We start from the raw sequence: 105,683 nt of genomic DNA on the forward strand, positions 1-105,683 counted from the left end.
GCATTTACTTTTACCGATACAATATAATGAACTACAAAAATAGAGAAAAAAATATTAAGGCCAATTAAACTGATAATCAATTTTGAAAATGTTTATATATCTTCAAAACTCTGTATCATTAAAACATGCCTGTTTTAATCAACTTTAAAAAGAAGGCAGTTTAAATGACAGAACAAAAAGCTTGTAGGTTTATTTTGAATGTCAGTAAAAGCTATGAATATAAAAAATTACATTTTTTTTTAGCTAATGGTAATAAGTGGATGGATAATTGCAATGATATGTTGCTTAGTATCTTTTTTTGGGATGTATCCATTTGTACAACATGATCATAAATATAATTCAATTATTGAACCTCTTTATGAGTCACTGAATCGAAACTTATGGGCAATTGGAATCGGTTGGATTATACTTGCATGTCAAACTGGTCATGGAGGTAATCATAAATATATATTATGCATTTTTTAAAGTAATATTTTTAATGTAATTTAAGAATACATTTTGAACTCTATGGTGAATAAGTAAGCTCTATTCAGTGGGTTCCAAATATGAGGAATAAGTTGTAAAGAAAATTTTTGATTAAATGGAATTACAGACAAACCGCTAAGACTTATACAAGTTTTTCCACATGGTACTGAATGTGTTAATAAAATTTTGTTTGTGTTTTAATTTCAAAATGTTTCATTTTCAAATATTTATAAACCTAAATAAAGTTTGCTTTACTAAGATTTTACCCTTCACGAATATTGTATGTGAAATAAACATTATATTCATTAAATCATACCACAACACAGTAACAGACCAAAACTATACCAAAAATTTTGATGAAATAACAAAATACAACTGTTTCAATAAAATAATTAGCTTACAATAGCCTTGCAGAATGAAAGAATATTATCGTTTTAGTCAACTGTTTTTTTAAATGGTTATTCCTACTGTTACCACATATATGCCTAATTTAATATCAGTGGACGATGAACACGGTATAGCAACTCAGATGTGAGTGGCGCACAGTATACGGATGCGCTGATACAAGCATCACTATGCTGTGCATTCTCCCATCATAGTGGCGCTGCAGCCCCCCCCCCCCACTCTCAGGCTCCAATAAAAACGTGCTTAAGTGAATTTTCAATTAATCATCGACCATCACCTGGAGAAGACCAAGAAGAAGAAGAAAATAAAAGAAGACCGAAGAAGTTCCCTATTTTTATCTAATTTAAAGATTAGATTAAATATTAAATTAGTTAACATAAATTGCCAGCATTAAAAAGTAAGAAATTTACGAATACATTCAGCCACATGCGAGTGAGTGTTCAGCACTGACAGTATAAATAACTCACCGTGTAGTTGTGTTTTTCAGGTTTCTCAAACGTTTTATGTTCCAAGAAATATATAAATGTTGATAACTAGAATAATTAAGTGAGTTAAAAGCAAAAAAAATAATTCAGCACGGAGAGTTAAAACACCAATGAAAAGAAGCAGTGAATGGTAGAAAAATCTAGGAAAATCCAATGCAAAAATCTTAAACTTACTTAATTTTACTTATGACTCTTCAAAAAATTCTCTATCAAACAAAACTGATAAGACTGATTGTTAGAAGATTTTTAGTTTTGAATGTATTGACAAATGGAAGTTCAAATAAAAAATAATACTTTTAAAAATTATATCTCTTGCAATATTTTTATATTAATGTTTTGTACTTTGAAAAACATCTTGGTCCACAAAATTTGTATTCATTATTATGTAGAAAATAAAATACTGCTAGCTGAAACACAACAAATTCTGTGTAAATTCGGATTATTTTGGGGAACATGAAAAAATATTTAAAAAAATAAAATGGTATAAAATAGATTTCATGACAACAGGCCAGATGTAATGACCAATTTTATAGACTGCACTTAATTGTTAATTCAAATACAACTCACAACTTATTTATCAACTTACACTAAAATTTTCATTTTATTTGTTACAGGAGTGATAAATACATTTTTATCATGTGAAACATTCCATTCTCTAGGTAAATTATCATACTGTCTTTATTTAACACATCCATTTATTCAGAAAGTAGAGTCTGGATATATTGATACACCAAGAAAATTCACTGATTTATCTCGGGTAATAAATGCACCAAAATTATAAAATAATGTTTTAGTAATATTATTAAATTTTACTAAATCAAAATTTAAGTAATGAATTTTTGATTATAAATGGCAATAGAGAAAAATTTGTAATTACACCAGTAAGATCTGTAATTAGATTAAAGTAAGACTAGATTAAATCTTCATCACCTCATTAATCTTATTAGGATTGCTATTCCAAAATTTAATTCAGAAGAATGAATAGAATTTATTATTTATTATATATATATTATTTTTATTATTAATTTCTCAGCCTCTGCCAGCAGGCATAAACTGTCTCTTTCCGAGTTGTTTTCAAATTTGGTTAAAAGTAATATAACAATATTGAAATAATAACAATATCTTATTCTAGGATAACTAGGTTAATTTTTCAGTTCTGCTTTACACTTTTTCATAATTTGCAGTTTTTGGATCATTTAGCTAGTTAGACCATTTAACATGTAACAGCTGGGATGTCCTACTCCAAAGATATGTCAAGTAATAGACTTGACTACTATGCAGCCATTATGCACCTTGTCAATGTGCTGTGATTTTGCCAGTGAGATTAGCTCGCTGGATTTTTCCACACAGTTATTTGAAAGAATCAGCGCATTTCACAGGTAACCGGTTCTTTCCTTATATGGTTTGGATATTTCTATCTTTTTCATTGGTTATTCTTTACCTTTAATATTTATCCCATTAGGTAGGCTGTGTTCAAATGTTTTTGTGGTCGGTGCAGGTTAAGGAAGTGATTCGCCTTTCACACTCATCTTCCAAAAGTCTAAGTAAAATTAATTTTGTTTTAAACAAATATTTTCCATTTTAAACATAATCTCTATTTCAGTTTCTATGTACCCACTGTTTTGACATTGAGTAAAGGAGATTTAAGATTAGCCTATTCAGTTGGAAACTATCAGCTAACATTCATTTCAGTCCAGAGTAAACTAATTATTAGTATATAATAATAATAAACATATATAGAAGCTTAAAACACAAACAATTGAATGATAAAAATATTATAAATTTTTAAAGAGATTCAACCTCTCATTATTATAAATTGACATACTATTTGTAAAATGTCTGTTTATTATATATAAACTGACAATGTTCATCAATGTTTATATTGATGAACATTGCTTTTTTCATAGTTTTAGTACACATTTGTTTACTGATGAAAAAAGTTCCAGTTCCAAATTTTTAGAAAAATATTTATAATAACGTAGATAACAAATATTTCCCTTTCCCTTTCTATTTTTTTTTTTTTTTTTAATAAAATGTATATTATTGCATTTAGTCCCTAAGTTTTTTCTATATAAAAAACTAATATATAGAGGAATCGGATCTGCTTAAGAAATACATTATTGACCATAAATGAACGATTGAAATTTCAGTTTTACAAGACTCTTAAAAAATGCATCCTCATTTCAGAGTTTCAGGCAGTTACTAAATCGTAGATTAAATATACAGATTTGAATACTAAATCGTAGATACTGGTGTTCTTTGGTGGTTGGATTTCAATTAATCATGCACCTCAGGAATGGTCGACCTTTTTTTTCCTGTTTAGTCTCCAGAACCACTGTAAGGTATTACCTTCTCAGGATGAATGAAGATAACCCACCGGGTTGGTCTAGTGGTGAACGTGTCTTCCCAAATCAGCTGATTTGGAAGTCGAGAGTTCCAGTGTTCAAGTCCTTGTAAAGCCAGTTATTTTTACATGGATTTGAATACTAGATCGTGGATAGCGGTGTTCTTTGGTGGTTGGGTTTAATTAACCACACATCTCAGGAATGGTCGAACTGAGAATGTACAAGACTACACTTCATTTACACTCATACATATCATCCTCATTCATCCTCTGAAATATTATCTGAACGGTAGTTACCGGAGGCTAAACAGGAAAAAGAAAGAAAAAGGATGAATGAGGATAATATGTATGAATGTAAATGAAGTGTAGTCTTGTACAGTCTCAGGTGACCGGTATCCATAATCTAGTATTCAATTTTGTTTAAATGAGGAATGGTTGACCTGAGACTGACTGTACAAGACTACATTTCATTTACATATCAAATTAACTCGTTCTCTGAAGTAATACCTTACAGTGGTTCTCGAGACTAAACAGAAAAAGAAAAGGTTCTCATTTCAAGATGTAGAATGAGGAAAACCCTAAGGTGTCATTGGTCTTTGCTCTTCAATAACTTTTTTATCTTTCTCAAAATATTGGATTACGCATTGATATTCTCAGCAAATCATAATGCTTTGCCTGCATCTGAAGATTGTAAGGGAATTAGGATTAGACAATATACTGGAAACTAAAAAAAAAAAAAAAATGATTGGCTGGATGGATTTTAACTAATTTTAAATACAGATAAAATTGCGACAATCTTCGAAGGTAGGTGTATAATTACAAATTGCACAAATAACATTGCCATTAATCATAATAACAGTATTAATGTTATTCAAAACGCAAAACATTTGAGCAACTTATAGAGTAATATACTTTTGATTAATTATTCTGATTCTGTTTGCATAAGATCAAAGCATATTTTTTGTTCAATTTGAAGTGATATAATCAAAAAATATACATTTCATTATTATTAAAAATGTATTATGCCTATTTATAATACTATCCATAACATTCAAAAGTTGTAGGGATATAAAAACAGGAATCATATGTTTGTCTAGTTCTGATAAATATGAATCGTGTAGACAGAGCTTAAGTATTCTAAAAATTTCAAAGTTTTCCTAAATGTGTAGCTTTGTTATAGCAAAGAAAGTATTCTTTTTGCCAAAAAAATAAATAAATTAGTTTCCATTTTTGCACTAGACAATAGAATACATCAGTCTGCGAGAAAGGACCTTGTTTTTATATGTGTAAAACACTTAGAACATCGATATATGTCAATGAAAATGTCTTACATAAGATCATATAACTGAAAAATACAGTAAGACTGTTATACTCGTATAAACATAGACTCTTTGGCAACCCAAACAATATTGTTACATTTTCCCACTAATCTGGGCCAACATTTTCCAAATTTAAAAAAATGTTTAATATTATAGTTCTGATATTTCAGTAATTAATCAGAATTTATCAATTTTTAATGAGATCTCTTTGAGGATGAACAAGGAGATAACTGAATTTCATATTTGTGTAATCTACATGTACCGTATTTGAATGGACTTAACAGTGGACTACTGTAAATTGTTGATGCGTAAAATTATTTACTATTTAAGCATTAAAATAAGCAGTAATAAAAATTATTATGATTTTACTTGGTATCTGTTACGTACATTAATATTATTTGCATTAATTCGTTCACTAACTTTATTTTTGTAAATATCCATACATTTATATTTTTTTATTACATAAAATACAGTTATGAGGTTTCTGAATAGGTATCCAATAATTAATTTACAATATTTATAAAACATAATAAGCTAGTGACAGTCTGCTCGATGATGTCATATGAAGTAAATTAGCATAACTTATTACAACTTGTAGACAAAGAACAGAGTATTAAAATCCGATCAATATATACATATATAAAAATAAATTTACACAGTAAAATAACACTAGCGCTTACACTGTCACTTGAATATACGAGGCGTAAATACGCAAAATATTAAATTCACATATGTAAAATTCCTTAAACAGTTTTAAGAGCTCGCATATTGTGATTTTTACATTATCTTTCAGTTCGATCAAGAAAATAATAAAAACGTCCTACATACATACGGTAATTACCAAACGTACATATAAATGTCCGAAAAGTCGCACAAGTTCATATCGAAAGTTCTCATATCTGGTCCGATTAGGAGGACCAACAAATTTCGAAGGATAAGGAAACCGAAGAAATAATGCGACCCGTAGGACCAAAAAAGGTTACGCGGGTCGGGGAACTAAAGGAATAATGAAATCTGTGGACCATAGAAATGATGAGTATAATGAATGATAGGATGGTACCATTTAGGTAGAGAATTTATGTTGATTTGGAGATAGTGGGACTGTGTAGGATATTGCTGGAGCTGGAACAATCTCTTAGACCGGTATGAGAATGAAAATACTTGATATGTAAGATAAATGATATTTAATAACAAGATTCACCAAACTACAGGACATAATAAATCCACATTTGCACGCTAGTAAATACAGTATGTTTACGCCGTTTAGCGTAAAGTCGTTTTCATTCCAATGAATTCAAGGTTATGGTGTTAGCTCATTTCTATCACGCATTATTTCATTGCTGTTTAATCTTAATGTATGTATTAAGCTTAGTGTTTTTTATTCTCAACCAATTTCAATTCTGTTATAGTTCCTAGAAGTCTATTTCTCTTTGTCGGCTCTGATGTCATTTCTTCAACTTGCGTATTGAAACCAACAGTTTCAAAACGTGGTTCTAAAAAAGTAGTAATTAAAAGTATATTGTTTTCCAAATCTCAGAGGCGACAATTAATACTTTCTGAAATAGCCTCTAGGCTATTTCATCCTTCTAGAAGGTTTCATCCTTCTTCATTTCATTATATGCGTTTTCCATACCTTCGGTAACAATTTTTATGGGAGACGCTGTTACATTTCACCACTCACCATTTTAGTTACTTCTTCGAGAGGCCGTAATATGTCAATCAGCTGTCCCGCTATTTTCCAAACTGTTACATCCAGTACAGATCAACAAGGGCAAAGGCTGATCTGACTGGTTGTTCCAGGTCCACGAACCGCTCTAACATATAAAACGTAAAATTCCATCTTGTGGAAACGTCGCTCAAAAGTTTTTTCGGTTCAATTTCTTGTTGGTTTTGGCTCTCCAACAATTTTCGCAATGAATTTAGGTTTTCCTTAAAATGATCTACCACCGATTTTATTTTCTTAATTATACATGAAACCCCAATAAATTGTAAACCGTCATTTACGATTAAATTTATGTAGTTGCGTAAAACCCTAAGTGCTTCCATTTTAAAATATCTTTTACGACTTTTTTATGTTTGGTGCATGTACGCAATAAAATTTTATTCTCTAAGCCCCATTCTTTTGCAATAAGTTGCAGCTCTACGGTAACACTTGAAATAGCGTGAGACTAGGAGAAAAAGAAAAATTCCCAGGAGTTTTTACTCAAATTGAAAATAGGATATGAAATGACAGGTAACTGCCAAAAAACTTTCGCTGTTGATCGACGTCCAGCAATCTATAGTAAGAATCACAGATGACACGTTTATGTTAAAATATTGTATTTCAAGGTCGTTCAAACATTTTTCATACTTAACTGGTAATAACGTTTTTCTTACAATTTTTCGTGTAGGTAAGCATGAAGAATTTAGTGATTTGACAAACTCTCGAAATCCGTTGTCCTCTACTATTGTAAAAGGTTAGAAATCTACATTGAATAAATCAAGTAAATGATTATCAATGATATTTTGGCATATACAGACAGCGTTTTTACAACAAAACTGGTCGTTATTCTTGATTGCCGGGACTGCCACATTTTACAAATAATGTAGAACTTGCGGCTGAGGTTCCAGGTTCAGAGTTAAGTGCAATTTCCGAATTAACGGTGAAGGAAATTTTTTTAAATGGGTTTTCTACGGGATTATCTTTTACATTTTTTTACGACGTACTGGGTGGATGTTCGGTATTGAAATTGGTAGCACAGAAATAGGAATTCTGGCACAACCTTGACCGTTGACCTCTTGTTCCCCCTCGCCGCTCTTCACGGTTTTCGATGAATTTCGGTATAGGTTTAATTTTCTGCTGCTTCCGGGTCCTAACCTATCAGATCTAGACGTGCTTTGCGCACGTCCTTCACTCTCCCCGCGCGTTTTCAGCATACCTCGAGGATCCCCTATGTCATCATCAGGGAGTCCCGACCCTCCCACTCTTGCGTGTGGACAGTTAGAACAAACCCTAGCCATAGGGGCTATCTCCCTTGCCCTGAACACGTTTCATAAAAAATAATATAATTACATTAAAATTATAACGATATAATTACATTAAAAAAGTATTAAATAATAAATTTGAAACGGTTACCTTTTCGTTATTAAAATAAAATAATTAATTGATTTCTATTATAAAAACAAAGGAATTTTTTAAAAAACCAATTTAATTTTTCAAATTAGATTTAAAAAACCGCAATCCTTGTGGCTGTAATTTGTTGATATCTAAGCCAAACATTTTTTTTTTATTAATGATTTTAATAACGAATTTTAAAGATTAAAATGATAGTTAATTAACATATCTTTTCACCCCTCGCTTCAAGCTATAACTGGACTAAACTCCTACAAAAAGGACATTTTATTTCTATATTCATTAAACGTTTGTTACATAGGTCGCATACGCGATGCCCACACGGCACGTAAATTACTTTTATCGAATTACTAAAACAAATTTTACATATGTTTTTTTATTTCATCTTCACCTAAAGAAGTTATTTCGAAATCTTGTTCCGGTTCTTGGCCTTGCACATATGTATTTTTATCATATTTAACAATAAGTATTATTGTTCCTTTTATATCATTAGAAAATGGATATACTCTGTATAATCCGTCCTCAATAATTGATTCGTTTGGCTGAAAAAAGGAAACAAAATAAAACTGTGTATCAATTTATAATAAAACTAAAAAACATTTATTTAAAACTAAAATTAAAGTTTCACATAGTAAACATTTGATTGGTAAGTTTAAAAAATATTTAAATTTACAGTTATGACAAACGGGATGTCCGTGGTACCGTAATAAAGTGAATTAAATTTTTCTTACAAAACTGACAAGTTATAGCTTCAAGCTCATTTAACTCTTTGGAAAAAACTTTAAACAGAAAACTATTTTTTGAAGGTTTGCCTTCGGTTTTTGAAGGTTTGCCTTCGGTTTTTGAAGCTTCAAAGCCACAATTTAAAAATTTATGCAAGATTATTCCATTTCTCCATTTATAACAAAATCCAGTACATTTTTTTATTAATGAATCATTAACCGTTAAAATCACCGCATCACAATATTTTACCTCTTCCAGTGGAGTATTTTTCATTGATATTTTGTATCTCTCCGTATTTAACCTTTGTTCAACCCCTAAATGTGCATCCTCTTCGTAACGAAACTGAAATTGGAAAAAGTATTAGTTTTTCTATAGAACTGTTAAATATATTTTTAATCGATTATATAAATGAATAAAATTTGTCTTTTGAAATTTAATGCGACGCTCTACCGAGAATAATGGAGTAATTGATGAAGACAAGACTCTATATTTACGGCAGCCTCCGCAATACCAGCTATCTCTACTAAGTCAACATCGTCTAACAATCTCTGATATTCGACTTCATCGCTGTTACGGTCAAACTGTAACCTTCGTGATATTAAACCCCGTTCGGCTGAAAGAGTCCTCTCCACCTCATTCTCATCTAACACATCGTTTGCAATATCCTCCAATTGCGGGCTGCCACTGAGAAACATTTCCTAATACATCTGCGAAACAATATTTGCATTGAACTGAGTTAAATACCGGATAAAATCTATGTTAATGTTCAATAAATTTTAAAGACTTACGTTTTTTAAAGATGACAAATATATAGAAATATTCCTATCCAATAAGCAAGCAGGTTTTAAAACTTAAATTATACTGAAACAAAGATTATTTTATCCGTATGATCAAATAAATAAACGTATTAATTACTACATGCATAATATACCAATAAAGAAATAACTGTATTATATTCCAGAGATCGTATTAAATTAAATAAAATTGGCTGGAAACATATTTTACGTATTGTATTAGTGCGTAATTAAATCTTTTTCATTAAAATATTTTATTTAAAATTTAGAATCAATATCTTATTTAATAAATATAATGAAAATTATTTTATCATATTCAAAATATTTAATACTAATTATCCTAGAACTGGACACATTATTTATTCAATTCAATTTTAACTACTAATAAAAAATATTTTATTCGTATGATCAATAAATATATTTAACATTTAGTTTATAACTGAACATTTAATTCTTAAACTTATTGTTTAACCGGAAAGTATTTTATATATTATTTATAGTGCGTCTAAAATGAAATATTTTACTTACAATTAAATTCAGAAAAAATGAATTAAAAGCGGCTGGAAAACGGAATTATTGCTTCTGCTGGAGATGTTGTTAACACTGAAACCAATCAATTCATTTTTCATTAGAATATTGTTTTATTTAAAGTTTAGAAATGACATCTTATTTAGTAAATAAAATGAAAATTCTTTTAACATATTCAAAGTGTTTAATACTAATTATCCTAGCATTGGATATATTATTTATTCGATTCAGTTTTAACTATTATCAACAGTAGTCTAACTACTAATATACAAACACGGAAGGTGTTTTATTTATAATTATCATACGCACAATTTTATCATTAGTATTTAAGTAGTTGTGTAATAATTTTTGTATTATTTTTTCCAGACTGATCATCAATGGAGTGCTCCGAAGAAACAATAAGCTCATCTTCATCTGAGGGAGATTATTTAGCTTAATGGAAGATTATTCATCTGATGGGACTGCTTGCGAGTCCGAATCTGATATAATCAGTGATTCATGGATTACAGGATTTGTACCCGGAGGTTGAATAAAATCAATAAATCTGTTATGTATTTTGAAAAAAACATTTCCGTTATCAACACTTGAAGTAATAAAGAAAGGAAAATATTTTGGTAATAAAACTGAAGTAGTGAAAATGAAAATTTCAATTATTATTGAACATGAAAATTTACTTAACAGATTAAACGAATGGAATTTTTATCTTGTTTATTATCTGTAAAATAATATATTTTTCTTTTATCAAAAGTATTCAACAAAAGTTTATACTGAATTATCATTCAAAAAGAATTTATTATTTTATCCTTATTACAACCTGTAGTATATAAGTGAAAGATATTATAAAATATCAGTTTATACTAAAACGATGAATGTTAAACAAAGAATAGCAAGAAAGCTTCACACGCAGGCTCGTAGAAACTATTCGACAAGAACAGTCGAATTGAAAGGTATAGATGATTTGCATCACGCTGACCTAGTAGAGTATACAATATTCCAGGTTTAATAGATTATAAATATATTCGTACAATTATAAATTGTTTTCCGATATTTGCTTTCGCTTTTCTATTGAAGAGAAAAAAGCAGATGTAAAGGTTATCGAGCCTGTATTTGGTAAATATAAAATGAAATATTTTCAAACCGACGATGGAAAAGAATGGTTTAATTCAAAATTTAAATCTTTATTACTAAAATTTAATATAAATCATCATTCAACTTACTCTGATAAAAAAGCCTCAATAATTGAGCGGTTGAATAGAACTCTCAAGAGTAAATGTGACGTAAATTTACTGAACAGGGTAATTACCGATTAGTAAGTATATTGGACGAGTTGGTCAATAAATATAACAATAGGGTGCACAGAACTATCGGTTTTAAACCTAGAAATGTTTCTTATAAAAACGAACGCGAAGTGTTGCTAAATATATTAACAGCCGCCCGAAAAAATCGAAAACGTGTATCCGTCAGTAAGTTTAATGTAAGTGATCAGGTAACGATAAGTAAGTATAAAAAGACATTTGCAAAAAGATATCTTTCGAATTGGACAAACGAAGTTTTTACTATTTTCAAGTTCACCTTGCCTGTGTCATTTTCACAATGACAGCCCATAACGTACGTTCTTAAAGATGGGAAGGAGAAAGTAGTAAAGGGAAGCTTTTATACTGAAGAACTAAATAAAACTAACTATGGGAACGTTTACTTGGTGGAAAAATTATTTAAAAAAAGTGGTAATAGATTACTTGTCCGTTAGTTGGGGTTTGATAAGAAAGAACATTCATGGATAGAAAAAAGAACCTTATAAAATAAATTGCACCGTTCAAGTATGTTTAGTAGGAGAGATGGTCTTAGGTTTCTTCGATGATTATAACAGAATACTGCTGAACGTGAAACAAGAGCTTATCCTGATTCGGGCATCCACTGATAATAATGCGGTTGTTGTTCCACCCGGAAAAACATTCACTTTTAGTATCACGAAAATAATATGGAAAATTCCGTATGTTAATGTATCAGATGAAAGGCAGTAATCACTTCTTAAACTTCTCGATAGAGATAAATCTATTTCTATGGCTTTCCAAAAGTGGAACCTGTACGAATATCCGTGTTTGCCTAACAGTAATGATGTAATTAGGACGGTAAAAACAACCACGCAAGCGGAAAAACCTCGTTATGTAATCGTCAGGTTTCAAACCTCGAGAAGTGCAGATGAGACCAAAAGCGCTTCCAATTTCAATTCCCAACATCTGTTTATATTTGAATTCGATTTACTATCCGAACAAAAACATTCAAGGAAATACATTCATAATGTATGAAATGTTTAAAAGTTTTTATCGATCTTACTATAACAAGAAATCCGAAGGAACGTTATTTGTTCCGAATAAATACGTTTCAATCCCGTTGATATTTATAGACTGTTCAAAACTGAGCGATTCATTAAAAAAATGGCGCTGTAGATATAAAAATCAAGGTTCAAACTACCAGTCCTACCCCCGCCTGTACGATAGCTTATGTTTTGATTATTAGGGATTGTGTGATCCAGTATATACCTTTAACAGGCACAGTCGGAGGCGGATTTTAACCAGTACAATTTGTTTTCATCTTGATGAAACATGTCTGTCTTCATAGCCGATTTCAGTTTTTTTTTCATCTAACCGACAACGATGTGTACATTAAAGAATTAGTAATTATTTCTTCTGACGGGTACCGATTCGAATATTATCTATTTAAACCACATTTCGATTACTATGAAATATCATCTAGATGTACTACAGCTGCAATACAGAATCAACAAAAAGAAATAGGTCACAGCTGAAATTCGGGATTTATTACATACGTAAAGTTACCAAATTTTCTCAAAAGTTTAGGAACTAATTTTACAATATATGTAAAAGGTAGGCAAAAAGAAATTGGTAAAACAAATACTAAACGACAACCGATATGCAGTAAAAAACCTCGATGGGTACGATTGTTATACGTTCGAAAAGACTAATTGTAAAATGAATGAACAAAATTTATTCTTTTGGCGAAAATCACGACTGTGCTATGAACAAAACTGTCTGGTTGCATACATGGTGGAGTGAGCACAGCAGATTCTTATACTAAATGCGGTAGAAGACGCTATGAAAAAACCCAAGAGTGCTGTTTAATCAGTCCTGGACGGAAAGTTCTCCCCGCTACCATCCCAAACGATTCATCATCGATCATTACGGTCGATACGTTCCTGCAAAAGTGTATGAAGATCTGCCAGACTACATACAACAAGATCCAGAAATCAAGATCCTTCAACCGTTTCCTGAAGATGGAAAAGATTGGAGTCAAGAATAAAAATTTAGTTTTTGATTATTACATGTATTTAAAACTTAACGCCCATCTGTTTGTTTACTTTATTAGTATAAGGAAATATGTAACTAGTTTTTAGTTTATGAAAGAATATTAAATCGATTCTTAAGAGAAACAGTTTTTTTTCTAGATTAAACCACCTCTTCCTTTAAATTTCAAGATTTCTCCTCTTCCTTTATTTTTAATGAACGGAAACTACTATGAGTTAAACGAATTCTTCAAAAAAATTATTAGATTCGGAAAGAAAGACCAAGAGCTTTTTGGTTTGCTGTGTTACAGTAACAGTATTCTAAAAAAGTTTACCAAATTCATAACCAAGTTAAAAATGTGGTTTAGAGGGGATAGAATGAATTCTACACTAAATGTAATTGATTATGGTGTTCTTGTGATAATACTTCAAATAATGTATTGTAACTTTTTATTTCAATAAATATATTACAAACTAACAGAGGTTTTATTTTGTTAATCCTTTCCCATTATAAATAGCTTTAAGTTTAAAATAAAGAAAAAAGGATATGAAAATTGAAAACTAATGTAATGACGTCATTTTTCTTTTTTTATATTTTATTTGTTTTTAAATTTTTTGGTAAAGTCATGGGGGAGATGACTTCATAGGGAGGGGATGATGCCGTTAGTTGGTGATGAGGTGGAAGGGTGAAGTCAAGGTCAATGTTGTGCCAGACTCCCCATTTAACTACTACTGAGGTTTCCTTATTCTACGGCTGGGTGCTAACTTAGCAAATTTTTTTCAAATTAGCGGACAACGATTTGTACGACAATGTCGTTATACTTATACATAAGCTACATACTACCGTTTCATTTTGTGGAGTAAATAAATTCCAAATTACGGAGATTTTGTTACTGGTTTTCCTACTCATATGTACGAGTTCATGAAACAGGACTTGGACTACTTGGTTCAATGGCAGTTAAATTGTAATACATTATAAATTAATTTAATGCTGAGTGAATGTCGTAGAAACAAATCTTCTTTAAAAAATTAAAATTATTTTCAGAATAAATATACCTTTATGAGATTCAATTTTATCACAATTTTGATTTTAAATATCCACGTTAATTGTCAGAATGAGAAGAAAACGAACACCCTGGTACACAGACAGTATAATAGAAAAGCACACTCTGATAAGAATTCGCACTCACGCGACACTAACGGGTCGAAGAGAAAGAATAAAGTTACATTCAGTATTGTTTATTTTCGCTAAGAAATAATGAAGGATGATTCATAGGGAAGATATTGTATTAAAAATGAAAGATGATTATATCATGAATCATAACGCACGAGTTTCAGAAATGGTTATTATTATTATTATTTACAAAACAACGTAATTAAGTGACCGCCATATGCCGGGCTAAGTTGTAAGCTAACACTGAATGCTTGTGATCTTGAGATAATGGTGATGATTCCTAGTAACCTAGAACCGAACCAATATGCGCGCGCATTGCATTGCTAGACAGTTAATACAGTTTCAAGCACAGTGCGAAATTGTATCGATTGTAGCCCATGCTTTTTTATTATGATGGTGCTTAGTATCAGGTACGTTTCAGCATTGTATCAACCTGTACCAAATACAGGAAAATTCTGTAACTACCCATCTCTACCATCCACCCATCGGCACGATTGTTTCCAATTTTGATTAAGGTTGCATTTGGTAAGGTTTCGCAACACCACCGAGCGTAAGATATTATTGTGTAATTGTGTATGTTGCAGTTTGTGTAGTGTTCTTGTTGTAATGTATGTGAATAGTGTAAAGTGTTCTGCAGCTCTGTGTGTAGTGAGAAGAAAAGCTACAGAGGCTAGGACCGTGGAGATGCCAACCCTCTAATTCTTAACGAGTAAGACTTCCTAACTTCTCATCGGGAACTTATAACCTGATGGTTACACAATATCTGGAACTTCTCAGCGGTTAGAATCTTTGTAATTTAAGTATGCGAAGCAAGGTAAAATGCAAACGGTTAATTGATACGAAAAAAAATTATATCAAATCAAACTTTTTTTGAAGTTTTTATATAATTTATTAAATGAAGCTGAAACTTACATTAAACCAGAAATTCTACAGCTATAAAACTGTATCTGGAAAATTTAAATCAATTATGAGGCAATGATAGTGTAACAACACCGGTATAACAGACTTGAATATCGGATTCCTACCAATTAAAGAGAAAGTAGTAGAAAATATGATAACGGAAGGAATCCAAAAGTGGAGGGGACTAAAACGAATCCTTTTTCTAAGGGTAACAGATCCGTTTAACTTCCGTTTCAGGAAACAGATCCGTTTCTTTGTAATACTGCTAACGACGCACATAAAACAGATGTTATTCCACGAAAAGAATTACCGGATCAGATTAGGAATTCATTGGAAAATGTAAGGACTCGGGCGACCATCCACGTTTCACCTTGGGTCTGGTTCTGCAGGTCAAGAAGATAGGAGAACAAATACTCCAGGAAAGACCAGTATTACGCGAATCGTTTAAGCGAGTATTAGTGTGTTGGACACGTTTGTAAGACGGCGTTATCTGTCAACGTAATTCCGGTGAGAGTAATGGGCCAATGCAGGAAGTTGTGTGGCGAGTTACAATAGACAATTAGTGAAAGAAGTATAGTATTAATATCATAGATAAACTATAGGTAGTTTTATTTGTAAACCGCAAAGGTATGTGCAGAGAATAGAATTTAATGAACTTTAGACTAATCTTATCTTCGTAGTAATACAATACCAGATGTTAGAGGTGTAAAATATTAGCTATCTCGTTAATGTCTTTTGTCAACGGGACTGAATTATGGTTTTTAATATTTAAGTTCCTGTAAATAAATCGTTACTTTATTTGAAATTATATTTTGTATGTGATCATTGTTTATTATTATTGTCATTTTTATTTTCACTGATTTGTCTTATTTTATTTATGTCATACATTATTAAACTAATAAATTGTAATAATATAAATATTCTTAAGTTGTTAACCTCTCCATATCCTGATCGAGACGCGAACACGCGACATAGATTATCATACAAAAACAGCTGCAAATGAAAAATTATTCTTCAATCTTTCTGCGCCACTTATAGTTGATATTATTGACATTGAATGTGAACTGCAATGATAAATTTTATTGAATCGTTTATTTTTACTGAACGGTATACTTTTCCTATTGACTGTATATGTTTTTTCTAATTGTTTTCAATGATTTATTATGTTATACATAATTATAAAATTTTTGACAATAGGGTAAAAGAGTAATGAAATTATATTAAATTAAAAAAAATAAGATTTATTACTTGAATTAATATCAATTGAGAATATTTTTTGTCGATTACCACTTATAATCTCTTATATAAAAGAGAATGTCCTGACTGATCCACTGACTCATAATCGACGTACAACCACATCAAAAGTAGAGACTTGAAATTTTCAGGGTACCTTCATATCTTTAAGTAGGCGTGCACTAAAAAAGTATTTTGCGAAATTTTGATTTCAAGGGGTTCAAATCGATAAAAAATAAATTTCGTGTTAACAGCACCGTCTGTTCGACGTAAAAGCAACAATCGCTAAACTAAATATTTTACGATTCCATCGCAATGTTTCCAACATGTGTGTCCGCTATAACTAAAAAAAACTACTGGACCGATTTACGCGCGGGGAAGAAGAGAAAATCGAAAAAGGTAAAAGGGAAGAAAAGGAAAATGGAAAAAGGGGAAACGGGGAAAATGAAAGGGAAAAAAGAAAAGAGAACAGAAGAAGGGGAAAAGGAAATGGGGGAGAAGGGGATTAAATAAATTTAATTAAAATTAAATAAAAAATATTAAATTAAATTTAAAATAAATAAATAATTAAATTAAAATTGATTTAAAAAATTAGAATATGTAAAGCAAATAATTGAAGATGTCAGATGCAAAAAAAACAGATTGAGATTAAAAGCGTAGGTAAAGCATGAAAATGAAGTAATTCATTGAATCTGTCAAATAAGTAATATTAATACATCGTGTGCGCGCGCAGAGCGACCGAATGAGTATGAGTGCTCCAGAAGAATGCCGTTGAATTTTGCAGCTGTATTTTTCTGTTTAAAATAATGAAAAAAGTTTATAATAAACATGTCCGTTTATAATAAACGGAAAAGGCTTCGTTTTAAAATTAGGAATAACAAAGAATTTTACCGTGATTTCTGCTTAGCGGCAAAATAAACCTAAACCAACTGGAATCGAAAACCGTGGAAAATTGTAAAAAGAAAAAAGGGGAAAACTGGGAAAAGTAAATGGAAAGGGAAAAGAGAAAAAAGAAAAGAGGAAGGGGAAAGGAAAGTAAGGGAAAGAAAAACGGGAGAAGGAAAGGGAAGGGAGAGCGAAGCGAGCCATGACCGTATGATGGTGACGGGAAGCGCAAGTAACCATAGAGCACGAGCGAAGCCGCGATGGGGATGCTAGATTTGGGATTGTAATAATTTTTTTGTTTATCTTGATTGGACTTTTATATTGAACTATTTTAATTCGTTCATAAAATGGATCGGTCTAACAAATATTGCTCAATTTTCTTATCTTCCTTTTTTGTTTTCCTTTGTTTAAGTTTTGGGCAACAATTCATTGTTTATCGTATATTCCTATAAAAATTTTTATTTACCGGTTTATCAGGATTTAATGAAAATCTAAATATAATACTGTCGATTAAATAAGCATTGTGACGCTACATCTACATAGTGGGCGAAGTCGCGACGGGGTACGCTAGTTTATTAATATTTAAAAACAATTAGGAATGAATTTATTGTTAAAATCAAAATGACATAACTTGGAGGCAGTTTATGACTTTAAGTTAGAGAGACGTTAAATTTTATTAATCTCAAGCTTATAAATACAGAAACATATGATTTATTCCGTAACTATCATTTTAATCTTTAAAATTCGTTATTAAAATCATTAATAAAAAAAAATGTTTGGCTTAGATATCAACAAATTACAGCCACAAGGATTGCGGTTTTTTTAAATCTAATTTGAAAAATTAAATTGGTTTTTTAAAAAATTCCTTTGTTTTTATAATAGAAATCAATTAATTATTTTATTTTAATAACGAAAAGGTAACCGTTTCAAATTTATTATTTAATACTTTTTTAATGTAATTATATCGTTATAATTTTAATGTAATTATATTATTTTTTATGAAACGTGTTCAGGGCAAGGGAGGTAGCCCCTATGGCTAGAGTGTTGTTCTAACTGTCCACACGCAATAGTGGGAGGGTCGGGACTCCCTGATGATGACATAGGGGACCCTCGAGGTATGCTGAAAACGCGCGGGGAGAGTGAAGGACGTGCGCAAAGCACGTCTAGATCTGATAGGTTAGGACCCGGAAGGGTGGCCCTTCAGCGAAGGAACGCGAGTTGGCAATCCGGAACGGGAGAAGAGCAAGATAGGGTGGGCAGAGACTGCTGCTATGACACTTGAAGGTTACTGTTACGCTTAACAGCGAAGAGCAGTTGCATTGGGGTGCTTAAAAAATTAATGGAGGTTGGGGATGACTATAAGACAGTGCGGAGGCCATCCTTAAAAAAACAGGAAGAAAAAAAGGTGGGTGTGGAAACCCACCGGTTGGTCTAGTGGTGAACGCGTCTTCCCAAATCAGCTGATTTCGAAGTCGAGTTCCAGCGTTCAAGTCCTATTAAAGTCAGTTATTTTTACACGGATTTCAATACTACGGATCGTGGATACCGGTGTTCTTTGGTGGTTGGGTTTCAATTAACCGCACATCTCAGGAATGGTCGAACTGAAACCGTACAAGACTACAGTTCATTTACACTCGTACATATCATCCCTCTGAAGTAATACTTGAATGGAAATTCCCGGAGGCTAAACAGAAAAAGAAAGAAAAAGGTAGATGTGGGATTTAAGATGCTGAAAGGGATTTTCATCGCTTTAAAAATGAGTAGTAAAAACACTCTTTCGTGCAGCAGCTTATTCCTGATGAGAAACATATCAATCGGTTTTCAAGTTACCAGCCGTTTCGGTCTTGATACCTCTTTTCAACCTCAATTTAATTTAACCCTTAAGGAATTTTTTTATAAAGATATTCTTTTCCTTTTACTGGACAAAACCTTGTAAAACAATCGAGCTAAATTTCTGCTTTTTAACCGTATGAAACTATCATTTGTGATAAATGAATCGGTGAAGGCATTTTCATTTATACGTCACATGTGAATATATGTGAAACATACTTCATTTTATTTTACAGAAAAAAATATATACAGAATGATTCAAAGAAACGGGAAATTCTGAAAGTTGTGTTGGTAGCCGTGAGCGATTGGTACCACTTGATAAGTGGCGCCAGCCTATCTAACCTAACCTGCCATTTAGTTGTCATGGATCCTTGGAGTGGTGCGCAACGTGCATTTGCTATCAAAGCGTTTTATAAAAACAATGACAGTGTGGAGAAAGCGCGTAGAAAATTTCGCCGTCATTTTAATCTGGGACGACACGACTGTGTTCCATCAGCACATGCAATTAAAACATGGATATCTAATTTTCAGGAAACCGGTTCGGCAATGAAAAAGCAACCTCCAGGCCGTGAGCGAACCGTCCGTACACCACAGAATGTTCAAGCTTTACAAGATGCTGTCACACGAAGTCCACATCGGTCGATCCGTCGTCTCTCAGCATCTTTACAATCGCATAGTTCAAGCGTTAGAAGAATGTTAGTGAAGGACTTGCAATTACATCCATACAAGTTGCAGATCGTCCAGGAACTGAAACCGAACGATGCAGTTGTGCGAGCACAAATCTGTAATGTAATGCTTCAGAAGATAACGAAGAATTTGTTCACGACTGTGGATGTCAGACGAAACGCATTTCCACCTCAATGGATTTGTCAACGAGCAACATTTCAGATACCGGGCACAAGAAAATCCTACGCAGCTACACCAGCGTCCGTTGCACAGCCAGAAAGTGACCGTGTGGTGTGCTATATCATCTTACGGTGTTATAGGCCCTTATTTTTTTGAGGATGACAACGGTCTTGCGATTACAGTGACGTCAACTCGTTACGTAGCCGTGCTTGAAAGCTTTGTTGTGGAACAAAAAAAGAGATTTCCACCGATTCTTAACACGGCCTGGTTTCAACAAGACGGAGCAACGTCACAAACTGCACGAATATCGATGGCAGCTGTACGCCGATTGTTTAGACAACGTGTCATTTCACGAAACGGTGACACTAGATGGCCTCCCAGATCGACTGATCTCTCAGTTTGCGATTACTTTTTGTGGGGTCACCTTAAAAGCAAAGTGTTCCACAATAGACCTGCTACAACGGAAGAACTGAAGGCAAAGTTCCGCGAAGCGATTGCGGAAATTCCAGTCGAGATGTTACGTCAAACCACGAACAATTTAACGAAGAGACTTCGTGAGTGTTTACGTAGAAGAGGTCACCCCTGCAAGATGTCATCTTTAAAAAATAAACTAAAATGTATGTATCCTAAAATGGCAACATTTGAAATAAAATACATTTTCTAAAAAAATTTTTCATTAACGTTATTAAATTTCCCGTTTCTTTGAATCAGCCTGTATTTATCAAGAAAAATAGACGGAATATTTCTGTGAATTATTTGTTGTTGTAAAAAAAAAACAAAGGGAATATTATCAAGTTATACGAGTTTAAAATGGAATTGGATTAAGGTCACTTTTATTTTTATTTATAGTCACATCAACAATTAAACTCATTAGCGACTTAATATTTCTTTTGTTTTTTCTGATTATCATTCATTCTTATTATTATATTTACTGTTTTTAGAGAAAAAAAACAAAAGATACAATAAATTTAAAAAGCTAACTAATTTCATACTACTGATTACACAATTGTTTTGAAAAAATATTTTAATTAATTAATTAATTATATAATAAACTTATAAATCTTATTTCATTCATAATTGATTCACGATAACAAAATAATTAATTACAGATATTTTTATTTATTACTGTATTCTAGTCTTATTATAACCTTAATATTGAAATAATACTTTTTTTTTACAGAAAATCATGATACTTCTGAATATAAAAAAATGAAAAAATCCAATCTATATCTACTATAATAAATAATCAAATCGGTGCTGAGATTGCTTTGAGAAAGTTAATAGAATCTTTACATTGTATATAAATAGTGTGATATTCGCTTAATCAAAAGCACTACACTCTGCAATAATTATCAGTTCATCTACGTTTAAAGTTTATTTTTATGTTTGTATTCAATTTTAAAATTTATTTATTTTTATTGAGTTTTTATTTATGTACATATAAATACTTTTTATTATTAGACCTAACTACAGTTACAACGACAAATCACAGGACTGCTGATCCTTAGGTTTGCATTAAGATTATTATCATTGTTATGTATTTTTTGAAATAATTAAGGTTGCAAAGTATAAATGGCAATATATATTTTGTATAATTTTTTTTTTTTATAATATATCAAGAAGTATAACAAATGAAACAAACATGGATGTTTATTTACAATATTAAGTAATAGACACATCCTTTCTTAGTATACTCGTACTATTGTAGATGAAATGTAGCAAAAAGATCAGGTTTTTTTGGAATTTCTTGCTGACTATTACAAAGTAAAAAATTTATTTACTGTTTACTAAGATTTTATATTGTGTGTGTGTGTATATATATATATATTTATAAATATATAAACAATTAAATATGTATATAAACAATAAATTATGTTTATATTAGTATTAGAATTAGTTCTGATATTGGTATATAAAAGTCAACAAATGTGACATACACAGAATAATTTCTAGAATTTTACCACATAAATTTCAAAGCTGTTAATGATAAAAAATAATAAAAGTACACATTTAACAAATTTACATTTATTACAATATTTTTAACATTTACTTTCTAAATGAAAAAAAATCTGAGACATTGCTTTTTTAAAACCGGCTTAAATATGCGCTCAATTTCATTTATTACGTGTTAATAATATTTTTCAATAGTAATTAAAATATAATTCAGTAGTTATTTTAATACGTAAATTTATTTTACTTTATGTGAAAACTTTCCAAAATAAGTGCTTAAAAAATTGTTTTGTTTCTTTTCTCGTATGTATCGCTGTGTTCTAAAACATTTCAATAATTTGGTATCTTTTCGGTTGTCTTAGGAACGAACAATATTGTACAGCCTCCTTATTACACTTTCTAATTAATTTCTTTAGTAAAATTTTACACATCGTCAAAATAGTTTACGGTTTTATCAAATATTGAAAAGACGATTCGATACTTCAATTAACTTCATCGATAAATGCCTCTACATCAAGTCCCGCTTTAATAATATATCATTAGATAATCCTATTTTTACTAAAAATCAAAATTAAACGTCGCAAATTCAACTAAAAGTCACAAACAATTCTGAATTTAAAGAAAATTATCATCAAAACACAACCGTAACAGGATTTTCTTGGAGCCAGGCAAAGATACTAGGGAAGAATAATCCGATAAAATTTCATGATGTATCTGCCTCCTCGCATTTAATAACTACAATTTTTAATTACACATCGCTAAGACATAGAGACTTAATCTTAAAAATTCATAATTGGACGCTAACATAAATATACGTAGGCGTGATATTACCAATAATATCGTAATACATCCAATTTATAAAGTAAAGGATGATAACGATCGTTAATTAATAAATAATGTATGTTAGGTCTCATAATAATGAGCCGGCCTCCATGGCTCAAGCGGTAGAAAGGTCCTCAGCTTTCATCTGGAGGTTCCAGATTTAAGTTCCAGTCAGGCATGCCATTTTCACGTGCTACAAATCATTCATCTCATCCTCTGAAGTAATACCTAATGGCGGTACCAGAGGTTAAAAAAAATTGTAGGTATTTTTGAAGGCAGAATTTTGAATTATAAATTATATGTTAAAATAAAACTAAAATTTTAAAAATATTTTTCAGACTGTTTTAAATGATAAAACATGAAATTTTACAAAAGCAATGTAATAACATTAATATTAATTCAACTGATATGTAACAAATCGGTACTATCGTATTATAATTTTACTGAAATTTATAAGAAATTATTTAATATCAAGGGTCCAACAACAAGTACAATAGTAAATGCAGTATGGAATGGTTACAGTGTTTTAATTAATGAAGCGTGTAAAAATGACATCGAACTGTATATAGAAGGAGTGCATAAGCAAGAAGAATGGGCTTTAAGAAGTAAGTACATCAATATTCAAACTAATCAAACTGTAATTAAAAATTATTATTACTATTACACTCATGAACATATAGTTATAGAAAGGCTTAAAACAACTGACATTTTTATAATAAATATCCGTAGTAATGCTTTATGCATTATTTATTGCATTATTAAGTGTCAATAACAATTTTTGTGATGTGCAATGAGGTTATGTGAAACACAATACTGCCAATGGCACGTCACTAAATATCTCCATTGGTTCATAATTAAAAATGTTCAGTAATTTTTTGAACAGACCTTATACATATATTTACTTTCATTATTAGACTAACCCGAGCCTAGTACATCTTAATTTGTCAAAACAAATTGTTTTAAAGGAAAAAACATTCTCAGTATTTAGTTCTTCAGTCATCAAACTTTTTTATACTAATATTTAGTTATAATGATTCAAATCAGTGTAGTAATTTTCTAATTACAATTAGTGATCTTTCAGTCACAGTTTTAATATTATTTAAATTTACAATGGAAAATAATAGATATTGTTTATATAATTAAATCATTAAATTTCAAATCATTTGTTAGATGTAGTCTAATCTAACTGTCTGTTTTGTAAATTTTCTCTATTAATAATTTATTAAAATTGATTGATGCAATAAAATTTCAAGTCTTTCTTTTTGCTCAATTGTGCAATTGAAACAAAATAAACACCACCGTATCGTAAAATCAGAAATATTTTACCCTTTACCAAACTTGTAATTTTAATGCATTTAGATTTATGAGGGTATGCAATTCACATTCTTGAATAATACATGACACTACATTCATGCATCCTGCTAGAACGAAGGCTACCAATCAGAATCCTTCCATTACGATAGAATTATCTAATTATGCCTAAATACTGTTCCAAAATCAAAGGGAAACATATCCTTTAAATCAAAATTCATTTTCACAATTTTCTTTATGGGTAATACATAACCGGCATTCAAATTTAATGCGATTGGTTAAGAAAATTGTTTTGTACATCACACATGGTTTTTTCTTTCATAATAAAACCACATATCATTTATTTTTACATAATTAAAATACATTTCATAGAAAAATGTACAGATTGTATAAAGCAGGGGTACATGTTACTCCAGTAATATGCACAACTTATGAATTACTTAAATTTTACTTTCAGTAATTTTTAAATAAAAATTATATTTTTGAATTCATACAAATAAATTCTGAAATAATCTGTACCTGAATCTGAGCTGGTATATAAGAAAACCAATTGTACAATTTAAAAATATTAATACTATATAAAAAAAAGGTATTACACTTTGACTGCAAACACTGATCAGTGTCAGAGGTTGTTTCCCTGTGACTGCACATTCTGATTGTCAATTGTCTTATTATTTAAAATTTGGAACTCGCATACAAAAAAACTATGAACAAGCATAACAAGCTGGTAACATCAACAGGTCACCCGCTTTGTGTCATACAAATGTGCCAACCTCTTAAACAGAAATTACTCAATGGTTGTTACTTTGAAGACAGTCCTTACAAATTACCCATTTTATAAAGATAATTAATAAACCACAAAATAAAAAGTGCACCTAATAAAATTAATTCCATTAATTGTAAAATTAATTCCATCAATTGTAATATAATTAGAAAAATTATATTATTATTATTATTATTATAAAAAGCAAACATGGAGTGATTGTAGATTAATTATATTTAATGAATAAGAAGGAATTATCATATCAGAACTAAGAGAAAGATGTTTTCGTGAACACTATGATATACTAAATGACCACAATTTAAAAACATAACAGGCTCATTAAAAAAAAAGGCAGTATGTTTCCTGAAATTTTGTAATTAAGTTTTACTATTTGCAATAAATTCCTGGAATATATCTATCTCAACTACTAGAGTTTAAATCATACTAAAGAGACTTACACTCAGAAGTTTTTATAAAATATTCTTAATAGTGTTTCGTATCTTACTGAATTATTGTAGAATTCATTGTAATCGTAGAATTCATTGTAAGATAAAAACAATATATCTCATATTAAAATGGGATTCCTATAGAAAAAATGGAATTGACCGAAGTAACCTACATTATTACTAGATTTATTTTCAGTCGAAAACACACAGGACTTTGACAATACTTGACAGGTCCACCTAGAGAGATTGAAGCATCTAAAAAATATAGCTTTATCAAACTACGCTGAGTTTTTTTAGTGAATTATTAATTTTCACTTTTATCTTTTCATTTGAACAGTTTGAATTTCATACACGATCGGATTAGATGACTTCTCCCACTAACACCGCTTCAGTACCTTTTTTAACTTCAAGAAAATCAAGGCTATATGTTAGAAATGCACTTACAAAAAATAGCTTTTTAATCAGGCAATTTAGGTTGTTCAGCATCTTGTGCATTTTATATGGAGCTGGAGCAACCTGAAGTTAAAGAATGAACAAATATTAGTACAAGCGATTACATACGAACTTTCATGCAATCTGAAGTTAGCAGAGGTGACAAAATTGGTGTCAGCTCAGAGTAGATCGCATATGTTAGGATTATTTGAATCTAATTTTTTCCCCACATTTATAAGTTACATTGCTAAATGAAAATGTAAAATATACATAAGAATTCTAAAGACGCACTATAATACAAAACTTTACATATCTAAGCAGCCCAATTACTTCTAAATAACTGAGATCTCTTTCGGTGGACCAGTCAAGTATTGTCAAAGTCCTGTGTATTTTCGATTGAAAATAAATCAAGTAATGATATGGGTTACTTGGTCGATTACATTTTTTCTATAGGAATCCCATTTCAATGTGAGATATATTGTTTTTATCTTACAATGAATTCTACGGATGAATTCAGTAAGATACAAAACACTATTAAGAATACTATTTAAAAATTAGTCGTGTTACATTTTTTCATCATATCTCTTTCGTTGGGACAAAGTATATAAATGGTTTGAAAAAACATTAGCTATACATAAATACATTTAGGTATGGAGTTGAATGTAGAAAAAATGTCATATTGAAATACAAAAGAAACTTCATGTAGTAGGAAAATGATCGAATGGAAGTTTAAGCTCGACAGAATGTGTTTTGATTTCATTTTTTGCAGAGCTGAAGATAGAATTGTCCATAGAGTTCCATGTAGATAATTATACGTGCTCCTAAATAATCTTTTTTTGTAAATAAAGGAATTATCTCTAATTTTGAAAATAAATTTGGAGCCAAATATCTGTTTTGAAAAGCCTAGTTCTACACATGAAAAGTGTTCAATATAATTATTAAATAAATCATGAAAAAAACTTGACGGGCTGTAATTTGATTTAATGTTTTGCTAAGCGTTGAAGATGGAAATGGTCCATAGTTTTACGTAGAACTAATAAAAATGTTTTATATTGAAATGAAAAAGAAACTTTATGTATGTATAAAATCTGAGTCTCAAAAATCTTCATACTACTACATCAGTTTCATTGAAATTTAGATATGCATGTTAAATGAAAATTGGTTGAGTCGGTCTTAATCGATCAGGATCAGCTGATCTCAACTGGACCACTTCTGAAGTCAGAATATTTTTAGAGTAGTTATGTGGGACTTTGATGCGCTCTAATAAAAAAACAAGAATGCTAATCGAAAAACTATTTTGCGCAAAAGATTACTTTTTTATTCAGGATTCTTAAACACAATGTACATATCCAAAATCATTCTTATTCATTTAATAAAATTAATCTGAAAGTACAGAAGGTGTTGAAAAACCATAGTTTAAATATTATAGAGGTAGCGTCTCCACCTCTCTGTCAAGTTGTCATACTTGCCAGAGGGAACGCTGCTAGTGACACCTCTTGATTAGCAAATATCATTTTTATTTTATTTTATATGAATTATTATTAATTATAATGTAATTATTTCCAGGATAAAATTTTAATAAAATAATTGGTTAATTTCAGTGTTAGATTCATCATCACATTTACAGTCTGGATTTCTTGAAGGAAATATACAAAATATTGGTGATTTTGATCAATGTTTAAAAATCAATACTAATTATAATAACAGAAATATAAAAGGCAGATTATGTAGAGTGACATTTGAACCACCTAATGATCTTGAAGAAACATATAAATATTACCACACTCGCCAAATGATACTGGGAGTATGTTTACCAACTAATTGTGAAGAAATAGATGTACTTATGATCACAGATCAGGAATTAATCTTTGACAGTTATACACGTAATAAGCATGTATATTGTATTGATTCAGAACATACAAAACTAAAATTAAATCTAACACACAAGTTAATAATGTAAGTATACAATATTTATTTTTAAATAATTAAATATCCTACAGAAAGAGAAAGTTACAAATATGAATATTGGAGAAGAAAAATTTAAGTTCAATTATTTAAAAATAACCTTACTAATGATATTAGAATATAAGCAATAATTTATTATAATAATGAAAATAATGCATTTAATAATTGTTTATTAGCTGTAATTACAAACCTATAATTTTAGTTTTATTTCCTTAACAGAGATTATGTTTATAAATATTCAGTTACTTTTTTAACATAGCAAATAATCATTGTACAAGTGACAGTGACAGTTTATGTCAGTTATGATAATTATCCAAGCTGAAAGCAGGCAGACTTATTTTTGATAAATTGCAGAGCTAATGATAATGGTTATGAAGTTGTCCAGTTCTATCCAGAATCCAAATAGGCAAAACCAAATTGTAAAACTTTTTCTGCACAATTTCTTCAATTCAGGAACAGGAGCATTAAAACAATTTGTTGGTGATCAAGGAAAGGCAGGGAATGATCTCTAATAGAGAGAAGAATTTTTTTATAGTATTCCAAGATATGGGGATAATTCTATAAGCAGAAAGTCTTTCTACCAAGTCTTCCAACTGAATATCATCCACACTTCAATTTAAGACATGGAGTCTAGCAGAGAGAATATTAACAAATCTAGGCCGTCCGCTACCCTGTGCTGGAAGCGCCCCTGCTGAACAGGGATTTGCATCTATAAGCATCTTGCAAATTCTCTACCCAACTCAAAGATAATTTATTGACCGCTAGAAGAATCATTAATCCTACTAGGAATATCAATACCCTACCAAGAGAAATATCAATATTCATTCCACCAAACAATCTCTTCCATCTACCATTTTATTTTTATTTATTTATTTACAATTTAAAACATACATTATCATCCGTCAGACCTAAGTCTGTCGACAGATATACTAAAGAATTATTAGTTTTTTTTCTCTAATAGTTATAATAGTAGTACAATTATAAAAATTAATATAACAAGATCAAACTATATATTTAAAACTAATGAACAAATTATTTCTTAAATATTCGTTATGTATTAGGTTTAGTAACTAAAACTATATTTAAAAAACAAAACTATACTTAATTACAACAACTAATAACACAATTAATATCTTGTTGCAACAATTACATAAAGAAAATAAATAACTAAGCTTTAACCATTCAACAATACATTATTTATTGATTTATAATAATTATTAACATTAAAATAATAACTATAATCATGTTATAATTGTCTGGAATTGGTAATAGAGATGAGATGTGGTGGAATTTCATAGCAACCACTCTTAAATTTTTACATATATGTTTTATATGGTGATCCCATCTAAAAAAAAAAAAAAAAAGAGTCAAAATGTACACCCAAATATTTGTATTTGTCAGCATTCTGGAGATGTTCACAATTACAGTTTATGTGGTAATTTTTTATACAGTCACATGTATGACAAATAATTTTTATTGATCTTTGGGATCGAAGATAAGAAGATCTTATATGTAAAACAACAGTTTTATAACATTAATAACTAGGCCTTTGTCATGAAGCAACTTTAATAGATTATTAAAATCTTCTTGCATTAAAAACTCTGCTTCTTCCAATTGCTTATGTCCAAGTGCTAAAACACTATCATCAGCGTATTGAAAAAGACGTGAATTAGAGATCGCGCTAGACATATCATTAATATACAGATTAAAAAGTGTTGGGCCCAAGATAGACCCTTGAGGCACGCCACTATCCGTTTCGTATCTATCACTATATTTATCTTTAATTTTAACTATAAGTTTTCTGTTACTTAAGTAGATTTGTAGCATATTATTAAAAGGGCCATTAAACCCTAGCTTATTTATGGCATCTAGAAGTTTATGATGGTCTAACATATCAAAGATTTTTCAAAAATCTAAAAAAGTAAGATTACATGGTTACATTTATTTAAATTAATATTGACAAAATCAGATAAATCATTTATAGCATCATTAGTCCCAATCCCTTTTCTGAAACCATACTGAGTTTCACTGATTAATTTGTTATCATCAAAGTACTTAGTAACATGCATAGAGACATACCATTCAAAAACTTTTTCGATACATGACAGTATAGAAATTAGACGATAATTATTTAAATCTTTAAAAGAACCAGCTTTATAGATAGGTCTAACAATAGACATCTTCAGTAGATCAGGAACCCTCCTTGATTTAATTATATTGTTTACTATAATTGAAATTAAAGGGCTGACTTTATAAACAACATATTTCAAATCTTTGATCCGTATGCCATCTACACCTGGCGATTTTTGATCATTCATAGATGAAATTATGTTTTCTATTCATTTAGGAGAACTTAAAGGTAAATGAAAAGACACAAGCTGCATGCAATTGTCACCCGTGAATTTCCAGAACTATGTTTAATATCAACTACTGAAGTTACAAAGTGTTTACCGATAATGTCTGCAGTGACCTTACCCGTGTCATTAGGTGTACCACTTACATGTTTAATTATAGGATCGTCTAAGTTACGCTTAGAGGGTAACCCCATCAAAGAGTTAAGTAGTTTCCAGTTACCCTTAATATCACTCTTTTGAAAATTTTTAAATTTATCATTAAAATACTTCTTTGCTTTTCGTATTTCAATATTAATTTTATTTCTATACAATACGTAATCTTTTCGATTTTCCAGGTTAGCTGGTGCTTTTTTCCATTTTTTGAACAGTTTGTCTCTATACTTTATTTTATTTAGAATGTCATCCGTCATCCATGACTTTTTTCTATTTTGAATTTTAATCCTATCAGTATTTCTGTGAACTAAAGAACTGTATATACAGAATTAATTATACCATCGAATTTCTCATACGCAGATGGATTATTATCCATCTTATTACCTAAGGTGTCATAATTTATGCTACCTAACTTACATCTAATTAAGGCATTATCTAAGTAAAATGAACCAAGACTGTCATTCATCGGTCGTTGGGATGAACAATTACCCCATCTCTTATTCCTTCCTCGTTATATCAGATATGCAACACATGAATCCCATTGTATGTAATAAGGTTTGATAGTAACTAACTACAGTATTTTCCTTAGTAAGATTAATATTCATATCTCCAATTAAGACCGCATTATTATTATTACAATTATGTAGAATATTTTCAAGATCATGTAAAAATTCATGAACATTTAAATCTGGCGGTCTGTAAAAGCATATTATCGTAAAATCATCGGTCTTAACGCCCAATTTCACTGAACCCTGAATGCATAATAGTTCACAATTTGAGACAGTCAAATCCAACATTATTCTTTCAGCACTGAGTGTGCTACGACAAAGAATTAAAATACCACCACCAGACCTAATATTCCGGACACAGTGATAGGAGTCATAGCCATTAATCTGATAAAAATCAATTAAACTTATTTCATTATCCGTAATGTTTATTTCCGTGAGAACTATCAAATCTCCTTTACTATTACCTAGGTGAAACAAGAATTCATCCCAATGACCGCGAATAGTCCTAATATTTAAATGAAGTATACTCAGTTTCGATAAACTGGAGTAATCTTGCGAAAATTTGTCTAGGTTCGAGTAGTAATTATCAATAGCCGAAAACCGGCCATTAAAAATATTATTTTCATTAATGTTTTCCATTTCAATAGAGATTCAAAAATATGTCTAAAAAGCACAATTACATAAGCTATAATACGTATCCAGACATAATATAAACATTTTATTTAGAAACGTATAAAATTTAATAGTAAAGACTAACTTAATACTAATCGTTGTTATGACTAATGTCTTATCTACGCAAAAACACAGTAAAACCGATTTTGTTAAAGGGGTGGGAGAACATATATTCTATAGAATAAACGCTCGAATAAGATCGTAGGTGTAACATAATATCAGTATAATATTATTTGATATCAATGTCGTCACCATAACAGAGATAACATTTTTGAGATTGGGTCGCATGAAAAATACATCGTTATGCAAGTCAATTATCCTTATCAATTTAAAGCCAGTTTCTAACAATAAAATATTTTTCATTATACTATGATTCACTTTAAGAAATAAACTGATGCTTATAAACATAGAAAAACAGTTGCTGAATTGGCATAAAATTAAATTAAGTGAGTCTTCCTTTTTTTTGTACTATTGGAACAGTAATACCAAAACGAATCTTGAGTCATCAATAACAGAATATGATAAATATAAAATGCAATAAAAAGATAGAAATAACTAGCATGTAAACTTACATTTACAGAACTGAATGTAATGTACATTATAATATTATTACGAAACAATTTTATTATATTCTTAGGGATATCGCTATCATAGTTACAAATTTATATAACTCATTTGATTTTTTGCAGATCCGCCTCAGTATTAATTTTAATAGCAAACACATCTTCACTTTTCTTAACAAATATTTTACCATTTCGTACCCAAACAAATTTGTACTGAAGTTCACCCGCTTTTTGTTTCGTTTTACAAAGTAAGTCTTTTATTGATTGTACTAGATTTTCATTAATATATACTTTTTTGTCACTTCCATCTGCAAGAACCATATCATTTGTTAGCTTCTCGCACTTTTTGCTGATCCAGTAATCTCGCGTTTTTCTGCTGCTAAATTGCACTATGATCGGGGGTAAATCAGTTTTCTTCTAGTAGATAGTCTATGAACCGCTTCCACACCGTCCAATCTGAAAGGAATAACTAGTTATCAGCGATTTTCTGAAGAGTCATGTAAATTTTCTTTACGGTTTCCATCGGGGTGTAATTTTAGCCTGTGAATTTCAATATTTTTGTTTCTTCCATATTGTTTGAGCTGTATGATTTTTTCTTCTAGCGAAGCGATTTTCTTATCTTTCTCTGTTACGCTTTCTCAGAGTTGTTTCACTTCTTGGAGAAGATCCCTGTTAGACTTCTGTAATTCACTAATTTCATTTTTAATATCATCATAGAACAGGGATAGCCTACAAAGTTCATTTTCGGTCCTACTGGAAGAAGCTCGGACTTCAGCTTTGAGTTCTAAAATGATAACTGTTAATTCATTAATACTGGTGAAATCTAATATTTCTTTAGTCGAATCCACTGATTTGTTGTCAGTAGATTTGACTGATTTGCGACACTCACAACACATCCACTCTTTTTTCTTTTTCTGCGACATTCGCTGATATGTATTCTTCGTAATTCCAACGCATTTATGGTGGTAACCATATAAACAAAAGCGACAAATAATAAATGTTCCATCAATCGGTAATTCTCCCTCACAGGTATTGCACTTCTTCATTTTCAAATATTTTTTATCAAACAGGATTACAATATAATAAAATATTTAACACTGATATATAGCATACAACATAATTGTTCAAAAAAATATACAGTTGTGTTTTTAAGATAAGAACTGCTTATCTACTACACTCTGAACAGGAATGCGAATAGAGCGACACACGTCCGTTCAGTACAGCAGCCAGACGCGAACTGGCCAGTATATACTGGTAATTGGTAACTCACTGAAAACATTAAAGACCTCTAAATCCCTACTGCACAAGAAAGCCTCTAACTAATTCATCAATATTATCTATGACTCCCCTAAGTCAAGGAAGCAACTTAGCATTTACATCCAACACCTAGCACTATAGGACAGTTACCAATAAAACCAAGAATTCTATCCCACTTTTCTAAATGTTCCTCAGTGGGATTTCTATATTGAAAATACAAACTAACAACACAGAAATCAAGGTCATTAATAAAAAGTTTCACAGTAACATATATTATCAGAAACCTGCCTGAAAAAGACACAATCTGATGTTCTTCTACACAGAACTGCAGATATACTGTTACTTCCAGTAAAAGATTTTTTGTCAACTATTAAAACCTGGCAGATCACTCTGTGTACTACATATGGATGTTGTAGAAGAATTATATTAAGGGACCTTCTTTCTGCAATTTCACCGAACTTGATCCGAGCACTGCATCTTGAGAATTTATTTGTCCAAACTTAAACATGCAATGTATTAAAGACATCTCAACACCTCTCAAATAACAACCACAGGCCTTCCTATTGAACATGTGTTTGCAATCTTTCTGCAACCTTCTGCGTTAAAAACCATGCATGTTCTATAGAACGGTGTAAGTGAAGCAATAATGCTGTATACTACACCTGTCTGGGTTCATCGAATGAAGTACAAATGTAATAGGAATAATTTGTTGATAGCCCAGCGACTCCTATTATTATCTGTGATTAATGCCCATTGGATTGTTTCTCAAGAGGCGGTTCTTGTTATTTCTGTATTAAGCCCATTGATACCCTTGTGACTGAGGGCCAATTATGTTATGATGCAAAGAAGGTAGGTCAACTTGAGACATAAAAGAAATAGATGACCAAGGTTTCCATTTATGGCAGGTCAGGTGGACTGAATTGTTCAATAGCCATTACATGCATGGTATGTTTCCAGATGTGAAAAGTATGAAGACATCCCCCAATCTGCCTGCTGCTGCTGCTACTGGGGGATACTTCCCCCAATCAGCGTATTACACTGTTTCTTTCTGGACATGGTGCTTTTCAGGACAGACTGACCAGATTTGGTTTGATTAATTCTGTCCTATGTCCAGAATATAGGGTCCTTGATGATGTGAGCTTTGCTTTATGTCTGCCCCAGATACAATGCTGAACATACCAAAGTAGTTAGATCATCGCAAGTTAGAGAGCTTGCGAGGATCAATTCTGTCTTTGATCTTCAAGTTAACTGAAAAACCAAAAGAGAATGGAACACAATTGCTAGCTTCCAGAGCCTCTTAGCCCTGCGGAAGATGTCTGAGGAATCTGATGCTGTTAGCTTAAATGGACGCATAGATAGAATAGCAACCCACCTGGGTGCTGACTTAGCCAAGACAGGTGTTTTGGCATCGAACCCTGGTTTGAGATATTCACTGTCAGAATGAGAATGGATATGAGGAGGATTCTGATGGATTTTTTCTTGGGTGCAAAACAAGGTGTCATTATCAGCACCCAGACACAAAATTACATGGGAAATAATTAAAAATTATCAATTAAAATTTACCTTAAAAATTAAACAAATGTGAAACGCCTGTGCAGTATGCTAAATGCAAAATAAAACCAAAATAAGAATAATATTAAAAATCTAAAAAATAGTTCGCTGCTGTTCTGGTTCCTGGTGCTAGGACAGGGTTATTCAATCAAGTGTGATGTTAAATCTGCCTGCCTTGATGGTAATGCGTTTCGCATCCCCAGGTACAGGAACACAATTGATACTTACAATGATATCTATTGAATCAAGTTGTACTTTTTTCTACGTTTAATTTATGTATCTGTTCTTTTAGGTTAGTTTTGGCATATTTTCACATAGTTCATATCACCGGCGTCTGGAGTAGCAATGGTGATGTATTTAGTTTTCTTAACGCCAGAGTCCGGAACCACACTAATAATTATGGGCGTAATCAGAATCCATTTGTAAATAAATTCACTCTTTACCTTTTAATACTTTAATTAAAAGAACTTTACTTTTAATAAATAATATTAAAATAGTTTAAATATAAAATAATACATAAAAGTTCAAAATAAGTAAATAAAATAAAAGGAAAACTATTTCTAATATATTTAATTTATAATACATAATCCTATTGGACTTGAGTAGATTGAATTGTAGGCAAAATTGTTGTAGTTGCGATCAACACTAGTTTTGTTGAAATAAGAATAATATTTTTGATGTTTAAGGGCTCAATCAAATAATGATCTGAGTGCATAGTCTAACTGAAGTTAGGTTTGTGTGAAACCTTCAATCGGTTACTTTGAAAGTAGAGGGTTGTAAGGTGGTAGTGGTTGGAAGAAGCATACAAAGGAAATAATAAGTTGTATAAATACACTGATGGAAATGTCTGCCAAGGCATTTTCATTGGTGGCATCCTGATAGAGGCCAAACCGATGATAGTTTGTTATCAGGTTTAGAGGATCTAAAAGACAACCTGAGGGGTAAAGCCCATCGGGACTAGGAATGGAAAGGGTGGAGGGACGACCTGGATTGTCACAAAGCGAATGGATATCTGCCCCTACATGCCTCAGGATTTCATTGAACTAATTTTATATTATTTTTTATTCGTTTATTATAATTTAAGAATATGACAAAAACAACTATTAGTGTAATAATATATTTTTACATATATGCAAACACACACCATTAACAATATTAAATACTGGTTATGAGTTGTAACTATGACTTATAAGATATATTTCTTTATTACTTTCAGATTATTTTTTATAATATTAATGACATTTTTAATAATAGGAACAGTATATGACATAAGTACAAATGAACTCAACAAAAAAAAAGGTAAGTAGAAAAATTATAGTAAAATTCCTCCAATAACATTGGATAAGTAACTGATTTTTTTTGGCATTTTAATACTAGTAACAATATAAGTAAAGGGCAATTTAAAAATTGGATTTGACTTTAAACTGATTGCAAGGATAGAAATTCTGATAAATCACTTTTAAACCAAAAACTTTAATTCTTTTTTATCTAAAAGAAAAAGTTTTTATTATATAGGTGTTAGTCATATTGTAATTTCCACAAGGACTTTGGAGAAAAATATAAGATGCCCTGTCTTTTCTATGAACTTCAATAAACCTTTTTTCCCCACTTCTTATTGATGAGTATCTAATTTGATGTTTTTTCTTTTTTTAAATCACCACAGAATTTGCTTTAGATTGATAAAGAATAAATGAACTACCATAAAATTTAAAACAATTGTTTCCACGTTTAATATTTCTACATTCTTACAATGTATTTACTAGCTTTATTCAGCAACATGGAAGAATAAAACCTATGAAAAAACAACCCACTCAAAAATAAAGAATACAGTTTTCTTTAAAGAATTCTTTTTATTATAATTTTGATTTTAAAAGTCAACACAAAATTAAAAATACCTACAAACAACTAAATAACCCACTATTTCATTATTTGGCACTTAATTTAAAAAAATCAGAAAATAAATTAATAAAAAAGTATAAGTTTTTAGTTCTTCAGGCAGATTTAAAAAAAAAAAAAAAAAAGTCTGTTTAAAGTCTTGTTATGAAGTCTATTTTTTTTACACTATTGTTATTTAAAATATGGATATGTCTACAAAGTGTTGCCCATGTGAAAATAAGTCATTCACAAGAAACGCAAAGCAACAGAACCATATTTTTAAAAATAAGAAAGGCTTAGGAGAACCAAGTAATTTTCCCAATTGTAATGTGAAGTACTTCAAATACCAAAATGAAATCATTACACCATAATAATTCAATGATAAGCAACAACGGCGATTAAAAATAAAAAAGCATCTGCAAATAATTTGATTCTAAATTCAATGTTTTTGTGCCCGGTGAATAATTTAGTACAGGTCCATAAGAGGAACTTCTACAAAACCAGAAAAAAAAATCATCAAAATCTGCTTGCGCAACTAACCCATCCATCCATTTACATTGTTTCATCACTCCATTAAAATTATGTTATAAATGTAGTTTTCCATATTTAAAAAATAAAAAATTCTTCTAATTTCTTTTTTACTCTCGTTATTGTAATTGACATTTATTTTCTAAAATATGTTAAATTATAATCATGTTCTTAATGTTTCAAAGAGCACAAAATATCGACAGTAATTATAATTTTGACAGTGGTAAAGCGAGAAATTTTATTAAAAATGTTATTGGTTAGTTCAACAAAGAGGTTCATAAAATTACTTGAAACTGGTGCTACCAAAATCAACTAAAAGTACAGAAGTAGTTGCAGTGTTAAAAAAAAACAATAATTTGAGTACTCAAAATCATTCCATATTTCATTAAAAAAATCCTACACTAGAATGGTTCTCCACAACCCATTCCATTAAAACTAAAAAAAAAAAAAATTATTTTTATATACCATATAAATATGATTAGACATACATTTCAATTATTTAAAAAAAGCAATTCCATATTTTGCTTCATTAGAAAAATAAGTAAATAAAGTATGTTCGTTTGTTATTAAGCTCTTTAAATTATTCTATTAATTAGTTATTACATTTCCAGGTTAATTGTTAATTTATAAAGTTTGATACATATGTTAAGAAATTCAATCTTAGAAATAAATCCGCGCCACATAATAGAATAAAATAAATAAAACTCATAATATAATAAATCTCTACAACTTCATTATATAAACATCAGAACTAATTCTAAAGATGTAGAAAGATAATAAAAAATAATTTAAAATCAATTAGGTCATTTTTACCCCACCTTACATCAAATACCTGTAAAATTTTACTGCGTATCAAGCATAACTAATCACTAGAAATTTTCAAACAAGCGGTAAGATTTTTTTTTTATCATATATTTATAACTTCACTGTCAATAAACAGTTCATTAATTCTAAAATCTTTTTTCTAAAAGCATTCAATAATTCAAAGTGTGAGTACAGAAATTATCTAAAATTTTCCTGCGATGTAACTTTTTGATGTGGCTAAACTATTAATGAGAATCCTTTGAAAGTTATTTAAACTTTTTTAACTACTTAAAAAATTCATACTTATTAATTTTATTATCCATTCTAAGTATATTAGGAAAGTATATAAAAACTTTATTATTTTCTTTCGATTGGATCAGTAGAGATCAGATTTTTTTTAAACATTTCAAAATAACTTAAATAATTTTGCAAAAATAACTTATTGAAAAAAAAGATGCAGGCACAATAGTAGTATATTTTAACATTATCTGAAGATGATTTTAGATAAAGCTTGTTAGTTACAATTGTAATATAAGCGTCATTTTGCATCTTTTAACAAGATTTTCTTTCCTAAAACAAATACACGCTAGTAACTAAGAAAAATTTATTTTTTATTTTGATAAAAAATTAAAAAAAACTTGTAAATAAAATTAAGCAAAACTGACAATTAAAAAGTATAAAATTTTTAAAAAGTTTTTTTAAATATGTTTATATTTTGTTTAATGTAATTTTTTTCTTTTTAGGTACAATTTTTCAAATACTCTTATCATTTTCGGCAAGAAATAATCTAAAATGTCTTTTAGAAAAAGATAACAATCCTAAATCAATTAAATCTTTACACGGTTTACGATTTATTTCAGCACTTATAGTATTAGCAGTTCACAGAGTTCAAAGAGATTCACAACCTTTAACAAATCTATTTATTCTTGATGAGGTAAGAATGTTTATTATTACTATGAAACTAAAGGGTGTCCCAAAATGGACTGATATTTTAAATTTGCTGCCATTTTTTTCACTGTAAAAGCAGAGTAGAGATTTTTATATGCTGTTAGCAGCAGTAAACATTGAGGTTAAATTATGGAAAAGTACACGCTAGAACGACATGTAGAAATTGTAAAAATAACAATAAAACGATTTAAAAAAAGAATCATTTTTAGCAATGATGCCTCATCCCCTTCTTACTGGATTTGTCAATAAACAAAATTGTTGAATTTCGTAATCAGAAAATCCAGAAAAGATTGAAGAACTTCCTACGCGTCCTCAAGAGGTTACATTTTGGTGCAGATTTTGGGTTGGAGGATTGATTGGACCTTACTACTTTAAAAATTAAAATAAAGATGCCATTACCATCAATGGATTTCAAACTTTTTTTGATCTGAAACTAATGATATGGATGTGGAAGACATGCAGTTTCAACAAGACGATGCAACATGCAACATTGCCAAAGAACACTCATAACTTAATTTAAAATATTTATCATTTTATTTAAATATAATATATTTTTTTTAAATTTAATTCAATGATTCTAACTAAAGCACATGCGCATACCGTACTTCATTCGCGCAGATGTGGCAGTACTAGTGGCCACTTTAAATGCTTTTTTACACTTTAAATATTATTCATTTAATTCTACTGCACACCTATGATGTTACAACATAGAAAATGACTACAGCAGCTGTACATCAGTGCTACACTAGTGCTTCTTGTGGTGAGAAGGGGGTATTAATGACACACTGCACCCGCTTAGCCATTAGTTTATTTATAGCATTTTTTAAGGTGGGGGATGCAATTTTGCAAATTTTTTTTTAATCGTTAACAAATTTGCCTCAGAAAAATAAGACCTTAATTAGGCAAAATTTCCAGATACTGAGGTTGACCTTGCTCTACAGCCTCACCCCCTTGACCGTTTAAGTTGAAAATTTAATGGCATCAATGTCCCATATAAATAAAGTAACCTGCCCAAGTTTCATCAAATCAGCTGATTAGTTCTAGAGATAAAAGGTGATTTTGGGTGTGACACCTAACACCAAACACGTACATATGAAAATTTCAATCCAGTTTTATGGTCTTTTTGGGTTTCTTAGATGTCAAAACATAAAGATCTGGTGAAAACTGAATAAGCTCAAATTGGACCAACTATCATACTTTCCCTTCTATAGATATAGCACTAAGCAGGAAAGTAAAAGCGAAAACAGGTGAGCCCATAACAAATCCTTTTTCTTGTTGACAATATTTATTGTTAAATTTAAAATAGTTATAATTAACGCACAATTTAAGTAAGTCAATTATTTCATCTAGCCATTCATTATGTAAATTTAATTTAGTTAAGTGGTTATGTATGAAATTTATAGTTTCGCTTGTATTAATATTAGCATACATCTTTTACATCCAATGTTACGATTCTAGTTGATTTGTTTATTCCAATTTTATTAATAATGTGTAATTCATAACCATTTTTTAGTTTATACTTGTTACTTAATTTGGTGTTTTCCTTCAATGTATCAGAAAAAACTTTGCTTAGCTGATACATACATGAATAAATTTTTATTTTTATTTTTTTAATTTAAAATACTCCTGTTATTATTTATAATAATGTATATATAGAAAAAGCAAATCAATTTATACATAATAATAATTTTAAAGAAATAAAGGATCCTACTCTGAAAATTAAAACACACACATCTTCTAAAATTAATAAATGTAAATATGTTTTCAAGGATACTTAAAATAAACAAAAATTTAATTTAACTAATACTCGTGTCCCCACATTTAAGGTATTACCCAAGATTCATAAAGATGGTTTTCACATACCCCCACTTATAAATTTTAATTAATTGCTAGGGGCTGAAAGATTAAAATGTCAGTAATCAAGAGTTTACTTTTGCCAATTACCGTGGTTTTCAAGGAGTTATATTTCTAGAGGTAGACTACACATTTATCAAAAAGGCGTGGATGACGACCAACATTTTTACAGATTGGGTAAAAAAGCTGGACAAACAGATTACCAGACAAAAAAAAGAAAAACTGTACTTTTTATTAATAATTTTTTTTTATTAGAGAACAATGAGACTGTCCCTTTTAATATTGCTGATCTCCAAGAGTGTATTTCTGAATTACAAAAGTATGGACCAGTGATGTTAGCGATAAAATAATATTCCACAATTGTTTTTATAAAGCTGGTTTCAGTACCACCGAGAGAGAGAATGAAATAAAGAAAATAATATGACACTAGTACAATTAAAAATTTACTGGAATTTTCTCCAAACAACTGGAAATGTCTATAATAAAGTTGTACTGGAAGATTACATCACTGCCAATGAACAGGTTACCGTTTCTGATTTTTCAGATTTTGATAACATACATACTTCATAGTTAGTAAATCCTCTGAACTGGTAGAAGAAGACGATAAAAATTGCAAAGACCAGCAGGAGGAGAGAAAAATCTACCAACGATGAGTTTTACAGACATTTAAAACAATTAGGCTTGGACTAGAGCTGAAGGATGAAGCACCTGACTGTTTTTTTGAGAATTTAAATAAATGTGAAACTTTTTTTGAACATAGTAAATTATTCAAACAGAGAAAACAAGGGAAAATTACTCACTAAGGGTAAGTAATAAATTAATATCGTATTAAAAATTATATACTGCGAACATTACCTACCAATATTTATCAAAAACTAAGGAATGCATTAGGATGAGTGCATTTTTAATCAATTTAAAAAAAAATTAATGTATTCATTTTTTGCGTTACTGTTGTGAAAAAATTATGTGCTAGAAACAAAAATATAGTTTGTTAACCTACAACCGAGTAAAAGCTTTCAAGTATAACCTACTCATTCTAAGTATGAGGCAAGTCCTTATCTGAGAAACATACTTTTTATACAGTAGTATAATATATTAGATCAACATGTAATGCGTGACATAAAAAAAATACATTTACATTTTGTTTTCTATAGCGCTATTATGAAAATAACTGTACTTAATTTTAATTCATCATAAAATTTTTGTAAAAGAAAAAAAATTTAGACTGGGAATTCTTGTCACAGCTATATAACCTATATTTAACAAATTCTTTCTTTGGATTCTCAATTTAGTTATATAGAGGTTCGACTATACTACATAAAACTAAACCGATTGAGTTTACTGAAATCTGATGTATGCAAGCGTATTTAAAAATTAAAAAAAAAAAAAGTACTTATGACTTCTCCCGTTGTTCTAATATGTGTATAACACCTAGAAGCAACAAAGTTAAACTACAGTAGTTCCTACCTAAAGTACAAAGTACCTACCTAAGAGGCAACAGTACCAGGTAAGCTGTTACTCTTACTTGCTACTTCAGCATAGAGCAAAGAGCTGCTATATTCACTGTCCAGGAGGCTGTGAAAAGTGTTTGGAGGGCTTACAAAGGTTGATTTTTGGTGTACTGGACACAGATAAGGCATGTCGTTCACAAGGCATTTACTTGAGTACGTGGGTAGAAGGCAAAGTCAGATATTTGATGTCTCCTTTCCCAGAGAAGTCAAGAAAGTAGCTAAGATGGGAACTGACCCTAAACAGAAACAGGAGAGTGCCGTCCAGTCCAAAACACTTGTTGTGAAAGCTGGTGGACAGTCTTATGCAGACTTTATTAAGGCAGTTAAAAAAAAGTCCCTACATAGCACTGGTGGCGAGGCTTTATACGGGATGATGTAGGGCTGTTGGTTTTCTTCAGCTTCTACTGCTCACCCAACATTTGTATCACTGACTTTGGTGTGTTCACTGATGATTTGTTTGCTGATATCAGGAGGCTTCGGGGCTACAGTTCGTAGTTGCTGGTGATTTTAATGCAAATTCCAGGGCTGAATAAAATTTCTAACAAAATATTAAATGCATTTATAAAAAGAATTAAAACAAAAGGATAAAAAGTGATAGTAATAATTCAATCATAAAAATTAGATAGGTGGTTTGATTGATAAAGTGCTCATGTTGAATGACTTTATAACTGCAGCGGGATAGATTACGGCCATCTTCCTACAAGAAGGGAACAATGGTAGTTTATGGATTGAACTGACTCTCGTCAATGGTGACGTACCATGAGGATCTTTTTTAGGGTGGTCTCATGTAACATCCCATCCAGCGATCACTGCACCCAAGTGGATGCTGCGATCTAGGCACGACTGCAGCGTGGTACCCTTGGATGAGTGCAATAGATTCCAGTAATTAATTGTGACCAGGCTAGACAAGGAGGATGAGATGAAGCCAAATACCCTTGTAGAAGCGGTCATAGACGCCTGAGACCACAGGAGTTTTTGTGGAGACCAACCGGGCCATGTGGATCTTCTGGTGGTTGGTCAGCTTAATTTTCCGAACTGAGAAAGCCTTGCTGGTCAGCACAACAGCGGTTCCAGAAACTAAACCATTGGATGGACCTGGCGAGCGTCTGTTCTACAGAATTCAAGAAGAGATGTAAGTTAGCCATCATGAAGTTCAAGGCCTGCTGGAGGTAACTGTGTAGGGAGGTCGAAGGAGACGTCTAGGATCATGAAAACCATATCATCAAAAAGAAATTCAGGTGGAGGTTGCCAGTCCTTACTAATGATCGATTGCAAAGCAGCTACACTTTTCTCAGAAGGTGGTGACACCAGAAACGAGGAGATTGCTGCTGATGATATCCCTCAATTTCCCTTGGTGGAGCTGCTTGCCAGTACCCAGAGGATGAAGACCACGAAAAGTCTTGGGCTTGGTGGTCTCCTGGTTGAGGTGGTCAGGACTGCAGTCGACATGGCCACATTCAAGGTGTTAAATGTGTTTAACTACATCCTGGTTAATGAGCACATGCCAAAGGATTGAAAGGTGTCGTAGTTGGTGCTGATCAGAAGAAAAGACGTCCTGTAGTTTACTCTTCTGCATATCAACCACTTTGTTTGATCAATAACTTCAGAAAGCTCTTCGAGAAGATTCTGGTGGCGCGGCTTGCTGATAATATTGTTAAAACAGTGGCCTAAGTCCACAGTTCGAACAGGCATCCTGACAACTGATGCTGTCAACAGGGAAATAAATAAGATTGATAATGGAGTTGCTGGGTTGAGATGTAGAAGGTACTCCCGGCGCTAATTTTCTTCAACATCATGAACTCCTTCAACTCTCTGTTACGGCCTTGATCTTCAAGTTGTTTGCAGATAAGGGGGTCGATGACTATTTGAGGAGAGTGCTTCAGTCATACCGCTCCTAGAAGACTATCATTGTAACTAGCATTAACAGACTATGTTTACATTGCAGAGTGCTGTCACTCCTACAGTGAAATGTTGACTATGATGGGGTCCTGAGGTTAACATTCCTTAAGGATGTTGCCCCAGTCACCTCTGCCGATGACTTGGTACTGGTTGTAGCGGGTAATATAGCAGAACATGATGGACTGGGGCAACAAAGCCATCGAGTTAGTGAAAGGCTGGCTATTCAATAACAGACTGGAATTGGCCCTGGTAAATACTAAGGTGTTGGCGATGGCTGGAAGGAGGAATCAGAGGCACAACACCTTGCTATTACATGATGACTGTTCATCCCAGTATTTTGGTGAAGTACCTTGGAATATGGCTAGACAGGAGGGGTCCCTTTAGGAGGTATAGAATTGAAACCAACTTTAAACCGAGAAGACTGTGGCCGCACTGAGCAGGTTATTTTCTTGGGCACTCAGCGAAGTGTCATTATCAGTGTCTTGATACGATATTCATGTTGTAAATAAATAAATTTTAAAAACTGACAATTAATTAAAAACTAAAACACTGCAACATAAAAATACATCTTAAAGAAAAAATCCTGTAACCTGTGCTAAAAGAGAGATAAAAACACAAACATATATCATATTATTAATTTTAATTAAAATAATAAAATTGACTTTCCATAAAAGGAAAGATTCCATGACATTAGAAAAGTAACTTAAAAGAACAAAAATAATATGCAGCATATACCAAATACACAGACCATATAAATAATTAACTTTTTGAATCAAGATAAACGACCTTTATAAACTGCAAGACATTCAATAACATCACTGCATTGTTCCCAAACATACTTCGCATGTCAGCCCCTAGTTTAAATTTGCAACCCAAAGCCACGTAACAGATACAATCTACTAGGATGGAAGGCATTGATAGTTGGCAATCGCAGTGTGCACAAACACGTGAATCTGTTTACATCATCAGATATCCATGAGTGACCCTAGTGTGCCCTATTTGCAAACAGCAAATAATAACCTCCTGTTGATTCTTTCTGCATGAACAGCTCCACAGTGACACAATGAACAGGAACACACATCACTAATCTCATCTCTAAAGCACTCTTGGAATCTGAGAAAACAAGTACATGTTAAAATGTTGGGCTAATTACATGCAAGGCCTTACTAGTAGCATACAACTCCGCAACAAAAACTGGTGATGCGGGAAGGCCAAAAATGTATGTATTGTTGCCAACCACAAAAGCACAACCAACAGAATTTATGTATTTAAAGCTGTCCTTATAAACTACAGCATAAGGATTCACGCTATTTACAATTTTATAAAATTCGTTTTCTAAAATAACCAGATTTGTGTTCTTTTTATGATACCGACAAAGATCAAAGCAGTAATTTATGAGAGAACGCCGCTAAGGGGGTTAATAACATAAAGCAAGTAACGATTAGAAGTAATTGTACATTTACAGCTGAGAAAAGACGCTGAGTTCTAATGCCTAGCAGAGCAGAACTCAGCTGTTCTGCAGATAGACTTGCTAGTATGATACAGGGAGATTGTTAATCAGGGGGAGGATAGGGCGTCATCTTACCATGTTCTCCTAGACAGGTGGCAGTCCAGATACGAGATGCATCTGACCTCGGAAGATGGATATATAGGCTAATTAAACATGTTGCACCATGGGTTAGTATGGGATTTGGAGAGGTAGACTATTTCCTTACTTAGTTCCTGTCGACACGGCTGCTTCAGGTCCTACCTACATACTAAGGGGTGCAGCAAAGACAACTTGTAACAAATTGCAGTGCTCTTGAAGACGAATTTTTATAGTAGGACGTGCACAAATTGTTTTATGTTAAAAATAATCTCTTATCTTTTACATTTATTATTTTTCTCCTTCTGCGGTCATTCAATCAAGGAAATCTCTTATTTTCTTTCTTTATTTAAAATACAAGTGATTTTACATTATCTGTGTTTTTATTGAACAATTAATTAATCCATATCATATCCAATTATAATTGGTATATGATAAATAATTTGATTTGAATTAATTTTCAGAGCTACTTTCAGGAATACCTTAATCTGAAAGTGAAACACAGACCAAGAGTCTAAAAAACAAGTTTTTACATTAAATTTTTTTTTCAGGAAATAAGAAAATGGAAGAATTTGATTTTAATAAATGGATATATATTTGTTGATGTGTTTTTTTTTATTGGCGGCCTCTTAGTATCTTACTCATTAATTAACAAATATAAAAAGTCAAATAGAATAAAATTGAATGATTGTTTACAACTATACTTAAGAAGATACATAAGGTATGGTATATAAAAATGTTAATTAACTCTATGTTGTACAGAAGATGTAAACATCACTTTTTATATGCGCAAGAAAAAATTATTTTAATATTGTTAAAACCTTAAACACTGAATTTTTAACTACACTAATTACAACCTAATTCCATAATATTCAAACTATAAACTAAAAAAAAAAATTAACATAAATCTTAAATATCGCTAAGTTTTTCTAAATTAACATATTTATCAAAAACACAAATTTCATTATTTTACTACATTCTACACATCTTCCATTATTTCCCTTCTATTCTTCATTTTTTTTATAATAAATGTGACTGTTTTTGTTAATTATTGTTAAACATAGCTTTACTTCAGTACTATAAATTACTCATTTATTAAAACAGGTTATAATTAATGAATTTAAAGAACTAAACATGCAATAAAACAAAGATATGTTGAAAAATAAATTTTCAATTTACCTCACAGTGAAGTCCATAGAGTAAAACTGGGGCATTCCTTAGTGAACACAGAAAAATACTTAAGCATGTCTCTAATATGAACAGGCCATTCATAAGAACATCAAAAAGAGATAAATCTGAAACAAAGAACAAATGAGAAATTCACTTCATAAAAAATTACAAATAAATAAATCTCACTGGCCTTGATAGTGCTGTCGGTGGCACTATAGATGAGTGGTGAGTGCATCTCAATTCCCCCCCCGCGGGGAGAAGATCCCGCCTCGTAGCGTGTCAGGTCGCTACACCACCCCCTCCGTTCCTTGCCAGAAATGGCTTTAACGGAGGATATCTTCTTGCCCTCAAACTGAAACACATTCCACAGTGTTCACCCGGCCACGGTGAGATGCCCCGAGGGACATCTATATCGGTAATTCGCCACGAGAGATAGTAATGAGTTCTGCCTTCCGAAGAAGACAGCTGAAACCTAACGCTACCACATTGCCCTCAGGAACTAAGCAAAAGCCCAACTCGCGGAGAAGAAGACCCCGCGCCTAACACAATCAGCCTAAACTATACTACGCCCCTAGTGAGTAGCGAGTGTAGTTTGAATACAACTGTTCAGTCTCATATATTCAATATAATATAGTCAATATATTATATATATTGTAGTGTAAACACAACAATTAGCCAAATAAAATCGCAACCGATTAACATACCACTATTAAAGGTGATTTTCTTAGACTGGCAACATTATTATAGTATATTCAATGACTTAGTACATAATAGACTTGAAAAATTTACATGAACTGCATTATCTTCATTCTTCTACGAACCATGAAGCGCTGGACATTATTAAGAACTTGCCAATAACAAATGAAAATTATATAATAGCATTAGAACTATTAAAGAAGAGATTTGACAATACATAATTGCTTTTCATAATGCTGATCGCATTCATAAATTAAGTTCTTTAAAGGGAGAATCTTTGGACACTTTGTCCAAATTTATTAATGAAGTATCTTCTAATGTAAATATTCTTGAAGTATTGAAAATTCCAATTAATATTTATGAATTTATTGCGGTTCAATTTTTGACTTCAAAACTGGACTACAATTCTTCTAAAAAATAGAAGGAGAAATTAAATCAGAGGTTCCCTCCCTTTCAAGATTTACTAGAATTCCTCGAATCAAGAACACAGATTCTTGGGAATACTAATCCAAATAAATCAAAACACCAAGATAACCAACAAAACAGCACTAAAGGACAAAGTTGCAAGAATACAACCAAACCTTTCACTAAACGATTTACTTCAAATACTGTTAAGCAGTAGAAGGGAAATAATATTAGTTGTTATTCAAAATTTAATTTCAGACAATATCTATTGTGTAATTTAAATCATAATTTACAACAATGTAAAGATTTTTTTAATTTATCCATTGATGATCGAAGAACTTTTTTAAGATATAATAATTGTTGTTTAAGTTGTTTATGTAAAGGACATTCTGTTAATGGATGTTATTCTTTCATTTCATGTAATATTTGCTCTCAAAATCTTAATACTCTTGTTTATATGAATGAGATTATCGATTCTAATTTAAAAGACAATACAGTGAGATTAATAATAATTATTCTTCATTAAAATTGCAGTCAAACAAAAATTTAATTTTGGCTGCTACTATATGTAATGCCGATGATGATCATGACGATACTCATATATGTCAGATCTTACTACATTCTGGCAGTCAAGCGAATTTTTGTACACATGAATTTACCTGAAGACTAGGCCTTCCGCTTGTGAAAATTAATCTTCCCATGTTAGGGATAAATAATTCAGTATCTCAATCTCAATAAGTGTTGTATTTTTGTTGCACTCTCTATATATGAATTTTTCATTTAAAGTTCAATGTGCTGATCTTTTAAACATAACGGATCATCATCCACCACACACCTTTGACATTTCACATCTCAATTTACCTCATAACCTTTTTTTTGCAGATCCTAATTTTAATAAAACAAATCGTATTTATATGCTTATTGGAGCTCAATTTTATCAAAGTCTTACTCTCCCTCAGAAATGTATACAAAATTCTAAATATCCTATTGTTTAAGAAACGAAATTAGGATATATTCTCAGCGGTTGCCTTCCTATTAGTAGTAAGAGCAATAACTCTATTACATCATTAATTTCTTGTAAAAATTTACAAATCTTTTGAATGTAATTGAGAACATCTGGAGGAACTAAGAAATTAATTCTAATGTCTCACTTAATGAAAAAAATTCCAAATACAAAAAACATTTTCAATTCGTGTTACTCAAAATAGTCAAGTCATATTTGTAGTGTAATTACCACACAAATCCAATAATATTCAACTAGGTGATTCCTTTGTTGATGCTAGGAATAGATTTTTATATTTAGAAGAAAGGCTAAACAATAATGCTAACCTTAAAAGGGACTACTCTATGTTCATTCAGGAATATTTAAAGTCAGGTCACATGTCATCACTCAACTCAGATGACTTATCAATTAAACGATCTAATGCGTGCTACCTACCCCACCATCCAGTATTTAAACTGTCTAGTCTCACAACTAAAATTCAGGTTGTTTTCAATGGTTCGGCTAAAATTACTAATGGTTTATCACTCGACGATACTATATTAGTCGCTCCAGTAGTCAAACAAGACTATTTTCTATAATGCTTAGATTTAGAACCCATAAATACGTCGTTATTTTGGATACAGAAAAGATGTATCGTCAGGTTTAGTTAAACTTAATATCTTAAAACTTACAACGTATACTGTGGTGTGATTCTCCAGATCAGAAGATAAAACACTACGCATTAAGAATGGTAACTGATGGAACTGCCTATGCACCATACCTGGCCACACGATGTTTAATTTAAATAGCCAAAGAAGACTGAAGTGATTATCCACAAGCTTTTAAGATTGTTCAAAATGACTTTTATGTTGAGGACATCATTACTGGTACAGACAACTTAAATGAAGTTATTAAATTGAAAACCGATATTTCTAAATTATTACTACAGTATGGTTTTTCGTTCATACTAACAATTCCATCAGTGCTTCCCTTGATTATAATTCGTCTAATCCGTTTAATCAAGAACATTACATATGAACTTTAGGAGTTCTTTGGAATAACACTTCAGACACATTAATTTACCAAATTACCCATTCCAATGATTCTAGCATTTATACTAAAAGAAATATTTTGTCAATCATAGCTGGTGTATTTGATCCACTAGGACTCATTGGTCCTATCGTATTTTCTCATAAATGCTTTATGCAGTTATTATGGCAAATTAAAATCAATTGAGACGAGGAGTTACCCAAACCAATACTATCTCAATGGCTCACCTTATACAATTAAAATAGACCATTCTATAAATCCCAACAATAATATTAAAGTTAAGTCAATTCAAATACATGGCTTTTCTGATGCCTCTGTAAAAGGCTGTGGTTGTTGTATTTTAGTATGAATATTATTTTCCAACAATACAATTTCATCAAATTTCCTATATTCAAAATCAAAACTTGCCCCTTTTAAACAAATAACATTACCCAGATTTGAATTATGTGGTTGTTGATTACTTACTTGTTTGTTATTAAAGACAACTAATGCGTTAAAGGTACAGTTTGACAAGATATTTCTATAAAACTGACTCTACAATTGCACTTTATTAGATTCATGGACAACCATCTGCTTGGAAGATATTTATAAGCAATAGAATTTCTGAAATACAACAAAATAGTGCGATTGATATTTGGCTTTGTACAATTATACACATATTCTACCGACGGCATTATGATTGCCTTGGCCATTGAATATATCTTGACATTGGACTGACTAACAACATTCTAAAAGAAATCCTAGATCTACATGATCCTAGGTACAATTAATTTATGAGGTATAGCCTGCCCTAGATTTTATCTATAAGTGATGATTATGCATAATCAAGTTATATAGTCACTTTATAAATAATACAAAGAAAATATGGTTTGTAAATCTACTTATATAAATTAGCTTTACGACTGTATAATTACTACTGTATTATATGATATGTCAATTTAATCTAAGCATAGATTAAACCATTTAATTGTATTGTTCTATTATAGCGATATGCATATTACAATCTAATTATTTTCTTGAACTGTATAACACTAGGTTATATTATTTATATACAACTGCATTATTCAATTAAATTATATTTATCTTGTTAATTTGATATTGATATGCATAATAAAAAACTGTTTTTTATTCTGTTATCATATAGCAGTATTGATCATCATGTTATATTAATTTTCTATTGCCTATACTATATAATATATGTGTATTTACAATTATACTGTTAAAATTTATCGAGACTACAAATCAAGACTTATATTATTACTTGTAATATTTAAATTGTAATATCAAAGAGGGAAAAATCATTACTTGATTTTTGACGGACAGTATGTTCAGTTTCATGTATTCACCTCCTCTTTATTTATTGTAATCAGATATATTAACTGTATCATCTTCTTCTTGTAAATGTGTATTAAATTTGTTTACTATTTAACCGGCCTAATTGCAAGCTGATAATTATTTATAATACTTAAAATGTATTGTTCTAATTCTAGTTCTATATCCAATACCAAAACTACAAGCGCAGGAACATTATAACAATTACTTTCAATTAAATACATGTAAACAACATTTATACAGATTAATCGATGTAATTTAAATACTGCTAAATATTGTTTATTTATTAAAAGGTGAACCAGTGACATACGTTGAATTAGTACACCAAGATGGTTTGGTGGTACAACAATAACTACACGCTGTTAGACTACTCTAAGAAAAAACATTTTAACAAAAATTAAAGACAAACGGCTAGTTTCATAGATGTTAAGACAGTTTAAGTAAAGTTTTGCAATCGATTGAAATGGAAATATATTTAAACCAACTACGATTATACAATTCTGACCCAGAATAAAAAAGTTAATCAGAAAACATTACATTTTTTCAGTCTTCTCTGTTCAATTTTCTAATGCTCTGGCCCACATGAGGCTTTATTTACACATTATTGATGTTACAAGCAGCTTTTTAACTGGATAGCAAGATTTGTGTTCAGTCTGAACATAAATTTAAAAATTTTTTTAAAAACAACTTTTGTAGATACATGAGCTCCGAAAAATTAAGCAGGTGATGGTACATTTTAATAATAGGTTCGTAATTCTGTTGCAGGATAACACCACCTGTAGTTTTAATGATAATGTTAACATTATTAACAAATATTTTCTGCCTTGGATATTTCTGTGATAAACTGGAAGGTCGAAGACATAACTGTGAACGATATTGGTATGCTACTCTACTGTATGTCCACAATTTTATTGATCCGCACAGTATGGTAAGCAAATAAATAAATATTGTCTAACAACAAATACAGTTGTGCAAAAATATCCTTTTGTTAGGCTAATGACATATTTTGTACATGAGCACACAAATATGTGCATAAATGAATACTAATTTAAGAGGTACAATGGATTATTTATCTGAATTAAAAGTAAAAACTATGTTTTAATAACTTTTAAATTAAAGCTATTATGTCTATTTCTATCAACATAAATATTTATATTATAATATATTAAATTGTTTATTATTTTGTTTTATTATTATATATTGCACTGTTTATATTATATGAGATCAGTAAATAAAGTAATGAGACTAGTTTCTTTTGGCAACCAAAGTGGCAACACTGTAAAGTTACTAGTAAACATATGGTTATATGAACAGCTGATTGATATTTGGCATTAATATTTTTAGTATATTGTTATCATGCGAGATGAAAACAAACTTTGTTTGTTGCGTTACAAAAATGAGTAATGCTAATTATGGGCCATGTTGTGCAATCAAGTTTTGTGTTAAACTCTGTAAGAATGCTACTGAAACTTTTTCAGAATCGAAGACGGCATACATATGGAGATGATGCTCTGTCACTAGCCCAAATTTTTAACCGGTTTAAAGCATTTTCAGATGGCGGGGAATCAGTTGCAGATGATCCACACTCTGGAAGACTGTTAACATAAAAAGGTGACGACAGTGTTAGGAAATCAGAGACTTGATACGGTACGACCGGTGATTAAACGCCAAAATGATTGCAGAACAATTGAATTTGAATCATAAATTCATCAATTTTAATCATCAGTTCATCACTGACAAACAAATTGGACATGAAAAAGGTTTAGCAAAATTGGTCCCAAAAAACCTAACTGTTAAACAGAAAAACAACAGGGTGTAAGTGTGCCGCAATCTTCTAGGGCAAATTGAAACTGATCCTGATTTTCTAAAAAAATGTTATTACTGGTGATGAATCTTAGATATTTGAGTACAACCCAGAAACAACACGCCAGAGCAAGGAGTGGCACACTTCAAACTCACAAAGTGACAAAAAAGAGCAAATCAAAAATCAAAATCCTGCTAATTTGTTTCTTCAATAGTAATGGCACTGTTCATAAGTAGTTTTTGCTTACAGGACAGACTGTAAATCAATATGTATACTGAGAAATTCTTCAAAGACTGCAGAAAAGAATTGCCCATGAGACCAGCCATCAAAGACAACTGGATGCTGCATCATGACAGTGCACCTTGTCACACTGAACTTTCAATTAATGAGTTTTTGGCAAAGAAAAACATTCCTGTAGTTCCTCAACCACCTTATTCACCTGACTCGAGTCCATGCAACTTTTTCCTGTTCCAGACTTTAAAAAACACCTCAAAAGCCACCATTTTGAAACAGCAGAAAACATTACAAAAAATGTAACTGACCATCTAAACGATATTCTGGTTTCTGAGTTCCATCACTGCTATCAAGAGTGGAAAACCATTTGAAGCATTGCATGGCTTCCCAAGGGAACTATTTCGAAGGTGATAGTCCATGTATAATTGGATTGTAAATAAAAAATTTTTCTGAACCACTCTCATTAATTTATTTACAGACCTCTTATATTATAATATACATTTTATCCCAGTAATTAATTTTTAATGACACTTTGTTTTCCTAAAATACTCCTTAAACATCATTTCAGCAACCTGCACTCTACTCCTTCCTTTGCGAGATTAAGTTTTACTAAAAATATTAAAACTTAAATAAATTAACAATTAATATAACCTTACCAGCATGTTAATGTGTTCTCTAGATCTTTCAACTTATTTGGAAGCCATAATCACAAGTTAAAATTAATGCATTTAAATTGTTAAATTAAATGTTTTTAAATTTTAACTATGATTTTTTATACTTTTGACTGTAAATGCATTAATTTTATCTCCTGATGATGGCTTCCAAGTAAACCGGAAGATCTAGAAAACACATCAACGTTCTGATAAGGTGGATAATATTGTTAATTCATTTATTTAACATATGAGCGGTACCATGCAGGAGATATTAAAACTTAATTTTTAAATATGAGATTAAGTTTTTAATATTCTGGAAGAAGCCATCTTTTTTTCTCCACGGTCTAATACTTACTTCTTATAATAGAATAATTCGAATAATTTTACTTTTGTATGTTTTTGCAGTGTGTTCCTCAAGCATGGTACTTATCTGCAGATATGCAAATGTTTATGTTTTCACCAATACTCTTATATATAGCAGCAAAGAGGCCAAAAGGCATATTTCATGTATTATTTTCACTCATCGTTATGAACACATTGACTACATTTATTCTGTCACACAAATATAAAATAGCAGCCTCAAACGCTGGACCGTAAGTATTTAAATAAAATTATGCATAATGATATTATATATGCAAAACTACAATTTTTTTTTAATAAATATTTAATAGGTTTTATTTAATAAATTTAAAAAAAATATAATCACTAACATAGAATTATAAATACTTGATGAGTTCCTTCATTTTGTAATTTTAAAATATTCCCTTAAGATATATTAATCATTTATATTTGCAATAACAGGTTGAGATTACCATCAGAAGTCTTAAATAGGTTATACAGACAAAAGGTCTACACAAGCCTCTCTAAAGAATTAAATCTATACCTGGTAAATGGTCTTAATAAAACAGACCTTTTTTGACTGGAAAGGATTGTCTTACAAAGTTTCTTTATAGATTTCAAAGACCTGCATGAAAAATCCTTCAGTAAAATATTATTTTTTTAGGCTGAAAGTTTTACAGAATAGCAAAGATGTTTAATCCTAATCTTACCGAGCAGGGGAATTTGTGTTAAGGTCCAGCTGAACGACTTATAAATAACTCTATATAATTTCTTTGTTTCTGATTCTCCTAAAATATTCACTTTTTTGATTCAAATTAACACCTTGTCTGGCATTCTATCGATGTAATAAACTACTGGTACATAATTAAACAATCAAGGGATGAAGCTGCCTACTGGTCCTGACTCAAGAAAGCTGCACACTTGCGTAATACCACATGAACCAAACAATAAAAAAAGATAAATATATATATATATATATATATATATATAATATTTGTTATCTTTATTCATCTTATTCTTGTTATTTTCATCATCATCAATATATATGAATGTTAAATGTATCATATTTCTAAATATATTTATTTTATACATCCACAGCATGTTCAATTTTTATGAGAAGTGAATGTATTTTATAATTCAATTTTCTATAAGCATCTGTTATGATTTTATTATTTATCTATCCAACTGTCTAATCCAGATAATTAATAATTTTATTTTTTTAAATGTTACACTTTTGTTATACAACTTTAATTTTTTATTATTAATTATGTTTCTAAAGTACACGTTTCTTAAAGAGTCTAACATACTATGGATGTATAAAATAAATACATTACATAGAGCACACACATGTACTGATAGCAATAAGGATAAAATGAAAACATTGAAAGTTATAAAACATTTATTTATTTATTCAACTTACCTTTCTCACCATTTTGTTCAGAATAAATTCACTAAAGTTTTGGCTAAATATTTTAGGTGTTTATTACCTACTGATTTAACAAAGTTGTACATCAAACATAAAAAACAGGGCTTTTTTACCTGAATTTTTGGTTTTCACCCCAGATTTCTCAAAACTACTACAGATACAGTTCTGATACCTATTTTATTTTATTTTTCAGGTCAAAGACAATAAGAAATCGCTAATTCTGTCCCTTAATTAACTTGCAAACAAAGGATTTTCAACATATGTTTATATGAACTTTTTCCAGTATTTTCACACGTAGAATAGATTATCAAAGTCCCAAGAAAACTTCGTGATACTTGGTATTTGTATCAAATTTTGCATCAGATTTGCATCAAATTGGTATAAAAACTATGTCCGCTAGTTTTAGAACATAGGAAATTCTGGTAAGAACATATGTTTCACTATTTCAAAGTGGTGGCCATTTTATTGGCTTGTAGTATCAACCAGATTATACTCCTTGCCAATACTCAACTTTATTATGGCCAAACTGTTTGTTTGACCAACACTTAAACAGTTTGAAATTAAATTTTCTACAAAAAAAAAGTTATATACACATTTTTGATATCTCTTTCAATTATCAAGAAAAGTAGTTTAAAATGTGAACAATGTACACTTTGGTAGCCGAATCAACACAGCCACTGCCATTGTTACTATATGTGTGATGCAATTGGCTGCACCTGCCTCTGGTTACCTACAAAATATGTTTTTAGAACCGTGCAAAATATGATTTTTACCAGTACAAAGAACAGGTAAAAAATAGCTACTATTTTTAAGACGGAGGCCGACTATTATTTTGAAAGCCACATCACTCAAAGTTTTAAGTCCTGTGGTGATCAAAATGTTGCTCTCAAGAAATTACAATACACTGATAGTTTTCATAAACTGAACAGGCTTTAGTTGTTATTCATCAGTATTATACTCATAAGAATTAAGGGTAATTAACATAGTGGCGTCCAAGTGAGCAGCGGTCTAGCCAGACAGGAAGGGTGCATTTCCATTCCAATCTGGCTAGACCAGAAGGGCTCACTTCGCTCACCCTAACCAAACTAGTAATCTATATTATAATAACAATATATAAAATTTAATTAATCGGTACTAATAATTTTACAATAATTAGTTTGATGTTTTTTTGGTCAAAAGGTTTGGTGTAATGACAGAAAAATCAATCATAACATATACACCATTTTACACGAGAGCTGGACCATGGATAATTGGATTTGGTCTTGGTCTGATATTGCAACAGCATAATAAGCAGCAAATTAAGATGAAAAAGGTAATTTCATTTCAGTTTTAAATTTTAGTTTTTTTTACATTTCATTATGCTAATCAAGGGAAAAATTAAACTGAACTTCATAACGGTGGTACTACATAACAGAACAGTTTTAGTACACCGCTATTTGATTAAATTAACCTAAACAAACTGGCAATATTTTCCTTCCATACCCATTTTTATTAAATTACCACACGATAGCTTTTACCGGTGTAACAATGAAGATTAAAATCATAAATACCAAAAGGAATATTTATGAAAAAGGAAAACTATGAAATATGTATAAAAATAGGAAAAAATAAAAATTCTGTAACCTATTAAATATAAGAAACTGACTTACCTCAAATTTAATTATAAAAGAAATTTAGGATGATTTAAAATATTTTTATGATATTAGTTAGTTGGGATTAATTTAAAGCAATAATTCAAATCTACAACAGCAAACCAAACTGCCAACTCAACCTACAACTAAAATACAAGCAGTGTATACAATTAAAGAATTTATACTAACTATTAAGGCTGGATTACATTATAAACTGTTTTTTTTTTTTTTTGTTTTACAGGTTTGTATTACAAAAAATATCAATGAATGTAGGTTGAGAAGAGCAGTCAGAAAGTTTAATTAAAAAATTGTTGATAATTAATATTTTGATGACAAATTTCAGTAATGTATTCCATATACTAATATAAAAAGGATTACGGAATAAAATATGGCCTCCCTCAACTTTTAATAGCAAATTGTTAATCTTTAGACTTCAAGAAACTGTAATATCAAGGAAACATTACCAAATATTTAAAAAAGTAATTATAATATTAGAGGTTAAGGTGTTGTGTATTATAGTATGAAATTACTACAACCTTCATTAGTAGATGAGTTGGAATCATCAATTGCGCAATCTCTAAACAGTATGAAATCAGAAAGGTTAGCTGTGATCTACATAACAGTAGTTAAAAATTATAAAAAATTGCTATCTGTATTAAATTTGTTCTACCATTTAAAAATGGTTTCTTTATTTTTGGTAAATTTATAGGTACAGAGAAATTATCAAAAATTGTATCAATTTTTGTAAAGGATAATTAGTCCTTGCTTTACTGCTTTAACGTACTCAACAGTGTATTTATGTATGTTATTATAGTTTGATTTAATTTTTTTTTTGTCTGACTGCTTGTTAATAGTGATGTGTAAGTACATTTTCACAAAACTTTACTCATAAATCCGCATCAATTTTTTTTAACAGTAATCAAGGAATTAGACATACGAACAGATAGTTTGGTGGAAGTTTTTTAATTATACAGTATATAGCCAAACACTATTCTACACAACTAAAATCTTAAAAAGTATTTTTACGATGTTTGTAATCGTGTATTTAAAGAATTTGGTTTGACCTTCATAAAAATAATTTACTATCAGTACATTATAATAATATATTATTATCATCACAAATATTTTGTAACAAATTGATGCAATGTAAATTTATTATTGATAATTTTAATTGTAATATTAAACTGTGAAAATCAAAATATTCAGCACTTATTTTTATTGGTATAATAAAGAAAAATTACAAATTAAAAAAGAAAATGCCAATAAAACTAATATACAATTTTGAGAATATATGTCTAATTTAATTTTTTTCATAAAATGTTATCTATGTTCAACCAATTGAGAATTAAAACTCACTTCCTTTTGAACAAACTTTAAAGAGGCTGTGGTTCAAATAACAACAAAGCAAGTAAGTTTCTTTCTAATATCAGTAAAAGCTAATCATACACGTAATCCTACAATTTTTATTCTTTTAGGTACTTGTAGTAAACGGATGGATAACTGCAATAATATGTTGCTCAGTATCATTTTTTGGGATGTATCCATTTGTACAATATGACCATGAATATAATTCAATTATTGAACCTCTTTATGAGTCACTGCATCGAAATCTATGGGCGATTGGAATCGGTTGGATTGTATTTGCATGTCAAACCGGTCATGGAGGTAAACATAAATATGTATCATGCTTTTTTAAAGTATAATATCCTTAATATAATTTTTTTTAAGTATACATCATTTTTTTTTTGAACCGCTTGAGAGCAACTGGTAACTGCCTAAAAGACGTTACTTCAGTCGGTCCCAAGTGACGTGGCTGAAGACTAGCCCCCCCTTAGTCCAGCTTGAAGCTTATCTCCCGACAGGAAAGTATATGTCACGACATATACATAACTATACATGTCGACTAACTAAGCTCTATTTAATGGGTTTCAAGTACAGTAAATACATTGTAATAAAACGTTTGGAATATATAATCATCAATGGTGTTCTGTAAAACCATACAGCACAGTAGAAAATGATTTCAAACATGAAACCAAAAGGTTATTCTTAAAAAAGCTAAATATTAGCAGATGCAACTTATTTAGATGACAGAATTTGGTGTATCAAGCCAATTATTTTGTCTCCAAGATCACACGATCTTGGTGGCTGGATCAGTTACATGAAAACTTTAATACAATATAAAACATTAATTCAAGAAAAGGGTTACCATACACAAAATATCAAACCAATTAGAGCATTGTCTAAACAGTGAAAGAAGAATTTAAAACAACTTAGATAATATGTTAATTTATTTTCAATTGTAAATTTTCAGTTTCACTTTTGTAACAACCCGCTTACATTATAATATATTTCATTAGTAACTACATAAATTCTTAAAGAAATTTTTAAATACAAAATTTGGCAATGAACATTTCATTAATTTTTTTGAAAATATAAATGTCCTAATTGATTTATGAGTTTCTTTTTCTTCTTGGGCAATGGAAAAATAGATAATAGTGTTAGAACAGAAAAAAAAAAATCAATGTACCGTACCATTTTGGTGTTTTATTTCTGGAATATTCAATGCTCTAATGCATTCATGGACTTCAGTTAATAATAGTTGCAATGGAAGAATAGCATAAATTAAAGAAGAGGTATTAAATACAGTCGGAAGAAGTTTCAAACCTTTGAGTAAAAGAAGATGAAAGATTAAAATGAGAACTTGTTAGTAAGTACAATGAAGGAGTGTGTGTTTATATATTTCAAAATTTTCAAATATGTACTGAATATGTTTTCCCTTTTTGCACAGTATGAAATAATTTATACATTTGCAGTTTTTTATGACAAGTTGTATAGTTTGATATGTTTTGGCAAATAGAACTTTTTGGTTTTTTAAATTCTGGTGAAATGGTATGTCTGTTTGTTCAATGCAAACGCTGGAAAAGTTACTTACATATGAGCTTATAAAACTCTACCGATTTACTGTTGGTGCTAATCATTTTGATATGTAAAAATGTGTGGTATGTTTTACGCTCTTTCTATTACATGCTCTTTCATCACACAATATTGCTTTATTGCTCAAGAGAGATAATAACATTTTTCTTGAACAAAGAAACAGTACAGTGTGATTTCATATTATGTTATAAAAGCGTTATACAGTGCGCTCGGAAAGTTGCCGTGCACTGCAATTATGGAAGTTTAATGATGTAATTTTCTTAACTGTTACTTTTTATTTTTATTTCATTATTTTACAAAAGCAGTTATTACAGTAATTGGAATAGTTCATAAAAGGTGTTAAAAAGACCTACTGCACAAGTTTCAATTTGTTTTCAAACACTTTAACCCGCTGATGAACTGGAATGTCTCATTATGGTGATTTTTAGTTAGCAATCATGCATTGTTTGTTTCGTTACACTGCTTGTTTCACGGCCTCCCATAGAAAGTAATCTGGGGTTCAGATCAGGCGATCATGAAGGCCACAAATCCCTAGAAATGATTTATTTAAAGATATTTAATAAAAAAAAAAAAATAATCATTAACCTGTTAGCTATGTGCACTGGTGCACACTTGTTGGAACCAACCATGATTGATTTCCACTTCTGTTGACTGACTAATTAAGTTTGTGAAGTTATGAGCATAATAACGATCGCTATTAAGTGTATATTCAAAAAAGTTTGGACCCACAATCTTATGAGCGTTCTACTCACACCGACCCAGATTCCAATTTTCGCTTCATGTAATTCATGAGGGTTAGATGTCGACCACAGTCATGTATTTTGTGAATTAATATACTCTCCCACCTGAAACTATGCTTCATCAGGAAAAAACATAATATTGAGGATATAAACAGAATTTTGGTCAATAAAATGTTTAGATCATTGAAATAACATAGTCTTTTGGCACGATCTGTAGTTTTCAGTTTTTATACGCGTATTACTTTGTAGGGGAAAAGTTTCTGTTCTTTTTTCTTGCAGCTTTATATGCGGTAGCAAGTCTGATATCTTGCTCCTCTGCTAACTTACACATTGATTGATGAACTTTTGGCCATAGTCTGAAATATCAAACAGCTTCTGTTCGTTTAGGTGGTCTTCCACTGGTAATTACTAGAGGCTAAACAGGAAAAAGAAAGAAAGAAAGGTGGTCTTCCAATGCAATCAGCGTCTTCAAGAACCTATTGTCTGAAATTTTTATGATAAGAGTTTGAAATGCACTGTGGTGAAGAACAAGAGTATTTGGAAATTTTTCAGAAAGCTTACGCTTCACTAAATCAGTATTCTTGTCACCTTCACGAAAGATGTGCTCAACGAGAAAAATTCGTTCCTCTACCGAAAGAACCATAACATTTCTTGCAACTATAGATTCCAATAAACAAAAACAACATGAAATGAAACTAAGCAAGTTCAATAACCAGCTATTGCCATCTTGGCTTATTACTGAGCAACGCCCAACAAACGACCAACCAGGAAAACCGACTAACGCCAAAAGAATAGAATGCATCACATAATTCTAACGCACACTGCAGAGCGACTTTCTGAACGCAACAGAAAGTTGTGAAAATGTTATCATTTTCACCACTATATTATGTATGCATGTTTTTACAGTTTTTTTCAAAAATAGCTTGTTTCTGAGCACAGGATTATAGCCAAGTTTTCTAGGTAATATATTATTGTATTGTTCTGAGTTCATCTTTTTTTAAGACAATTAAGATGGAATGAAGTAAACACAATGATTTTATTGAAATGGTTATATAATGGCAGCTGTACTAGTAAAACACTGTTTAAAGACTTTGAATTTGCACTAGAAAGGCATATTGAGTGAGCTACATTTTCATTTTAAAGCTTGACCAAAATATTTAAAAGAAATATAAATAAAATTTTGACAATTCGCCAGCAATCCTTACCAATTTTATACTGCACTGAATTGTTTATTCAAAGACAATCACAATCTATTTATCTACTTACAAGGTAATACTCATTTTATTTGTTTCAGGAATGCTAAATTCATTTTTATCATACGAAACATTCCACTATCTAGGAAAATTATCGTACTGTCTTTATTTAACACATCCATTTATTCAGCAACTACAGTTTGGATATGTTGATACCCCAAGAAAATTCACCAATGTATCTCAGGTAATAAAGACACCAAAATTATAGAATATAAGTAATGCTGTATATTATACAATAACATTGATTACACATGGCAATATAAAAATAAAAAAAAATAGTAATTGCTCCAGCAAAATCCTTATTGGCTTGAAGTACGGATAGGTGAAATCATTGTTATTATTATGACTGCTAATCCAAGTTTAATTGAAAAGAGTAAAGAGATTTTACTACATTACACCATGGTGATCAATTTAAAAATGGGGTATCGTTTTTTTTACAAATCTCTATGTTTTACAGTCCAATTAGTTCATACAGACAAAAAACAAACTGTGTACATGTGAAGCACTGCTTCTGGTCTTTTATGTCAGGATTGATCAAACCAATTTTATTCAAATTTAGCTCAAACATTTCTATATATGGGACATTGATGATATTATTTTTTTTAAATCTGTCAAGGGGAAGGAGGGTACCATGAAACAACAATTTTGATTCTTTCAGAAGCATTTTAGAAAACTTTATTAAAGAAAATTTGTTACCTACAATTAAATTAAATCCGTCTTAAATTCACTAAAATAATAATAGACAAAACTTGAAAAATTAGATCCGAGATTAAAAAATAACCCTTTTAAAAACAAGCCCGATTAGAAAGATCCAGCAGCAAGGGACTCTGTCCAGGTTCTGCGATAAAGTAGGGAGTAATAGACTCCTGCCAACTTTGCATTCCATTCCATTCCATTACCTACAATATATATAAATTAAAAATTTTTTTTTTAAATCAACTCCCACCTCTAAAAATTAAAATATATGTATTTTTGTTCTTTTGCTCTTATCTCTTCAATTTACATATTTTTCAAAATTTTTTGAAAATTTATAGTTCATATATATAAAGTTAACAAGAAATTTTTACAATTGTTTTTAAATTATAGATTCCTGAACCTAAAATACAGAAACGTTTTTTGAAAATTTTTATTTCCTTATTTTAGCTTTTATTGAAGGTTTTTTTTTAACCTCCAGGACCAACATTAGGTATTGCTTCATAGGATGAGGTGGATGATTTGTAGCGTATGAAAATGCCATGCCTGTCTGGGATTCGAACCCAGGCCTCCGGATGACACACCCGGACGTTTCAACATCTTGAAACAAAAGTTTCCTTTTCGATGAAAGGTCGAGGCGCTACCAGTCGTGCCATGGAGGCCAGCCATTATTGAAGATATTAGATTTAAAGAACTTCACTAAAGCAAATTTGTTAAGCTTAACCTATGAACGCTTTTTAAAAAAATCTTTCTTAAAATTTATTCCTCACTTCTAAAAAATATATATATAAAATTTTTTTTGTCTCCAATTCTTTTACTTTTTATTATTAAATTTTTTTTGTCTGTTTCTTCAACACTTAAAGGGCTGTTAAAACTAAAGTAGCTTTGGCACCTATATTATAATCCAAACCCAAAATGAGAAGCAATTTTTTACACTTTTTCACAAAAGTTATACTTTTATTAAATTACACTTGATCCGCATAGCCGAGAAAGTCATGCAGTACTTTATAAGCTTTTATACATATATATATATATATATATATATATATATATAAAATCAATATATATACTCATACAATTATTATTATCAAAATGTAGTCTAGTCTGCTATTAAGGCTCTTGTTTGGGAGTTGAATGAATCCTCCCCCAAAAACAAGATTAAAAAAAACACACACATTTGTTATTCACAAATAACATGATTTTTCATTCACCAAATGTACAATTGTATGATAACCGGTAATACCAATTTGTTATACATTTTTCTTTATATAAAAGCTATTTTCACTATTAAGTATTAATTAATTGATACCTTTTACATGTATTTAATTCATTTCACACAAAAATGAATCTGTCGTTTTTATTCTTCTCACACAAGCCAACTTACTTGGCTTTTTTAAAAATAAATTATGTTTCATCTATATTTAGTCAGATGGCATAGGCTACAATCATATGTTTTACTCTTTTCTCATCAAGAGAGATTGAAACCTCCACTTTTCCATGTATATTCCACTAGTGGCACAAGCTATCAGAGTTCAGAAAATACTAGGATGTAACAAAAGGTTATTATAAAAAGCTTTTTAATAAATTATACATGTAAATATAATAGAATATGAATTAAAAAAAATAAATATAATATATATATATATATATATGTGTGTGTGTCCTCCTCTATGAATCATGAGACCTTGCCGTTGGTGAGGGGGCTTGAGTGCTCAGCGATACAGAGTAGCTGGACCGAAGGTGCAACCATATCGGAGAGGTATCTGTTGAGAGCCAGACTAAGGAATGATTCCTGAAAGAGGGCACCAGCTCTTTCAGTAGTTGTTAGGGGCGGGAGTCACAATGACTTAAACGGCCGTATCAACATCACTCAGTCCTCTGAGTACTGCGCAGCTGAAAGCAATGGAAAACTACAGCTGCTTTTTTTCCAAGAAAATGTGGCTCTCTGCATTTTCACATAGCAATAATGGACTAAAGATGGACGAAGCAGGAGCGATATAAAATGCCGAATAGCACAAGCTAAACGAGCCTTCAGTAAGAAATATAATTTGTTTACATCAAAAATTAATTTAAATCTCAGGAAAAGATTTTTGAAAGTGTATGTTTGGAGTGTCGCTTTATATGGAAGTGAAACTTGGACAATCGGAGTATCTGAGAAGAAAAGATTAGAAGCTTTTGAAATGTGGTGCTATAGGAGAATGTTAAAAATCAGATGGGTGGATAAAGTGACAAATGAAGAGGTATTGCGGCAAATAGATGAAGAAAGAAGCATTTGGAAAAATATAGTTAAAAGAAGAGACAGACTTATAGGCCACATACTAAGGCATCCTGGAATAGTCGCTTTAATATTGGAAGGACAGGTAGAAGGGAAAAATTGTGTAGGCAGGCCACGTTTGGAGTATGTAAAACAAATTGTAGGGGATGTAGGATGTAGAGGGTATACTGAAATGAAACGACTAGCACTAGATAGGGAATCTTGGAGAGCTGCATCAAACCAGTCAAATGACTGAAGACAAAAAAAAAAATATGTGTGTGTGTGTGTGTGTGTTCATGCACGCATGCACATTTTAATTTTGGTCATCCCTTGCCTTAAAGGTTGGTCATATCCAAAATTGTTTCAGACAAAAGTTTAGGTAATATTTACAAGACTAACGACCACTTTAAACAGATTCGATACTGTGCCTATAAGGGTGGTATGATTTTTTTCGACCCCCTGGACCAATGGTTGATGATATCAAAAACCTTTACTTAGATAAGTTTTAGGTTCATATCCAAAGAACGGTAGGAACTTTAAACGAATTCGATATTTTACTTAATAAGAAAGTTATAGTAATAGTTTGTTTTTTTTAAAAAGTCCCCCATTTCCACCCTCATGGTCGGATTTTGGCCATTAACAAAGTCGACCAAGATTTTGACAAGACTTATTTTTAAGGAACAATTTGAAAGTGATTGGCACAAAATTAAGGGATTACTGTGTCCACAAGAAAGTGAAATATATATATATAAATAAACTTTTAAACTGACAGTTGTTTTGGGGTCTAGGGGATGTGAAATGGGAAAATATGTCACAATTTTCCAGAAGTCGAATCATGGTACCCATTACTATAGGTAGCTTTCTTATGAAATCTACTTAAAAAAAAAAGCAAGCTACCTACTATTGTAAAGAGGAACATATTTAGAGTAACTTGCGTTTGCTATTTATTATTCTGTACTTGAATAGCTCCATGGTAAGTGAACCTTTGTAATTTTAAATTTTTCAATTTTTTTCGGATTCAGGAAAAACAATTATTTGTTTTGAGTGATACCTTCATACTGTAAGTGTTTTTTGCGGGTTTGTATTATTTACAATTTTTTTTGATTTCATAATGTTTTTGTCATAAGGAGATTCACTAACACTTTTATAATTAAATTGTTTTTTTTCTTGCTGATTGTTATAATTATTAATCAATAAAAATTACTTACGAATATACCAAAATAGTAAACTTAATATAATCTTATCAATTTATACAAAGAGATCCAAAATTCACGCACGTCAAAGTGTCTATAAATAGGATAATTGAAAAAGTTCTATTGGCTAATGCAAGATAGCACTATGGGTGTTAAGAAAAACAGATGCCATTATGATGTGCATTGCTTACACGACGCTTGCAGTAGTGCTTTGTTTATTGCTTGGTATACATGTCATTTTCAAAAGGGCAATGGGTTTTCATTGTTGAACATTACTTCTCCAATTGTTCTTATGCACATGTTGTAGACAAATTTTGTGGGAAATATCCTGATGTGGCAGTGCCTAGCAATTCGTCTGGTGATCACTGGTTAATCACCAATTTTAGAGAATGCAGGTCAGTTGTAGACAAGAAGAGAACCGGGAAACTTACTTTACTTTATTACTTTGATGTGTACAACTTTTGGATCTCTCTATATAATAACACTTTTTTAATCCATGGATTCATCGATTATAAATACTACTTTGGTTAATGCATTACTACTGTCAAATGTAATATCTGATGTAAACAAAATTAGGACAATTGTCAATCATGGATGGTAATCAAACTAATAACAGGAATGGTAATCAATGAATTATTAAATCAGATAATATACAGGTTCTAAATTAATAAAATTACTTATCAATAATAAGAAAAAATACATAAATAAAATATATGATAATTTAATGAAAAAATTTCTAAAAAATAAGGGTTCCAATCAAGGAACAAACATTAAAAAATAGTTAAATCTCTAATAAATTAAAAAAATTAAAAACTAAAACACAAAAAACAGAATAATCTTTGGAGAATAAATTTTGCGAAAGATTCTTCTAAAAATATTCATATGCAGGGTTAACCTTAAATTTTCTCTAAATTTAACACCCTTCAGTAGAGGTTAAAATAATAAAAAGAAAATTTTCAAAAAACCTTTCTAAATGTGAAAGTAAAAAAATCAAAACATTAAAAAATATTTAAACAGAAGGAATAGAGCAAAAAACATTAATTTTAAGTGGGAGTTGATTTTTTGAAAAAAATATTTTTGTGATTATATCAATGCAAAATAAAAAATTGGTCAATGTCAAGTTTTCTCAAAACTCCCTATGAAGAGATTCAAAATTGGTTTTATCATGATATCCCCATCGACATAATATTTATTTTTTTAAATTTAATTCGATAGTGCCCCAGATGTAAAAATATTTAAGTCAAATTTGAAGAATTGCATGTGTGTATATGTGTATATATATATATATATATATTTTGGTGTAGCTGAACTATCTGGACTCTAAAATGCAAAGATTTGCAAAAAATATCCGATAGCTCATTCTTCACTTGATCACCATCCATACTTTCCCCTTTCCATGTAGCTAAATTTTCTATATTTGGGAAAATAAAATGTATTAAAGACAACCCAAATAAAAAAATTAATTTAAAAAACCAAATAGTATAAACAGTATTTATAATAAACATGTTTATCATACTGAAAATTACTCTACCCCTTTTTTACTCACAACAGTTTGTCAAATTGTTAACGGCTTACAAAATATTTACGTTATCATAAAATTATATTAAAGGATAAATTTAACAGCAGTGTCATCTGTTGAATTATAATAGCAAACAAAAATATATTGGTGAAACTAATATAGATTCTACAAAAAGGAATTTTTTAGAAAATTTAAAATCATATAAAAATAAAAGAAAGGGATTTCAGATGTTTCTGATCACCTGGGTACATATAGAAATAACGATAACACAAATACATAGAAAAACATCTAAAAATATTAAAAATAAATAATATAGAACATTTAATATTGTATTATTATATTCACAAATGCAAACATAAACACACATGGAAAAAATTAAAATTTTAAACATTAACTATTTAAATCTGCACACCTGTTTTAATATTTAATTTCGTTTATCCATGACAAAAATCAGATTTTACACGTAATAATGAAAATCTGTAATTAATATATGTAGAACTAAAAGCTTACTATTTAGATTAGTAACTTTATGTTATATGCTTGTAGGCATTTATACACAAGTTGCTTTCATTTTGATATTTTTCCACAATCCTCTCACACTTAAGCAATTATGTCATAGCAACCAGCTTTTGTAAAGCCTCACAAACTCCACCACCCAAGTAGTCATTTATACCAATCAAGAGCTTCTCATTCATTTCACACCACTGAATAGCAGATTGGATCATTTTTTTATCCGTCAAACTAGGGCAGATAATGGACCCCTAGTTGTAGGAAGAAGTGGAAAAAATGCCAAAATATTCAAGTCAAGTCATTGTACGTCCTACAAAGTAGTCGTATTATTTTCAAAAATCAATTTAGAGTTAATTTTGAAAAAACCCTTACAAATTCAAGGGATAAAAAGTCAAATAGCATTTAAAAAACTTTTCATAAGTAGCATTTTTTAATTGAAAGAGCTCTGCCTTATATGGTGGAAACAGTTGTTTGTAACTTACAACTAGAAAATGGACTCTTGTAAAAGATCATGATAAAATACAAAGAAATATTATAATGCATAATATTAGCAAATTGCTCAAATTTTCAATGAATCTTGTTTAATTTTTCAGATATCACTAACATTAGGTGACTTATTCTACAGTATTATATTCTCACTACTAGCACATATTGCTGTTGAAGCACCTGCAATAAATATACAAAAAATTATTGAAAATAAAAAAGGTAAGCGAGTAAGAATTTTAAAAAAATATTAATTTATTTTTAATATTTCCCATTTTAGTTTTTATTAATTAAAATAAAATATAATTTTTTAATTTCATAATTTTATTATAGAGTTTCTAAATATCTAGTGTTTTGACAAAAATAACAAAAGAATTTAAGACAAGACCTTTCAATCAGAAACTAAAAGCAAACATTCATTTCAATAAAATGAACAAAATAAATTATTAGTAGCTAATGCTAATTACAAAAATGCACAGGAACTTAGCAAAAGATTTATAAAAATGCAATAAATATTTAAATTAGTTCATCTCAAGATTTTAAATTATTTGATAAGAAGCTTATATTAAATGCGTCAAGTGTTATTTATATTATATTTGTTCATAATTATGAACAAATTTTTCTCATACTTTTAGTCAAGATTTGTTACTGATGCAAACGTTTTTCTATTTCTAGAAATATTTAAGACAACATTGATAATAAAAAGTTCCCTTTTCTAATTTTCTTCTTTTGATCTGAAAAATATTGGATATTTCCTCATTTTTTCTAAAAAAAAAACTAAACTACTCTTAAAGAGTGTATTTTTACAAACTCTATAAAATTTTAAAGCTTACATGTAACAATATTTACATTTTTACAGACTTATAACTAAAAAAACCTAGGTCCTAAGTCCTCATTTCAAGATGCAGAATGTAGAGTACCCGAACATGTTACTGGTCATTTGCTCTTCAATAACTTGTATCACCTTCCTTAAAATAAAATGACCCTTTTCTGGTTATGATTTACTGAATCATAACCCTTCATCTACATCTGAAGATTTTCGGGAGATTAGAATCAGAGAATGCTCAGAGAAATTTAAAAAAAATTATTAACTGGATTTTAAATATAGATAACAATTGCAACAAGCTTTGAAGAGAGATGTAATAAAAACTTGCATGGCATTCCCATTAACGATAATTGTATTTCTGTTATCCATATCGTAGAATATGGATACACTTGGGTGAAAACCCTTTACTTAATAAACTGCATTTTATTTGCACAAGATCCACACTTTTTTTAAAAGTCCATGCTTGTCATCATTATTCTCTATTATATCATCTATTATGGCTACGTAAAATCCTGTCTAAAACTAAAATGTTAAATTATAACAAAATATTACACTCAAAAAGTTTCATTATATAAAAATGGAACGATTATATTTTTGTCTGGTAGTGGTAAATATGAATGATGTAACTGTGCTTTAATGTTAAGAAAACAAAATTCAACATTTCCCAGTTATTATCGTACTAGCTTTACTAAAAAAAGAATTACTTTCCCAAAAAAATTAATACATAATAATTTATATTTTTGAATTAATGAGTATAATATAACAGTCTGTGAAAAAAAAGATTTCTCAGCGTCACCATCCCATTTCCTAATGACAGGAAAGTGGAGACACTGTATATATTTTAAACATAGAGAACAACTTTTATAATAAAACTGACTGAATCAAAAGTATTAAAACAAGTGTGTGTGCTTATGAATGACTTTAAATCAGATTGTTTAAAGTAAGTTTAATTAAATATTTAAAAAAAACTACACTATTTTGTTGTTTTGTTAAATAGGTCCTGAAACTGATAAAGAGATTCAGCTGAAATAAAAGTGAACATGAAACAGGAAACTGAACTGAACAGTTAGAATTATTCATAATATTTCATGAATAACCAATATCAGTCAATAATTGACTAAAGAAATTATTTAACATATAAATATAAAACCAATAGAATACTGATGATGAATTGGCAGCTAACTATAACTGAGATTAAAATCATAAAACAGAAAAATACAGAGAAACTGTTATTACACTCTTCATAAATGTGCACAACATAGTTAGGCTAACTCTACACAAAATTATGAATCTAATTCTTAATAAAAAAAAAGTTATGTTATCTTTGTTCTCATATTTAAAATTGAATGTCCAATTTCCAGTACATTCAGACTGAACAAGGATATAACTAAATTTCATATTTGTAGAACTATTGTAAATTATTTATTCATAAAATTATAAACTATTTAATCATTAAAATAAGTACTTAAATTAATTATTATGACTTATTAGTTATTTGTTATACACTTTGATATTTGCATTAATTTCTTCACTGCCTATATTTTTGGTTTTTATTACATAAATCATTTTTGATATTTTGTACAAATATCAATTAATATAATTTATTATATATAAAAAACATTAGAAGTATTTCTCTGAACAGCAATTTTAAAGCAGGATAGCCTTATATCCAAATAACACCGGTATCCAGGATTTGAATACTAGATCGTGGATACCAGTGTTCTTTGGTAGTTGGGTTACAATTAACCACAAGTCTCAGGAATGGTTGACCTGAGACTGTACAAGACACTTGAATCTTCATGATCACCTGAACATCACGAATATAAATGTAACTGCAAAACTAATACAATCATTAACATCATGGCTATAAAGGGAGTTTGTCAAATTTCGTGATATAGAGTAATAAGAAGCAAACATTCTCACCTTGAATAGAGACATCAAGAAATTAGAGATAGAATGACTAAACAGAATTCTAATAAAAACAAATTCACAAATTTTATTTAAGGTGAGACAACAAGGTTTGGAAAATATAAAGATATTTGAAATCCAAAGTAATCTATCTTAAGAGTACTACACTTTTGTCATAAAGTAATGTTCGAGTAATGAACAGCCAAAAGGCAATAACTGTTACTTTGCATAAGCCATCAACAGATTTTATTTGACAAGTAAAAAAAATATAAATAGTACCTAACACTGCATTTAAATTTAAAGAATAACAAAGGTTAACCACAACTCACTGTGTCAACATTTTTAATTTTATACTATTTTAATAATTTAGTTCCTACCTACTCAAAATAGTGACTTATGAACTATACGGGCTTGATTGTCTAATAGTCTATAAGAAAACAGTATTTACGCGAGTTGACGTTGCAAGAACTCGTTAGTTTGCTTTACACGCAATACATTTTGAATTTCAAGCATATTGTAACGCTATTTTACTATATAATTAATTAACTTTACTTATATTACAATATAAACGTACAAAATTAGTAAATTAAATGTAAAAATGTAAGCAGAGAACTGACAAATATATTTTTTCAAATGTAGTTTTCAATAATTGCAGACTTATGAACGATTGAACTCTTAAATTAGACATAAACTTCTTGGCAGACTACAAAATTAGAATCACAGTTATAATTAAGGTTTAGAATTACATTTAAATGTGTTCCCTCGTTAAATCCTGCCGTTAAAACGAAATAAAGTAAATTTTGCATTTTATATAGTCATGAAACAACCGTTAACCAAAGTTTACAGTGAAGTTTCATTAACAAAAAACTATTGTTATAGAAAAATATATATATGTATACAAAGTTTCATATTTTAAGATCTGATTAAAATCGGCTGCCATTACCTTGTTAAAAAAGAAAAGTCGATCCGAAAATTGTAAAGAAACCATTAAGCATACTTTAACTGTTTTCCACAGAAATAACCGCTTCAGTTTGGTCTGCACTGCCACCTACATTAAATTCCAACGTAATGATTTCTATAAATTATGAAAGATATAATTTTTAAATGTTTTATTTTTACAAATCAGTCTTATTTAAAACAGTTCAGTTTTTTATTTATTATCTTACTGTACACTATACGTGCTTAAATTAAAATGTTACTGCAAACAAAAACATTTTCGATGGTACGGAAAAGTTTAAAAATTATTCTTAAAAAGTCAAAAGAATTCAGATTAAAAATAATTATTATTTAAAACAGAAAAAGTGTATGATAAATTAATTTCGGTATTTTTTATCGACTACTGGCGCCACCATTTGTTCCTTTCCGTGGCTTTTTTGCACCACTTATTCATTTTCAATTTAAGTGTTACTTAAATTAATTAATTTTACTTAATTTAAGTTTAACTTAAAGATAACGTTAAATTTACTTATTAACTGCTACATGTGACCTTCCGATGGCCAGGGGCCCTTACTAAATCGAGTATTTTCTGGAACGTTGGTTCTCGTGTCCTACCACGCGACGCTACATGAATTTGCCGATGTAGTGTTACACTTTGAGCCTGGCAGTTAATCTGTGCTTTTCATTCGCCATTTCAGTGATCCTCACATGTGTTCAACGCCACATATGAACTGTATGGCGACATTTGTTACAAGGTCATACAACACAGTCGGTTTCATAAAGATGCTTAGCATGTCCATTGCAACATGTCCTGGTTCGCGATCAAATGTGTGCCGAAGTAAATTTCTAAAAACTTAGAAAGTATTATTATAACTTAATTAAAATTATTTATTACTTTATAAAATATTATGCGGCTTCAATTGTTTTATATAATTATAAAATAATTTGTATAATAATACATACAAATAAGATGTGTTTGAAAGTAGTCAATGATACATTTTTCTTGGGAAGGAGTTAATAACAAGAAGGACTTAGTACAGTACAGTATTCATCTTTCTACATAGCTGCAATATTTCCTACCCTTGCAGGTAAATCATCATTGAATTGCAGTCTGCGTAAAATCATTAATAATTTAATAAAATTACTAAAAACTGATCATAATTACTAAATGTAATTAACAATACTATATCCCATTTTATGAAAAATTTAATATTAAACACACTAAAACACTAAGTTTCAGGAAGCATTAGTTGATTATGTTGAGAGGGTTATGCAAATCAAAAAATGATACAACAATTTCAAGAAAGACTTAAATTTGTTGGAACATAATTAATGTGACAAAATAGGTGCTTCCAGGTTTTTTCTTTTTTTTCCTATTCCTAAGTAAGTCATGAATTCACTTCAGGAAGGTAAAAAACCTTTTCTGTCACCTTTTTATGATGCTGTTCTTTACCATAAAATACCAAAACATTGTAAAAAAAACAACTGAGAATCCAATTATGACATCACTAGTCATTCCCTTGCAACTCGGTCAGGATTTTTTAACAAAATAAACAACTCTAAATATTTTGGTCGGCTACTTGACCATCAAGATACAGGTTCTCGTGATTTCTGAGTATTGTGAAAATTGAAAACGTTGATTTTATTGTCCATTATTACATTATAATTTATATGAATTATTTCAGAATAATCTTATTTCAAGGGATTGATTCTATAACTACATTTTAAAAAATGCATAGTATGTTACGTATACATACTAATTAGAGACAAGTAAAAAAGACAGCATATAAAAACAAAATTGAAACTTATTTGTACAGATGTTAGCAGATCAACACTTAACTAATTTGTAGCCTTTCATTGTGTTTTATTCTATTTAGTAGTTAGTTTAATATAAAAAGTAAATTGTTAATGAAATATAAACTAAAGTATAGATCAATTATTTTATTTAAGTATTAAAAAGGTAATGACAGTTATGAGACTGCTATTTTTTCTAATATTTGTTATGTAAGTAATTTGTTTATTATCAAACTAAACATACATACATACATTAATACTACTATCAGCCATACACTTTGGATAAAATAATTACCTTTAATATAACCATTATTAAATTTTATTGTTTTAGAATTTCAGTAATTACAATTAATTAATGTTTGAGAAAAATTTCAAATTATATTTTGAAGTTAACCTCACCGGGACGGTTTAGCAGTTAAATCGCTGTTGTAAATCAGCTGATTAACAGCGGATTTTCAAAGTTGAAGGTTCTGAGATTCATAGTAAAAGTTAGTTGCTTTTATACAGATTTGAATACTAGATAACGGATGCCAATATACCGCTTTAGTGGTTGGGTTTCAATTAACGATACTTCACAGGAATGGTTGGCCATATCTGTATAAGACTACACATTTTGCATGTCACACATCTACTCATCTCATTGTGCCATGGAGGGGGTTTGGGGGGTTGTTATTGTTCACTAGTTAAGTAGATTGCAACTTACACATTAAGAAAAAAAATTAGTATTTTGAAGTTCTTGGTCTATCTCTTCTACACCCCCACCCTGTTTTGAACCCAAGTATCTCCGGTCTTTAATCCGGAGGTCCTGGGTTCGAATGCCAGTCAGGCGCAGCATTTTTCATACGCTACATTTCCATATTACATGCACAAGCTTTCAAGTTTATGTAGCAATATCATCAAGAAAAATAAAAAAACAGCAAAAGCGGCATATGGCTGGAGGGCACTTGGCTTCCACTTGATATAATCGATTGTTTATATACTCCTAATACATCCGACTCAATTTTGAGCCGGTAAGTTAAATATGAGTTTGATCAGCATTACTGAATGGAAAAATTATTTAAAAGAGGTACGTGCTAATTTGCTACAGAGAGATCAGAGAAAAATTGGAGGTGTAAACAAAACTGTAAAGATAGATAAATCATTATTCAGATGGAGTAAACATAGCGTTGGCCTTCCGTATACACAATTCGGTAGCATCAAGGATATAGTGTTTTTTGATCTGGTCCTGGATAGTTGAACCCAAACGGTTAAAGCACTACTGAACGTCATTCAGGAGGTATTGAATGCGGCTTCACAATCACGTCAGATAAGTGGAAAAACACACGGGAGCATATAACGTATTCCGCATATAATGAGAACTGGGTGGCTGAAGCCGGGTTTACAAGGATCATAATGGAAGATCTGCGCTCCTGGATGGAGTCCCTCTTGAGTATGAAAAGTCGAAGGATGCAGAGGCGGACAGGCCCCCTGTGGAGCGTCTAGGGGATTTCCCGTGCGTGTGGGGATCGCTTGGGTGCGATGAGGCTGAGAGCACTCCGCCTGTGTATTCTATGGCGGTCTTGGGTAAGTAGTGTGTATGATTTGTGTGCTTGAAGTGCCTGATGTGTGTGTGTGTGACGATTGATCGGATGTGATACGCGGTATTGTACGCGATAAGATTTGTGTGATCTACTGTATTCCTGTTTTTGCGCATGAGAGTGTGTGAGGGCGTATTAGCCCCCTCCTGATAAAATGCTTCATTAGCAATACTAGAAGTGGGAGGTTTATTCGGTAGTGCGCAAGTACACATACGCACCTAATAAACCTTGCGGAACCTTTTACAGAGTCTGCAACAAGTTATACTGTCTCGATAAAAGACAATAAAATGCGGTAAGTTTTTTCCGCGTGGGTATGCTCTGTTTCTTTTGTTACAGATACGTGAGGTCGTTGGATCACCGAAATAGAGAGGGAAACGCCTTTTCTTTTACCCCACCATCCCAAAAGAAAAAAATATAATATACATTTTTTTTTCGTGTTTGTGTTCTGTTTCTTTTGTTACAGATACTTACAACAGCCACTTCAACAAACAAAAAAATGGTTTCTTCACTGCGGCCACGCGGTCCCCCCAAACCCTTCCCGGACACACGTGTGTCTGGAGATTAAAATTATGGTATGTAGTAAAGAACCTGCTTCTTGCTTCTTCCACGAAGGCGATCGCCGCCCCACTCCCGCGATCGCGAACAGGTATCATCAAAAATTGTAAGTTTCCTATTCCCTTTCCTTTCAAGAAAGAAGAAGAGGGAACGAGCCCAGCAGTCACCAGCCCAGCGGCCACTAACCGAACAGAAGAAAGAAGAAACCTGCACTTTTCCCCGTTCAGTCCTTCGGGGCCACGGGAATTTCAAGGTTAATGGCATGTAACTTCGGTTACTGCCAATTCTCGGTGCAGGCCAAAGAAGAACGAAGAGGTCATCGGAAGGAGAAGAAGAAGAAGATAGAAGACCGTCTACGTGACCCAACGTCCCGGACGGGAGTCCGAGAAAGAGCCCAGCAGAGATGCGGCCAACAAAGAAGTGGTGAAGAGCTTCTACTCAAAATCCCTTAAAACTTACAATTAAATTAGTTTAAATCAGCAACTGCAACAAAGGGGGCGCATTGCTCCCTCCGTATAGTTAGTGCCCCGTTGTGGCGTATTCCTGCTAGCCTATGTAGCGTTAGCACCGAAAGGACTTCAGTGGACGGTCTGAAGGGGAATTACGCGGGAGGACAGGTTTTCAAAAGCCTAGCCTTCCGCGGTCGGCCCGTGAAATGGGTTCGATAACGCTGGTTTAACAACGGATTGGAATGCAATTAAATCCGTCCTTAAAATCAAAATATAAAATAAAGACAAAAATTGAAAAATTAGACCAGTCATATAAAGTAAACCTTTAAAAACACGCCCGATAAAATCACCCGGCAGCAAGGGACACTGTCCAGGCTCTGCAATCCGAAGGGAGAATTTGCAAACTCCCGCCGACTTTGCATTCCATTCCATAACGAGCCTGACATTACCCCTAGGCGCTCATAAATTGTGCTGTTCCTACACCTCTTAAAAAAAAAGGCCTAAGGTAACTGACTGTGTCTTATGTCAGATTCTTGTAAGGTTCTTTGTCAAAAAAATATTATTCGATTATGTATAATAGATTATTAGGCTAAAGGCGATATAAATATACGCATAAATATATGCTAAAATACGTAAAGTATTTTTTTTATTAACTCTATTCTTGAGGATAAATTCAAAACTTTATGGTAATTCTAGGAACGTTTAGCAACATATTTACTAGTTTGTATTTTATATTTATAAATTACGGTTATAAATGCCTTTAAAATAATTAATTGTAAATTTAAAAAATTCTAGCATTGATTATATATATATATATATATCGTTTTTTTATTCGGAAAGATCAAATTAGGACCGTGCAAATATCACATCTTTTAAGCTTTTTTCTGTTTGTCCATGCGTTTCTCGCTTTTTTGTCCTGGCTTTTATTTTTCTTATCTGCTATTTTCTTCCTGTAAACAGCACTTCTCTTTTTCGTTTGAAAAGACTATCGTCCAAGACTGGAATTCCTAAATCATCAGTTTCAAACGATTTGATTTCCTTTTCATATTACACAGCTCGTTAAAGATTCATTTACTTAATCTGTTCATGCTGCATATATATATATATATATATATATATATATATATTTATTTTTTTTTTTTGCCGCATTGTTTAATCTACAATCAGTTCCAATTTACCGGAACCATAAATAAATTTGAATAAAAAAAAATGACATACCGAGAGGGGTTTCCATTGAAATCTTCCAAATTACATTATGTTGTTCAAACATTGATGAAAATTGTTCTGTTTAAAATCGTCTCACTTTTTCATTGAAGGTTATGCGTTCTGTTTTTTTTTTTTTATTAAAGGTGAACTTCAAATTTTGTTTAATTTTGATAAACGTTATTTACATCAATTTCCTTAGAATTAAATTCTCCATAAAATTAATTACAAATTTTTATTTGTTTATCGATAAGTTAACTAGTTATTTTATCGCAAACATAAAAAAGTGTACTTTCCGACAAAAGGTTTTCGTGTTTTATCACGATTTTCTAAAAACCTAAGAGAGATAGCGGTCTGTGATTACTTTTATTCAATTTCTTAAATCAAAATCCATAAGAAAGTACCAAATTTACCCTTCGATTTATACCCCAAGAAGTTTAGTATGATTTAATTTTACAGACGGCTAAATGTTTTCATGATTTTCACAGCCGAAAATTGTTAACGCCCTTTTCTGACCTAAGTTCATATGAACATTTTTTCTTATTTTTGGCTATAGAATCATCTCCAGAGTTATTGCCGTGCAATTTGGAATCACTCTGTATAACATCAAGAACTTCGCCGGTAAGAGTCCGCAGAACTGAACAGTTGAATGAATGACTTTTATTTACGCAACAATCCCACGTTTTTTTGTTGTTTTTTAATCTGACTGTTGACTTCGTTAAAATTTCAGCAAGATTTGGACCGTGTAACTTATAGATATGATTAAATGGTATATTGCAACAAAGTTTAGTAAGCTTTTTATAATTAAACCGATTGATAGTTGAAGAAGAGAGTAAAAGAAAACCGCTTTGAAAATTGTCGATTATTTGAGAAATCTGATCAGTGTTAAATCACGTCCAGTTTTATAGGTTGTATTCCAAAGTTTGATTTTTTAAACACAATACCTAGAATATGTAAACCAGAAATACCCGATCTATTGGATTTTTAAAGCGCGGTCTTTAACCAAATTCAAAAATCTTCATTATACTACTTTTCATGTCTAAATTGAAATCATCTAACCCAATAAGATATTTTAAATTTCAGTTTCTGTTACTGATATATAAATTATAAAAATTATTTACTAAAACCTCTTTGTTGTACGAATGAGATCAATATTATAAGCTGCTTTTGTATATTAGTCCCACGTGGTTTCTTTATGAAAAAAATTCGAAATATTTTTGTTTAAATAAACAATCGATCAGTAAGCTTTGTTTAAATGACCCTCATTTGTATAGGCACAATAAGAAAAATTAAGTTCCGTAGGCAACTTGTAAGCTGTACAATAAAATAAAACCATCATTATTTTACTGAACATCAAGATTTCTGGTTAATTGAATCCCAACCACCGACGAAAACCCGTATCTACGATCTAGTATTAAAATCCGAAAAAAAATATTTGCCTTTACTAGGATTTAAACCTTATAAAACTCTAGGATTTAAAAGTAAAATGTGAACCTAAAAAAGCGGCTTTACAAAATACATGTTTTTCTTATAAATGTGGAATAGTCGGACTACACATAAACACTACGATCCAAAAAGATATCAGTTTCCCCCGGGAATGGAATATGTTGTCAATATATTCCACTTTGTGAAACAGATCGTGTTATTTTTACACATCTACACATAAAAACTAGGTCTGATGTTCGTATAAGTATTAGATAAAATGGAGACGGCTTTAAATATTTAGCTGAGGTTTTTTCACAATTAAGTGAAGCCAAATTAAAAGAGGTAATACTCATCGGGCCACAAATAAGAAAATTAATTCAAGAAAATATATTACACAAAACTGAATTCTAAAGAACTAGGAGCGTGGAAGTCATTCAAAGATGTCGTTACTTGTTTTCTTGTTAAGAAAAAGCAGAAAACTACGATCAGATTATAAATGAACTCTTTAGTGAACTACAAAAATTTAGGCTGCAGAATGTCATTGAAAATGTATTTTTTACATTCTCGTTTGGAATTTTCCCAAGAAGTAGAAATTAACGGGATGTTTATTTCGTAAATAAACGGGGGGTGTAGCATCAAAAGAATATAATTACTTCCCTTACAATTATTTCTCATCAGCACTGTAGAATATTGCATAAAAAACACAATTTTCTAAAAAAATCTGTTTTTATATTTACCTTTGTTGTTCTACTGTTCAGTAAAACAAATTAATGGAGATTAGAATTTTATAAAAATATTGTTACACAGTGTAATATTATTACAGTGTAACAATATATATTTTTTTCTTTTTTCATTTTCAGATACCAGCAAATCTAAAAGTCGAAAATAATTAATTTTTTTATATCTATAAATCTATTTTATTCTTAAAAAATAACTAGTGGTATAAATTTTAGAAAATAATCTAAATAACATGGAAAAATCTACAAGAACAAATCATATCGGTAATAATTACATAAATGTTATATTAGCTGAAGTTATTTGTCATTGATAATCTGTTAAGAATAGTGAAAAAGTTATAAGATCAGATGAAGAATGTTCTGATAGTCCAATCCAGATATGAATGAGGAAAGTTTGTAATCAATCTTTTCCCATTGTTTTTCAATTGTACATTTTCAATTTGAGTGTAGAAAAAATAGAAACATTTAGATTCACTGATTATGTCACTATTAAGTACTAAGTAGGAGAGTTTCATACTATGGTAGATTAATTATTACTTTGTCTTATTTCTTACTGAATTACTCTAAGTAATAATTAAGTAATTAATTACTCTAAGTAATCAGTAAGTAAATAAGACAAAAATCAAAACAAAATAATGAATGTGAAAGAATAATATTAAAATACATTAACTTAGCACACAGGCAGTAAAATTACAAGGAAGGAAGCATGCCAAAAAAGCCTGCCAGCATCAGATGTTTTTTAAGTTTGTAAATGTGCTTTTAGAATCACATATGTAAATCCAACTATGCCTTATGTAAATCCAAATCAGTCTGTCAAGAACCAACTAAGGGTTGGTTGCATTAAGGATCATTTTACAATTGCAATTATGGTTTAGCCATTGTTGATTCCAGGAACTCATAACGATATTTTTTCCAGAACCAACAATGGCAGCCTACCTCAGTCATGCTAACGAACACTATATTTAGAAAAGCTACTGTGATATTTAAAAAAGTGAGCATGTTGCCCGTTAAATTTGTTTACGACAGACACAGGTGAGCTTTTTGATAAACCATGCAACAGGAACAGTTCCTAATTGATCTATCAACGCAGTTGTTCTTTTCAAACCATGCAAGCATGTAAAGTAATCACAAGTGTCTCCGCATCCTTAACGTGGATCATATGGCATCCAGAAAAAACCTAAAAAAGCAAGGCTAACAAACAGGTATAGCTGGTTATAAAGGAACCCAACCCAAAGAAGGACTACAGAACACAAAAAACCCAAGGTATAGTCAAAGCCTTCTCTTCCAGTCTGTGCATCCACAATCTCATCTCATCCCATCCTATCCACAATCTCTTGGAGAATCAAAAGTATCTTACCAATGATGTACCTATTGAGATATCATTTTGCACAGTTTATGCTTATCCTACAATTACTGACATGCCATCTGAACTAAGGCTGAGACTTCTCCAAGGAATTCTTACCAATTTCCTGGGAAAGAGGAAGTAATCATCTGAATTACATAAACCAGTCATCCAGATTCCTGCACAAAGACACATTCTATTTCTATAAAGGTTTATATAAAGACCACATAGTAATCGAAAAAAATAAAAAATAGAGTATGCTTAGGTCAACTAGACTGTTAACATCTAACATATAATCAATATTGGAATGACATTCAATTATAAGTCAATGTTTTTATTTGGTTTTCAACAGCATCTAAAAGCTGTCAAAACAGCCTAAAAACAGTGAACCTGTACTTTACACAGACAGAAACTTAGCCCTAAAGTTTGTCTGTAATGTGTATGTTGGTTCCTGTGTGATGCAATAAAGACATATATATATATATATATATATATATATTTAATAATAATAACAGTAATCTGTTGTGAGTATTTGCAGACATATTATAATTTTAAGAGCACCCTTTGCACCTCTAAAATGAGCGCCCCAGTGCACCCCATTTGATAGTGATCAATTGATAGTGATGATTGGTCTAACTTCCCACAAGGTGGTCACATAACTCATAGCCCCACATACAGTCCCCACAGGAAGCCCACTATTAATTTCTTAAATTTAATATTTTATTTAATGTAAACTTAATTCTAATAATATTATTCATTTGATTGATTCAAATAATTTAATTCATTAAAGTTTGTGATTCAACCTGGAAATCTCCACTACACATATACATTTTTTTTCAAGAAACAAGGGTAAAAATTTAGTTGCGATTGATTGTTTATCCTGAAGAAACAGAAATCCTTCTTTAAAAAACAGTACAGATGAAGTGTGACCAGAAATTTTTTTAGTAAATATAGTCCATCCGTAGAAAACTAAAAATATTTTCTTTTCATTTTTGTGTTAATTTCCACAGAGAGATTATAGAAATGTCTTTCAATGTATCTATAATACTTTATATAGCATTTAAATTTAAAGAATAACAAACAAAGGTTATCCACTCCTCATTATGTCAACATTTTTAATGTTATACTACTTTAATAATCTAGTTCCTAACTATTCAAAATAATGATTTATGAACTAATACAGGCTTGACTATCTAATATATGCTATAAGAAAACAGTATTTACGAGAGTTAACATTGCAAGAACACGTATTTTGCTCTACACATAATATATTTTGAATTTCAAGGAAAACTGTAACTGTACTACACTACATAATTAACCTAATTTATACTACGATATAAACTTACAAAACAATTAAATGTATAAGTATACGTAAAGAACTCACAACATATTTTTTCAAAAGTAGTTTTCAATAATTGTAGACTTATGAACGATTGAACTTACAAATTACGCATGAACTCCTTGACAGACTACAAAATTAAAATCACAATTATAATTAAGGTCTAGAATTATACTTAAATGTGTTCCTCCGTTAAATCCCGGCGTTAAAACAAAAATAACAAAGTAAATTTTAGATTTTGTATCGTCATGAAACAACAATTAGGCAAAGTTTACAGTGAAGTTTCATAAACAAAAAAGGAAAAAACTCTGTTGTACGAAATATATATGTTTCATATTTTAAAATTGGGTACCATTACCTTGTTGAGAGAAAAAACTCGATCCGAAAATTATAAAGAAACCATTAAGTATAGTTTAATCATTTTCCACAGAAATCAACCGCTTCAGTTTGGTCTGCACTGCCCACCTACATTAAATATTTCTAATTCCAACGTAATGATTTCTATAATTATAAAATGTTTTTATTTTTACAAATCATTCTTATTTAAAACAGTTAAATTAGATTTTTTATAAGGTTATTTTCCTTTTTTTTGTTAATTTTTAAAAAATTTTTTAAAAAATTTCTTTTAAATTAAATTTTTTTATTATTTTTTTTTTATTTAAATGTTACTGCATACAGAAAAATTTACGAAGTTATGGAAAAGTTATTTTTTATTTAAAACAGAAAAAGTATATGATAAATTAATTTCAGTACTTTATCGACTGCTGGCCCCACCATTTGTACCCTTCAAATCGGTGGCTTTTTTTTGAACCACTTTCTTTATTCATTTTCAATTTAAATGCTAATTAAATTAATGTAAATTAATTAACTCAACTTAAAGATAACGTTAAACTTACTTATTAACTGCTACATGGCAACCTTCCAATGGCCAGGGCTCCCTTACTACTGGAACTGGTTTCAGAAAACCAGTTGTGCCCTATCATGTGACACCATGTGAATTCGCCGATGTAGAATTCCACTAGGTGTCTGGTAGTTCATCTGTGCTTTTCATTCGCCATTTCAGCGAGCCTCACAATTGTTCAACGTCACATATAGTATGGCAATAATTGTTGCAACACCCTACAAGACAGTCAGTTTCATAACTGATTTATTACTTTATAAAATATTATATGACTTAATTATTTTATATAATAATAAAATAATTTGTATAATAATACTTACAAATAAGATGTGTTTCTTTCTTTCTTTTCCTGTTTAGCCTCTGGTAATTACTGTTCAGATAATACTTCTGAGGATGATATGTATGAGTGTAAATGAAGTGTAGTATTGTACAGTCTCAGTTCGACCATCCCTGAGATGTGTGGTTAGTTGAAACCCAACCACCAAAGAACACCGGTATCCACAATCTAGAATTCAAATCTATGTAAAAATAACTAACTTTACTAGGACTTGAACGCTGGAACTCAACTTCCAAATCAGCTGATTTAGGAAGATGCATATGTTTGAAAGTACTCATTGATACATTTTTCTTGGGAAGCAGGTAGTATCAAGAAGGGCTTAGTACAGTAGAGTATTCATCTTTCTACACAGCTGCAATTTTTCCTACCCTTGCAGGTAAGCCATCATTGAATTGCAGTCTGTGTAAAATCATCAATAATAATTTAATAAAATTATTGAAAACTGATACTTAGTAAATGTAATGAACAATACTATATTCCATTTTATGAAAAATTTAGTATTAAACACACTAAAACAGTATGTATGATTCAGAAAGCGTTTGTTGATGATGTTGAGAGGGTTACAAAAATCAAAAAATGACACAACAATTTCAAGTATGGCTGAAATTTGTGGGGACATAATTAATGTGACAAAGTAGATTCTTGCAAGTTTTTTTCTTTTTTTCTTATTGAAAAGTAAGTCACTTCAGGAAGATAAAAAATATAACAAATATTAACAAAAAAACTTCTTCTGTCACCATTCTGTGATCCTATTATTCACCATAAAAGACCAAAACAATGTAAACAAAGAACTGAAAATCCAATCATGACCACTAGCATTCCCTTATAACTTGGTCAGAATTTTTTAACAAAATAAACAATTAAAGATTTGTCAGCTACTTGACCATCAAGATACAGCTTCTTGTGATTTCCGAGTATTGTGAAAAATGAAAATGTTGATTTTATTGTCCATTATTACAAAATGTAAATGAATTATTTCAGGGGATTGATTCTATAAGTACATTTAAAAAAATGCATAATAAGTTACTTATACATACTAATTAGAGAAAAGTAAAAAAGACAGCATATAAACACATAATTAACACTTATTTGTACAGATGTTAGCAGATCAACACTTAACTATTCTGTAGCCTTTCATTATGTTTTATTCTATTTAGTAGTATCTAAAGTATAGATAAACATTTTATTTAAGTATTAAAACATAATGACAATTATCAGACCATTATTTTTTCTAATATTTGTTGTAATGTAAGTAATTTGATTATTATATTTATTATCAAACAAAACAAATACATTAATACAAGTATCAGCCAAATAATTACCTTTAATATAAGCATTATTAAATTTCATTATGTTTTAGAATTTCTATAATTACAATATTGTAATGTTTGAGAAAAATTTCAAATTATATTTTGAAGTTAGTCAGCTGGGTCGGTCTAGTGGTTAAATTGCTGTTGTAAATCAACTGATTAACAGCTGATTTGAAAAGTCAAAGTTTCTGAGGTTCAAATCTTAGTAAAAGTTAGTTGCTTTTATACGGATTAGAATACAAGACAATGGATTTGATATACTTTGGTGGTTGGGGTTCAAATAACCACACTTCTCAGGAATTTTGCTGGCCTAAGTCTGTACAAGACTACACTTCATTTTGCATGTCATCTTTATCTCATTGGCCGTGGAGGGGGAGTTGCTTATTTTTCACTAGTTAAATAGATAGTAACATACTCATTAAGAAAAAAATAAATATTTTGAAGTTTTGGGTCTTTCTCTTATGCACCCCACACCCTGTTATTTCTGTTGGATTTATGTAAGGCTTACAGATAAGATAGCAATCTGGTATTGTCTATGTACACAATGTTAATATCACATTGTTCTGTGCTGATCGTCCAAGTGAAACTTGGACAATCGGAGTATCTGAGAAGAAAAGATTTGAAGCTTTTGAAATGTGGTGCTATAGGAGAATGTTAAAAATCAGATGGGTGGATAAAGTGACAAATGAGGAGTTATTGCGGCAAATAGATGAAGAAAGAAGCATTTGGAAAAATATAGTTAAAAGAAGAGACAGACTTATAGGCCACATACTAAGGCATCCTGGAATAGTCGCTTTAATATTGGAAGGACAGGTAGAAGGCAAAAATTGTGTAGGCAGGCCACGTTTGGAATATGTAAAACAAATTGTTAGGGATTACTGAAATGAAACGACTAGCACTAGATAGGGAATCTTGGAGAGCTGCATCAAACCAGTCAAATGACTGAAGACAAAAAAAAAAAAGATCGATCTATTATTTTGTTTCTTCGGTAATAAAATACCAATTTTTATCATTCATCTTGTATAGGCAGTCTTAGGCAGGTATTGTGTGGTATGATGTCTTTAATTGAGTTAGTTAACGTAATCTACAGTAAAGAGAAGACAGTAGACTTTCATAGGGAAACAGGGATATTGCATAACAGTTGGTTGTGTGCATTCCACTTGAAAAATCAATTTTTTATGTACTACTGGTCAAAGAAGTATACAATGATGCAATTTTGAGCTGATGAGTTAAATATGAGTCTGAACAGCATTACTGAATGGAAAAATTGTTTACTCGAGGTTTGTGCTGATTCGCTATTAAGAGATCAGAGAAAAATTAGAAGTATAAACAAAACTGTAAAGATAGATAAATCATATTTCAGTCAGAGTAAACATAACGTCGGCCTTGTGTCTACACAATTCAATGGTACCAAGAAGACAGTGTTTTTTGATCTGGTCCTGGATAGTTGAACCCAGACGGTTGAAACACTATTGAACATTATTCGGGGGATATTGAGTGTGGCACCACAATCATGACAACATAAGCGGAAAAACATGTGGCAGCATATAACGTACTCCAGGTTTTTAGGCAACAAACTGTCAATCATGTGCAAAATTTTGTTGATCCCATGTCTTTTGTACATACTCAAATGATCAAGTCATTGTGGGATACCGCCAAACAAAGAAACCGTAAGAAGTATGGAATAAGTAGACAATTATTGAACTCCTTAAGTATGGGTTTTTAAGGTGGCATCAGTTGTGTCATAATGACCAGCACATTTTACAAAATATAGTAGCATTTTGGCCGCCTGCACAATAATGTTCCATTAATTGAAGTATTGTTTATATATAATGTGTTAAATGTGTGAGTTATGTGTGTAGCATAGTTTTTAAAAGTACTTTTTTCCTATGGCAAGTCTGCTTTTGGGTGCCCTAATTACAAAACTGTAACTAAAGTTTGCATTCTGTTAATATTCTATTAATTTATGTTTCTTTATGAAATTAAGGTGATTTCGTTAGTTGCTGTTAACAGTACGCTATAAAAATGTTGTTAAAAAGCGTTATTATGAGTGATACGACTGCATGAACTAAATCCAACGTGGAAAAGTTCTAGACTTGTGTCCAGATGGTCTTAAGTTCCAAATTCAACAAATATGTAGAAAAAACAACAATTCTTAAAAATGTGGATAAAAAAGAGTATGGGGCACATAACAAAAAAGAGCCTAAATTCCTAAGTTTTAAATTTTGATTTTTAATTTTTTTTTTAAATTATATATAAGTAAAGAAATTTTATAAAATTATTTGATAATTTTCATTTCTGTTAACCAATAAAAGTAGAAAATAATTTGATTTAAACCTTCCAATCATAGTTTTTTAAAGATCCTTATTTATAATTCATCACAAAGCACAGTCTACATACACAAAAGATATTTCTGTTAAATTTTTACTTTTTCACTTTTATTCGTTTATTATGCTCTAATAAATAAGGAAAAAAATTTAATGTTCATCACATCAAATTGTGATTAGAAGAAACGTTATGGTCCTCTAAATACCAACGCAGAGCAATTTTATTTTAGACAATATGTATACGCATTAAAACTATTACCCAAAAGCATATCTATTAAAAGTGAAATTACTATTAATTCTAAATATACATATTTAACTTTGTTGAACTGGGTCCCATAGGTAGCCTTGTTGAGAGAAAAATAATTTTTTTCATATACAGGTAACCTAGATGAAATGTGTGGTTAATACGAATGGTGACTGAGACAGTATCATGGAGTCAATAGTGTTAATATGACTGATCTGTCAGATCCTAAACTGTCAACCTATGAATGAGAAGTTAAGCACTAATTTTCTACTTTATTCTATCTGACAAATACAGAAATCAACTTTTTTATTTCATCGAGTTAATTCTGTAAGCCAATACAGGACAGCACATTTTATGCAATTTATGTTGGTCTTGTGAAACTGATATATCAAATAAATACAAATAGTAATTGTTATAACTATGTTAAGAAATTAACTACTGTATTGTATTTTCATTTCAATATCATTTACTTTTTTTTAGGATTTTAATGATATATAACACTGCAACAAATAGAAAAAACAACAAAAGTAAGAGAGAATCTAAATCACTGGTCACTAATTTAGAAAGCTTAGTAAGTAATTAACAACAATAGTAAAATATTTAGTATATTTCTTACATGGTGGACTAATACTAGAATATTTTCAGAAAATTATAACTTCTTTTCTTAAGAAAATATAAATTATTTTCTTTTCAGAAAATTATAAGTAAATTTCTATTTTCTGCTGTCCATGATAGCAATAATATGAATTTTGAAATATGAACATTAATAACAAACTTTACAAAATTTTATAATTTTAAAAAGATTATTGCAACTAAAAACATTTTATTATAAAATACGGTTCAGTGTGTCACAGTAAAGTTTTATATTTTTAAACATGTATTTATTCCTCAATATATTATTACAGATAATTGTAGATAATTTCTAATAAGCTGACAACTTTTATTGACTTTTGAGGGCATTAAATGTAGAAAACTCCTTAACATATAAATGATAGTTTATAAATATACGTCTAGTTTCAAATTAAATAAGAGAGGTATAGGTTGCACCAGTGTTGATATAAACCAATGTTAAAGCACCTTAAGCAGTTTATATTAAAAAAAAGGTAACAAAATGTTAACATTTTTATATCAATGGGATTCCATGAAAATTAATTTAAGTTAGTTCTTTGAAGGCAGTTAACAGGAATTTTTCTTGGTTGTAGATTATTTTGACAGCAATTCCTATCAATCAGGCAATTTCAGTCAATCATTTATTTATTTATTAATATTTCATCACTTTGTGGTTTATAAAATTCAGAATATCAGAACTTTTAGGGCTTGTTAAGAAATTACCCTTTTTTATCATATACTTACTGTAAATGTTTCAATTAAAATATAAATATTCTTAAATATAAGAACTTTCTGTAAAAAAAAAGTAAGTGTCCAACTTTTACAAAACTTAAAAATTTAGTAAAAGTAAATCTTGAAAATTTTTCTAACAAAATTTTTGTTTTTAACACCAGTACAATAAATCAAATTCTATTTCAAAAGACAGTGATTTTGAAAAATAATTACATTTATTATTAGGTAGACTGAAGCTTCTTTTAATAAGATAAACTGAATTATAATATTATAAATCAATATAGTCATAATACAAGTTAAAAAAGTTAATTTCTCAAACATTGTTACCGCTGATATTAATAAATTTAATATCAGCAATTAATTTTGAACTTCTCAAGATCTTTCAGTCCTTAGACCATCATCAGGAGATTAAAATATACTATAAAATAAAGTTAAAAAAATATGATAATAGCTATTATTAGTACGCTGAAAATTACAATCAGTCATGACCGTTTAATATTTTAATTTTTTACTTTATTTTATAATATATTTTAATCTCCTGACGATGGTCTAAGGACTGAAAGATCTTGAGAAGTTCCAGATTAATTTTTGGTAAGATGGATTCGTATTTTTTAATAATATTTAATAATTTAAAAAAGTTGTTTTAAGTAAATTTTGGTTCAGTTTAAGATTAAAAATAATAATTTTATAAGATTTCAACAACCTCAAATGATGAAAAGGAAAGAGTGTACGATAAATAAAATTTATGTAGATATAAAACTCTTTGATAATTGTAATTTAAAATAGCAATAATAATAAAAGTAAATGTAACCTTAATACAAATACTTAATTATAATTTCATACCTATTTACAGAATGAATGGAAACAGTTACTGGAAGACACTAATGGGAAAATATTAATAGTAAAATTTTATGCACCATGGTGTATTAAATGTAAAGAAATCTCACCACTATATGATGTAAGTTTTGATAATTAGAAAAAAAAAGAAATTTTTAATCTAAAACTGAATTCTCATATTATATCAAATAATTCAATCAATGTGTATTAAGTAGACTGAAAGCCATGTCCCCTGTAGATTTAAATTTTGTAATAGGTACAATTATTACAGTTACGACTGATACAATTACTGTTCAATTGGTGTTCAGTTCTTGCTCACATCTGGATTGAAAGTAAAGTTATATAAGTACACAAAACAAATCTTTATCTTTTAGTATTGGTGAAAAAATTGTAAGGTTCCTTGCGACATCCATGAAGAATACATACATCTCTAATTTTGTACTATCAATCTATCAACATTTGCATAAATGAACATAAAATTTGAGAAATACTAAAATAAAATATGGAAATGATCCATAATCACCTGTTTATGGACTACAGCTATCTGTATTACACCTTAGAAAACAAATGAAACTTCTTGCAGAATAGGAAAAAGGTTATACACCGGAAAGCCTTCTATAATAATAATATTATTAAATTTGTAAATAGTCTTATATTGCTCACATGTTGGTAGTTGGACACCTGATATCATTTACAAGTCATGAAAATGACTGGCCTCAAGAATAAGAAGCACATCATGTCAGGCTAACTAGGTGAAATGAGAAGTGAAGTGGTTTTTTTCAATGATGTTTCTCCAATGAGCTGAACAAACATACTGCAGCTATCAGCATGCCAAGCTTATTGAAATGAAGGTGATATTTGGCCCTACAACAACGCTATTCACCACAGGGGTTGGCTATATAGTGAATATATAACTCTTAAAAAAAGAATCTCACAGATGACATAAGAAAGGTTATGATTTTTTCAACCTTCCACAAAGTACCGTTCTGTTGAATGGTCACAAATCCCTTTCTATAAAAAAAAATGAATTGTTTGTCATCAGTTTATTTAATATTTACACATAAAACCTATTTTAACTAAATCCTCCATTGCTCACTCACAGTTTTATCAGTAGCCAATTGTGGCTACTGATAAAGATGGTTTTTAATTGTACTTAAAGGGAGTTGTTTAATGTTAAGTTTGTACTTATAAAAAACCTGAATTTCAGAGCCCCTACAGATCCATTGCTCTTCAAAATATTCCTTTAAAAAGTTACTGAGCGAGGATAAAACCATAATTCAGCTCATTTTTCCTCTTTCCTCTGTAAAATGGCAGTTAATTCCATTCCCAATATATATTTGATTGAATATTGGGAAAGTGCCTTAGAAGAGCTTTACAACAAGTTTTGCTTAATGCCATGTTCCAGTCAGAAAGCTTGTTAACAATACCAGGCTTAAAGAGTTTCCAATTGTTTTCCCAAGATCTTTTCCATTGTTTTCTTTAGTGTTGAATGGGGAATATTTAGCTCCGAAGGGTTTTTCTTTGGTTCACTTAAAGTAGTCTGTAAACAGGATTCCTCAAAAATATCAGAGCTATACTATCAACTGGAAAGAAGTCCAGATCATTTCAAATCAAGAATTGACCAAGTTGAAGGCATTTTTCCCCACTTTGTGTTACTACCAATGCAGTTTCCTTACCAAAGCACTGAACAAATCTGTTTCTTATGTTTCTACAGTTTTCATTTGTGTTTGAAGACATGTGCACCTTAACACTAGCAACGAATGTATCTTCAGTTGAATGCTCACTGTCAGCTAATTTAACTTAACAATCAACTTTGTTTTAACTTAAAAAATCAAATTTCTCACTGAATAAGTAAAAATAACGTCAACTTCTAACAAATCTGGTGTTTTTTTGAGTAGATGAAAGTAGCCATTAACATTTACAATCACCGGATGACATTTAGTGTTACCAACCTGTATGTTATATCATGGAAAGGGACCTTGTGGCCACACTGTAATTATAAATAAAACTGTTTTATAACTTCTACAAATCATTCATATCATCCTCTGAAGCATGCCTAACGGTGGACCCAGAGGTTAAAAAAAAATCAAAAAAATATTAATTTAAATATAAATGTTAGGAATTTAAAAAGTATAGAAAGTACCAATTATTTAGGGATTGATAAGTGATTATCACATGACACGGGATAAGAATATTAAACATTTACTGAAATCAAAGCATTTATTCATCCCATATTATAGACAAACATATTACTAAGAATTTATATAATGTTTTATTTCTAAATACTATTAATTTTGGAATAATAATTAGAAGAGGCATATGCAACAAAGTTTTTAAATCCATTATGAAGATTGCAAAATAGATTGTTAAATATTATCTAAAACAATAATGATAGCAGTGATACATCTACAAATAATAAACAAATTTTTATCATTGAATATTTAATTATCTGGGAAATAAAGGAAATTTTTTGAATTCTAGTGTAAACGGAAATAAATTGTTATTGCTAAGTAATAAGAATGACCGATCTGTATGGCCACTCATATGATTTTAAACTTGAAAATTTGATGTTTTTAGATCTCAAAGGAAAAATAAACCTAGAATTTCTGATGCTGACAAATCTTTAACAAAAAGATAGCTAAATCCACTTGAATGAAGAAATGAGTATCATTTTCAGTCTCCAAGATTAAAAATAATTTATTTGGAATATTTTTAAATTTTGAAAGGGAGTCAAATAAAAGCAGTTCTAAGGAATAGTATCATGTTTTAGTTGCTTAATTTGAAAATATTAAATGTGCATAATTCAAAAACGAAATGTTTCTTCCCTGTGTGATTCAGATTATGGATGTTCAATTGTACTTAAAGTAAACTTAAATTTAATTACCAAACCAATACTGGAACATACTAAAAGTTCCTCAGACATACTCTTAGGTTCCTAAGATAAGGGTAAAAAAAAAATGCACACAAGAATTAAATAATTGCCAGGTACTTAGTTTTGAAGTAAGAAATACAGAAAACCAAACCAAGAGTACAAGAGTACTGCAAAAAAAGGAACAAATAAATGTTTTTTATGGAAACTTTATTTCTCAATTGTTAAAGTTAAGTAAAAATACAATAAAATTAAAAATACTCAAAAAAGCATAATATATCATACTGGTAATACGAGTAATTGATTACAACAGTAAGAATATGATAACCTGAAATAAAAAATAGGTGTGAACTGGCACATACCCAGAATGACCACTTTGTTTGGGACAAATCATCGAACTGAAAATTCAACCTTACTATTAAATAAAATATTTTATTTAAAAAAATTATTGATTATAATTATCATAATCACAATGAACTAATGAGTATGGTGATAGTTTTAATAATAACTTAAAAACTTCAATTAAAACAAGTCAGATTGGATGAACATGCAGATAACATCTTAACCCAAGCACCACAAACACAAGTTGGTTATTGCTTGAGACTGGTATACATATGACTGTGTAAAGAACTATCTGACAAAATAGTGTATCATAATTTGTAAACTGTAGATAAAACTATTACTAGAGAATAAATTTATAATTTCTAAAGTATCTCTTCATTTCTATTACTTCCCTTACTAGAACTAATCATAAAAATTTGTGGAAATACTATTTTTCAATAATAATTGTAAATACTTTAGTTAATTAAGCACTGGCAAGAATGTGATTGACCTTCATACACAATAATATCTAGAGTAATTATGGATTAGTAAAAATTAATGGAAAGTACTCAAACTGCTCATTTTCAACATATAAAAAGATTTTTTATGTAACTGGTTACTCATTTCTGACTATATTCAAAGCAGAACGTACTCATACGAAGAAAGATGGAGAACTAGAAATAAAATACTTTTTTGCAATAACGCTGGCTTCATACTGATCATAGTCATCTGGTAAATTTTTTCTTTCGTGTAATATAAATTTTCTACAGAAAAAGTCATCATTGAAAGTTTCATATGCTTTGCCTCTAATGACTTTTTAAAAAAAAAATGAAAAGAATTTAAGACAAAACTTAACTTTCAGTGTTCAAATACAAGTAAAGTTTTACTTTCATCTTAAAAGAAAATGCACTGTAATAGATTTTAAAACTTATACAGTACATCATGGATAAGTAATATAATCATAAACAAATATGCAGTCAAAAGGAGCCAGCTTGCATTCAAGAAATTTTGTTGTCTACCCTATTTTAATGTTGATACTTATCGTGTTAATAGTAAGTTATTCACACAGTAGCATAAAAAAATGTGGTTGCTCAGTTTGAAGCAAAAAACAAGTGAACATCACAGAGAATATTTCAGTATTGGTGTAAGTTGATATAAAATACTCATACTTTAATTAATACAATATGAATAAATATTTTATTAAAATCAGATTATTTTATTTTATATACATCTGCACAATTGTGGTGCTTTCACCTCTGGAATGTGTATAAAATATATGTTAGGCAATGATATACAGAGCGTGGCAGAACCAATTAAGCAGTTTTGAGTATTTATAAAAACGTAATGGGGGGACTATATAGAGAAACAATGTTATTATTTTCTAAATTAGTAACACATACTATTCAATAATCACTAAGTTTAGAAAATAATGCTCTTAAGTTGGCGGACGTTACCTGCATTGTATACAATCTTAAATCTTTGTACAGCTTGTTCACACATATCTTAAGGTATGATGTTAATTTCTTCAATAACCCCTCACTTAGCTATGGCAGGGTGTGAGGGCGATGTTTAAACACCTTTTCCTTCAAATATCCTCAAAGAAACAAATCACAAATGCTTAAAGCGGGTGATGTGCAGGCCACAACATCACCCCTCAGAGAGACCAGATGTCCAGGAAAGGTTTCTCTCAAAACATTGAGTGAATTTTGGGTTGTGTGAGCTGTAGTCCCAGTCTGTTAGAAACACAAGTCACCCGATCCCACTTCTTCATCAGTTTCTTCCATTCTGGACACGATATATTGATTGTAATTAAATAAATTAAAAAATTAATTAAAAAGTAAAACTCAGCAACGTAAAAATACATGTTAAAACGAAAAACCCTGTATCTAAAAATAATAAAATTACCATCTGCTTTAAGGCAAGTGGCATAAATATCTGAAACACACTACAATAATTCAAATATCTGAATATAAATCGTCGGCTATAAGAAATCATAAAACATAAAATAACAACACTTCATTATCCCCTAAAATAGTTCACATGTTAGCCCCTAGTTTAAACTTGCGATGTAATCCCACATAACAGACACAATCTACAAGGATGTGGTGCACTGTTATTCTAACCTCCTCTTGACGGTTATTTCTGCATGAGGATCTCCATGGAGACACAGTGTTCTTAAATGGATGAAGTTTATTGTTAATATTAGCAACCCATTCATCATGAACAACGTTCTACAACACTACGTAAACAGAAAAATCATTTACAAATAAAGAACACAACGGATTTTCGCACGTAGTTTGTTATACTATTTACGGCTACGGCAAATGAAGTAACATTTAGGACATTTCCCTGAGGTATTCAGTTTTCTAAAGTGAACTAGCCTGTAACTAGCCCTGATGGACTTTACCGGAGGTCATCTTCTGAACTTGCACACAGACTCTTGGCCTCGGTCAAGATGCTACCGATGAAAATGTCACGAATGGCATTTCCATCCGTGTAAGAACGTACTATCAATAAACACAAAACAAAACCAAAAACAAACTAGTCGAACAAACAGAACTGAGAAGAAATAAAATATTTAAAATTTGAGCTATAGCCCTACCAACGAAATAAAACAAACAACATGATGAAATAACTGAACATTAACAAAACTACGAAGCACCTATTTTGGCGACAACAGAACGTCCAAGCGGTCCCTAACCACCCGGGTAATTCGAACTCCCCATCCTATACGCCCTCCGCAACTCGCTGAAGAACTAAATATTTCATGAAGTACTCCACAATTCACCATTCGGCACAGCTTTTCTAATTAACATTTAAATCTAATGTAGATCCAATATCCCCGAGCTGCCTCACTACCTCTAATCGTCTTTCATCATACCGATGAACATAACACATGAAAGGCGTAATTTTATATGGTACATCACGTACACAGAACCGAATCAGCCAGGCCGAAACGAGCCAACCTATCCCTAAAAGCACCACAGCCCGAAAGAAACTGAGTTATATACTTGTTATAAGACACCCAGGAGGCATCCCAGACTCTTCACATTGGGGAACAGACCATGCGTGTAACGCCCAGCAGCCGTCTCATTCCAACTGGTCTGCCACAATTAAAATCCATCTTTTTCAATCTCTCTAATTTAATAAGTTAGTTGACAACTTCTTTGCAAAATAGTAATGTTCTTGCAACTTCTTTGCAAGCGCAAAGAAGGCTTTACTCCATCAATCACCAGGACACCCAGACAAGAAATTGAACGGTAACCACCTGTCACCATTAACAACGAAAGGCGCTGGGCTCTCAACAAAATGTGCTTATAAGTTTTAAATTTTAGCCTTTCCGCTCAAACAGATGCAGCATACAACATAATTACCTCACACACCCTTACAGAGGATACTCATAGTCTTAAAATTTAGACCCCCCAATCCGGATTGGCCACACATCGAATACTAAAGAAGGCACAACTGGCTTTCTTTACGACGTACTGTAAATACTCCTTAAAATGAAAATTTTCGTCAAGGAGCACCCCGACGTACTTCTGAGCCTGAACGTAGTGAATTCGATGGCCTGACATTGAAACAAGGACCCGACGCGTAACAGCCAAACAGCCCTTCAGCAGCATCATCTTGGTTTTATCCGGGCTGAACGCCATCTTATGTTGACGGCCCCGCAGCTCAGTATCCTGCAAATATCCTTCGACAAGCAGTAGCTCGTCATCATTGGCGTAAGCGACAATGCGCCGGTTTGTGGCCACCATCACAAAGTGGAACGTCTCGACGCCCAAAATAGCTATGCATTACCTGCATTACATTTTTTGTACACAGGTCTCTGTAATTGAAATAAAGTAGAAAGTCACCACAGATTGTTAAATGCCCTGTATATGTAAAGGAAAGTCCCCAAGACATATCCAGAACTGCTATTCTTGACAATATTTAAAACTCGTAAAATAGCATTTTCCGTTCCCTTACCAAAACGAAAACCAAACTGATCCTCTATCAATAATTGTTGCGATATCAACCTCTCATTAATACGCACATAGTAGCTTCTCGAAGACCTTACCAATAACCAGCAATAACGTAAGAGGCCGATATGAGGAACTAACAGAAGGACCCTTGTTGTCACGCTTAAACACCTTTAATTTAACCATTCTCTTTTTCCAACAAATTGGAAAATAGCCCGCAAATGACATTTTTTTAAATACTTTGTGAATACAAAGTATTTAACCTCAACCGAGCTCAACCGTTATTCCATCAAAGCTTTACCTCTGCCAAAGCTAGACATTATCTCACACACCTCCGCCTTAGTAACGTCTGAAGACAAAACATCCAGACGATGAGTAACAACATCGTTTCGAACGCGACGATGATAAGCAGTTTCTACAGCTAAATCATCGTCCGGCAAAAGGTCATCTGACAAAGTAGGTAGGATCTCAGTTTTATCCGAGGTCACTCCTTACCTGGTTGAGAGCGGACAGAAGAATGTCCTTTCGTTTATGCCCTAGCACTCGGGAAACAAATCTCAAAGGATCTTTGTTACCTTGTTCCTGAACGCCAAGAATCACGTTTGGCCTGCCTTACCTTGTGATAATAACATCTGAGCTTCTTATACCTCGAAGCCAAATCTGCTTGCCGCTCGGGGTCATTGTCACTTTGAGAGGACCTCCGCAAACGGAGAACAGATGACTTCAGCTCATTAAATTCCCGTGTCCACCAAGGGGCCACCCTCTCCCGATTCGAATTGCAGGGAATGCACCCGAACGTTCAGCAGCATCGATGAAAGTCGCCGATAATCAACTTGCCAGGTCCTCAAGACCAAGACCATCCAGATCCCTGTCCAAGACAGAGCCTGGCCGAAAGAATTGTGCAACCTCCACCAATTGGCTTTCCTCCATGACACCAGTGATCTCGAAGACAATAAATCGATGGTCGCTAGAGCAATCATTGACAACCTTCCAACCACAGATACATGCGGGAATGTATCTTCCAATCATGACACCAGTATTGATGCCGGCAAATTGCCTCCTACCGTCCATCATACCAGCTTATGTTGGCAGATCACCAAATGCATTAAAAACCTCTAAGTCATGTTGGACAACAAAACCTTCAACTGCTTCACCACTTCTTCGGTATAACCACTATGCCACATACGAGATTTAATATTAACATCGACACCAATCCGAAACATTCGATGGCAAACTGTTCTTGCGTTGTGGTAGGCGCAGAGCAATTCAGTCGTCGGTCTTCGACTGAAATTACGTAAAGCCCATACGCCTGCAGTCAGCAAGGAACAGCAGGCCGCCTTGGCTTTCCAAATGTTAAAGGGATGAATTCATTCACGCTATCGGGAATTTGGTATGTAAACCCGGCAAGTTGGTGGATCGCACCACAGTTCTTGTTACTAGCCTATGGAATCCTTGTACCCGATCCAATCCGCTTTTTTGAACCACCATCTGCATGGCTGACTGAGGTAAATCACTATTACCTCTGAAATTACAACCGGTCTATGATAGCTTTCAGAGGTTTTTGAAAACGCGTCAGGTAAGACATGGGAGTAATGTTGCTGAACGTAAGGATAGATCGATGCACAAAGATGTACCTGATGAAGATGACATAAATGTGTATGATCCATCGTTCATTAAGCAGAGATCTAAGTTCTGCCTCAGTCGATCAGCTATACCGCCTCGGGAAGAAGATGATGATGATGATGAGCTCCAAAGATGGTGATTGACGTTGAAATCATCAATTATTAGGCAGGTTGCAGGAATCTGGGAGAAAGATTGGACAGATCATCTTTTTTTATTTGTTTATTAAAAAGGGGTAAACCTTAGAGAAGGATTTCCTCTTCCTTTTATTTTAGTATAAAACAATCTTAAATTAGATAACTTAGGCTCTGTCTCTTTGTTGTTCGAAGTCATTTGAAATGACATCGACAGACCATTTTTGTTGGTTTTTTCAAGTGGACCAACAATCACTAAAAGAGTTTTATTAGGGATTGCCATATGGTTCCCATGAGTACCAGCAATAAAAAAGACCAATCCAGCAGAGCGTATGCATATTGGAGCTAAATACAACTGGGTTTGCTCAGGTGTTCATAGGATATCGTTTGAAACTCACTACATAGAGACATCCACCCATCGGCACAATAGTTTCCACCTTGGAAACTGCGTTTTGTAAGGTGTCACAACATCACTGAGTGTAAGTGTAAGAAGAGGTGCAGGGCCATGGGGACGCTAACCCCCAAACTTTTAAAGAATAAGACTCCCCGTCGGGATTCTGGGCTGTAGAAAATTTTGCAACATTGAGATATAGTTCGAAATTCACGGTCACGCTGTCCTCCTCAAAGAAGTACGGACCAGCCTACCTGTCGTGAAAAATTGTGATGTGTCACACTACACCATTAGTTTAGGTGTGTGTAGGGGTATAATTCAGGGGTTATCACACAGATTTTAACAGTTGGGATAGTTAGCTGGGTTCAATTCTTGAGACGTCATTATTTTGAAGGTTGAAGATTCAAATTGAAATGCAGAATCCTCCTCAAACTGCCATCTGATATCCCCAAGGCAACAGCATGCCTTCAAGCAGAATGTCTTGGCGATGCTATTTTCATCAGCTGTACAATTTCTGATGGAGCTGCGTCGGCCATGTGTACCTCTTCTTAGTGTGCTACTAGTTTCCTCCAACTACCTGACCCAGGAATAAATATTGCATTGGCAAGAGGAAAGGCACTGTTACACGGAATGTTGAACTGTCACCAAAAAGCTCTTTGTGCCACAATCACAGATGGATTGTTTACATGCACGGCAAAGCCATGATGTGTTCCTGTCCAAACCATGTTGGCTACTGAAATCAGGTCAGAGGTTGAAGGAACAGAGGGAGACTGCATGCACATATCTACACCTACCACCGCTCGAACACTGACCCCTCCTAACCGCTTAGTGTGTTCTGCCACACTCAGTACTTGTTACCTAAACTGTTTTATTTTATCACATTACAAGGAAAGTGTTAGCTTTATGTGTAGAAATAAAGCATAATAAAATATAGTTGTCAAAATTCATAAATCTGCTCTGTTCTTTTTAGATAAAATTATTTTTTCTGTATTTATACAAAAATGAATGAATAGAATGTGTATTTTATACATATCAGTGGCTTTAATGTTTTTTTGTTTTTTTTTTATTATTTTTGGCGAACAATATAAAACAAACAATATTTTGACAATCCAATACTTGAAATGAATTATTCCTTTTCTAACAAAATTAAAACTCATCAATAGACAAACATTTTAAAATTAAAACAGTTCCGAATACTATAATGCCCAAGATTATGCCATTTTAGCGTAATGAATCAAAATAAAAATGTGATATATAAAAAAGTAAAATTTACTGAAAACGTGTGGAAAAGGTATTAAAAATTATGAAAATGCTTTAAAAAATTAATAAAACTAATGCATTTCTCATTAAAAACTACTAGTTTTATATAAAAAATATTATTTAAAAAATCTGTTTTCAAGCCTTCTTTATAGTTAAAAGCAAATTATAAAAATACTGTTTTGTTGGTAGTTACCTATTAACGCCACCGCAGCTACAGCTTTATTTAAAAACAAAGTAGTCAATCGGATTTCAGTGGAAAATGAACACAGTCTCTTTATTAATTTTAATAAATGGTTATTTATATTTATTTATTTTATAAATATAATTTAACCAAACTTAACCTACGCTCGCTAACCTTGACTAATTAACACCGTAATTTTTTGAGTATTTATTTAATAAATTCAGTGTAATTATTGCAATTATTTATTATTTAAATAATCAAAACACTCCTGTTAATTAGTCAAGGTTAGCGAGCGAAGCGAGCGTAGGTTAAGTTTGGTTAAATTATATTTATAAAATAAATAAATATAAATGGTTATTTATTAAAATTAATAAAGAGACTGTTTTGAATCTATGTTAAACTCTATATCGGCCCATTTTACACTGAAATCCGATTGACTACTTTGTTTTTAAATAAAGCTGTAGCTGCGGTGGCATTAATACGTAAGTACCGTTTTGTTTTATTTTTATAGCAATTATCAGTGAAAAATAAGAAATTAAAATTCCTAAAAATTAATGTCAACAAATTTAAGCAATTATCAAATGAATGGAATATAGAAGGTGTACCAACATTTATGTTTTTTACTAATGAAAAGAAAGGTAAAATTTCAAATTATCAATTTTTTTAGTATCACTTGAAATTTAAATCTTAATTAAATAAGTTTGTGGTATCTATTATTTATACAGCAACAACACACTGACCCCTAACAACAGTTACTGATACATGGCGCAATAGATTTTTTAGCGTATAAAAATCGTCATGTCTGACTGGAACCCTAACAAGTTGGTTAATTCATAAGGTTAATTAACCACAAGGATGTGTGTGATGAATGTGCAGCAGAAATATAACTAAATTAGTAAATTAAATATTACAATTTACAAAATTAAATTATAGTTTTGGAAATCTTTTATCTTTCCCAATATTATACGTTTTGTTCTAAAAATGTTAGCTTGTTTTCAGTAATTAACTTATGGTCATGTTGTTAGCAATTTGATCACTGATTTACCAGTAATAAAGGTTACAAACCAATGAATGTGATATGACATGTACAATTTTTCTTGGGCAGATGTTTGTTATCAGCACCTTTGGTGCTGATAACAAACATCATAATTGCAATTAACTGCTCATTAAATTGCAATTGCAGTTATGCAATTGAATTGCATAACTGCAATTCATAATTGTTAAAACCAACCAACCTATATTTTTTCTGCTACACTAATAATAACTAGCTCAAAAAATATGTGTTATTTTGGTTACTGTAATGAAAATAGAATCCACTATACAAATGTTGACGTGTTTCATGATAACCTACCGTGGTGAACTCGTCATTGCAAATCAGCTGATTTTGAAGTTGAGAGTTCTAAAATTCAAGGTTCAAGGACTTTGATTTCATTAACCACACAATTCAGGAATGGTCGACCTGTGACTGTACAAGACTATACTTCATTTACATTCTTATATATATATCATCCTCTGAAGTAATACTTTATGGTGATTCCAGAGGTTAAACAGAAAAAGAAAAACATGTTACATGTTAATATTTGAAGAGTTCTCTTGTGTGTTTTAAAGTTAACTTGTTATTATAGATTAGAGGCTTTTATTACTAAATTTCTTCTAAGGTTGTTGCCTTATTTCCACACTCCACATTGTAATTCATCATTGCATCATATGAAAAACATTTTTATATTTATGCATTTCTTCATTTAATTTACATTTCTTGATTAATTAAAAATGATTATCAATTTTTCCTTTTGAATGTATACATAACTCTGGAATGTAAGTTTCTGCATCTATAATTTGGTTTATAATGGAAAACTTGGATCTACATCAGTTTTCTTTTGAATAGATATGTAATCTGATAATTATTGCCAATGGTATTAACAATATTTTTTTTTTGTTGCAGTTAAAATAATAAAAGGAGCTGACAGAAGAGAATTAATTAAAGGTATTACAGAAGCATCTTTGGTAATAAAAAATAAAAAACTTCCAAAATGAAATATCTTTATAAAAAGATTAAATGAACATGCACTAAGATATATAAGTTTGAAAATAAATTAATAAAAATTTTTTATTATATTTGTCTGAATAAATTACTTTTATAATAATCCATAAGAATTAATCCACAGGTCACATCACAGATTTTATTTCCTTATCTTTAACAAGTTACATTTTTTGCTAGAATGAGTATTTTAGAAAAAAAGAGTAGTGCTATACTAATTTGTATCACTTGCAAGCAGTCTTTTGACATTATGGAGATTTTGACGGTTCAAAAATTAAAGTAAGAGTTCACTTCAGAAACCTAAAAAACCCACTGCAGGTAAAAAAGCACATATTAAATACAATCTAATCATCTTTATTTTGACACTGTTAGTGGAATTCCAGAATCTCTCGATTTAATTTTAGACTCTCATATTCTTGGATATTTGGAATGTTAATGGTAGGGAAGTATATTAAAAAAAAACCAAAATGCTGTTTTACAATGTTTTCCCTTTTTATTTTTTTCTTGTATTTTAGTTGAAATAAATCATTCATTTTCCTCTTGATTTTTCTGAAGATGAATCAGAGCTTGTTTCTGAATCTAATTGTTGAGTATACATCTATCTGTTTCTATTTTTTTAATCTAAATATAGAAATATTTATAACATTCTTATATTTTATTTATCTTTTCTCCTTTACTATAATTTTTCTACTAACAACTGCTAAAGAGTTCATATTCCATTATTAAGATTTATAATCTATGATCTAATTACATGAAGAAAACAAATAGTCTTTGTACAAAGATAGGAATTAGTACCATCCCATAATTTATTAGATGTTTGTTGGACAACAGATGGCAACTGTGCTATGCTTAAGACTGTATCAGAGCAGTGAAGAACTGTTAGACTATAAGAACGGAGCAAGATCAATCCAAATAGTTACTGTTTTAAAATATCATAGTATTTGTACAAATCTTATCCAGTACAACATTTAGTTAATAAAATATATTTACTTTAACTTTATTTAGTCAAATAAAAATAGGTAATCTCCATTTGGAGAATATTAGATGTTCTATCATTAAGAACATCAAGATAGAGATGCGAGTGTGGAGAGATCCAGACGCTTAAATAAAATGAGATTTTGTAGTTCAAAAGTCATCACAGGGTTACAAAATAATCACTATGAAAGAATCATAATCCTCTCACCAACTATTTTGCCACTATAGTTGTTTGTGTCTTTAAATATTGTAATTTAATTTTAGCAGTGTAAAAAGAAGTTATGGAAAACAAATAAAATTACAAATGACAAACAAGAAAAAAAAAATTACAATAAATAATAAGTTTTATATTTGTATAACAAATTCTATACATGTTCATTTATTTTTAACATTTTTATTTTTTACAATAAAGTATAAAAATATTCTGGCACATAAAGCCATTTCGGCACATAATTATTTCATATTACAGTATAATTAATAATGTTATATATAAAACCATTATTATATTTTATTATTTATTCATTATTTTTTAAATTTTATTCTAAACAAATCAATTATTATAATATTACAGTATATAAAAAAATATTTAATGTACATAAAATTCATTTGTAACGTTAGTCATAAATAAAAAGACCAATAACACATTTCATAACATATTTGTAAATGTATTTATAATAGACCAGTTAATAATAATAAATAAAGTATATAAAAATAATTAATTATATAACTGATCATAAATTGTAAATGAATATTTATTATTAAAAAAATGATACTGCTATTTATTATTAACATTGTTATTTTATTAAATTTTATTTTCATTTATTTCAAGTAATATTAAATGGTCTATAATATAAATACTTATGAATGTATAATAACTATCCATTTACTCACATGCATACCTATGTACAACTACAAAATGCTAATATAATTGAATGACAAAGGGATGAAACATTAGTCGCATTATATAAATTCTTTCAGCTGAAAAAACAAAAGAGGTAAATAATTTAAAAGATTTGTAAAACTATAAATTAGTTATATAATCTTTAGTAATGAAAGAAAAACTGAGGTTGGTTGACATGAAAAAAAAAACAAACATTTAAGTTCATTGTTTCTTCAAAGATAAAGTATATGAGGATTATTTCACTGG

The 105,683-nt window shown here is 30.6% G+C and overlaps 2 protein-coding genes across 5 annotated transcripts; both read left to right on the forward strand.

Annotated features, from left to right (window-relative positions):
- Positions 1-21,597: 21,597 nt before the first annotated feature.
- LOC142332154 (nose resistant to fluoxetine protein 6-like) lies at positions 21,598-71,697 on the forward strand. 3 transcript variants are annotated; one of them, XM_075378422.1, is made up of 13 exons: positions 21,598-21,852; positions 23,455-23,721; positions 27,670-28,024; positions 36,309-36,391; positions 39,043-39,233; positions 46,648-46,817; positions 52,497-52,659; positions 54,828-55,015; positions 57,367-57,499; positions 59,294-59,483; positions 62,787-62,929; positions 69,508-69,619; positions 71,221-71,697. In XM_075378422.1, exons 2-13 carry the CDS (start codon positions 23,475-23,477, stop codon positions 71,253-71,255), a joined length of 2,010 nt encoding a protein of 669 aa, XP_075234537.1. In that variant the 5' UTR covers positions 21,598-21,852; positions 23,455-23,474; the 3' UTR covers positions 71,256-71,697. The 3 variants fall into 3 exon arrangements, with proteins under 3 accessions (XP_075234537.1, XP_075234538.1, XP_075234539.1); XM_075378423.1 differs by having other exon boundaries at positions 21,598-21,728; XM_075378424.1 differs by lacking the exon at positions 21,598-21,852 and adding an exon at positions 21,876-22,108.
- Positions 71,698-73,883: 2,186 nt separating this feature from the next.
- On the forward strand, positions 73,884-103,638 carry LOC142332299 (thioredoxin-like). Of its 2 annotated transcripts, none has more exons than XM_075378650.1 (5): positions 73,884-74,155; positions 89,088-89,178; positions 90,802-90,906; positions 102,035-102,161; positions 103,466-103,638. In XM_075378650.1, the coding sequence occupies exons 2-5, from the start codon at positions 89,095-89,097 to the stop codon at positions 103,555-103,557; spliced, it is 408 nt and encodes a 135-aa protein (XP_075234765.1). In that variant the 5' UTR covers positions 73,884-74,155; positions 89,088-89,094; the 3' UTR covers positions 103,558-103,638. The 2 variants fall into 2 exon arrangements, with proteins under 2 accessions (XP_075234765.1, XP_075234764.1); XM_075378649.1 differs by lacking the exon at positions 73,884-74,155 and adding an exon at positions 85,841-85,974.
- Positions 103,639-105,683: the final 2,045 nt, after the last annotated feature.

This window comes from Lycorma delicatula, chromosome 11 (genome assembly GCF_047948215.1).
Source record: "Lycorma delicatula isolate Av1 chromosome 11, ASM4794821v1, whole genome shotgun sequence".
NCBI lineage: Eukaryota > Metazoa > Arthropoda > Insecta > Hemiptera > Fulgoridae > Lycorma > Lycorma delicatula.

What these genes read in the sequence shown, in the direction of transcription:
- LOC142332299 (XM_075378649.1), top strand. Translation starts at nt 85,931, where the DNA reads ATGACAATTATCAGACCATTATTTTTTCTAATATTTGTTGTAAT. An exon ending in TTTCTAATATTTGTTGTAAT is followed by an intron (nt 85,975 to 89,087) that starts GTAAGTAATTTG and finishes ACTTTTTTTTAG; the next exon opens with GATTTTAATGATATATAACA. An exon ending in AAATCTCACCACTATATGAT is followed by an intron (nt 90,907 to 102,034) that starts GTAAGTTTTGAT and finishes TTATTTTTATAG; the next exon opens with CAATTATCAGTGAAAAATAA.
- LOC142332154 (XM_075378422.1), top strand. Translation starts at nt 23,475, where the DNA reads ATGAAATTTTACAAAAGCAATGTAATAACATTAATATTAATTCAACTG. An exon ending in CTAACACACAAGTTAATAAT is followed by an intron (nt 28,025 to 36,308) that starts GTAAGTATACAA and finishes TATTACTTTCAG; the next exon opens with ATTATTTTTTATAATATTAA. An exon ending in TGAACTCAACAAAAAAAAAG is followed by an intron (nt 36,392 to 39,042) that starts GTAAGTAGAAAA and finishes TTTTCTTTTTAG; the next exon opens with GTACAATTTTTCAAATACTC.